The 142,332-nt window shown below is 42.0% G+C and overlaps 4 protein-coding genes and 2 non-coding genes across 13 annotated transcripts in view; 1 reads left to right on the top strand and 5 right to left on the bottom strand.

Annotated features, from left to right (window-relative positions):
- Positions 1-66,467: 66,467 nt before the first annotated feature.
- Positions 66,468-73,019, bottom strand: cmasa (cytidine monophosphate N-acetylneuraminic acid synthetase a). Its single transcript, XM_077006685.1, has 8 exons — positions 72,287-73,019; positions 72,010-72,152; positions 71,747-71,896; positions 71,263-71,396; positions 70,828-70,922; positions 70,466-70,637; positions 67,836-68,001; positions 66,468-67,661 (listed from the first exon to the last, which is right to left on the bottom strand). Exons 1-8 carry the CDS (start codon positions 72,508-72,510, stop codon positions 67,459-67,461), a joined length of 1,287 nt encoding a protein of 428 aa, XP_076862800.1. The 5' UTR covers positions 72,511-73,019; the 3' UTR covers positions 66,468-67,458.
- LOC143515571 (U4 spliceosomal RNA) lies at positions 69,758-69,898 on the bottom strand. Its single transcript, XR_013131137.1, has one exon. It is a non-coding gene; the product is annotated as a U4 spliceosomal RNA (small nuclear RNA).
- A 132-nt stretch (positions 73,020-73,151) lies between the features above and the next one.
- On the bottom strand, positions 73,152-73,292 carry LOC143515572 (U4 spliceosomal RNA). The gene has a single exon (XR_013131138.1). It is a non-coding gene; the product is annotated as a U4 spliceosomal RNA (small nuclear RNA).
- Positions 73,293-77,754: 4,462 nt separating this feature from the next.
- kcnj8 (potassium inwardly rectifying channel subfamily J member 8) lies at positions 77,755-80,185 on the bottom strand. Its single transcript, XM_077006684.1, has 2 exons — positions 79,361-80,185; positions 77,755-79,110 (listed from the first exon to the last, which is right to left on the bottom strand). Exons 1-2 carry the CDS (start codon positions 79,708-79,710, stop codon positions 78,207-78,209), a joined length of 1,254 nt encoding a protein of 417 aa, XP_076862799.1. The 5' UTR covers positions 79,711-80,185; the 3' UTR covers positions 77,755-78,206.
- Positions 80,186-80,636: 451 nt separating this feature from the next.
- abcc9 (ATP-binding cassette, sub-family C (CFTR/MRP), member 9) lies at positions 80,637-118,788 on the bottom strand. Of its 7 annotated transcripts, XM_077006677.1 has the most exons (43): positions 118,550-118,782; positions 117,977-118,053; positions 117,807-117,867; positions 116,905-117,073; positions 111,802-111,943; positions 111,496-111,617; positions 110,771-110,937; positions 110,062-110,304; positions 109,573-109,761; positions 106,642-106,812; positions 106,219-106,374; positions 105,322-105,456; positions 104,420-104,582; positions 104,223-104,263; positions 103,992-104,134; positions 103,753-103,861; positions 102,619-102,720; positions 101,399-101,471; positions 99,528-99,633; positions 98,235-98,273; positions 97,853-97,888; positions 96,562-96,663; positions 96,025-96,109; positions 95,698-95,778; positions 95,062-95,199; positions 94,592-94,717; positions 94,229-94,328; positions 93,830-94,113; positions 93,505-93,656; positions 93,055-93,124; positions 91,726-91,883; positions 91,514-91,606; positions 90,901-91,003; positions 90,664-90,774; positions 90,230-90,350; positions 88,283-88,413; positions 87,479-87,557; positions 86,437-86,545; positions 85,574-85,677; positions 85,171-85,304; positions 84,858-84,920; positions 84,015-84,200; positions 83,498-83,636 (listed from the first exon to the last, which is right to left on the bottom strand). In XM_077006677.1, the coding sequence occupies exons 4-42, from the start codon at positions 117,047-117,049 to the stop codon at positions 84,063-84,065; spliced, it is 4,764 nt and encodes a 1,587-aa protein (XP_076862792.1). In that variant the 5' UTR covers positions 117,050-117,073; positions 117,807-117,867; positions 117,977-118,053; positions 118,550-118,782; the 3' UTR covers positions 83,498-83,636; positions 84,015-84,062. The 7 variants fall into 7 exon arrangements, with proteins under 7 accessions (XP_076862793.1, XP_076862796.1, XP_076862792.1 ...); XM_077006676.1 differs by lacking the exon at positions 117,807-117,867 and having other exon boundaries at positions 118,550-118,781; XM_077006678.1 differs by lacking the exons at positions 84,015-84,200; positions 117,807-117,867 and having other exon boundaries at positions 80,637-83,636.
- Positions 118,789-129,104: 10,316 nt separating this feature from the next.
- plxnb2a.1 (plexin b2a, tandem duplicate 1) overlaps positions 129,105-142,332 on the top strand; it is an 80,713-nt gene continuing 67,485 nt past the window's right edge. Inside the window, exon 1 of one of the 2 annotated variants that reach the window (XM_077006675.1) lies at positions 129,105-129,668. The gene's annotated coding sequence lies outside the window, so the exon portion shown is untranslated. The remainder of the gene's footprint in view (positions 129,669-142,332) is intronic. The other variant, XM_077006674.1, reaches the window with a different exon arrangement.

Raw genomic sequence — 142,332 nt, 5'->3', positions numbered from 1 at the left:
GTGTGTACATGTGTTTGAAATGACTCCAAAAGCAGTAGGCATACAGTATCTAAGTGCAGTAATGGATGATGGGCTGGTCAATAAGCTCAATAACACACCCAGAGCTCAGTCACCCATTTACCACTCCTTCACCAATACACACTCTATGGTGAACATTATTGTACTAAACAAGATGCACAACTACCACAAACATGCAGCTAATGTGGCAAATGCTCCTGTTATGACATTTATGACAGGTTGGGCGTAAACGTGTGACTGAAGTGAGGGATGTTCTATGTGTGTGACAGGGGGAGAAGAGCTTGGGATGTGTGTGTGTTGTGAGCCATGTGTTTGCGCTATGGGTTTACGAGCGATGAGTTTGTTGTATGTGTTTGCGAACAAATGGGAGTTTGTACAAACAGAAAAATCTGGAGAAGCAATATCCCCCCTAGCCCCCCTTAGACCTAGCGCTGGCCCTGCTGCTGCAGATGTATCTGTCCTACCAGTCTTGTATGACCTGCTAAAACTAGCTTCTCTCTCGCACTTTTTAAGTTTTTTATGATCTCTCATGAATGTCAAATGCTTGCCTCTGTCCAAGGTTTTTTTTTTGTTTTGCAAGACTGCTTCCTCTGGCGATCGCCTGTCCAATCACAGCTGTTGAAATGTCCTCAGTGTGGTGGTGCAGCATGAGTCGAGGTGCTGTACAGTCAAATCCGCCGCACTCAGACTGTTGTTTTTCCAGGCTCGTCTTGTCACGCGCTCTCTAAGAGGTGTCCCTCCCTGCGGAGCTGCTCTCCTGCTCCTGCGATCCAGACTGACTAGATGGCCGCTGAATCCGTTTAAGGGTTCTGTAGATTCCCTTTCCACTGTTAAAAGGATAGAGACTAACTCTAATAAAATAACTAATACAAAAATTAATTACAGAACTCTACTCCTTCGTTACCTTTGTTAAATGAAAAGTGCTTTCATGATTTATTTGCCTCTGTTTGCATGGGTACATGTTGGAGCTTTTGTGAATGACCAAAATTTTTACCAGGTTGCTTTGCCAAACCTAAGCAGTAACAAAGTGAACTTCCATGTGGGTTTTAGTTCAGACATGATAGCTTGGCCTTCATTTGCTGCCCTGTTTACTTAAAAATGTCTTTTGAATGGCTCTTCAGTACCATTTATTATAAACCATCTGTTATATTCAGAAATGCACCATCTGACATTTCTGTTATGTTTTATGCTGATAAATGACAAAAGTATCAAAGTAGAACAGCTTCCTCAAGCAGTCATTGATGCATTTTTGAAACAGGAGATGAGCCCCTGGTCTAATGCACCCTAGAAACCCTATCTCAAAAACTGACTTTTAGTAATTACTTGGGTAGCACGCATATGAGCCATTTTAATATAGATTAACCTAGATTAATCTAGATTAATTTCAAGATTTCAGTGAGATTAATCTAGATTAAAAAAATTTATCTATGCCCACCCCTATATTATAGTAAACATATTTTACGACTAGCAGAATTAATTAATTAAGTGTATTAAGCAGTTATGATAATGAATGGATGGATGGATGGATGGATGGATGGACAGTCCAAAAAAGCATCTCAGTCCAAGTTCTACTTTGTATACATTCTATAAAAAGCAATGTTGCTTTGTCCAATACAGTTGCACTGGTTACCATGCCACTACCATGGCAGTGTCACTGTTGTGCTGAGAGTGGCCCCCCACACAAATAATATCTGCAAACTACACCTATTCGTTAAGTGTTACTGATCAAATGACCAATGAGTGAACCTACACTCATAGGTGAATTGTTGTTTCTAGTAATTCTAATTATTGAGATTTAAGGTGAGATCCTTCTTCTAAAACTCACCACTCTAAAATATGTGTCAAAAGTCAGAAGGTAAATAAGATAAATAGATCGATTTATCATGACTATATTAATTATGTTAATACCTCAAATTCTCAAATGACACAGCTATACAATAAATAACTTTCAGTAGAATCAGAATATTTATACTTTTATAACAAAAAAGGAAGTGATTATGCCAGTCTCAGAGGGAAAATGGAGGATTTATTGATGTGACGTCAGGAAGGATGAGACACGGAATCCTCTGGACTGACGTCACTTCGTTTATTGACATAGATTGCCCAATGGCGCACGAGCAACAAACACGTCTTACACACACACAAACGTGTAAACTTAGACAACGACGAGCACAGGACACTGCGCGAGCGCACATTAAATAGACAAACCACATTAGCCCCACGTGATCACGAGACGATTCACAGGTGAGACTTATTAATCACACGACATAACCCCAACCACGAATATCCACTGACGCAGACAAAGCACGTGGACAACGTTGACACACGCCCAAAAGGGAGGGGCCGGGGTCCTCAACGTGACAATTGAATAATGTGCACCAATGTAAAACCCATGACACAATCCAAATGAAGGATACAATAACCAGCAGTCAACTGGTACAAATACAGTATATATAGACAGACAAATGACCCTCAGGTGTCGGGTTCTATAATGGGCCACAAACGCAACGTCACAACAAGAGGACAACATGAAATACTGCCACTGCTGATGGGGGCTGCAGGCAGGAGGCCTCTGTAGCATGACAATAACTTTTTATTATCTAAATTCAAATTATTTCAATGAGCCTACCATGTTACCATAACAACAGTTTCAACATTGCAACAATAAAAAAAAACAATACTGTAATTTTACAACAATACTACTATCAAGTAAAACAACCTGACTATTATACTGCCCTTTATATGCTAGTTTGAATGATATCAGTTCAACATGATTTGACTCATTACCACCTTTTGAAATTTGGTAGAGAAATGTATGTAGATTAAATTGTGTGGGGTTTGGAACATTTTTGTTTGCTACACTGCATGAGAAAGGCAATTGTCAATATCTAATCTTTTTTTTCCCTGGACAAAAAACCTTTATACTTAGACTCTAATGCAAGGCATGGAAGTGATATATAAGCCTATATTATTTAAATATTCATAATGCTGTAGTAAGAAAAATGGCACAACTGTTTACATTAGCTAATGCATGTTTACATAGTTCTACCAAAATGCACCGCTACAGTCATATGAAAAAGTTTGGGCACCCCTATTAATCAATCATTTTTAGTTATCAAAATTTGGGTTTTTGTAACAGCTATTTCAGTTTGATATATCTAATAACTGATGGACACAGTAATATTTCAGGATTGAAATGAGGTTTATTGTACTAACACAGTGGTTCTCAAACTTTTTCTATCATTCCCCACCTCAGAAGAAGGTGAAATTCCACACCCCACGAACGGATGGCGAACGTAATTTGTTGACCGTGGGGGGGCGATCGTGATTTGTTGACGGGGGGGGGCGAACGTTTTAAACATCCGGGGCCTATGAAAACCGAACAGGCATTAAAACAACAGGTACTTGACACGTCGCGAGCGAAAATGACATAATCGCTGTGGCTCCGCCCATGCGCGAGGGCCTCGCGCGCTTTCGATTCGTGAGGTCGTGCACCTCTCGAATTTTGTAACTTCGCATGTGCCGCGTCTCAGCGCAATGAACAAAGTCATGTTTGCAGGGTTCATATACCTTTATAAGGTGGAATTAAAGCACGTGTACGTCATTTTCAAGGTCCATTTCAATATTTCCCAGCACATTAAACTTAAATAAGTTAAATATTTATACATATACTCGAAATGATTCGAAATAATTCACTTTTTTATCACATTATTTAATGGTTGTTTATTTTCAAAACACCCAGTCTTAACGTCTTCACGTTCTCTCATGTTTCGTCCTGGAATTACAAGAGGCTCGTATTTGTTAACGTAATACAAGAGAACTGTTCAGTCAGACAGATATTTGTTGTGAAACGAAGTAGTTACAATTTCAAGCATTTTCAAGTACTTTAGCCTAAATTTCAGCACTTTCAAACCTGAAACACAAAGCAACATTAAAATTGGTCAGGTAAATGCTCCTTCCCCGGTTTTTGAGGGGTGTTTCTTTATACTACCACATATTGTTTCGGAGAACACTGCACGTGGAAAGTATAAACGCTTCCACCGTTCGAGCAGAGTGGGCAGAGTCACGCGCTACGGTCACTCGCGAAAGTATAAACCAGGTTTTAGAAAGCTTCATTTCTTCCAATTGCTTGTGCCCCACCTGCAATACCCATGCGCCCCACTAGTGGGGCGCGCCCCACACTTTGAGAAATGCTGTACTAACAGAATGTAACGTATTGACCAGACGGAGAGGGATCCAACTGCAGAAGTAGACCGCTTTTATTTACACAAATCACATGTACAGAGAACGACAGGTAGATCACTAGCATTATGCTTAGCACCAGTAACGTTCTCTTGGGGTGGTCGGGACGGTCCAGGGTCGTAACGGGAGAGCAGAATCCAGGAGGCACAGAAGGGCTAGGCAGGAGACGAGATCTGGGGAGCGAGCAACGGTCAGAACACGGGAGATCAAACAGGTAATAGAAACGCTTGGTATGCAGCATGAGTTGTCAATACTTCGCGACTGAGACATGGTGGGGAAGGTGTATAAGTATGACTCAAAAGGGGGTGTGGTGATGAGAGGCAGGTGAGGCTGGTTAGGGAAGATCAGGTGGCATTCCTTACACAGAAAATGTGCAATATGCATTAAAACAAAATTTGACAGGTGCAAAAGTATGGGTTTGATTTGAACAAAAGGAGTAAACCGGAAAATACATAAGTAAGGGACAAAAAACCAGAGCAATCTAAAAACACATTGAAATCATGACACAGCTTAGACACTTTTAGACAAAACAACAGCACACTAAAAACACACACAAGAGAAGTCTTGCTGATAGGTTTGTTGAACACCTTCAGACCATCATGATTAAGGATATGTCAATTCCAGTGGCAAAGCATTTTAATACTAATAGAAATTCTATTAATGAGATATTGCTATATGGTATAGGGTGGAAATGAGACAGAGATGGCTTCAATAGCCTGGGGATGAGGAACAAACCAAGTGATTCTGAGTAATGTAGTCTTTGTAAGAGCAGTTAGAGTCCAAAGGCATGATGAATGCTTGTAACGATGGGGAGCTAAGAGGTAGACACAAGTGCTGAGGAGAGCAGGGTTTACTAACTGGAGTGCTGACATGGAGGGCATGAGAATGGCAGGACATAACTAATACAAATAAAGATACAACAAAACAAGAAACCAATAACCAGACAGGATAACTCAGATAACAAAAGACAAAGAATACAACAAATACAAGAACAAGGGACAACTCACAGACCAATAATACAATATACCAAGGATTACTAACACATTGACTTACAAAGGGGGACTGAAACACAGGAAGTATTAGTATAAAATAAATCAAAAGTTAAACCAGAAACACCTGAGAGCAAAGCAGGGGGAGGGACAGACATGACACGAATGTGAGGAACAACAGAATACATGGACAGGACTGTCTGAGGAATGGATCTGGATGTAACTAAACAGAAGATATGGACAGGACTAATAGAATGAGTGGATCCTTTCATGAAAATTGCATTTTTCTTTTTTTCCTTTGCATCAGTAATATTACTGAGAATTACAATAGAATGAATAACAATTTTAGTTATGTGTAAACTGCATTTGGTGGAGAGTTGTAACATGATAATTGTCACGTTGAGGTCCCCGACCCCTCCCTTTTGGGCGTGTGTTTACGTCGTCTGCGTCTACTCGTCTGCGTCTGTGTATCTCCGTGGGTGTGGTTATGTCTTGTGATTATCCGTCTCACCTGTGGCTCGTCTCGTCATCACATGGGGTTTATGTGGTTTGTCTATTTAATGTGCATTCGCGCAGTGTCCTGTGCTCGTCATTGTCTGAGTCTCTCATGTTCGTTGCAAACGTGTTGTATGTGCACTGTCTGCGCCATGTTGATCGTGAATAAACGTGATGTTTTGGAAAAGAGAAAGGATTCCTGTCTCGTCCGTCACCTCGCACCCAGCGTCACAGAACAACAAGCCTACCAGAGACAGAATGCCAAGCTACGCCACCCGGGCAAAGAAGGGCTGGAGACCCAGCAAGCAACACCATGCCTGTTCCCCTGCCCAGCACCGCATAGCCACAGTGACTCCCGAGATGATGGAGCAGGACCCTGTATGTGCGCTCATGCTCCGTCAGGCTCGGGAGGCTGAGAGCACGGAGAGGGCTTACTTCTTTCGTGAAGCGGCGGTGCGGATATGGCAGGAGCGACACCCCTCTCCCACCAGGGAACCCTTGCCACTGCGGGTGGACCCCCACGAACTCTGCTCTACGGAGAAAACCCCGGAGAGCGAGTTCGAGGAGGAGGACTCAGAGGGCGAGGAAGAAGAAGAGGCCGAAGACCCAGCTTCCCCTGTATGTTCCGCCCCCATAGTGGAGTACAGTGAAGGTGAAGAGGAAGAAGAGTGCGAGGAGGAGGAAGAAGAGGGCGAGGAGGATGAAGACAAGGCTGCTTCGGTCTGCTCCACCCCCACCGAATACTACTGCGAGGGCATAGAGGAAGACTACCCTCCTTCAGTTTGCTCCGCCCCCACCGAGTATTACGGTGAGGGCGAGGAAGAAGACCGTCCTCCCTCCGAGTGCACTGCCCCCACCGAATACTACGGTGAGGATGAAGAAGAAGACTATCCTCTGTCCGTGTACTCGGGTGTCTCCGAGTGCATGAGGGGAGTTCGGCCCCCTCGGAGCATTCCGCCCGGACCGCAAAGGGGAGGAACAGCCCGGAGGTGAGCGCTCCCCCTGACCACTTCGAGGGGAGCACTATGGACTACTCCTGGGGTGAGAGTCTGGCAGAGCCCATGAGCTGGAGCCTGGGCAGTGAGGAGGAGGAGATGGAGGTCGCCAACAGCGCTCCCACTGCCAGGTTAGGAAGGTTTTCACCCGGAGGGAGGGAGAGTCCCCAGTGGGCTCCGCAGAGAGGAGAGAGAGAGCGCGGGCAGAGCCATCCTGCGGCACGCTCCTGGAGGGCTGCAGGGGCGTCCGCCACTAGCGCTGCACACAGCGCATCCGCCAATCACGCGGTACCCCAAGGAGGGTTCGCAGCAGGGGCGGGGAAGGGACCACCCCCCGCAGTGCCTGCAGCTCCCGGGTTCTCCCCGCTGGCCGCTCTTCTCCTGGCGCGAAGCCTGGAGCCGTTTCCATGTTTGTCTGTCCCAGTGATCGTGTTTATTCCCGTATGTCTGCCTAATCCCCTTTTCTCTCTCGTGCCGCTGTGTGAACGTTCCTGTCTGTGTATTCGTGAATGTCCTGTTATGTGTGTCTAACGTATTTTTCCCCGTCTTACCGGGGAGGGTGTTCTAGATTTGGCGGATTCTCCACCGAGGGCGGTCATGTTGTATGTGCGCTGTCTGCGCCGTGTTGATCGTGAATAAACGTGACATTTTGGAAAAGAGAAAGGATTCCTGTCTCGTCCGTCGCCTCGCACCCAGCGTCACAATAATTATGATATGATAATTTAAGGTTATTCATATTCATGAGTTTATGTGGGAAAAGTGATGTAAGTGTGTGACATCTAGTATAAATTTGTACCAGACCAAATTTTGTCCCCACTCAAGAATGACTTGTGCCATTTATCATCAACATCAAAGACTAGGAATACCAGAGGAGGATGAATGATGTTCAAGGGAAGTGTGGATGGACACTGACCATGGGGTTCAAACCACTCAAAGATGCTGTCTTTCATTATTCATACATTTACTGAATGTGCTGATCAGCGGCCAAGCTCCAACTCAGCAACCAGCAAATGTTAATTATATGGAAATCTATTGTGCAAACGAACACTTTGTTGATTGTTTCGAGCTGCAGTTTCAGCTTGGGCTTCTGCAATGGAAGCCCAAAAAAGTATCTAGAGAAATATCCACATCAATTCACTGATGAACAACCAGTACTGAAAAATGTGTCATGTGGCATATTTATTAAAAATTACATCAAAATATTATGTTCACTATGCATAATTATCTGAGAATTGTTTTCAAAATTGCATCCATGATAATTAATCAAACCTAGAGTCCTTGACTGATGCTAGCATCAGTCAACATCTCTTAACATCTCGAGTGCAGATACAATCAATTAAAAGACTAAGTGTTCCTGCCCATTGGTCAGGGCATTTTGAAGGATATTACCACTCCTGCCACATGACCAGCATTCTAGTCCAGCTGACCACACCCTATGCAGTCAGAGCTTTGCCTCAGTCACACTAAACTGGTGAACAGATAAAGCTTCATTTCAGGAGTAATCTGAGTGTGTCTGAACTAACCTGTTCATTTTAAAGTTGTCTTTAATTAAACAGAGTAATTATCCTTAGCTTTGCTCGTCCCACTTCATGGTACTTTGCCTTTGATCATTGACACTGCTCAAACTAAGGGAGTGTTAGATTAAGGCAGTGTTAGATTAAGGCAGTGTTAGATTAAGGGAGTGCTTGTTTTGTGACACCCCTGAGGCTGACAAGTACAAGTAAAGCAATTAACTGCACAGTTCTGCACATTGATGCCGAATTGATTAACTACTAGCTTCTCTCTGTCGTGACCACAGTGAGCGACAGCACCAAACTGATCAACAATGATCCTTAAGTCACTGAGCTTTTGCCACCAGAGGGTGTACAGGGGCGTAAAGGTTGCATATTGCAGCAGGAAATAAACACAGACTTTTGCCTATTAGGATGATGAATTTTCTGTGTGCAGTTCTCTTTTATGGCATGTTATAGCAATATGCGTATTTAATCATGTTGTGCTCAAACCCACAGCCTTTTCTGTTTGCATTAGTGGTGGTGATGCTTTTTAAATGGTACATACCAATTTCATCCAAATGCCACCTACAAGACTGGATTTCACCATTAAAGAAATGTGTGCCTTAAGACATGACCAGGGCTTGGCTTAAACTCCAGTTCAGTCCATACACTCACATCCACTATTCAGGTACAAAACGTTGTGTATGCTAGAGCACAAGAGGTGGTTTTCAGTTGCAGTGTGACTCCCAAGGCTTTACATTTACAAACTTTGAAGCACTGTGGGCTAAATCAAGGGACCTTTGGTCTGTTGTGGCTCAGTGAGTTGGCCCTTCAATCACTCAATCACTGCCTACACATGAGAGCGTCTTGAGTCCCACTGCTCAGGCATGCTGTGGCGATGAAGAGGCATGACTGTTCTTTATAAGAGATCACAGTGTTGTTCATGGCTAACACTTATGTGCAAAGTCACAGCATATGGGAAATTGGTACATTGGTACACTGAGCAGTGAAACTGGTTTGCAGGTCCCACATCAACTGCGGACTGGCCAGTTCATCTCAACCTTTAATTCTTTGTGGTCTGAGCTACAGTAGCAAAACTGTGGGAGTGTGCTGGCAGTACTCTTATCTTTTCCTGTCTACCATCTAGGTTTGGGGTTCGTATAACACACTCTAATGGGCTGGAGGGTGAGGTGACACCAGAATGAACGTGAACTTAGTGCAGCACCACTGAATGTCAGATCCCTGTAATTGTGAAAGGCCGTGGGCAACGTGGCACAAGCTCACCAGACTATGGCTATTTTCAGCTCGATACCTCTACCTCATGAACAGGAGAAGTTAGCTTAAAGGAGCACTTTTAAAAGCTGATTTGTGAAAAATGCTTTTACAAATGCTTGTACCCAGTTTAGCTATTTCGTTTGGCAATTTCTTGCACTGTGAATATAGATGACCCAGCACTTTCCACTAATTAGACCATTTAAAAAATGGGTGTAGGCCTATTGTGTCTCCTATAAGCGCTATAGGACTCATCTGTGTATTAGATTAATGCAGGTACCTCCTAAAAGAACCCAGGCGGTATTTTTTTTTTATCTTTGATTCTTTTTTTAAAGCTTTGATTTGATTATTTCAATTTATGATTGGATAGTGGCCTAATCATTTAGGCATTTGTGTGCCAGTGGAGGTGATTGGGTTGGAAAAAGATATTCATCCAAATATCAAGAGCCAATTGTATTAAAAAAAGCAAAACTATAGGCTACCACTATAACTGTCCATTTGTATATAATCAGCTATTTTTTTGTTCTCTTTGAGAAATTTTTCTTAACTTCCTGAATGATTCAGGTGTATTCTAGCCACCAGTTCAGCGAATGGTTGTATGACGAAACCTCCAAAGAAAAAGAAAAGTGAAGTGGATCAAAGTAAAAGAGAATTAAGTAAATATTGAGTGATAAATGGCTGTTGGTAATATTTGATTCATATGCACCATGTTCTCCACAAAAATGGAATAAAGTCACAGGGATGCATGAGGCCTGAGATTAAACTAGAGAAAAACCTTGAGATGAACTAGAGCTAATGGGATGCAATGGTATGTATGTATGTATGTATATAGTTACGGTACAGTCCCTGACCCCTCTCTTCAGGCGTGTGTATGTGTAGCCTGTGTCTGGTTATGCCCATATATTTATTCCTCTGGGTGTGGTTACATGTGCGTCTGTTCATTCCAGACATGTGAAGAAGTTACTAGTTGCAACAACTAGTAACAAGTAAGTAACAAGTAAGTCTCAAGTTTTCACAATCAGGTCTCGAGTCAAGTCCCAAGTCAATACAATCAAGTCTCGAGTCAAGTCCCATGTCAATACAAGCGAGTCTCGAGTCAAGTCCCAAGTCTTAAACTTCAAGTCCTAGTCAAGTCACCAGATGTCATTTCAATATTTAACACAATTGATGCAGTTGTATATTAAGTTAGTCAGACTAACTAACGTTAGGCGTTTGAGTGTTTCGGTTTGCTCCCCCCGCCTCAGTGACTTTCGTTCGTTCGTCCGTCCGTCCGTCCGTCAGTAACCCCCCCACCCCCCCCCCCCCCCACCCCCGCTTTCGAATTATCGTTGGTGCGGACCGCTGACACAAGTCAAGTTGCTCATGTGGACCCTTGTAAAAGTTAATTGGTTACGGATAAACTGAGCTGAGCAGTTCACATTTTACACCACCATTTAATACAAAATGATCCAGTTATGTGATTCTATATTTCTTATTTATTATGTTAAAATAAGGATTTCAAGTCTTTTCAAGTCTTGAAGCTCAAGTCCGATTCCAAGTCCAAGTCAGTAAAGGTAAAGTCTAAGTCAAGTCGCAAGTTTTCAGTGATGTTGTCGAGTCAAGTCACAAGTCATCAGTTTAGTGACTCGAGTCGGACTCGAGTCCAAGTCATGTGACTCGAGTCCACATGTCTGGTTCATTCATCGTACCCCTCTCATTTTTTTGATGTGTTGTATTTGGGCCTCGTTTATGTCTAGGTATTTAATGTGTGTCAATCTTGTGATGTATGCTTGTCTTTATTGAAAGTCCTCTCTGTGTGCGTTTATGTGTTCATTGTTCATGCTAGTGCTAAATACGCTTCCACTGCCTGCTAAATAAAGCCAGTTAAATGTATCACCTTGTCTTGGTATCCTGCCTTCCCCTCACGTGATATATATCTATATCTCCTTTCCCAGTAGGAGCTTCACTGTATGAAATTAGATATGTGCCCCTGAAGTGCAGCATAAAATCAGTTGAGCAAATTTTCGGTTTCAATGTGAATCCACATTTCAATGGAAAAATCAAGCAATCAGAACAGTCTTGAAAACTGTTTTGCAACACCAAGTAGTGAAAAACATCACCTGGTCAGATAAATTCAGTTTTCTCTGGCACTGAAACTGATGGGAGCCTTAGAATTTGGCATAAGAAGCATGAATCGACAAGCTCTTCCTGTCAGGTGTCGACAGGTCATGCTGGTGGAGGTGGAGTGGGGAATGTTTTCTTGGCACAGTCTGGGTCCTCTTCTACCTGTGGACAGGTGTTTGGACAGTAGGGCGTATGAAAGGGAGGACATCGCCCAGCACGGGGACTTTATGCTCGGACGCTGCTGAGATCCACTTGGGTTAGGTAGAGTTCTAGGCAACTAGCACCAGTGCACTGGAGAGTTTGTACCACATATACTTTGGCTATTTTGTACTCACTTATATTCCATATAAATTGATCTAAAAGAACTTTTGGTGTTAAGACTTTGCTTGGGTAACTCAGTCAAAACCAATCAGTTCATCGGGGCAGTGTTGAGGCCTATCTAGGTCAGGAGAAAAAATCCCAACACCTACCAAGTTCGTCCTTTCCTGGCTGCTGTTTAGCCGATAGCAAGACACTTTAAACAGGACAGTGCACCATGCCAGAAAGGTCATATAATCATGGACTGGTTCCAGGAAGATGATGGTCTTCATTGCCCCCAGATCTTCATGATATAGAGCATCTCTTGGACAAGGTAGAACAGGCAGAGCATGTCACTACTTTCATCTAATTTGTGGCAACTGTGAGAAGCTACTCTGTCCACATAGGTCATGATTCCTGCAGAATGATTTTGACACCATGACACGCTGCTGCAGTCCTGAAGGCCAAAGGAAGTCCACCGTGGGCTTCTCTAATAAAGCACATTGTAATAAAGGACATTCAGTTTGGATATAAATGTAAACAAAGTACAAAGCTTCTGATGTTTTAGGAGGTGGAAATAGTTTATATTAGAAATAGCAAATATTTATTCTATGGAGTTCTAACGTTCCAAGAGTGTAGATCAGTTTGTTTACTTTGAGTTCCGTAACTTTTTGCTGCTATAGCAACTGGCAATGCAAGCAGATATGTCCTTAATATAGTGGCCATTAGCATTAAAATTCCTTTCCACTGGAAACTAAAACCCTTAATCCTCAATCTTTTATTCAATACAATGAAGTTTCCCCTTCAAATGGTAATAAATGAACTTATAAGAGCATATATTTGGACATTCTGATTTGACTGAGGAGAAGAGCTCTACATAAATAATCAGGTTTTGTTACTGTAGTATTTTCTCATGGTTGTGATATTGTGATGGGTGTAATGGGTCTGATTTTGATCTCTCCTTTTTATGAGAAAAAAACTATTTAATGTAATGAAATATAAATCACTGCATCACGCATCACCTCATGTCCTTGTAACATAATTTGCAAATCAAAATGTATGGAATAAATATCGCCTCATCTTCTCCCTTAAATATATGAACGTAGAAGAACACACACTTGGCTATTTTGAGCAGACTCATGATAAGAGAACTTTGGTGTTATGTTGGAGACTGTACAATTAAAGTTCATTGCTTGCCTTCTTCAAGGTGGGATTTTGGATTAATAATTATCTATTATTAATTTCTTGGCAGCTGTCCTAGTCAACAATATGAAATGATACTTAAATATAGCTACATAAAGCATCTGTAATCTGCCAAACGTAGCCCAACCCCTCTTTTTAATCCCATGCCATCCATCCAGACTTTCAGTGACCTGCATGCTGATAATTTAGTTTCATCTACTGCATTACCGATGCAGTACCGTTAACAGGGAGGGAGAAGTGCTCAATACACATCAGACATTCCTGATTACTTACAACAGGAGTGCGTTACAATGTTTTGCTACAAAACCTTGGACAGTCACTGAAAAATTTTTAGAGCAGCTTTAGGGCTCGCTATCAGCATGTAAAGATTATTTAGCCAAAGAAATTGCTTATTCCAGCTATATCAGGTGCATATTGATGAACAACTAGATCCTACAATCAGGATCAACATGTGTTTTGATCACTTCTGACATCACTTACATCAGTGATGTCAGTATGTGATGTTACTTAGTAACTTAGTAACGCGTTACTCTAATCTTACCACTTTTTTCAGTAACGAGTAATATAACATGTCATTCATGTTATTCTCTGCAGTGTTCTCCGTAACTATATGTGGTAGTGTAAAGAAATACCCCTCAAAAACAGGGGAATGAACATTTACCTGACGGATTTTAATGTTGCATTGTCTTCTGGGTTTGAAAAGTGCTGGAATTTTGGCTAACGTACTTAAAAATGCTTGAATTGTAATTGTATTTTGTTTCACAACAAATAGCTGTCTGACTGAATAGTTCGCTTGTATTACGTTTACAAATACATCTAATAAACTAATCCATCACTGCTTACCATACCATGACTGAATATTTATTTTTATATTTATTTAAACATCCAGGATAAAAGATTGCCAAAACATATGAACAAGATCAACAGATGAACATTATTTATTTAAGCTGCTACACATTTATCTTCACAATTATATATCAATAGTTGATTATAAGATTACAAAAAGGAGACAACGAATATGTTTGCAGGTTTCTCTCTTACAACCTGTTGTACTGCTATACAGTGCTGTTTTTGTTACACTTGTTCCACAATTATAATTGTCGAGCATTAGACAGATGTTAAAAGCCCCCTTTTAAATCAAATGAAATGAAGCAATGACAATTAATTCATGAAAATAATTAATGAATGTCTCAATCTGTTACAATCTGCCAACATCTTCATTTACCCTTGAGTCTGACAGAGTGCATGTTACCATGGAGACAGATCGTATCCCTAGAGAGGATGGGTGTAAGGCAAGCTAAGGGAGATTCCTGGTTCTGCATTTTTCAACAGACTAAACTCAATCAGCACATGCACATCTATGACACTGTCCTGTTGGAATAAAACATCTGTGGCGGAGCTAAACGTCAAGATCGCAAGTACATCAGAGAATCGATGCTGCAGGTCATATAACTCCTTGCTTATATTTACAGTGGAAGAATAAGTAATTTAAGACAAACAGATAAGTGAAGAAATAATTCCTGCTTATAGGGTACATGTTAAATCTAAGAGAATTACCTCTCTAAGAACGACCTGTCTATGAATGTCCTGTCTAATAACGACCTGTCTAAGAATGACCTGTCTAAGAATTACCTTTCTGTATGGGTCTGTACAGGTCTGCATGATTATGATGTAATGACCTTGATTTTGCTTGGATTCCTGCACAGGAGCACCACATGATCTCACCCTGTTGTGTGAATAGACAGGCAGCAATCAGTCTCCCACTGGCACCAACCTGTGCATGCACACACGCACATGCAAACCTAAACCCACATCAGTGAAGACAGAGAATGCTGTGTCTAAAACATCTTCTGCATTTGAGGGGTTAAATTTGAAACTTGTGTATGCAGCATAAGATTGAAACATGAAAAAGGCGGCTGTAGTCACCTGATCTGTCATTATAACTCACTCCCATTTAGGACATAGAGACAAGAGGCCAAAGACTGAGGAGTGGCAAACTCATATTTACCTGCTCTAGTTAATAATCACTGTAATCAAAAGGTCATACCGATATTGCAGGTATGAGGAAGCACTTAGAACAAGTCTGGGATCCACAGGGAAAGGCCTCATCATCATCGTCATCTTCATTATCATCTTCTTCATCATCAGCACTGGCCTGTGATTAAATAGCTGATCTACATATGCAATTTCTCTCATCGGGTAACTGTATGAGACACCTTTCCCTATCAAGGACAATCACGGCACCACTCCTCAAAACTGTAATTAAATCTGCCTGTCATTTACGTCATAAATATGCAACATATGGAGATAACCTGTCGCTCTCCATACACCTCATCAGTTTGTTTTTGGCTCTAACTGCCCTGAAAAGCATGTCTAGAAGGCCGGTTACGGAAGAACCAAATCATAGCTGATATCATATTCCTTTACTGCAATGAAAAGTCACTTGACCTCATCCAAAGCCCAGACCTTTTTTTCTCCCATCTCTTTGGCTCACCGGGGGCTTTCATACCAAGTGAGTGAGATTTGTTGTCTCAGTAGTGGGCTGCCCTTATTGGTGATGGCTGGTGTATTGTTGACCCATAAATTACATTTACAGATAGGTCACCATCTGCCATGTTGGATTGAGATAACACTAGATGGGTCAGTGAATGTTACCACTGAAATGGCAGTTTGAGAGCATTTTGAGCTCTCTTGTGTCTGCCTCAGAAAAAAAGCATTCTGGAAGAAAAAGGGCAACACTGATTGAAATTATTTGGCTTTTTAACCATCCAACAGTTCATATGCTTACATGCTGGTGCTGTAATTTCAAGATTAAAAGCTATAAGTCCAGTAAGTGACACACATTCGGTACACTGTGAGTGCAGGATAAATTATAATGAAAGGGTTCATTACAGGCTCAGGGACTGGAGTGGTATGGAACCACTCAGTTACAAATCAGGGAAGACGTCAATAAGAAAGAATAGTCAGTATGGCCATTACAGGGTTCTTTTGGCAAGGGAACATTTTCAAACTGTGTTTTTGGATCCTGCTGAGTAACTGAAAATTCCTCTGCATTGATGATAATCATGTAGTTCATGCATGAAGCCCAAGATGATGTCTAATTGGAAGAGTCAAATTTGTGATTGTTTCCTACACCATGTTTTTTTTTGGGCCAGGTGAAATTAAACTCAGACCCTGCCACATCTAACAGTCATCTGTCAAGCCAATAAATGGAATAAAAGCAACAGCTGCACAATAACATAAAACCATTACTTTAGCCTCAGAACAAAATGAAATAATTAGAGGTCTACTGAAGTATTTCCCATTTTTAAGGTGGAAATCTTTTAAAGAAATCAGAGTTGATAACTGATGTGCAGGTTGAAGAGTTATTTTCTTGTGTGCATGTTGAAGAGTTGATCCCTGAAGTGTATGTTGAAGAGTTGATCCCTGATGTGCATGGCTTTTTGCTGTCATGCCACCTGGCCCTGCAGCTCTCAACTGAAGATTTTCATAATCTTCTGGGGATTCAGGTGATGCTCAATCCTCAGATGTCATCCAATCAGGAACCACTCTCCAGATGCTCTTCACCTGAGTACTGAACTGTTTTCACAACTACCACTGCCTATATTGTGTATACTATTTCTTATCATGTTTCTTTGTGTGGTATTGCCATTGTGTATACCGAGTTATTCCTGGTGGTTTGGATATCAGTTTTTTTCTGACCCTGCTGTTCCTGTTTCAGTTTTTTTGGACTTGCTTCTGTTTGCCTGGTTGCATTTCGCCTTCTGGTTTCGACCGCCTTTTATTTCAGGTTATTTCCTCTGCATGTGCCTGGTATTATTACTCTTTTGTCCTTGGTTTTGACCTTTGTCTATTTTTGAATATGGCCTTTCTTTAGTAAAGATTTACTAAGCACCTTTATCTGTGAGCATTTTGCAAATTCTTTTGAATTATATTTGGCAAGTGGTAATTTTAAAGCTTTGGTCTGTGTGTTGTGTGCAGGACTAAAAGTTATTTATATGCGTACAGTTATTCACTTACACTGAGTCACATAATAAGTTGTACCCACTCAAACAAGTATGAAATAATTAGAACATAGCCAATATGTAATTAATATATTCTGTAGCCAGATTTGTTCATTTGTTCAGTTACCAAGCACATGAAACATTAAACCCCTAGACTAAAAGTATTATCAGTGATAAGGTGGAGTAAATGTTTCATGTCATAGTCTATGTTTACTTTAGTTCTGTGGTGTGCTTCATTGTCATAGCAACCATATCATTGTCACATCATTGTCATTGTGGCTTCTCATATACTTGGGGGGAAAGCTCCATATACATAATTTGTTTGATTGCTGTTTTAGTTCATACAGAGAGATCGCAAAGATCATGTCACCAATTGCTTGGCGTTCTTGAACCAAACACACAACATGAAGGTGTGTCCTTCAGATAAGTGCCTGAGTTGTTTGATCTTCTTGGTCCTTTTTAAACATTATGACATCTGCTGTGCTTCCATTTGTTAGTGTATGTCAGGAGACGTTTTATTAAACGGACAAGAGCCAGAGGTTGAGGTGAATTTAACAATTGATTAAGAGCAAGTCAGGGAAGGAAATCACGCAAAAAAACAACCCCCCCCCCCCAAAAAAAATGCAATGCAAACTGTAGCTCACCCATTGAAAAGAGCGCAAAGTCTTATAAACAGAAGATTTGGAATGTCTAGTCATTTAATGGGACTAAGTGCACTACAGTGTATGTGCGTGGAGGTCAAGTTTAGTCTCTGAAGTAAAAGTCACATTTAATGATTGAGCTCTATGCATCAACATAGCACATTAAATGTCCCCTTCAAAATGTTATTTTGAGGAAAAAAATGCATTCTTGTAGTTGTCATGAATCCGGGCTTAAGGAACTCCAGCTCCCAGAATTGTATTAACCCACTTACCCGATCCTCCTCCACTTATTATTAAGACTCCACTTGTTCACAATTGTAGAGTGAAGAAGCAGAAGATTTTCCAATTTCTTTCTCTGAGGGCCTACTGTCATAATCACAGGAAGTGCATTGCCTCAAACTAACCATCTCTGGTCCTTTAAGGTTCCTGCAGCATGAAATGAAAAGTGCTAAGAAAAGGTTTCTTTCAGCCCCTCTGCTGGGGACCCAAAGTTCATAACCTCAGGACTGATGAAACCCTACTTATCAAATTCATCAGGACCTAGTCTGAGGTATTATGGCTTGCATAAGGGCAGAAGGCCCCATTTATGGTCTTTGTGTTTACCTGATGCATTCCTATCCATAAAGCATCATCTTTGGAATTTGCAAACAGACATATATCCAATAATGCCAAAATTGACCATGATTCTTATATTCTATATTCTACAAAGAGCTTTTCTAATTCGATCCCGTTCGATGTAATGAGATACTGTCTAACACAACTCTTGTTTCTAGTTTAAAAACTACAGTGTTATTCCCTTCATGACCAGGGTGACCAGATTTGGGTTTCTGAAAAGGAGGACACCTTTTTTTGCCGGGGGGTGGGGGGGGGGGGGGTTGGTCATCGGTGTATCGGTGTATGATATGACACAAATGACATGGTGTCTGTGTCTGCCTTACACGTCAAGCACTCTGCCTCATATGGATCACGACCCTGGCGAAAGCATGGGAATTTTTCTTTAATTCCTTCGTAAACGTACACTTTTATTTTGGCATTGCCGTAGAACCGGCAGACACACGTGCTTTTGCTTGTAAACACTCGGGGGTAGACTGGCAGGCCCACGCTTTCTTCTTCACACACACACAATGTAAAGTAGATAGATTTGAGGAGAAGGGCGTGACTAATTTGTGATACAGACAAACCTGTAATGAAGTGGAATGGAACGGAGTGGCAATTCTAATCACAATGCACTGTACATGTATTATGTTTTAGGCAACAAAATCCCGGACGATTTTGAAATTACCCCCGGACATTTTTTTTAGGTCTCAAAAGTAGGACATGTCCTGTGTTCTGTCGAATTTTCCTACCCGTCGAAAATTCCTACCTAGGCTTACTGCGCATGCGCAAGTCACAATTACGTCATGATTTTGGTGGCTTAATGATGTTTTATAATGACATTTAGGCTGTCAAAATTTCCTACCTATAGTGTTAATGAACTTAATGCTGGTTTATAATGACACACAGGCTAAAAACATGTTCATACAAAGATGTAAACAATCCAATTTGCTTGTATTAATATTAATAACAATACATGAATACGCAAAATAAAACTTTTAATTTAAAGATTATCCTACTAAAAAGATTATCCTACTAAATGCTGATTTGCACTACATTATGACGTTTCCATAAGGTAAACAAACTCTACAGAGATACATCTACAAATACGCGATGCCCTCCAACATGGTAGGAAATATCGATAAGGTAAGAAAATTCGACAGAACACTGGGAAAAAGAGGACGTCTGGTCACCCTACTTACTTATCACTAAGCACTCGCTGCTTATATCACGGGTAAAGAGCGAAATGCTCTTTAAGTGTAGCTAGCTAGGTATTTACAGAGAAACTAAGGCTTAAAATCCTGATAAAAAATCTCATTTAACACCAATTAGTTTCTATCTAAATAGCTAGCTAGGGGGAATTAATTAATAAAGTTCTTTATATGCAGCTAGATTAAACTACATTTAAAGAGCTTTACTACTTAAATCCCATTCAACGTAATGAGAAACTGTATAACATAATTGTTGTTTATTGCTAAAAACCTACAGTTCCTGCATAAAATAATTTGTCCAAAAAACACTTCCATTGTATTGTGGGTCACTTCCGTTGTGAAAATTCAAAATTTTCCGAAATTGCAGGGCACACGTCATTTTGATGAATTTGCTTTGCGTCTTTCATTTGCATCGCGATGGGCTTTCAGAGCCACCGTATTTTAGCTTGTGAGTTAGTTTAAACTCATGTAATTTGCTCTAACACGTGTCGCAAAGTTGGAAGAAATTAATACAAAATCTACAGTAGCACATAAAGACTGGCGAGCGAGCACACCTGTCCAAGTCCACAAAGGCCTTGATTATTCAACCAAGGAAGCATTTCCAGACTTCATCCACAGTTGTATCATTCTCAATCTTGAGGGGCGATTCATCCTTGACTACATCGCAGCTATTTCTGATCCTTTCTGTCACGGTACGGCGGCCCCCTACCGGTCGCCTCCATCCACAGCGGTTGTTGTTGTTTGTATTGTTGCGATGTGTGCGTCCCTCAGGGGAGCGGAGCCCGTGATCCGTCTCACCTGAGGGTCGTTTATTTGTCTATATATGTCTTGTCTTTGTACCAGTTGACCGCTGGTCATTATATCCTTCATTTGGATCGTGTTACGGGTTTTTGGTTTGCGCACTTTTCTATTAAACCATCCTTTTTCCCAGAGACTTGGCGTGATCGCTTCCATTTTATTTTGCTCACCCTGCCCTTCACACTTACATACTACACACTCGAGTAAAGCCCAGGTCAAACGTTCCACTATGGGTTGGCTGGGAGTGCAAGACTCATAAAACAAGTGGAAAAATACATGGAAGGTGTATGCATCTGCACCCTCAGAGGAAATGTATGGTATATATCATACAGCCCGAAGAGAGTGTAAGATGTTTATACGCTCAGCCCGCCTGCGCTATGAAGGGGAGCTTATTGCGTCTGCCCACATTACTTTGAAGCGGTGCTTTGCATACGTTAAGAAGAGGGATCCACAGTCCTTCATGATTCCAATGCTACGTAGCAGAACCGAGGTAGGCAGGTAAGATAGCGATAAAGCTCGGATGCTTGGCAATTATTATTTCAAGATGTTCGTTGAGGAAACTCCAGTATCGAATGATGATCTTCAACTTCATGTTGTTTCCGACCACTTATTAATAGATATCGGAATACCGGAGTCCTGTGTTCGTTATCTGCTTTCAAGGATAAACCCAACGAAGGCAGCAGGCCCAGACGGTGTACATCCTAAGCTCTTACAAGAATTAGGGGACTACATAGCTGAGCCTCTTACCAAAATTTTTTATAAATCCAAGGGCAGTGGAGTTATCCCATTACAATGGAGACAAGCCATTGTTTGTCCTATCTTTTAAAAAGGGGAAAGGAGTGAACTGGGAAACTATAGACCAGTCAGTATTACCTCTGTAGTGGTTAAGTTAATGGAACGGTTGGTTAGGGAGCACATGGACCGTCATTTGGCAGAGCATAATCTGCACAACATGGCTTTAGGTGCAGGCATTCATGCCTTACCAATCTACTCACGGCCAAGGTGGCTTGGGCGGATGAAATTGAGCAGGGGGAGTCTGTGGCATTTATTGACTTTAGTAAGGCATTTGATAAGGTGTCACATAAGTGACTGTTGTTGAAGCTCAAAACTTTTGGTGTAGGCAGTGCTGTCTGTGACAAGAAGGTAAGGAGTGGGGTCCCCCAAGGGTCAGTCTTGGAACCTCTCCTGTTCTCCCTGTTTGTAAATGAACTGCCAGAAATCATTGATGTACAGTGCCTATTATTTGCTAACGACCTCAAAATATGGTCTGCAGATAGCACATTGAAGACACTTAAGTCATCCCTGAGAAAGTTATGGACCTGGAGTGAGATTTGGCAATTGTCAATTAACCAAAACAAGTGCCCCATACTGCGTGTAGGTAATCAGGAGGTCCAGCCAATAGTATGTTTGGGGGGAGTAAGCCTGCCGAGAGTTTGCTGACAAGTAGACCTTGGGTTTATAGTCATAGGGGACTTTAAGGCTAGCTATCAATGGCAGGGGGGCAGCCTCCAAGGGGATGTGGGTGCTGTGGATAGTCAGGAGGGATTTTGGAAAGCTAACAGCACCAATGTTCTCCCAGCTCTTCACAGCCTTTGTTAGGCCGCATCTGGAGTATTGTGTGCAGGCAAATCCACTGTGTCTGCAGAAGGATAAGCTCACGTTGGAGAAAGTCCAATGTGTTGGCCTGTCATATGTTGAGAGGCTAGAAAGGTTGGGATTACACTCACTATGCTATCGGCACCTACGTGGGGATCTGATTTTATTGTGTAAAATAGTACACAAACAAATGGGTCCGGATCTCTCAGGGTTAACTTTAGTATAATTGAGGCTGCATTGTATATTTGTTGCTCATGCGACTGGCATCAGCAAGGGGTGCTGGTATTAGAGGAGTGGAAATTTTTGGTCAGGTGCTGATTGAGCCCAATCAATCCATGGTCTTCACTGTGCTCTTCAATGACATAAAGTCATAGATCCAGCCTAAATTGAACTTGAACTTGAACTGGAACTTGAAGCAAGTGTTCAACGGATTCGTAGCGAATGCACTCATACATCGTCGCTCAACTTCAACAGCTGGGTCACTGTGAGTGCTTGGTATAACCTCAGAAAGTATGCTTGGGTTTATTTTGGACCTCAAAATACCACGTATTCCTGCCGGCACCAGTGGACAGCAATCTGAGCCTGGAAGACTCTCGCCCTGTGTAAGGCGCCTTCATTCATCATGCCACTTTGATGCCAGTCTGGTTTGCTGCTATTATCATTTATACTCACTATTGCAAGGGTACTCAACTAAATTTGTCCACGGTCCAATTTTGGCAGATTTTGGCTGAGGTCCGGTGCGGCGGGGGTGGCGAACGTAAGTTGTTAAGGGGGGGGTGGCGAACGTAACACTCGTGACGGAGTGTTTTTTCAATAGCCCTGAAATAAATGCTCCGGTTTTTTTTTGGTCCGGGTCCGCCAGTTGAGTACCCCTGCACTATAGGATTAGCTTCTCTGACCAAAGTAGCGTGACACATACATTTTAGACAGTTCTTTGCTTACATTTCAGACCTTTCATCTAATTTTAGCACAGATGTAAGACAGGCCAGTATCTTTCAGTTAATAGTTTCATCCTTAAGACATTTTCCTCCATTTTCATTTACTTTAATCATCGTAGCTTTTTGGGTTGGTTAACATTGGTTTAAAATGGTCTGTGGAGTTTTCTGTTTCATAGTTATTTTAATTTCAGTTGATTTGTCTTTTCTCTGATTCACTTAATAACTTGATTAACTCTCTGAACCTTATTCGTTGTATGCATTATAACTAGTGGTGGGCCGTTATCGGCATTAACGGCATTCGATAATGTGATACTCTTATCGGGCGATATAAAAAAAATATCACCATTAATCTATTCTTAAAGTTGGGTTGGGAACTGGGTCAAAATAGGTAAGCAAACTATAACTTTCACCTTGATAGTTTAGCTTGGGTGTATTCCTAACCAAATTGCACAGTAGGGGGCGAGAACGAGTTTTCAAACCTGTGAATTACAAAGACTACCACAACAAATCGCACATGTGTTACATGGATGCAGCCACGAAGCCGCCAGGTTTGCTTTACGGAAAATTCATTTTTAAGAAGCTTCCTAATGGAGACATTGACTAAAGTTGTTTGCACTTGGAATTAGGTTTGGTTTATTGTAGGAGTTCTACCAGTCTGAAGTACCCTTTAAACGCAAAGCACCCATTTGCTAACGCTGCTGACGCTGGGTCAAGCACTGATGCAGCCCAGGGGAAGAGTCACCGCCAAACTACTCTGAGTGCAACCGAGACAAGGTCAGCACAGCTCTATCAGACAAGTTGACCAATCTCTTCGCTCAGTGGATTGGCACTAGCTGCCAGCCCATAAGCATGGTTAGAAACCCTATCTCAAAGACTTGGGTAGCACGCATATTCTGAATAAGCCATTTTAATCTAGATTAATCTGGATTTCAGTGAGATTAATCTAGATTAAAAAAATTAATCTATGGCCACCCCTAATTATAACATTTATCTATTAATCAATAAAATTTGCATTTGTTCATTTAACTAATTACTGTGGCAAATATATTTCAACCAGGGGTATTGGGTTACTGCGCAAATTCTGAGCTTCACCTTCGATAATGAGACTGATATCATTTCATCTACTGCAGTTATAAAAATACATATTTCCCTGAAAATTCAGGTTGGTGCCCCTTATAATTATTCACAATTAATCAAAATTGCTACACAATTTACACACATGCATATATACATACATATATATGTATGTTTCTTTTTCACTGAAACTTTGTGAAGTATTTCTGAACTCTAGGAAACATACTGAGCATTTTCATTCTACGTGTGTCACAAGAGCTGATCTTCTAAGCACTTCCTGGTGGATAATACAGAGAGGCATGGCCACTCATTCACTCCAGACATGACGTTGCAGGGTCTTTACAAGGTCTGAATGTGCCACTGAGTCACACAAACAGAAGAGAAACACCTTCATGTGTCCAGACATTAATACATTTTTTAAGACCAGTTCTCCCAAAAGTGTTTAAGGATAATGGCAGACCTTTTTACCCTAGCACAAAATGTGCCCTTCACTGCTGTTTATATTCCACTGCAGGCCAGATTAGCCATTCACATTAAATAGATTAATAAAACAAATCTCTCACTCATACTTGGCTGTAATCATACTGGATGATTTTAATCATGCTCGCCTGAAGTATGTAGTGCCCAGATTTTATCCTGAAATTTGTCAAGACACAACAAAATACTGGATAATTGCAATTTTGTCAACCATTTTATAATTCATCAAATATTATTTTTAAAGCTACTATGTTACACTGAGTGATCCTTTAAAGGAACACTACAGCTGATTGTATAAACCATCCAAGTGTTGCTTAGTTCTGTCTACTTAAAAGTTGGCTGACGGTAGCTTATTCTCACACAATTCAAGCAACGAGACTACTGGGTTTCTACATTGACCGCATGGCTTCTGTTGCCTGTTCTTGTCCTCTAATTGATACGAGTTTCTGGTGCAGGGATGTATGACTTCCGATGCCTAGAGTTTAAAGGCTTTGTCTGACTGGACACACCTCACTCAATTTATCTGTTTTTTTTTACCTTGAACTAGTGAATCAAAATAGAATTAGGAAACATCACACTATGCTATTTAGGATTGAAACAGGTGTGGGTGCAACCAATCAGGAGCTCATCTAATACAGCCAAACAACTGTTTGAGACCTGTGACAAGCTTAAGCAAGAAAAAAAACACCCATTACAAGTACTGCTCAAGCAACAACTAGAGAATCTTCCTTAGTAGCACACACGAATGCAAGAAATCATGATTTCAGTTATTGCAATCAGGTTACACAATCCATTGAAAATAATGTAAGCAACTAATTCACAAAAGCACTCAAGTAACAACAAAAGATGCATGTTTTAGTCGATGCTGACCTAGACAGTCGTCTTATTTGTGTTCACAGCGGCTGGAGATTTCTCATTCCACAGTTTTCCATTTCTGCAAGTGCCACAGTGTTTGTTGTACCAACATTGTTGATTTTCCGTTGGTTTCAGTGATACAGTCTAGTTTGCAATGCTCACCATTGGGTTTAATGAATACAGTGACTCTTAATCATGCAAAGGCATTTCCTTTCATGCACTCAATGTGTTTTTCTCAGAGATGGCTTTGTTGATCTCCTCTGAAACAGCACAGGGTATTTTGGTTTCAATTTTTCCTTTAAGAAAGAGCTCCCCATTGACACCAAAGAAATGGAGGCAATTGCATTTGGGAGGACAGAGGAGCAAGGATGGACCAAGAGCCTAGAGAAAAACAAACAGCTCTAAAACAGCCTGGCCATTAATGTCATCATAAACACAATGACTCAGCAGATCATTCACTAAGCACTGAGGGATTTTCCCTCCGCTGTGACATACAATCAAATGACTCAGACCCTGGGGGACATTAAAGAGATAGTAAACATTACTCATAGCTGTTTTTGAGAGACCCACAGTTTGGTTTAATGCATATTAAGATGTACTTGAGAGAAAAACCTTATAGGGCAGAGGATGGGGTCTTTATAACTGATTGGGCAAATAAGCAAAATGACTTCCCTCTACTGTGTTGTAATCTGAATTTATTTATTTTATTATTGTAATTATTCTGTTTATGCATTCACCAAACTACACCTGGCCTACATGTAAAGGTCACTTTAGTAGACACACTTTTAACTGGGGTATTTTATGTGTCACTGCTGGGTTGTGGATGGGGTAGAGAACAGCTTTGCAAACCATGTGTCATACTCTGGTTGGTGTCAAGCCCACATTCACACTACACAGCCAATACACACACCGATGACAGCACTCATCCTCTCCCATGGTCCCAGTCGCCTGTTTATGGATTCATCACAGTTACCTGTTCCTCATTCATTAGTACTCTTAGGGCGTACTCACACTAGGGTCTGTGATCCGGGCCCGGGCACGGTTCCCTGCCGAAGCATGGTTCGCTTCTAGTGTGAGCGCTATCCTTGCCCGGGCCCGCTTGGTGCCTCATCTGATTGGTTCATTTTGCTGGAACTCAAACATGACGTCAGTGATGCGACGCTCACGTTAAACAGTCATGGCGGCAAAGCGATTAGCAGACAATCGTTGTGTTAAATTATCGATAAACCTGTGCTTGCACCGTGTTTCTGCACTCCCAAAACGACTCCAAAAATACAATAAAAAGAGAATCGTGAACTCCATAGTGTTGTGCGAGCGCACTTTTTTTCCAAATAAAGTCACGTTGTGATGACGTAAGCGTGCTCGGGCCGGCTTGATGAAGGCAGTGTGAGTGCAGGCCAGAGGGGGAGTGGGGAGGGGGGATAACTGGGCCCCAGCACGGAACCAGCAAACCATAGTGTGAGTACGCCCTTAGTTAAACCCCACAGGTGCCCAAGATAAGTGCTTTGCAGATGCAAACCTGGCTCTTCTTTTGTGAAATGTGATCTGCAAAAAAAATATTTTTTGTTTTTGCTGTGCTCCTGCTTCCAAATGTGTCACACTGTGTATGTTCATGCGATGTGTGTAATGTTGCATCTTTACTACAATTAATGATTGGAAAGGTTATGATGGTTATACCAAACTATACGTGGCATGGCCGCAAGTTTAACTTGAGCACAGTACTATCATAGGTATGGGGCACGCCCACTGTAGGTGGGGCTTGGCGCCAAAGGGGGGGCGATAAAGGTGAGCATACCTTGGTGTATTCACTTTCTGTCTGGGTACACAAAGGCCTTGCAAATTGTTTTTGCAAATTTGGTGTGTGAACGTCGTGGCTAGAAGGACTGAGGTTGCATTGGCGGCCATCCAATTGAGAAGCAGAGAATTACACACAGCGGATTCAACTGGTAGGTCGCTGGATTGTCGTGTGGAGACATGCTGGTGAGTGGTTACTGGAAAGCATGGCTTATCGGCTTCTGGGCTAACTGGCTGCACCTTTGCTCAGTGTTGACTTCAGCGGTGACCTAACAGGTGGATTTGAGCTTTGCCTGCGTATCTATTGGGTATGTACTTTTTAAGCGCTATACCATTGTGTTTTTACCATTCATAGGTGGACGGCTACCATGCATGTGTTCGTGGGTGTTGTAGCGGGTGCTTAAATGTTATTTTGTTTGGGTTACAGTTACGGAGCAAGTAAGCCTCGAAACGCGTAGTGAACAACTACATCTTTGGACTGAGTGGAGCTGCAGCTGGGGTGCTTGCAGGCCACCGTTTTCCCTACCCAGTATTTTTAATTATTTTCTGCATTTTAATAGATTGCGGTTCACGGCACTGTGCTTTTCACTCTACACCCGTTCTCTTGGTGATGTAATTACCTCTCATGGTTTCTCGTACCACTGCTATGCTGAAGACACTCAACTAATGCTTTCCTTCCCACCATCTGATACTCAGGTTTGCAGCCGTATCTCTGCATGTCTGACTGACGTCTCTTCATGGATGGCAGCTCATCATCTAAAGCTCAATCCCAGCAAGACTGAGCTGCTGTTCATCCCTGGAGCTACAGGTCCTCAGCAGGGTCTTGCCATCTCATTCAAGAACTCTTTGATTGTTCCGTCTAAAGATGCAAGAAACCTTGGGGTGACTCTGGATGACCAGTTGTCATTCTCTGCCCATATTACGAACCTGACTCGGTCATGCAGATACTTTCTCTACAACATCCGACGTATCCGACCCTTCCTCTCTCAGGAGGCCTCCCAGGTGCTTGTCCAGTCTCTTGTCCAGTCTCTTGTCATTTCAAGGCTCGACTGCTGCAACTCGCTCCTGGCTGGTCTTCCTCTGCAGGCCATCAGGCCCTTGCAACTGATCCAGAATGCAGCAGCAAGGCTTGTCTTCAATCTACCCAAGTTCACTCATATCACTCCACTGCTGCGCTCCCTTCACTGGCTTCCCGTGGCTGCTCGCATACAGTTTAAAATTCTGATGCTTGCCTACAAAGCCAAAAATGGACCAGCTCCTTCATACCTTATGGCAATGGTCAAGAGTCGATCCGCACCTCGAGCCCTTCGCGCTTCAAGTACGGCTCGGCTTGACCCGCCATCCCTCAAGATTCATGGAGGACACGCGACAAGATGCTTCTCTGTCCTGGCTCCCAGATGGTGGAACGAACTTCCACTGGCTATCCGAACAGCGAACTCTCGTGGTTTTCAAATGCAGACTGAAGACCCATCTCTTTGTAAAGCACTTATAAGCACTAATCTACTGAAGCATTGGTATAAATCGTAATTGCACTTTATCTCTGGGAACACTTGCTAATTATTGCACTCATACTGCATGTAGTCTTGTAGGTATTTCAGTCTTGCTAGGTATTGCTCTGTGTCTAATCTTATATTTTGTTGTCTTCTTTCTAGGTGTCAGCACTGGCAACTGTTTATGGCAGTGCTTGAGCTCGAGTAATTTGGACTTAAACCTGTTTATACTAGATAGAGATGCATATTCTGACTAAACACTTAGCACTTTTGTAAGTCGCTCTGGATAAGAGGGTCTGCTAAATGCCGTAAATGTAAATATGCTAATTTACGTAGCGCTATGTGTATATCTGCTGCCAAACCAGCTATTTTATAGTCTTTTGGGGGTTAAGCCTGTGCTAATTTACATAGCGCTGTGAGTATATCTGCTACCAAACCAGCTATTTTATAGTCTTGTGGGGGTTAAGCCTGGAGCATAGCAGTAAAAGTTGTGATAGTCCTGCACAGCTCTTTTATGTCCATTATCTGTTTGGTTATTTTTAGTTTTTCGTTTGGTCAAGGCGTGGGGCACCCCAGCGTCCAGGTTGTGCCCTTTGTGGGGTGTTTGCTGTGGTGGTGTGGCTTTCTTGGTGAGCACAGTTGGTGTAGCTGCTTAGTGTGGTTACAAGGATGTAGTAGTAGTAGTAGTAGTAGTAGCATTTGTGGTCATTTGTGAATGAACACTGTGGGTGATACATATCCTTGGCCACTGTTTTTTTAGAACCTTTGTACAAGCTTAACTAGCTTATCCCCCAATAGAGTGTCTATTTTTATAACGGAGTCTGTATATTTTTATATTTGAAATAAACGATATTGTGATCCAATTAGATACCGGTTGTGTTATTGGCGGGTTCTTCTCACTCATTTATTTGAGTGGCCTAGCACGGGATCCCCTTCCCTATCTCATAGGGGTGGCGTAGTCAAGGTGCTATACGCATTGTGGGTGTGCATAAGTGGGTGCGTCGGTATTGGGTGTACTCTAAGCCCAAAGTAAATAGCACACCATTACACATAGAAAACAAACCATTTTTTAAAACATGAAACTTAAGGCATGCACACAAAATAGCTACCTCTAAATATTAGCATTTTATCTTTTGAACACATATATTTGAGACAGAACCATTCAACAGATCTTCAACAATTTACAAGAATGTAACAAAGCATGTAAATGCTTTACATGGTGGACAAGAAAGGGGGTTTCCCTCGGATTTATACAGCTACGGTCTTTAATCCACCTTTACAGTACAAGACAAGCAGTGATAACTTTAGATTTCGGTATTGTGTCCTCCAAAACAAAATTCCCTGACTCACTAATTGGAATAGACTCATCCATTTAAAAGGACAACCTAATATGACAAGTCGGAAGATCAGATAGATTTTTGTGTGCGTGTGTGTGTGTGTGAGACAGTATTTTAATGAGTCAAAGACACGGGAGGTGTGCACAAGCAGCAGAGGCAGTGCCATTTCTGGGAGCAGTGTGTAGCAGAGGCAAAGTCGTCCTGAGATTATGGAACAGTGTAGGCTGAGCCTCTCGTAAGCAGGGCCCCTTCCTGGGCACAGGGCACACTGGTGTGGCGCCCCCTGGAGAGCAGGTCACAGTGGGAGCAGCACCCACTGGAAGGCAGGGGCGCGACCAGAGCAATACTGTCAGGTTGTCGAGGTTGGCAGGGAGCAGTGGGAACAGCACCTTCAGGTTGGTTGGGCACAATGAGAGCAATACCCTCAGGATGGCAAGGCTGGCATAGCACAGTAGGAGCAGCACTCTCAGGTTGGCAGAGCACAGTAGAGTCAGTGCCCTTAGACTGGCTGGTGGCGTCCACAGCACTAGAGCCTGGGAACAGAGAGATAGCCAGGTAAACACATTCCTGGGTACACGCCCAGACCAAACGTCCTATATAGGTAGGCGTTAGACATAGACCGTTCGGCCACAGGAGGGCCTGACCCTAAAAACCCCTAACCCCTACCTCCCTCCCCCAATTTCCCATGGAGCACCCCCATTGGGACCCAAGACAGCCTCAGTCACCAGGTCCTCAGTCATGTGGGCCTACAAGAGGCTCTAGCTCGTTTCTCTCCCTCCAGGTTCTCCTCGAGTTGGGCTTGAGCTGGAAGTCTCTAGGGCGCAGTGTACCTCCTGGGAGAGGCATTACCAGCCGCTGAGGCTGGGCTTTGAGCCAGATTCTGGCCTGCTGCTTGTGTATGCAGTCCTCAACTCTCCTCTCTAGTATGGCAGTCCACGTGGAGGCTTCTAGGATGAGCTGCTTTAGATCAGCTCACTCCATGCTTCTTTTGATCTCTTTCTGTCTGACTATCTTAGCGTCTTCATGTGCGTGATGTTATATAGTGATGTGTTAACCAGTTTCAGGTTCTACATTGGTACTTTTGCCCTCATTACGTCAAATAAACATGAGTTCATTCCTGCAAAAGTTAAAATGAATAATATATAAATTCAAAAATGCTGCTTGTATGTTTAACTCTCATTTGCATCAGTGCAGAACAGATGACATTTTATCTTTGCTTAACTCTACATTAAGAAAATCTCTTTCTCTCCCTCTCTATGCGCAAGTAAAGTGCTCATTATTGCTTATTACTTGTGCTCAGATGGGACAAGTTATAGGACTAGTTAAATATACACTAATGTAATAACCATTAGAAACACCTACCTGGTGCATGAAGCCATCTATTTTATGCATTTTATAGATTAACAATTACAAAATATAGCTAATTTGAGACCTTGCATTAGCCAGTGACCAATTCTTCATCGATGGTCAGTTTCTGACCATACAAATATTGTTGACTGGATATTTATCATGTGGCAAGCCAACGCAGCAGTGACCCTGACACATAGGGACAGGTGCAAAGATTCCAGAAACACTGCTGTGCCCAATACACTCAGACCAGCACAACAAGCACGACTCTGCCAGTAGTGCAAACAGTTCACCACCCAAATAATATCCGGTCAGCAGTGGTCCTGGGATCAGAAACTCGCCTTTAATAAACAAGGGAGAACGAGGGTGTCGACCTGTGCATGGCAGCAGATGGAGCACGTTTTGTAATTGGACACCTATAAAATGCACAAGATAGCGGCTTGGCCGGGCAGAATGTAGGTGTTGTCAGAGCCAGACTGAAACAGTTGTTCAGGCCAGGAATCATGCACAATGGAGCATCAAATGTTAACATTTAATAGATATTTATAGTTTGTTAACGTTAAGGTGCTGTAGGCTATAAAACACAACCAAAGCAGTCCAAAACTAAAATCATTTGTTCATGGCAGACCTGTTGCAGACACTTTGCGTACTGTACTGGTGGTGGGGGGGGGTATGTATTTCAACGGGCTACTGAGAGAGTTTTGAAGGATGGGAGTGGGAGGTGGGGGTGGGGGTGGGGATCTAGCTGGATGTCCAGTCTGGACCTGTGTGTTGTGACTTTATATATAACTGGGCCCTTAATCAGTGAGGGTACATCATATGACTCTGCTTAGAAACGGCTGATGAAGCCATGGGCTTCAGTTTGGATTCCTTTACCACCCTGCTTTGCTTTAAATGGAAAGCTATATGGAAAGTGCTAAGGACGTGGTGCCACAGATCAAATTTGTACAGTGTAGCGTAGACTTCCTGCATCAAAGTATATGAATTTGTTTGTTGTTGAATAATTTAAAAACATACATACAAATTTACTGAGGGAAAACTAACTTTATTAGTTTTACATTCATATATGGTTTTAAATGAATGATTCATAAATGTGCATTTAATTTGTAACACAGCAACACCCCACCACACACATGTGCACGTGTACACACACACTTCTGATTGGTGGACTATAATACCTTTCCAATTCATTATACATTGAACTGTATAGCGGTTGTTCCAATAATCTCAGTCACAGTTTTATTCAGTCCATCAGCTGACAGAAATGAATTATTCATTGCTGGGAAGTTTGCGTATTGGCTTGTCACTTTCAAACAAAGCCACCACTGTTTATACCGAGCTGACATTTCACTGACTAGTTCTTAAGTGTAAATTTGATGTATGGCTGTAGATAGATATAATGGAAACCTTAAAAGGCCTCTGTTTGTCCCTGGGCAATGAGAAATAGAAATGAAAGGAAATGGAGTAGAGGAGAGATTCTATGATCACACACAGCTATTTGGAAAGTATCGCAGTACAACGCAATATGATATATCACTTACATTATAATCCTATTATCTGATTTTAATAAAAAATAAATAAATGAGTGTGTCACTGAAAATCCTTGCAAACAGGTTTCTTGTGGAATAATAACATGACACACATGAAGTCATTCCTAATGTCACAAATGTATGTACAATACATGTACATGTAAGAAATTTATATTTAGGACTAAAGAATGTTTGAAGTGAGAAAAACACAAACAAAATTTAATTCCCAATGCAGTCTCCATTAGTTCAAAATTTGACTCAGAAGGGAAATGTTTGATGTATCCATGTAGGTGATGGTATAGACTGGACTGTAAGTGTTTGGTTCAGGGCTCCACTTCGTGCGTTAGGTGTAGACACCATAGCATTGCTGAAGTTCATTCTCAGAAGAACAGTGCATGCCACAAAAGGTCGTCCACCTGTGCTGTGGCCGTCTGTTGATATGAGCAGTAATAACAGTCATAACCTTTCTGCCCAGTACGATTCAGACAGCCATTAATGCACCTGTCACCTTCATTCATCTCCACGTCATGCACATAATACCTGCCGTTCCTCTGGCTGAAAGCACAGCCCATCTGGTGTAGGAAATAAACATGTCACAGACGGCTCTGCGTGGAGAGATAATGCTGGGGGAACTGTCACTGGGCAAGTTGTTGCTATGGATCCAGTAGCCGTCGGCAACCACACCTGCATAAAAAAGGAATCCTGCATCACAATGGGCCCCCATTCTATGTGCCACACCAATGTGATTATCATAATTAGGGGTGCAATATTTGTGCAAGCTTGTCGAACACACCCAGGGCTGCATTCAGATATAAAAAGTTAGACAGATATCAGTTTCTGGACCTAATGCTGGTTTATATTTCTCTTGATTATCTTTGCTTTTGGAAAGTCTACAACGATGGACATTTTCACTTAGTTTAAAGTTGCCAGGGAATTAAACACTGTGTATACCTTGGCAGAATTTAATAAGGAAAGATCGATACATAAAGTTTGAACCTCAAACGCTTGTCTCCTAAAGCGTTTCTTAACTCAGTAGTATTTAGATACACACAATTTACATACCTCTGGCCACATCCTAGCCCAGAAAAAAATTTACATGAATCCCCACAGTCAAAACACCAACAGTTCTGCAGGTACTGGGAAGAACAAAACAATAACAACAGAACACCAACAAAAATGGCAGACTCTGTATAGAAATGTAAAGGGGATGCTAACACATTACATTTCATTCCCAAGAAACCAAACTATCAATGCATGTGGTTAATGGTCATATTTAACACGATCTGGACAACGTTTTAGAGTTGTAACTTTGCTCTGTACATTTCTCTCCAGACAGATCTTCAACATGGACCATACTGAACAGGCTTCACTCAGAGTTTGACACTGAAGAGAGGGGCAGGTACAGCTTTATTGGGTTCACAACCACAACATGTTGTCACTGTGTGTGATTTTATCCACTTTTTGTTGGTTGAAGCCAGATCATGAAAGTTTCCTAATGAACAATTTAAATTTTCTTTGTGTCTTTGTAGAGACTGGAAGCAGTATAGGTATACTGGTCTCTCTGTATGTTGCATTCATAGAAATTGCCTGTGTTATCTATAAATCTACAAAATAAGATGTATATACAAGTCCCTCTGTCAGAAAAATTCCTAATTTATATTTGTCTCTGAGACATAACTTACTTGGCGATATAGCTACCTTAGCAAAAAATAGTATACTTAAAGTTCATTTTATTAAGTATACTTTAGTATAAGTATAGCAAGTATATTTATACAGACCATATACTTTAAGTGGACTAGAAAGTATACAATTTTAATACTTTTTCGGACTAAATTGGAACATTTCTAGTAACAAAAAAAAGTATACACATAGTACACTTGAATAAACTTCTTTTTGCTAAGGGTATCTAATGTTAGTGTCTCCACTACTGAAGTGGAAATGATTGTCCTTTAACAAGACATCTTGTCAATTTTGTTTGAGAACTGAAATATTTTAATTTTCTGCTCCAACAGCTCTATATTTGCTAAAGTACCTCCTTTAAAAAGGTGAGTGTGTAACAAACAAGCTGGCAGAACAGGGAACACTTGGGAACACACAGGGAGGGTTAACTACAATCTAGACTCACACCAGGCTGGAAACACACTCTGACCTGCTAATTAAACTCCTACAAGACACGACTAGGTCAAATAAACACATCACACCATTCACACAACGTTCACACGGCATCAGGGAAGTCCCAGCTGTGCTATCTCCATCTCTCCCCTTCTTGTGGCCAGTGGCGGATACCACAATAGTTTTGTTAGCTCACTTCCACACTAATGCTCTACATTACATTACATTAGCATTATAGAACATTCTCAAAAGCACATAATTTGTCTTGTCTTAGTTTAATAATAAAAAATACAATCACAAGAATTTTTAAACAGAAACATGCAAAACCTAAAACGTTCACTTTTCTTTGAACATATCAGGGATACACTACTTTTGTGTATCCAAATGAATCTCTCATATGAACGGAGTCACTCAGGGATTTTTTTGTTCTTGGATGACTAAATGTAGCCTTTGGGACAGCACTGGTACTGGCAGTAACCTGTCCTTGTAAGGGGCTATTGATTTCTGGACAGAGTCCAATGAGCCGACGCCTCAGGAAATTGAAATCCAACTGAAGAATAATGCCCGCCTCATCATTTGCAGGGAAGGCCATTCTGAGGCCCATTGATCTTTAATGCATAAGGCTTTGACCCCTAACCTGGAGGAAATTTACACCTCTGTGGATGCTGAACAGACTAAGTAAGCTATGCTAACATTTTTTTTTACATTCACATGCATCCACTTGGCAAAGAGCCCTACTCTGCTCTCTAATTATAAGCTTATTTAACGTTTACTTGTCATTTTACATTTTACATTGTCATCATTACTTGATCAAGCCTATTAAAGATACAGTCTTCAGGTAGCAGAAATATTTCAGATTGTTACCAAGGCTGTTTCTGCCTAGCAGCTTTCCTTATGAACAGCTTCACTGGTAATGGAAAATACACACAGACATTTAATAAGTACGAGACAAAGGTTTCTGGTTGAGAGATCTGCTGTCACTCACACCCAAGCCCCATTCTTGCTTCATTCCAGTCAGTGAAAAGATACCATTCACTTCATTGTGAAGTCTGTGTGTCAGACTTTTGATCTATCAGTCCTGTACTTCCAAGGTGCATGGGTCTGTCTGACTTTTGACTCCTCTGGTTTCTATTTATGGGTATGTCTGTGTTAAGTCTGCCTGTCTGTACACTGTGTTGTGCTGTGTCTAACAACTGTCTAACTCGGCTTTACTCTAATATTGTCTTGGGTTTGTTTGCTGCCTCCAATTTGTCATATATATGGCATTTCCTTTTATATAGGATTCAGAGAACATAGGAATGTAAGCATTTTTGCTTACAGTAACATTCAGCTACTCAATATTAATATATTGGTAAATATTTTCAACATTTTGCCAGCCAAATGAATTGTACATGCAAAGAGCTGAAATAGACAAAACTGCTGGGTAATGCATTAAGGTGCCCAGGTGTGGATGGTAACTAGATCTTGAATAAATAAATTGGTTTCCCACCCACCTTAGGAAGACTGCTGAAACATGGACATTCTCCGGCATCTGGATCTTGGCTGTGCTGACCCACTGCTGTATTACCAACTTTTAGCTTTGGTTAATTATGCTGAATGTGCTCATCTCCAACCCTGCGTAATCCTGGATCCAGAATGGCCCATCTTCTTCTTAGCATGTTTCGGTATTTCACTCATATTTACTAAAACCTTGTGAGTGAAACATTGGTCAACGTTAAAGTATGCCATGCCGTTAATGTTGGTACTGAAGACACCAGGAATGTGATTTCCAGTTGATCAATCTCTTGTAATGAACTGAAAACTCATAAACATATCCCCTGTGAAGGAACACCCTCAAATGGTTAAATAGCTTTGTGCAACCTCATTAAGGTTTAGAACCTTGGCTGTCTGTTCAGAACGCGGCTCCTTTCATTCACAATCCTGCTCTCAGGCCCAAATTATAACGACACCACTGAGACCTGCTAACTGCAGATTAAAATTCCACTCACACAAACTTTAAATGTTTCACTTTTTAAATACAAATTTTCTGATGCATGAACAGAAAATCTATTTTAAGCTGTTGGCAATTGAAATCTATGATCTGTAATTGTTGATATGTGGATTTATTAAAAATACAATAAAACCTAATCAAGCAAAAACCATCTGCATAAGGAGGAAAGTGTTACGTGCGGAGGAGGCAGGCACGACGAAGAACATGGTGGTGAAACATATACTTTAATAACAAAAAGACAATAAGTTCAGCACGTATAGGGCAAGCACACTAACAGGCTACGAACTTTAGACAAAGACAAGCATGAGATATTGTGCGAATGCACATTAAATAGGTGAAGAACACGCTCACAAACGACCCACACCCACAGAACTACAAACATGGACATAACGAGACGCAGACAACGTAATAACACGCCCACAAGGAGGGGTCCGGAGCTGAATCGTGACAGAAAGAGTCATTGTGTTCATTATGTCTCACTGATGAATATATATAGATGCGAACTTTATATAGCAAAATTCAGAAACATTTGCCTTGCATGTTATAGGAGTCTGCTTGACTAATTTTTTTCCCTGGAAAAACACCCCTACCACTAACCCAAACCAAACCAAACTAGCAAAAAAAAATAACAAAAGAAAAAAGCGAATAGACACCCCCCATCACCACCACCACACACACAGTTTTCGCTAGATTGTAATTAGGTCTTTTTGGGTGCATGCAAAATGTTTTCTGTTGGTTTACAGGATTGGAAACACATTCCTTGTAAGAGCTATCATCTTTATTATAGGGTGTTTTGTGAGGGTGAAGTCAATTAAATTTATAGCTGCTGTGAGTATGGGACTATCCTGGAAATCTACATGAATCAGTTATTAAGAGCTGGAAGAGGCAATGCATTATCAACGCTCAGTAAATTCCTTCCAGAGGAGGAAAGGTCAGGCCACACATAAAGTCATGTACATGCAGGATCCCAGACACACACAGTTGCGGGCCACGTTATCTCTGGGATGAGACCATGATTAACACTCATACCTTGAGCAAAGGCCATGCTCTTAAACCTGATCTTAAAACCATGAGCTTTGTTGCTTTGTCTTAAACCTGGAGCTAACACCTCAGTGTTTAAAGAGAAAATCAGTACAAATTCACAAATGAATGAAGCCCACACCCTTCAGTCTTATCATATGAGTAAGTAAAAACAACTTCCACTCTGTACCTGACACAAGCATTACATTATATCGCATGACAGTCATTTACCATCTTTTCCTCCATAAGGTGCTTAAGGTACTTGGCTAATTAGAAGTTTAAGACAGTTTCAGTTTAAGTGAACTTTAAGGTTATACTTCATACACATGAAATTAATCAGTTAGTTTGTTCTACCAGGGATAATTTAATTTAAGTTTTAGATTATGACAAAAATGGGTTACAATGGCAAGGAAAGTCACCACAAAAAAATGAACAAATTTGAAGAATGGTTTCAGTATAGAAATGAAGCACCACTCCACCTTCTGTATCCTACACTACAAACCCCTGTTTGACCCTCAGGGAGCATCTTCCAGAACTAAAGCACAGTTAAGACTCAGCACCTACGCACACACACACAAGAGAGCCCAAACCTCAATACAGCTTCAATACAGATGGTGTGTGTGGGATCACTTGTGTAGGGAAAGGAAAAAAAGAATCAAAAGGCAAAAACTAACTGCTCAAACCCAACTTCTGCACAGCATTTTGCAAATACGAAATGAAGATTAATGAGCTAACAGCTTCAACTGTTCGTCTCAAATCTACTGACCACCTAAGGCCATTCAGAGTCATTACAACAGTCCAGGCTCAAAGATCCAACATGAATAGATCCAGAGACATAGAACACATATTAAACAAAATGAAAGCAAACATGATGTGAAACATGACAAACTTGAACAAACTGAGTCTAAGGTAACACAAACAGACGCAAAGGTAACACAGCAGAGTCCTAGGGAAATGATCATCAGGTTTGCGCTCCACCGGTAAGGAATTTATTCATTCTATTTGGCTGATTATGACACACCATTGCATTATTTTTTTCCAGAAAGCCTTGTCTAATCGTGTTACCCAAGTAATCTACCTTCAAAATTCTTCAGTGTCATTTGGCCAGAATGAATTAAATCAATTCTGTCTTGTGGATGTGATGTGTTAGCATTTTATCCTAGTATGTGGTGTTGGCCACTGTGAAATTTAGCTTCTTAAACCTAAAACCAGTCATAATTAGACTCATAACAATTTGATGTTCTGAAAATAGTTAAGTGTTTTTCCTGTCCAATATTTCTTTGTAATGAGCACCCATGATTTTATGTCACTACAGTACAAGCACCTTGTGATGCGGATCACATTCCACTGTTTTAGTCAAGCAGACACAGAGAGGGGTGGAGTCATGGGGGATATGAAGTGTCTCATAAAGTGAGTTTTTCTCAGGCACAAAATACACATGTCCTAGCTAATTAGGTTTTTTATTAGGCATTGTTCTCCATATATCACAGTATATCCATTAATGCACCTTCAAGCAAGTCATGCTACTAAAATACTTAAAAAGGTTTCATTAGTGATTCATTAGTAATACAAACACAAGCCCTCAAATACAAGAAATTATGAATTTGCCAGTTACGGTGCTGAGAAACTGTTGATCAAAAACTGGATTGGATTGGTCATTTTGGTCATTTAAATTGCAAAACGTGAGAAAAGAATCAAGGTGAGAGGACTTTGAGCACCCTGGCCTGTTTCAGCCTAATTGCTTGTTGAAAGAAGGAATCAGAACCAAAGCTGTATTTTCCCTGAGTGTTAAAGAGAAGGTAAGAACATGAAGAACATTCATGGCATACTGTGAAGAGGAAAAATCAACATTTTCTCTGGCAATGGGAGCTTACACTAAGAACAATGTAGATGACCGAAACCCACATCATCACTATTCTTTTATTATGGAGACGGTAGAGAAGAGAGCCGGCGCTCTGCCTGGCGCTCTGCCTGGACTGCACGGAGATTCTGCATCTTCTCACTCTGCCACAAAGTCGAAGGCAGAAGTGAGCAGAAGATAAATAGAGGGGAATTGAGAGCGGATGTTCTTTCTCCAGACGCTGTGAGGAAACAGAAGGCAGATCTCTGGTGAGGGCTGTCGAGCACATGGTGAAGCGCACACACTCAGCCTGCCGGAATTCTTAAAATCCCTTATTTCATTCACAAACTGCGAACCATATGAATTCCAAATGACACATTAATATGAGAACCAAGGCCAGGGATATCTGACAGTGCAATCTCTCATAATCTATATCCGCATTCAGATAGTTGAGTGTAGGTGTTAAAAGTGGTCTGACAAAAACAGAATGGTGTGACCCAGCAGGCTGTGAAATGCTAAATTCACCTTGTGGCAGGAGCTGCAACCAGGTTTGTTTAAGTTATGGTGCTAAACAGATATGCGTAGGATATGCTGTTCTCTGTCGTTTATATACAAGCCCAGAGATAAGAACCAAACATGGGCTTGAATTCTCTCACCTCTGCCTGCTGCTTTTGTTATGGGCTCAAGGCTGTGTTTGGTATCCATCACTGAAATGATTTTTAGGGTCAACGTGTTCATATCCACTGTGTTTATGTACGCTAAGGACATCTTGGTCTGCTACAGTAGTAGTTGAGAAGGGGAACGCAGAGATGAGAATTCTGTGCAGTTCCTCCTGAAGTAATATTGATCTACAATGGCATGTTAACTTCTGTCATTTTTAATTTGCTCTTAAAGGGTTATCTAACGGCTTCCCCTCTCAGAAATAGAAATCACTAGTGACCTCAAAGCTAAAAGATACTGATAATTAGTAGTGAAATATTAAACCATTCAAAGTGGAATACAGATTTAATATTTCATGTGACACATATTATCAAATATTCCTGAAGCTCTCTGGGTATATTTATCGAGACTGCTTAAGGCTATTACAGTTTGAACAGTCTGCAATCATTCAAAATACGGCAAGACACCTTCTTTAGTCAGATGATGTTCCTAGGTGGCAAGAACATAACCAAATGCTGAAGTATATCACAGCCCAGAGGGCGTCAGTAATTTAGACTGTAAACAAGAACACTGACATAGTTTTTATATCTTGTGGTTTCATGTGTGGCACATGGCTTATAATAGAACATGGTTGTGTTTACATTTTGAAGAACTTGAAAGTGGCAGGGTTCGGTTTGTCCTACAGGGCATTCACAGCCTCAGGCCAAAACAGGGACAGGGCTCTGAGCAGGGCCGGAGTGGGACACTTTTTCAGCCCGGGAGTTATATGCCCAAATACTGCCCAATATTATTTTTCCCTCCCAATCGGCCCAAACTAGAGATTGACATGAGCCGGCCCATCGGGAATCCTCCCGAATCTCCCGATTAGCCACTCCGGCTCTGGCTCTGAGTGTTCCTATTTTGGCTGCAAAACATCTAACATCATAGCCAGTGGGGCATATAGGGCAACCCTACTTGCCCACAGTTGAGAGACCACTTTGAGTTCTGTGTATAGATCTTGGGACTATAATATGTCTTAAAGATACAAACAATTATCCTTATTTGGCCTTCTGATAAAATAACTGGTTTTAAAAAACTGACAAGGCATGTTGCACAGAAGAGAACAAGATGCGACCAGATTCTCCAGCCAAAATATAAAAAAATAACACCTTATATATAAAAAATAAGACCCTATTTCTCAAACAATTTTAGGAGTAAGGTGTATGTACTTAAGGGTGAAAAAAGAAGTATTAGTGATTTTGTTTTTTTGTGGTGCGTAATTTTTGGGATTCTTCTATGTAACCGAGTAATCAAGCAATAAAATTTTTTATTCATAGAAACAGATATTATTTTAAAAGATAAGCAGAGATGGGATCCAACTATGGCTGGATGCTGGAGAACTAGGAGAAACTAAACTACTGCAGTTCTCCTCTGCAGAGTTAATTTCATAGGTAAAATGAGAAGATGCTTTGGTTAATTGAGTATACAGGAACAAATAACCTATGTTCTCAGTAAAGCAGTTCAGTGAGTATCTGCTTCTTTAGTTGTCACCATGCATTACAGAAGCACTTCATTCTCGGAGCAATGTTGTCTTTTCACCATTCAGGTGGAAATTATTCTACTCTGTAAACATGAACAACATCAAGGTAGTCTCTTAAATGTTTAGGCTGTAGTGAATGTACAAATGAAAATTTGAAGCTATATGCTTAAAGAATAATCAGTCGGTCCGATTCAACAAACAAATTCTTGGATGAGTTATATAAGCTATATAATTATAAAATCCTGCGTTTGTGCATTGCATTTTATCAGTAGTGTTGTTCCAACCAAATGAGTTTTTAGTCCTGGTACCCACACTCTTTACTAGGAGACCAAGAGGCAGCTCCCTAGTTCTGCTTACTCACACATGTTCTGTTTTCAGTGTGTGTCCTCTCCTTCGGCACTCCATGGCTCATAAACATGTTAATACTGCAAGGGCTTCAGCCTTCACTGGGCTCTGAACAGGAACCTTGACACTCTCCTGAACCGCAGTTCTGTCTCTAAAATTGTTAAAACAGAAGATTTACATGTGATGACATGCGCAGGAAGGAATGTTTCATCCTATAAAAGCCTTGGCCTACATCTCAGACAGGAGGAGTTCAAGAAACCCTACAGCAAGCAAAAGCTTACGTACTGCGATGTCTCCCTCATCATTGATTATTCTTGGGCCAATTCATTATTTAGAGGTCATGCACTTAGTTTAGCATCTTCAGCTTATATTCAGTGCTATCTGAATTATTCATTTGATGGAGGCATTAAAAATGTACCTTAAGAAAAATACTGTGTAAATGTCACTTAAACATCACTTGAATGTCAGGGTGTAACTGCTAAGTGGCAGTGTCTGACATGATGGAGAATGATGAACACAGTTTGGTTTGTGTGAAGGTTTTAGGTAATGATGATGCAGATGTTGAAGTGGATATAAAAGCTGCTCGTGTGGCGGTAATGCAGGTTGGAAGATCAGTACTTGGACTAAAAGAATGCTGAGGTGGAAATAATGCCTACAGCCACTTCAGCTCAGAAGTGAGCATTGTGCAATTCTTCGGTTTGTGCTTAAACAACTTGAATTAAAACTTCACCTTGCTCAGGCAATTGCTAATCTTTCCAAATTTCTTAATTTTATAGTAGTTTTCTTATTGTTGTCCTTTATAAACAAATACAGTAAATCACAATGCTCAGCAAATGGTTCAGTAAATATTTATTTTCTGATTTAATAGTCCACTACTAGAAACAGATCCTTATTTCTTTTGAAAATAGCATGTAAGCCACATGCTGTGCAATAGACGAACAACTGTCAGCAACATTATTGTAATGTGCATTTGTTGTGAAATGTATTCGTTTTTCATATAGCGTGGTGATTAATGGAGACCCTTTTGAAATGTCTTGGACAACATCAATCATCTTCACACTAATTAAGATTGTCCATCAATATTTATACGTTGCCCTGCAATGTTTGGACTTTTTCATTAAAGTTTTTGTCAGTTGCATTAGTGCATTTCTTGAATCATTGTTATGATTTAGACAATAATGAGTGCATTTCTCAAAACAATTTGTACAAACAGCACCATACAATGGATTACCAGCAAAAGCCCATCACTTGCTCAAAATCCCTTGTTCACATCCCAAAAGAAAGTATTTATGTCAATGAACATATCATCAAAATGACAAGCCCTTGTGCCATTGATTATGAACATAACAGTCAAAATTTTTAGCCATGTTGCCATATATCAGTGTGCTGTATAAACATTTTCTAATGGCCACAGTTTTGAGGACAATGAATGAAAATGCACAAGGCTGTACATATCAATTTCAACATTATTGAATGTGGGAGATTTAAAAAGATTCGACTGGATTCACATTCTTGCCTTTTACAGTTTATACAGTAAACGTAACTGTATTGACAAATACAAGACTGTCAACTCCATAGCACAAAAATACTAAATTAGAAATGTAAACATTGGCTCAGGTAATGCTGTATGTAAAATTACAGTGCAATCTTTCTACACCTTCCAACGGGCCTGTCTGTCAGGCCACAGATTCATATCACAACAGATATCTTCTCAGGCAATGCAGAGTGGAAATAATCTTTTAGAATATCTTGTCATGGCAGTCAGCAATGTCATCTGTCTATACATGCTTGCTAGTTGAAGGTTCATACTGTAGGATTTTGATTTTAGCCAACTGGTTTATCATTGGTTGATCTAAATCTTCACACACTCCCCTCAGTGGAAATGATGATTCGCCTAATCATCAGTTCAGAAGAAATTTACCAAAAACGTCTTAACAGAGATGTATAGAATATGGTTTACAGGTTATGACAACTCGTTCAGCACTTTTTAATGTAATGACTTATGCCATGAAACAAGGCTGATATGTTTTGTGGGGCAGGACTGTTCAACAATGAACAAGTATAAAACTTTGATTGACATGATAAAAGTAATTGATAAAGTAGGAAACAGTAGATTGTACAAAATAATTTGCTTCATTATGCCAAGCATTTGGTAATTGTTCAAAATCAGAAATGGAGGATGGGTTCCCTTTTGAGTCTTGGTCTTCTCAAGGTTTCTTCCTAGTCCCCACTTAGGACAGTTTTCCTTGCCACTGTTGCCTCTAGCTTACTCATTAGGGATCTCGACTTGACTTGACCAAAGTAACAGAGAAAAACTGAAAAACAATAATGTTCTTAACTGTCAGGGGCATATTACTGTAACATGCCACACCAAAGATGCTAAGAATGAGGTAAGATGCCTTATATTTGTGTGGTTCTCTTTACATACACTTTCAACTGACCCTTTTGGACAAACGTGTGAGCATACAGCTTGGGCCCAATGGATTCATTTATTTATTTTGTTTATTTCATTTTCTGCTAGTTTTCTGCTAGATTTTCAGGGATTTACAGGCTAAAAACAGGTATGAAGACATGTGAGCAGAATCTTCACAGCCTGCTATTAATCTGGAGCATGTTATATGACAGGAAAGCCGTATACAGCATGCCAGTAGGGCAAAAAACGGACAATGACAATATGCTTTTGGTCCTGTAGACTTACTAGCTTACATTGAGTAGATGTGCACAAATTCCTTTTTCAGTATAGCTTTAAGGAACTTGATTCTATTAAATAGTTTGCCGGGTCCATCTGTCTGGTGGGGTTCATCCCTGGGCCAAACACCATTAGGCCAAGAGAGCAAATTAACATTTATCTTCCTATGCCCTGTGCCCTAAATTTGTTCTTAAGTGTCTTTTGATAAGCAAGTGCGTTCCCTGCACATATTCAATTAATAGGCTTCCTGATAGCCCAGAGGGCATGCTGACCAGGTTCTATCGCTCATGTGCTATCTCGCCCCTCCCCCTCTCTCTCACAGTCCGCCTGTCTCTTCCTTTCCATGTCCTCCTCTTCTGTGGCTTCCCATGATGTATGGGTTAGCTTTGGCCATGTGTATGCAAGTTGTCCCTGATAACTGTCACCAGGAGGCCCCATCCTAGTTTGCACAGCCGGAAAAGAAAAGAAAAAAGCCGGACAGTGTAATCAGCCAAAAAAAACCAACAAATCCATTTCCTCTACACTGATGGGTATACTCATCTGGTACCACAGCCAGAAACAGGAAAATGTTACAAACAGAGCTGCACCTCACCACAGCTGAGGTGTCAAAAGGGAACAAGTGTGTGCCTCATTGCTGTCTGTGGTCCACTAGGTACGACTGTGTTGGAAGGGTCACAGTCATGTGCACGTGCCGTGTCCTACGAGCCCACCTGCAGCAGTTACACTAGTGTGTGTGCACGCGGTTCCAAGCCACCCTGCTGTTATTTGCACCGATATCCCACACATCACGCTCTAACTGTTCACTCAGCTAGCTAATGGTGACTATGTACTCTCTGTGGAGTACAGAATCCTAAACAAGGAAAATGAGAAACATGAGAAAAATGCAAATGGAATATGAATCAATGAAAAGTCGAGGGAACAAGGAAAATGCAAAGCCTAATTTTCAGACGCCGGATGGGTCCCAAAACACCATCAACGTGCTAGCTTTGTGAGGGAGGGTTGGGGGGGGGGGGGGGGGTTCTTGGAGGGACACCTAGTTTCACATCATTCTTCTCACATTATCACGTCACCACAGTGCTTGCTGGGAAAACAAGCCTAGACTGTTTAATAAGGACACACATACCAGTGGATTTGACAAGACATGTCATTCTCTATCAGCTAGTGTCCACATGTCAGTTAAGTCAATGTGTTTCTCGTGCTTGTCCACAAAACAATAGACCATGGTTTCATGTTCCTATTTTCCATTACTCACCTGATAACATGACGTGTGAAATTGCATCTGTTCACAGAAAAGGGGAAATATTCAATAACAATTTTCTGTGCATACAATAGCCCTTGTTTTGAAATAGAGTTTGAGATGTTACGAGTTTCGCATTTGGTATTTCTGGTCAATCATTAATGTTTTAACTCAAATAATTTAAAGAAATTAACCAAGTTTATGATCAAGGTCACCTCTGTGGTTCCTTAGCAACAGATGTTCATGCATGTCCAGAAAGTTTGATTATGTGGCCATGGAAGCAACTTGTAATTGCATGAGAATTAAATAGCAAACTATTATCTCTAATGATTAAGTGAGACCCCAAACATTTTAATCTACATGCTCATACTGAGAAATGTGTGTAAACAATGTACAGTATGAAGTGTTATATCTTTATGTCCTTGTTAAAACACATAGGCTTTGTTAGCATTATTTATAGTCTTATATGTGCACTAAATATGCAGGACACTGGAGTTCCTCCACATCAAACTCTTCAAACCATACATTCAACAGTGTACGTACATAACATCAACGTCTACTTCTAAAGATTGTCTATGGAGATTCTTTGGCTATGTGCATTTAGCAGTGTGGGTGGTTGAAACCACTGAAATAAAAAAAACGTGAGGTGTCCACATACTTTTGGACATTTTGTGAACTTCTCATTTACAGTGAAGTATTAACACCACTTGTGGATTTGCGCATTTCCCAACAGATTTGTCATCAAATTTGTTCCTGTTTGTAACATATGGTATATCACATGACATCACATGGATTGTTTGTGTTTGGGTGGTTCAGTTCGAAAGACAGGTGTGGATGCAGAGCAATCTTTTCTCTTTATTGACTGCTGTTGTTTCATAGATCCGTGCTGGTTGCGTCTGCTGATGTATAATTGATCCAAGCAAGTGGATTCGCTGAGGCTTATAGCTTAGAATCAAGGAAGTATTGATTTCCTCTTGTATTATTTGGCAGAAGCCACATGCACTCTTAACACCTTGCATTAACCAATGCATTGTATCTATATAGTATATAAGTGTATTTTATAAGTGTGTATTATCAGACTGTATCCCATCTTTTACTTTGAGTGTCACAGCTGGGCTGTGACAAAAAACAGGCAACAGTAGTCATGTGATCAGCCACATGGGTAGTCCTGTGATACATGGCAACAGATGGGCTGTAGCCTCTGATTGTATATTTTAATGGTGATCGTAAACAAAAATTTCTAATAAGGTTTGTGGTGAGTATATATCAGAAGTAAATATTTCCCTTTTAATTAGAGAATTGTGAATGAACGAAATCAGATCAGTATGCACTGCAAGGTGCTTGGCAGCTGCTCTCCTCCTTAAATTGGCTCAATATCTGAGCCCCAAAGCAGAGATTAGATTTTGTATCTCCTAGAAAATCTACCACCGGCTTCCATCTATCATGACAGTAACTCTGTGACACCAGGTGTATGGGATGGAACTTGAGGTCTGTTAGCAACACCATTTAATCCTTAGCAACAGGCAAGGATTCTGGGGTATGCACTCAGAAAGAAGAAGGTGATTGATCTCATTTTGGATTTAATTAAGTTGTACTGTCAGGAGAAACCCATTTCCCTGTGACAAACCTTTCAAAAGAAGGCCAGCTCAATAATGCTTGTACAATAAGTCCCTCCATATTCTCTGTTTTAAGACAGAGAGAGGCTTCTGCTTATGCAAAACAATGGCTGACTGGCATGAGAATGGCTCACTGGCAAAAAAAATAGAAAAAGTTACGCTACTTCTAAATAGGAACAAGATATCTAGAATTGATTTCCATTTATTAATACCTTGTGTCTGACTGAAAGGGAACTGTGAAATCATTCTTCTCTGTCAGACTGGGGGGTGATGTACACAACAGGCCAAAAGTTTGCAAGCAGTGCATTGTGGGAAGCTCAATCCATCAAGTTGTGGTTCAACTCCTGTGACATGCACCTGCTTTCTGTGTAGTCCCTGCAGTCTTATTAAGTCAATTATCCTCTTACAGGATTAACTTCAAGGGGACACGAAAAGAAAAAGCACTACCTAGTCAAAATGGAATATGTTCATTCATTCATGCTCTTGCTTACCTAGTAGATCAGGTAGAACAAGGTGTTAGCCACCCCAAGGTCATGCATTATAATCCCAGAGAGCATGCAAGGTATGGAGGTGATATAAATGTGTATAATTCACTCTGGATTATGGCCTCTGTACACTGTTACATAATGTACATTTATAACGGCTAAAAGGCTAAAAAAAGATATTCTGGTGGATATAGAATTTAAACGAAAATGAATTTACAGTTAGATGAAACTTGTTTGTTCTATGTTAGTAAATATATTGTGCAAAAAAAGAAACAACAACCTTTTTCAAACTACTGGCCAGCAGTGATTGTTAAATGGCACTAGGCTGAGTCCTTGTTATTCACTCTCTGTGGTGTGTTGACACTATTCATCGGGGTAGCTCCTCTCTTCTCCTGCCTGACTAAGGCAGGGGTAACTAGTACAGAACGAGGTATCAGACTTCAAACTCAGCCTTTTCATCTGCCCCACCAAGGAACCTATTCCCCCTGTTTGCTGACTCACTGTATTGGCTTCTGCATAATTTACAGTGCAACACCTGTTTGAACATTTTTCCCTCTATGTCTGGTTATTTCATCCATCCATCCATTATCATTAACATTTATTCCCGCTAGTTGAGGTCACAGGGGGGGTTGGAGCCAATCCCAGCACCATCGGATGAAGGCAGGGTACACCATGGGCAGGTCACCAGTCCTCCACATGGCCAACTCACACGCACACTCATACCTACAGGCAATTTAGAGTAACCAATCAACCTAACACGCATGTCTTGGGACTGTTGGATGAAACTAGAGTACCCAGAGAAAACCCATGCAGGCACAGAGACTGCAAACTCTAGATAGAGTGGACCGGACCGAGAATCCGTGGACGTTGACGTTGTAGGCATGGGATCGTGTGGTTCAGTTGAACTCAGAATTAGCATTAGTTGCATTTAGGTTTTACTTTGTCAAAGATTCATTTTGACTTTTTGGATTTTGAGAAAAGGCACTGAATATTGATGAGGGGTTTTTAAATTTGGTAAAACTTAACTAAGATGGAATGATGAAATGCTCTTCAGTAAAAGCAAAAGAAAGGCTAGAATACTCTGGAAAAGACATGTCTACCATGGTGAGAAAAGATAATGATGGCATTTTAACAGACATCATGTGACAGTGTAGAGATGGCAAGAGGCAATATTTCAATAATGTTTCATCTTCCTATTTCAGTTGTGTGGCAGTTTTTAAGTAGTGCAAATGGAGATCTTTCAAAGACTAAAACATTGTTTCTAAAACATTACGGTAGCATTACGGTGTTCAACAAGGTTCTTTGAACCCCTTGCTGTTCTTATATAGGATTCTCAGTGTAACATGCTATTCTCTCTCTATATATAGAGCCCCTGGGACATGTAATTCATAAGCTCATTGGCTTCCACTTTTATGCAAATGATTTCAGTTTTCAGGTACAGGATTCTACAGCTCTACATTCTACTACATAAAATAAAGCTTTATATACCATCACAAGCACTTTGTTCACTGTTTACTATTAATCCTGGGGATCAGATACAGCTCAGTGGTAGTACTTCTCACACTATGCCTAAATTCTGAAATAGAGTCCCAGAGTAGATTAGGAATGCTAGCTCAATAAATAATTTAAAATCAAAACTAAACATGTTTTTATTCAGGTTAGCTTGTTCATAGTTCATCAACAATCATGGAACCTTCTTCAAACACATTTCACACACTTCACAAATTTCCAACCACAAATAATATACTTGGACCAATCATCATGAAGTCTGCACTGATCTGTGGGAAGATGGGTTTTCTTTCTCAAAATGATCTTGGGTAAATTTTCCCTGAACTCCTATCTGCTGAGTCCTTTGATGAGCTTCTGCAAGGCTGCTCCATCCATGATCCCTGAAGGGGATTGTTTGAAGAGAGCATCGTGTATTCATTAGACTCTGTTCTGTGGTCTTGTCTTATCAAAAATCCAGCAAGGACCACAGATAGACATACATGCTGCCACTACTATTTCTGATAAAGCTAATGCACAGCAAATGTCTCAACTACCCTTTGAATGGTGGTGTTATTTTAAGCTAATCTAGATTTGTTTTCTACAGAGCTGTTGTGTTTAGCTATTTATATTGTGGTTTTGTAGATTGTGACCACTCTTCCATTATGGAGAAGCATGCCTGTGGCCTGCACGTGATAATTTCCTGAGGTTTTATATTGTATCTATTATGGATGTATATATCATTTAACACATATGCTGAGTTTCATTGCACTGGAAATCCCTACCTTGTAGAGGCACCTTGTAAGCTTACTGTTGCTGACTGTCACTATCTGTCAAAGTTTCAATACAGCAATAACACTGATGAGTTTATTAACATGTGTAAACTATGAGAAAATATGTTTGATGCTAAATGAATGTTGGCAAATTTAAACAAGACATGTTGACCTATCAGCAAATATGTGCATGTTACCACAATATCGCTTATGTAAACACTGATCGATCACATAGTTAAGTGTGGCGAGTAATGTCAATGAGGCCATTCAATAGGAAACATTCATCATGTATAAGAAAACCTATAAGTTAAAGCAAACTGCATCCACCATTTGTTAAATAGTGTCAATATTTACAATTCATTGGTAAGATTCATATATGTCCACACCATCGATTGAATTTGAAATCAACTATGAACTCAAAGGAAATGTTATTGACACGTTACGGTCCCCGACCCCTCCCTGTTGGGCGTGTGTTTACGTTGTCTGCGTCTACTCGTCTGCGTCAGTGGATCTCCGTGGGTGCAGTTACGTCTTGTGTTAATTCGTCTCACCTGTGGCTCGTCTCGTCATCACTTGGGGTTTATGTGGTTTGTCTAATGTGCGTTTGCGTGGTGTCCTGTGCTCATCGTTGTTTGAGTCAGACGTGTGAGTTAAGTGTAACTACATGTGTAAGTGTCATACGTGCGCTGTCTGCGCTACTTGTGTGTTTGAAAATAAACGTGACGTTCGTCAGTCGCAAGGATTCCTTCGCCTCGCACCCAGCGTCACAGTTATCAAATGAAAATGTCAATCAATTAATCAATAGTACGTAATCCTTAAGTAAATGGGTTCAAAGTAAACTGCAACAAAATCTTCAAAAAAACAGCATATGATGTGTCAAAAAACAGGCTGTTTATAGTGTAAGGACAAATTTATTAAGGATTTTATTCATTGTGGTGTAATAATTTTATTGATTTATTTGCACACAGTAAAATGCCTATTAGTGTTTTATGAAACAAAAAGATACAAATGTTATAAACATGTATTAGTATCTGTGACGGGCAGTGGTGGACGAAGTACACCAATTATGTACTTGAGTAAAAGTACAGTTACCTTGCATTGAATATTACTCAAGTAAAAGTAAAAGTATTCACCTCAATTTTTTACTTGAGTAGAAGTACAAAAGTATCTGCCTTCAAAAATACTTAAGTATTAAAAGTAAAAGTAAAAACCTTTTTTTTCTTAGCGTCACATCAAAACCCCTAGGCCTACTCGATCAAAAAGTGAACAGGAAACAGTGCCTTACATTTGCCTAGCAAACACAAAATACACAAAACTAGCCTATATTATCCTCACAACATTCATCTCCAAACTTTATCCATATTAATAATTCACACTAGAAAGGTAGACAAGTGGACAAACCGTTTAATATGAAAACATAATTCACCACCAAACAGTAATTTCGAACCGGCCACTTCAGTCCTAGCTTGGGGGACTTTTTCTGAGGTTCTATGTTGTCCACCACATGGCGGGACAGGGAAGCTAGAAGCTACTGAACTCATAATATTAAACTTGGCCAAATAATTAATATAATAATAATCAGAGTTGCCAACTCTCACGCAATGAGCGTGAGACACACGCATTGACTGTCTTTACCAGAGACCGTTTTCACTCGCACTACACTTCACATACATCAGATTTCTCACACTGAAAAAAAATCTAGTTTATTTACCTCTGATCTACATCTATGATTCAATGAGTTACTAGTTCGCTGTGGCGCCAACCACTGGCGATCGATCGTGACATAATACTTAATTTGTGTCCAACAATTTACACTCGCCGCCACCCCCACCCCCCGCCAACATTTTACACACATGCCGCCGCCCCGCCCCTCAACCCTGATAATAATTTTAATAATAATTTTAATAATTTTGCTTCGCTCATATTTACTTGCCTTCGCCTCCCTCATCGGAATAAATTGCGAAGTTCGCTTCGCTTGGCCAAATTGATGTGGGAGTCTCCTGTGTTAAACTGGCGCTTAGCATCTCCACAGATTGCAATTCGGGTACTAGCACACTGCTTTGGATAAAAGCATCTGTTAAATGTAGTGTACTTCAATGTGATATAATTAACCGGGGTATATAAACCTACTAATCTAATGGTGAACTTACTTCGATGTGTTTTTTCCAAGTTTGACAGCGAGTTTATAAATGATGACAGCGATGTGTTCTTCGGAATGCAGAGGAGGAATACGAATAATTCTTCTTTTCGAGGAATACAAACACTTCGGCTAAATAAGGCCAGGGGTGTTGGGGGAAAACATCTGTTGCAGCCATGTCAGATACTCAGCCATTTAGCGTACAAATCTTAATCTCTTACTGAGCGCTGATTGGTTATAGTCTGTGACATGGTACAGTTTTACCTTTCGGTATTTTATTAAACGTTTATTTAAAAATGAAAAAGGAACGAGATGTTTCTGTAAATGTAACGAAGTGAAAAGTACAAATTTTCGCTTTGAAATGTAGTGAAGTAAAAGTATAAAGTCTTATCAAATAAAAGTACTTGAGTAAAGTACAGATACATGGAAATGTTACTTAAGTACAGTAACGAATTACATTTACTTAGTTACTGTCCACCACTGGTGACGGGCAGGGTGAGCGAAATAAAATGGAAGCGATCACGCCAAATCTCAGCGAAAATGTATGGTTTAATTGAAAAAGTGCACAAACCAAAACCCATGAACTGATCCAAATGAAGGATATAATAACCAGCGGTCAACTGGTACAAAGACAAGACTTATATAGACGAACAAATGACCCTCAGGTGAGACGGATCACGGGCTCCGCCCACTTGAGGGACGCACACAACGCAACAATTGACAGGACAGCTGCCGCTGTAGACGGGGGCGACCGGTAGGGGGCCCGCCGTACCGTGACAGTATCATTCTGAACAATGAAAGAACTGTACTGAATTAGAAAGCTGTAAGTGAAGAAAATCTTTGGAATTTTCACATTTTCTTAAAGAAACAACAGAATTACATTTTTCTCAGTTAGCTCAGTATACATTTTCATAGATGCACAAAACTCAATAAAATTCTGTTTTATTACCACTTAAAGCTTATGCCGTAAGAGTTCCACAGGGTTTTATATTAGGATCTCTGTTATTCAGTTTATATGTTAATGGTCTACTGTCAGTATGCACAGCTATGGAAATTAAGATATATGCTGATAGCACACTTCTGTATAGCCATGGGAGTGATGCAGTGCAAGTTGCTGCCAAATTATCATTATCATCAAGCTTTAGAGAAAATTGCTCACTGATTCCACTTGAACACTGAATGTCAAGTAAACAGTTAAGTACTTTGCATTGTCACGGTGAGCCGGTCCCAGCCCGCAGGGAGGCCGCCACTCACTCACAGCCACGCCCCTCCTCACACATACATTCCAGACCACTCCCACAATCACAGTCTCCCTCCTACTGACACGCCTTTGCCACCTGATGCTCACTCTCATCTCATCACCATCTGCCCATTTAAGCCCACAGGTTCTAACCTCCAGTGCTGCACATTGAAGCCACTACAAGTGTGAGGCACTGTCTATTGGACTCCTGTGTGACTGTGTTGGAGACAGATAAAAGAAAAGCCATGGTTAACTTTAACTTTGTGCTTTCATTTTTGTTTAAAATGAAACTTAATTGACTTTATTTCAGTGTGTGACTCTGTTGCTGCATGATCTTTAAGCATAAAAAGAAAAGACATCCCTCTGTCATCCTCACCCACTGTAGGTAAGAAATACCCACAAAGAATGAACCATACAATAAAATATAAGCATATTACATATGTAAACACAGTAAGCATATCTAATTGATCTTATTCTATATCCTGTGGATCCCAGAGAAGTAACGTGAAGCCACTTTAATCCTTTTTGTAAACAAGCCATCAGAATAATTTCCAGGAAAGCACAATATCATCACTATGACTCTTTAAATGAAACATGTTGAATTTCGATCACCTAATTATGTATACAAAATGTTTCTTAAAGATTATTCATAATTCTTCACACCCATGTTTGAATATCTTAGCAGTTTTGCTCTGAGAGTCTGCACAGGGCTACAGGCGTAGTGTTCTAGGGGCAGTGTTCTAGGGGTAGGGGCAGTCATGGCCTGGTGGTAGGGAACTGGTCTTGTGACCGGAGGGTCGTGGGTTCGATTCACAGACCTGAGGCCATGACTGAGGTGCCCTTGAGCAAGGCACCTAACCCCAACTGCTCCCCGGGCGCCAGGCTAGGGCTGCCCACCGCTCTGGGCACGTGTGATGCCTTTAATGTTAGTTGGTCTATTTGGTTTTGGTTTGGATTGTCTTTGTATTATGTCGGTGTTCTTTTATGTAGTGTTGGTGTTATTGTTATTAAATCATTATTTATTCTATTTAAATCATTATTTATTATATAAGGTATCCTGCACTTGTGTCAAGCCTGCCTCCCCTAGTTGTTACAATGAGGTAGTAACAGGCATGCCTGCAATGCCATAACCACTAGCAGCTCTGAGTGTTACTCAAGTGAACATGTGCAATAACAATTATCTTAAATACATGTGTTTCATAATATTTACATAATAGATGCCAACTATCCTTAATATGTATATGAAACTAGGCATTGTGTCTGTTGGCTTCATAAACTCTTCAGGTGCCTATACGTGGTTGAAGGATGTTCCTGACAATTCGAATTAATTTTCTGAGGTGTGATTGAGGAGGTTAATCACCTTGGGAAAGAAACTAGTCTGGCTTAGTTTGGCTGTCTCTGGATACAGTGGGAACTGTATATCTCTGGAAAGGATGGCAGTTGTGTTCCGATGGTTCTGTGGGTGTTGATGACCTGCTGCATGGTGTTTCTCTCTGAGGCAGCTGAAGTACCATGCTGAACTGCTGTAGGTGAGGACCTGCACAGCCTTTCAGGACCAAGAGCTAACACTTTTGCACAGTCTGTTTCATTCAGAGCAATTATCAGAGCTGATTTGAAAACATTTAAGGCTTTTCCCCATGAAACAGAAAAATGGATTATAAAAAAATCAATCATGTTTACATTACCATAATCAAACATAATCTCCCAATAGGATTGTGCATAATGTATGGTTGACAAGTGCTGACTATTTAATTGGGCTGCTTGGGGACTTTGAGCTGGTTACATATTTAATTGACATCATGGGTTTTATAACTTTATTGTATAAAATTTTCCTTCACAGAAGAGTGGAAGAACACATTTTGGTTACACCTAGGAGACACGGTATTTAGACACAGTAACAGGTTCTACACAGTAACGGGTTCTACACAATGTTGAAAGTTGCTTGATTGCATGAGACTTGTACTAGTAAGAAAATTACATTTCATGTTTCTTTATCTCTGAAATGAGATGACAATTTGTACATACACAATCAATTACATTGACAGGAACTAAACTGTCAGGTTCCATGTGACATCATGACAACTACCACTAAACAGCCCTCTGAACAGAGTGACTCTATTTTTATAAATGGTTTAAGAAAGTGCTTTCCATAGATAGATAGATAGATAGATAGATAGATAGGTAGATAGATAGATAGATACTTTATTGATCCCGAAGGAAATTTAGCAGCCAGTAGCAGTTACACCATAACAGATCACAGTAAACGACACACATAAACAATTTCACAATAACTTATATGACATTCACAAACAATACAAAGACTATACAATACAAGAGTGCAAGTATCCCAACCAAGATTGGAAAAACTGGAACGAATGTGTAATGTCCAGTAGTGCAAATGTATGGGATGTCCTTAAAAAGTGTCGAAGTGAGTATGGATATACTGACAATGTACTGACAATGTACAGAATGTATGGACATAAACATAAATGTTCAGGACAAACAGTCAAATGACCAGAGTTCAGAAGGGCAGATGTACTGTAGTAGTATAAACTGTTGTGGGACAGAAGAGACTCATTCCTCATCTGTCCCCCCCTCCCTCTTCCGACTCCACTGGGAGGAGTTGAAGAGTCTAATGGCTCTCGGGACAAACGATTTCCTGAGTCTGTCTGTAGAGCTGCTCTGTGACAGGAATCTGCCACTGAACTTGCTCCTTTGGTCCATAATGATGGTGTGCAGTGGGTGACCATCATCCTCCATGATGGAGAGCAGTTTGCGCAGTGTTCTCCTCTCCGCCACCGTAACCACGGAGTCCAGCTCCACACCAACTACAGACAATGCACGCCTGACCAGCTTGTCCAGTCGCATCTCGTCCCTCTTTTTGATACTCCCTCCCCAGCACACCACAGCGTAGAAGAGACAGCTGGACACTACAGTCTGATAGAACATCTGCAGGAGCTTCCTACAGATGTTGAAGGACCCCAGCCTCCTCAGAAAGTAGAGCCGGCTCTGCCCCTTTCTGTACAGGAAGTCCGTGTTGGTTGACCAGTCCAGCCTATCATTCAGGTGTAGTCCATATTCAGACTTTTCTTTCAGCGCCCAAAAAGAAAGAACTCCCCTCACAGTACACACTGGATTCACTAATCTAGACAGGAACCTTAGCAAGAACTGGGCCACAGAACTGCCACTTCACTGTCTTTGAGAGCGTGTGATTCAGCAACCTGGCTATACACTGGACTTGCACATATCTCTCAACACGACTGTCACACTTCAATAGCTGAGAGCCCCCCGGCACCCATCCACTAGCAATGGACAACTTGGAACCATTTTTATTCCATAGCTTATTCCTGCTCAGTACTGCTGGTCTTCCATGAAGAGTTTCATATAAAATACCCTCTGCTGCATTGTATACAATGAAGTCTAAGGTCATTTGTCATCTTTCTATACAGTACATTAGCACACTTACCTATCTGCCCATTGTCCCTGGTGGCATACTTTTCATTACAAACCTTCAGGTCACTGAAGACAACACCTAATAGCAGTGGATCCCTTATCAGAAGGCCTACTGTTTGATTCTGATAGCTTTATCATGCCATGCTTTGTCACAGTCGTTTAACTGAAGGGACTATACTTTTTTTCTAGACATTTCTAGACAGTTTTTTTTCTCTTTTCCTTCCAGGCACAAACAGGCCAATCACCAGTGAAGACCCATGCACGTAACATCTGTGAACGCCATTTATATTTTTCCGAACAGTGTTATTGACCAGCTATCTGTGACTGTTTGCAACCTTTGTGTGTTTTTCACAGTAGCCATCACCTTTGAAAGAACCTTCACCTGGGTAGCATGCACATGTGGTTTCTGCCATCCTAAGATTACACCACAGCAGCAGACATTTCCAGACTCTGAGTGCTATTGCAGAACTAATACTGGATCCAAATTGAGGGTATGCTGAACCTCATGTTGATGGCAGGATCATCTGGACCGTCTGACAGTGTCCCAAAGGTTATTTCTGGATTGTTTGACTCAAGAATCCCTCGAGAAGGTTTTCAGTTGTGCAACCATAGCCTCCTGTGTTTTTTATGGATGTCATTCTTTTTTCCTGAACTTTCATGGTGCTTCATTAAGTTACTCTAGCTTGTAAACTTATTATTCTGCCTCATTAAAGGACTCCATGCGTGCAGTCTCCTTGTGCGTAGTCTCCCGCAATGTTATGACAACTAATTATTCAGTTTTAGATTCTTAAATCCATTCTGGTGCATTCTTGCTCATGAAAATAATTTCAAACATTTTTAATTAGAGGCATTGTTTCTTTGTATGATTTACTTTACTCTATTAAATCTAGTAAAGTGGTAAATAGTTATTTAAGAATATTGATTTTCCCTACATCAGGTCTATAATCCACATATAAACACAAATTAGTATTAATTTGGATTATTTAAAGAAGCTTAGAATTGCATCTTAAAGGTTGCAGGTGAAGACAAATGTACTGAGGGATTATCAGAAGAGAGAATATAATTGGCTTTTTTCTCTAACTCATTAAAATTGACAAGTTTGTAAGGAAATGTTAGGCTGTAAGTCTGCTATTAAGCTCCAAACTTTGACACCAATTTTGGTAAACGATTTGCCTGAATAATTACAAATGATTAATTTTGTTGGGATATTTTTGTAGAGATAAGCTCTAGAAAATCACTGCCGATTAGTTAAACAATATATATAAACACAGAGAAATATAATACCTGTCAAGTTGTGGGGGGGCCCGCTGCCGGTCGCCCCCGTTTACTGCGGCAGCGGTCCTGTTTTTGGTCACGTGATGTTCGTCCCTCAGGTGGGCAGGACCCGTGATCCGTCTCACCTGAGGGTCGTTTGTTCGTCTATATATGTCTTGTCTTTGTACCAGTTGACTGCTGGTTATTATTTCCTTCATTCGGAACAATGCACGAGTTTTTGGTTTGCACACTTTCTATTAAACCATCCTATTTCCCTGAGACTTGGCGTGATCGCTTCCTTTTAGTTGCTCACCCCTGCCCGTCACAATACCTAAACACTGAGACTCCTGATTGTCTTCTGATTATGATTTTACAAAAGTTACATCATGCAGATATCATGAAGAGACTTTGCCTTCCCTAGTGCTCCACACAGCATATGTCGAACTATAGATTACTTTATCACAATAAATTCATCTGTGAAGTTATTTGTTTGTAACAACGAACTCTTAATTTTATAACATTTTGGAAGACCAGGAAGAGTCTGTAGAAAGGACCAAGGGTAATTCTCATGAAACACCTTTTAACCATGTAAAGGTATATTTAACACTGAAAAGCTTATATAAAAGTTTTACAACTCAATTTCTTCTTATACAGTATCTTATGTCAAAATTAACTTTGACCTTTTCACTCTTTTTTATAAATTCATCACTGCTTGGAATGTTGTAAAATGCATTTTTTGAGTTACAATATAACTATTCCTAAAATGTCAGTGAAAACACGACAGTTCAGATACAGAATTTTCATAAAAACAAAGGTTGCAGATAGCAACCACAAAATGCCATCCCACTTCTGACAAATGCTGAGAATAGCAATCACACACCTGGGTTTTCCACATAGTAAACATATACTCTGATCAAAGAACTCTGATATGAGTAACTTGGGGCAAAGTATTAAAGAACATTGAAGACACTTCTGATAAGGTGGGAAATTCAGTCATGCAGTGGGTAGTACACAGTTGCAGAAACGTGATGATGATGTAATTAATCATGAATGAAACCAATGCCAAAAAGGTTTTTTTTGGTCCAGCAGATGGTTAGCAAGATGTTCTACCTCAGGGGTGCTCAAGTCTGGTTTTGGTCATCTACCACCCCGCAGAGTTTAGATCCAACCCTAATCTTCATCCAGTTAATCATAGCCTAGATTACAAGTACTACACTTAGAGGCACAATATCAATCCTGTGGTCTGTTTTCTCTCAAAAACGTTGTAGCAGCTAGGTGAAGAAGCCATATATATATATATATATATATATATATATATATATATATATATATATATATATATATATAGTGAATAGTGTAGTTTAGTGAACTATAACAACTTAAACAAGTATTACACCATATTAAATATTAAGTAGGGCATTTCTGTGACGGGCAGGGAGAGCAACTAAAAAGGAAGCGATGACGCCAAGTCTCAGGGAAAAAGGATAGTTTAATAGAAAGTGTGCAAACCAAAAACCCGTGCAATATCTCCAAATTAAGGATATAATGACCAGCGGTCAACTGGTACAAAGACAAAACATATATAGGCAAACAAACGACCCTCAGGTGAGACAAATCACGGGCTCCGCCCACCTGAGGGACGCACATGACGTCACAAAACAACAACAGCCGCTGTGGACGGAGGCGACCGGTAGGGGGCCACCTCACCGTGACAATTTCCTTTCCTTGGTGATCAAAAACTATGTCCAACAGTTGCATTCTCATGCCATTTCTTTAGTGCAATGATCTTTTCCAAATATAGAAATAAGATGAGACTATAAACTGGATCCATTATAGTGGATCATAACGGATTATTGAATATTGACCTGTAAACACATTAATATTAAATTAATTGCCTCACTTTTGATTGTGTTTGCAAAGTACATCTTGAAGAGTAAACTACACTACTTAGTTACATACACTTCACTGCACTCCACTGTATTCTACAATTTACAAGGGTGTCCTACTCAGCTCACAACAAGCAAACAAATAGCCAATGAAAAAATATTAAAAGCCACTATTCCATTCCCCATTGTCTTTCATTACTCCTGAGATTATAAAGGAGGTAGCCGAGTTACTTCAAGTACCTTCTAACGATGTAGGGAATTGGTGTTATCACTCCTCACCATTGATCACAATCCAGTCCATTTCTAATTCTTTGGGCAATTATGGGAGGACAGGTAGAAAAAGGTTGCACAGCGTTTAGTAAATGGCCTTTTCCAAGAAACAGACGTGAATGATGATGAGTGAGAGAAGGGGGAGACGCTGCTGGCACTTGGAGAAAGGTTAAATTCGGAATGATAAATGATCGACTGTACTGGCCGTGCTGTTCTGGGCCCAGAGATAACATATGAGATCAAAATAAAACATAATGATTTGCTTATAATAAAAGGAAGGAGCAGAAGAGAAACACTCCTGAACATTTGAAAACGCTGTCCGATGGCTTCCATCCCCACTGAAAGTATTCCCTGGAAAGTACTCTGAGCCTAATTTAGCAAAAAGTGAATAGAGGCATAATATTATGTATTACTAATTCTAGGCAATAGCTTCATTGTGTTTAAAAAAGGATAATAGGCAGTCTTACTTCACCAAAACTTGCTCATGCACATGAATTTGACAATACCTTCAAGTAGGACATGAGGAACTGATAGATTTTTTTCTGACTGACTTACCCGTGAGCTAAATAGCAGATCTTCCCAGCAGGACTGACAATGAACACTTGGGCCCTGTAAACACCACCCTGATGGACTGTGTTTCTTTTGCCCTCTCTCTCAGATCGATGGAGAAGGTAATCAGATAACAGTATGCAATGAGACACCTAGCCTGATCTCCCTTATCTTTCCTCTCTGTCTAGCCATAGTCCTCCCTCTCCGTATGTTCACGAACCTGGGTTTCAACTTCTTTCTTCTTTGAAAGCCTATCTGGATTCGTGCTAATGGCTGTTATAGAAGCTGGTAATCTTCTCCAACACCTCCACCCCCACCCCCACTCCCAGTTGCTTGAACAGCAGGACCTCAGTAGCCCATGCATAATTTAAAGAAGCTTTTATCACATGCTAGTCAAAGTCAACTCGGTGCATCAGAGTTAGTTCAGGTCACTGGACTGTCCTTGGAGAACTGATGCCTGACCACAGTGCAGGCATTATCTGTCCCAACACCTTCACGCTCTCCATCCGTAGATAAAAACCATCTCTCTGTGGCATTTTACTGCCAGTCAGCAATTCAGCACAAATACACCATCAAATCCCATGCGTGTGGCATAAAACATCTTTCCGGAAAAAAAAAAACAATCAATAAAAAACAAACACCTCTTCAGCAGCATAGAGGTCAGATGGAACCTGCAGGTCATTATGTCATTACATAATCCCACTAATGGGGCAAAGCAACCTGGGACATCCATTAAGGACATGGACAAAAGCACATAAAAGCAGAAACTTTGTGCAACAGCTTAAAAGTGATAAAAGCTTTTACTGACTCACTAATCCCACAAATAAAGAGAGTATGGAGATTCCGATACACACTGACCACAAACAAAGCAAGTATGGGGGTTCTGGCTCTCTGAGTATATTTGGGGCACAATTATGGAACTTGTTTGTATTGGTTTAAGAGCCTTTGGAAGTTTCAGTGGGAATGGTCTCATTAATGGCACTAAGAGAAGCATGATTGCTTTGCATTCATTTGAAATTTTAATTCACGTTTTACATAGCTCTCCTCTCCTCAATATTCAATAATTAGCATAGTAACAAAATCACCATAAGTTAACTCAGGGGAATGTGGTTTGTTGCCGGAATATATTTGACTTTTGGTGTCGTCTGATAACCCCTCCAGTCACACCTCCTATATAGTATAAAGAGGCCTCTTGGTTTCCAATTTATTGAAATTAACAAGACCTCTTGGCTTGTTCTATAAAGCAAGTCAAATTTACAATAGACATTTTGACAGATTGAGACTTTTTGAAGTCTCAGTTTGAGACTTTTAAATGGGCTGTACTGAAACTGTGGATCTCAAGGTTGATGATGTGTATGACAGTCAGGAAGGGAGCAATACAAGAGTGAAGGTCAACCAAACCCAATCCTGACTTCAGGCTTGTCCACACAGGAATGAAATGTCCTTACCACAAATGACCAAACTTTTATTAAGACAAAAGGGAACAAGAATGTTCAGATGCAGAAGCAATTAGAGTTACAAACATTTTAAACCCACTTCTGAAACGAATGAACTCCAAATACTTAGATGCATGCAAGAGTGGTTTTACTAAGCAATATCTGAATGTGGTTAGCTCAGTTTAGTTAGTTTAAATTGCTACGGTTAAACATGCTTGATCACACTTTACCATAATAGCGCTTGAGAAAAAGCACAAGTCATTAAGTTCTTACTAGCAGAAAGTCAGTGAAAGTTCACACTCATCTCAGAACATGCCAGAACTTTCTTTACAGGTGTGTGACCCACTGGCTGTTATCAAACCAGGGAGCACACCTAAACCCAAAGGTCCTGAAACATCCGTGTGCCTGTCACCCATCCTCTGTCTGCTGTCAGCATCCAATAACCCTCCCAGGGGGATGATGTATGGAACATATCAGCTCTGAAAATCATGGTGCTCTGACCCTTCAGGAAACAGCTGCGGCTTAAAGCCAACAGTGCATCACAGCTTGGCTTGTGTGTGTGACTTTGATGAATTGAGTCAAATATAGAACACGTTGGACGTCATCATCTAAGTTTGGGGGGCTGGGAGGGCAAAAAAAAAAAGACTTTTGACATTCTGAATCTCTCACGTGTACAGTAACTGTATAAGCGCAAGTAATCATTTTACTTTTTTCTTGGATTTGAGAGCACAGAGAAAATGAAGCACTCGAGTCAACGAGCTTCTGTGAATTCTGACATCGATCTGAAGAAGAATGTAGGTCAGGCTGAAAGCTCCTGCAGGAGCCAATAGAAGCGTGACTCATCAAGCAGGAATACTGTACACTAACGTACAATGACCCTGTCACCCGCACGGCCGTGCTGCACTAGGCTCCACTGCAGACCTGGACATCTGCGAGCTGCTCCCACCCCATGTCCAACAGACCATCGCGGTAACCCAATCGCTGCACTCCGTCACTGTCAGTCCACCGGTCCCTTGGCCCCAACGTGAGCAACCGTCTTCCCGCACTGTCCGGGCTTGGATCTCAGCCAACGGACTGCCCTCCACATCCCCTTACATTGTCATGCTGTCAGCGGGAGTGATTAACTGATCTGGCAATGATGAACTCATAAACATCATGTCGTGTGGACATTGTGACATGGCACATCCCTTAATGCCTCGCAGTAACAGTTAGCGCTACCGTATCAAGGAGCTCTAACAATGCTGGCCTCAAAACTGGAGAAGCAAAAGTTCGTTATGCTTAAAATATCTCATAAGCAATGTCTCCTGAGAATCTCATGAAGCCAAGCCAGTCCTGCCCAGCCCACCTGCGTCTGGGGGTCTGTCGGCTGCGTTTGCTGAGGGAGAGTGGAAGGGGGCTGTAATGAGACCACAGGAGTCAGCAAGGCCTGGGTTGCTGCTGCCAGCCCTGTCAATCACTAACTGCACCTGCGACCAATGTGCAGGGTCTCATAAGTCCATATTGATCCTCTTTAATTGGTTTTGTCACATAAACCATGATCCAGACAGCAAAGAGTAGGAACACCTCCAACCATATCGATCCTACTTGTGAGTCTCAACTGAAATCCTTACATTGACTTTTGTTTAACCAATAACTCATCTCCGGGAGACAGAGAAAAACAAATTCAAATGCCATGGGATATACATTCCCAATGTTTCACAAAATATAATAGGTTATATAAACAATAAACGTATTTCAATGCAATAAATGCCATCAAGATAATCCACAGTACTGAACCAGAGCCCTCCTACTTACTAGAAGAGCACTGCTTAGCTACAAATTCAATATTCAAATTCGTTCATTGGGTGTGTGAAAACAAATGACAAACTGTGTTTTTGAAATGGCAAAAGACATATTCTTCAATATCTGTCTTGCCAGAAAAAATACTATCTGAGGCACATGATTTTAATAACAACTGTTCTAGTTAACTTGAAACCTCTACACCAATCAGATTTTGCTCTACCTCATAATGAGTTTCATTCAGTGGAACAATATGGTTTGTGTATATATGAACATCTGACAATAATTTGGTTTCGGTTAATTGTTTATTTGTAGAGATGGGGTGCCTTACAGTTTCCAAGGAAAGTTGCTTCTGCAGGTTTGAGCAGCTTTACACCAAGCCAGATGATAGGTGGAATACGTACATAACCCCTCGCCTGTCTGTTTTCCCTTTTTTTTGCACTGAGAGAAGCACCATTTTGTTCCAACAGCAGCATTCTTTATCTGACCCAGGACTCTGGTTTAATAGAATCACTGAGGGAGAGCAGCTTTGTGGAACAATGGGTGAAAAGCAAGCCCGAACACCCAACAGGCCTGGGTGCACATGAGCAATGGCAGCTCAGCGGTATGCTGAACCAGAAGGGCCAGGAGTTAATTGGGTTCACCCTCTCACACAGGGAGAGGAGACTGCGTGGGATTGCAAATTAAGGAGCTTACAGGGAGCTTATCGAGAACGATATAGATTTTCATACTCCCATCATGGGCTGTGAGTATCACTCCACCGATGTTCTAAGCACCTGTCAAAGCTCATTATAATGGCCATATGTGTGTATAATGGCCGCATGTGTGTGTGTGTGTGTGTGTATAAGTAAATATTTATTTAAAAAACAAATAAACATTTGTGAAGTCACATAGTGATGTTGGACGAGAAGTCCTGGCTCTCAGTCTCCGCTCTAATTAATCCCAAAGGTGTTCTATTAGGTTGAAGTCAGGACTTTGTACAGGCCAGTCAAGTTCATCCACACCAGACTCTGCCATCCATGTCTTTATGGATTTTGCTTTGTGCACTGGTACACAGTCATGTTGGAAGAGGAAGGGGGCAGCTCCAAACTGTTCTCACAAAGTTGGGAGCATGGAATTGTCCAAAATGTCTTGGTATGACATGAACTAAGGGGCCAAGCCCAGCTCCTGAAAAACAACCCCACATCATAATCCCCCCTCCACCAAACTTTACACTTTGCACAATGCAGTCAGACAAGTACAGTTTTTCTGGCAATCGCAAACCCCAGACTCATCCATCAGATTGCCAGATGGAGATGGTCCCTCCAGAGATCGTGATCTCCACTGCTTTAGTCCAGTGGCGGAGTGCTTTACACCACTGCATCAGACGCTTTGCATTGCACTTGGTGATGTATGGCTTGGATGCAGCTGCTCGACCATGGAAACCCATTCCACGAAGCTCTCTGCGCACTGTTCTTGAGCTAATCTATAGGCAACATGAAGTTTGGATGTCTGTAGTGATTGACTCTGCCGAAAGTTGGCAACCTCTTCGCACTATTTACTTCAGCATCTGCTGACCCCACTCCATCAGTTTACATGGCCAAACACTTGCACAGGTGGCATCCCATCACAGTTCCATGCTGGAATTCACTGAGCTCCTAAGAGTGACCCATTCTTTCACAAATGTTTGTACTTTATACATATATATATATATATATATATATATATATATATATATATATATAATATGCCCATTAATCTGACATGTAGTATGTTCCTATAGTTATTATTTATTGTATAACACCATTGCCAAGGAAATTTGCAGTTTGTAGTTTGCAGTTTCAGTTTGCATATTGAATCCCCATTCAATCCAACACGTTCATGTGTGTTCATGTATGTTTGAAGATCAATTAAACAAAAGTCAGCTGATTCTCCCATTTATTAAACGAATGCATAGTAACTAACGTACATTATAACACTAAAAATAAATATAAACGTTACAAAGTTTCAGACACATATGTAAATGCCCTTTATAGGATAAATATAATTTTATAACTATATAAATACAGTTCTCTATATTTATAAGGAGTGATAGCTCGATGAAGCTTTTGTTGAATCAGAAATGCGTTTCACTAAAGACCTATCAACCAGGACCAAAAAACTGCTAATTGAATGTTGTAGTGATACTGCAATTTCATGACCAAGGCTGCCCTCTAGTGTCTGCTAGGGTTCATTACCAAAGGTAAATAAATCACACCAGTTTTGATGTTTTGACTCATCACACCAGTCCCAGTCCAAGTCAAACAAACAGAATGTAATCTGTATTTGATGAATTGGCCGTTTTTAATGCAAACGGATTACGAATTGCCCATGTTCATTACCCATCACACACACCCCTTTTTACTCTCACATAACTCTCAAACAAGCTATAGATTTTTAAAACAAACATGACAAACCTGAAGTGAACACTGGGTCATTAGAACATTACCTGATCTTTATTCAATTTAATTAATTTCTGTAAGTGAGAAACTTCATCTTTGGCTTTACAGTAAAACATTAAACATACTGATCACTCTAAAACAAACATAAAAATCACAAATGCAGCAGTTATCTGTCATTCTTCATTTGAATCCTACACTCAGACAGCTGACATGAATCTCTTGCTGGCTATTAAGGTTTAGTGTCATTCTCACCTCAGAGCTCTAAGGGACACCATTAGCCGTCATCGACTGCACACCTGCAGTATTCCTTGCTCAGCAGCAATCAGCATCATTCATTTCATTTCACTTCAACTCCCGGTCAACATTATAAGCACAATTAAAAGAAATTAAAAAGATCCAAACACTGACTCCCAAGCCGCATTTGAACCTGACAAGTCATTGGACGCTCTCGCGCTGTTCAGAAGCTCATCTCTAAGAGTGGGAGGCCTGCGCAGTCTGAGGCCCAGGCACCTTCTTCCACTGCAGGATGTACTCGCAGAACTCACGGACCGCACCGCGACCCGCCACACTCTGGCAGTGGTACTTTGCTGCGTGGAGCACCATCATAGGGGCATCAAGGGGCACTGCACTCAGTCCAGCCTGCTTCAAGCAACCCACATCTAGTTTGTCGTTACCTGCAGACAGCAAGAGCGTCAGAGCAACGCTGACAGATCTGGGGTGGGTTTCCCGAAATGTTCGTAGCGCTAAGTACTTCTTAACCTAATTACATGACGTATACAAACCACCAAATAACCATTATTAATGTAAAAGGTAAGAAATGCTCCTTATAAATGTATGGAAATACTTACCTATGTAGGCCACCTCCTTCCACTCTAGCTTCTTCTCCAACATCAGTCTTTCAACCTCCACCTGCTTCCCTTCTTTCAAGAACTTCACCTCACAGTTCATTTTCTTGTGTAGCTCGTCAGCAAGGGTCACCGGTATAGGGTTCTCACTGGAAGTCAAAAGGATCACCTGATGGGACAGAACGGAAAAAGCAAACATGCAAAATATAGCAATGTCTGAAATGTCAGAAATTGTTTGAATCAGTCATTTGAAAAAATTGAAGGCTTATGAAGCTCTGTGCCATGAATAACTTTAAAACTTTTTTTTATAAATAAATAAGCAATGCTATAAGATGATGTATAGGTAGATGTCAGGTACTCTTTGAATGTATAAAGTGTATGACAAACCGCATTCCAAAAAAGTTGGGACACTAAACAAATTGTGAAAAAAAATTAATGCAATGATGTGGAGATGGCAAATGTCAATATTTTATTCGTAGTAGAACATAGATGACAAATCAAAAGTAAATGTAACATTTTAAAAGAAAAATATGTTGATTCAAAACTTCACAGTCTCAACAAATCCCCAAAAAGTTGGGACAAGTAGCAATAAGTGGCTGAAAAAAGGAAATTGAGCATATAACAAACAGCTGGAAGACCAATTAACATTAATGAGGTCAATTGACATGATTGGGTATAAAAAGAGCTTCTCAGAGTGTCAGTGTCTCTCTGAAGCCAAGATAGTAAGAGGATCACCAAGTCCACCATTGTTGCGCAGAAGGATAGTACAGCAATACCAGAATGGTGTTACCCAATGTAAAATAGCAAAGACTTTTATGTAGTGATGGCAAAAGTGGGGCTTTTGGGAGATCGAATCAAATGAACCAATTGATTCTTAAAATGATTCGGTCTTGTGAAACATTCGAATCAACACAAGGCACAGTGACTTCTAGTGGACAACTAGGGCCTAATTCCACAACTTTTACTTAACAGAAACAGAAGTAATGTGTTTTTAATTAAATAGGACATGAAATATTCCCCCATACCATATTGTGTCCCTAAATAAAATTGTCATGAAAACAGGGTTGTTTTAATGATTAAGATGTATTTTTCATTATGATACACTGTTAGTCAGTGGATTTATATAGCTGACATTATTCATTTTACATTGCAAGGTAGGGAAACGCTTGTGTAATACTTTATTAATTAAACATTACAAGTAATCAGTTGTAATCACAACTGATTACAAGTAATCAGTAAACATTCTGATCTCAGACCAGCTGCTTGAACTTAAGTGCGGACTAAAACGCGCAAAAAGATTCTAAACTTATCGAAACAGCGTGACGTAACGAAACCAGAGACCGTATTCTGAACGAAACCCGTTTTTGGAACAGTCACGTGACTTTCCCGTTTTGATACGGACTTCGAAACAGTGTTTCGGAACACCGTGATTCAAATGAATCGATTCAGTTTGATTCCGCATTTCGATACACCAGTAACAGCAAATGTCTTTTTTAAATTGTGTAAACATTCAAATGATTAAAGACTATAATACTTTTGCTGAAGCTGGCTGAAGTATATTTATGTAAACGGATCCTTCTGAACTGCTTTTAGAATAACTTAATTATAAATGGTCCGATCTAGAACTTTAGTTAGCTACAGATCAAAATAAATACGGAAAGTCTGTAAAATATAATACAAATACTGCTTACGGAAATCAAAATTTTAACAAGAATTAGTATAGAGAGCACCAAAAATTGCCAGCTTCGACTATATGTTAAGTCGTCATGGCGGGGTATTGGGTATTAAAAACATGTATAAACTTTTATCACGTATAACTAAAAATACAGAAATCACATTTTCTATAAGCAGAAACAGACTCGATGTTTTTTATCACATACCTACACATATTTGTCTCTACTTATTTTCTTTCACCAGTAAATCAGTCTCCGGAGAGACCGTCAAAAATTGCCAGCGCCGACTATATTTCAAGTCGTCACGGCGGGGTATTGGGTAAAGTTTTCAACTAGCAATAATCGCGCCTCGGATAAACCTCATAGGCTACGATACTGCCACTGCGCAAAGCTGACCCGACCTCTTCAGCACTCCAACAGCTGGTTAACAGCGTCCCTATACACGTCGACGGTGCTTTGTCGTAACGTAAACACTGGAACTACTAGAACTCGCAGGCTGTAATTAAAATGCTTCATATTAAATAAAAAAACGCTTGCATGTACTTAGTGATCAATGCTTTCTGTAAACATTAAACAGTTCAAATAGTATAAAAAAGTTAAAGAAGGAATGCAATGCATTGTGGGTAATGAACAACAAACACGTAAGAGTAAGGGATGTGAAGGGTTAAATTAGTGTGAACAAGAGGTGTGGATTGCACCAAAAGGGGGAGGTGGCTGCATCGCAGTAGGTCCAACACGGAAACCCGGTCATTCATACCACGATACAGCCAATATTGGTTATTTGTTCATTTCAATGTAGGCCTATAGCAGAACAGAACCACAAAGCATTTTTACCAATGCCTTCTACAAGACCATTTTGTTTAAAAATAAACTTTTTGGGGCACTTCTCTACACACAAAAAGGATTTTGGTTAACATAATCACAGATCAGCTTAGCAGAAGTACTTTTATTCAAACCTACCTCAATGTTTTCTCTCTGCAGAAGTTTGATAGCAGCCAAATCACTGCTGTTAAGGGACACAATCTCCTCTCCGGCTGTACTCAGAGAGACCTGCCCATCTGTAAGACAGCCTGACACATTACACAGGAGCAGACGCACAGACTTCGGGTCATCGTTACCAAAGTAACCAAACCTGCATGGAGGCGCACACACACAAACACACACACACACAGACACACACACACACACACACACACACACACACACACACATGTTTATCTTAAGGGTTGTGGCCACATCTGCCAAACAAAAAGAGGGCAAATGGCAAATATAAAGAAGGAGGTAAGCTGTGGAGGAGGTTCTGTGCCGTTCTGCTGGTTTACCTGAGCACCCTCTGCTCTGCAACAGGCCAGTCGATGTCAATATCGATATCAACACTGTACTCTGGGTCCATCTCTAAATAGGCCATCTTCCCCCCCTACAAAGGAGGACATCACAAAAGATTACACTGCATGAAAGCTTACGTAATAAACCATTAACCGTTGGGTAAATTAGTCTCGGTATATGTTCAAGGCTCAGGTCACTGGCTGTGAATACAAGCTTCGAACTGCCACAAGGTTGTGGGTAAATAATGCCTAATGTTATGCTTAAAATTCTTGATTAAATTAAATGTTTGCTTTCGTGTGATTGGTTTGAATCTTGTCAATGTCCCTATGTCATCACTCTGAGGTGTGTTGTCTAATTCCTCTGATATCGAAAAGAAAAAAACTTGGAGATTCATTCACTGCCTGCATATGCAACACTGGATCATCGCTCACTTGCAGGATTCCTTTGTGTACAAGTTCTTTGGTGGTGAAGTAAAAGGACCCATTTTCACAGAGCTCTCCATCCCAGTCCTGGCGACGGGGCCTCTTGGCTGGATTCAAGTTCAGAGGTGCAGTTTCAGAGAGCACTTGAGTGAAAAGAAGACACAGGAAACCCTTCAAATAAGCTATGGAGCAAAAGATCTTGGAACAGTCGGACAATCTTAAACCAAGAGGTCTTTCAGTTGAAGAACACAAAACTCCATTGATTTTCCATTTAAAACTCATACATGCACACACATTTCAGAAATAATTCAGTGATGTGCATTAGAGACCTTGCCAAAGAAAGTAAATGATTTAGCTGCATCCTAAATTGACTCAATTACACTTCAATCCAAAATGCCAAATAAACCTGAACAAACAAAAAAGTTTATTCACAGTACTTCATTGTGGCTTCCATTTGTCCATCTACATGCTCATTTGTGTATCTTTCACAAACCTTTGACCTCTTGCCAACGGAAGTGGTGTCGGCGGACTACAGAGAACACCGAGTCATATCCATGTTTGGTCATCATCTCCACGGCCTGTTTCAGGTGACGGGGGTGTAGGCATGGAGACGTGGCCTGGATATTACAGATGATGTCCACCTCTAAGGGAGTGGTGCGACGTGTTAAAGGGGAAATATATATCAAATAAAAATCATTTATTTATAATAAATATATTTTATTTATATTGTGTGTGCGTTTTAACGATTTTACTTGCCTGTGTGAGCTCGGCAAAACTCTTGAATCGTTTCCAGGGAGCTTGTTGTGTCTTTGGACACTTCGGCACTCCTCCTGTGGACCTGAGCACCCCATTCATTTGCCACCCTCTCGATTTCGTCGTGGTCAGTGGATACCCATATGCTGCAGATATGTACCAGTAAACGTCAAGACACGAACAAGAGCCACGTAGCTGCGGTGGTAAATGGGTTGGTCACCCGTACGGTCATGCTGCCCGACATCATGCATTTAGCTAATTGGATTGTTGAATCAATCACCTGTCGAACACTTTAGAGTCTAGAGCTGGCCGTATAACCCAGCCGATCAGTGGAACACCCGCGAGGATTTTGATGTTCTTCAGAGGAATTCCTTTACTGCCGCCACGAGCTAGAATAACCGCGGCTACGTGTCTCTTGCCATTGGCATCTAGTTTGCTTCGTTTCTTTGGGTAATTATTGCTGCCGTCCATCGCACCATCTATAGCGCGTCTTGATGTAGCCATTCCAAAGACTACGTAGATAAAATAAATCGCAGGAAATATTAAAAGAAATAGCAAATACTTCAGTAATCGGATCAGGTAATAACTTAAAACCAAGTCTGCGGTGGAGTACACGCCTCAGTAAAGCAATAATGCAATCCGGACGAATTCAGTGTACAAATATCTCCACATCGCGGAAGAAAAGAGTGCGAACACTGCAACGACACACGAGCCCATTTACCGTATTTAACTTACACACTGCACCTCCCCTAACGCGCATTTCAATTTGTGCATTTTGATCATTTCAACACAAAATTAACTTTTAACGTACAATAATGCTGAATAACGATAGTCTTCACATACACGTAATACACGTAATAATTAGTTCGACTAATACGTAGAACTACTGTTTATTTAGAAAGTCTACATTTTGACTACATACATTTCATTCATTAACCCCAAGTCTTGATATTGGTAACATTTGAAAACGTAAGCCGTATTAGTTTTTATCACATATAACAAAAATACAGAAATTACATTTCCAACAACCAGAAACTGGTTTGATTTCCTAACATCCTTCTTAACGACAAGGACTAATTCCGATGTTCTTAATTACATTGCTACAAGATAACAACTTATGTTTCTTTCATTGACCAGTAAATCAGCCTCCGGAGAGACCGTCAAAAATTGCCAGCGCCGACTATATTTCAAGTCGTCACGGCGGGGTATTGGGTAAAGTTTTCAACTAGCAATAATCGCGCCTCGGATAAACCTCATAGGCTACGATACTGCCACTGCGCAAAGCTGGAGAACGCTTCTGAGGAGGTAGTAGCTGAATGTAGACTACCAAAATCACTAAAACGGTGACACAGTTAACAGACGTATAATTCACCCGACGTATAATATCAAAGAAATACACATTTCCAGTTACATACTTTATTTTATATTTTTAGAAAGAAGACTTAAATGAAAAAGGATCCGTAGAATTGTACAAAAGTATATCGCATTGCATGATGGGAAGCGGGAACGTCATCAACGTTTGACAATAGAGGTTTTATTTAAGAAATACAACCAGTAAAGCTTTTGCAATAAACAGCAAAAACTACATTTTTGAAAGATAAGCGGGACCCATCGCACATTATTATTGAATTGTCCAGTTAAACTAAAACATTTAACAATGTTTATTACCAGAGATTGACCACCAGGTAGCAGTGTTTACTGTAATCATTTACAAATCGCTCCAGGCTACACCTAAGCCCACATGGACCCACATGGAGTTAACAAATGAATTTTCGAAATATTATGAATGTAATTGCTGGATTTACCAGAATTCAGTTAATGATGACGTTCACGAACGTTCATTAATCTCTTGGACGATGGCATGTTAAACTGCATTGCTCCGAGATGATTGGCTGTACATAATACATACTACATACTAGTGGCCTCTTACCAGAAGCATAAAATATTTCAATTTTTAACTTTTTCAAATACATAAATTCTCTCCACTGTTTTTGCATAGCTTCTAAAGTTATTTATTTTCTAATATGCGCTTGCGTGTTTCAAGAGCAACAGTTTTATGCAATACTGCCTCTAGTGGTGGGGTGGAAATCTGTTTTCATTGTAATCTTGCTGTACGGATTACAGTTCATTTATGCGCTAAAAGTATTTCTTATGTTGAATGTACGTATTGTATTTATGCATAAAGCTATAGAAACAAATGAAGCAAAAATTTAATAAAATAAATTAAGGTAAGCAAAGGGAATTGTATTAAACTCATACTGATTAGGTAGTCCATGTTACAATTGTAAACATGTAACTGTAATCTGACATTATAAAACATAATGTCATGTTTTAAAAAACAGATGTTTTAGAAATAGATCGATGTTTAGAAACACCATACAACTCCAAATATCTCTCTCTCTCTCTCTCTCTCTCTCTCTCTCTCTCTCTCTCTCTCTCTCTCTCTCTCTTCTCTCTCTCTCTCTCTCTCCCTCTTTATATATATGTTTTTATTTCCATTTAATTTAAGAAATATTGTCAACTCAAGAACGCAGTGTAGAGCTTCATAAGGCTTGGTTCATATTGGCTGTGGCCACAAAGTGATAGGTTAACACTCCATCTGGTTTCTTTATACATTTACATATTTACATACATATACATACAAAAGTTTTTACCTTTTGCTAGGATCTCAAGAAAGACATCCTAAGGTTTGAAAGACAAATTAAGGTTTGTTTGTTTGTTTTGCGACAGTTAAATTCATTACAAATTAGGCATAACCCAGAGAGAAAAGGGAACCCTGACCAAGACGTCTCTGAGGATGGGTCTTATTTTTTCATTCAAAGAACATTGCTAGGATTCACTCTTTTCTTTTTTCCTGCTGCTGAGACTATCATTCTTGCATTTGCAACACCTAGAAATGACTTTGGACTCCCTGATTAGATTTTGCAGTATTTGCAGAATGCATCTGGAAGCGTTTTAAGCCATACTAGGTCCTTGGAGCACATCAGTCCATCTTTGAAACAGAAAGTATGAGAACTCATGTACAATATAAATTGCTTGTGCTGGATTTTAAATATTTGCATGACCTTGCCCTCTCTTATTTTGGTAGTCTGGTAGTCATACTGTCCAGCACACAGTCTTCATTCCTCTGACTCACTTTTGCTCAGCGTTACTTCTTCAAAGCTTGGCGATGCAGGCATTTGGTATTGCTGGCCGCAAGCCGCGGAACAGTCTCCCTTTTAAGTTTGCTTGCTTGTTCACCTGTGGCTCAAAAGCTAGTGCTCAAAGCTAATCTTAAAACCCATCCTTCTCAGCTGTGGCAATGGTTACGATGGCCCCATCGTTCAGGTAAAGGTGCATCGTGATGCCCGTGGTCTCCAGGACAACAACCAAATCACAGTCACTGTGTCTCTGCGGGTTGTGCTTGGTGATGTAGCAGATAGTGAGCAGCATCGGCAGGGAGATGCACGCCAGACGGGTGGACCGGGAGGACCGAGGACTGTTTTGCTGCAGTGTTTTGTTGTGTGGTGGTTTTGCATCGTAGTCCTGTATGATGTGCAGCAGTGTTGGACAAGCTACTTGTAAATGAGCTAAGCTGTCAGTTACTCAAATCTACCACCCATAAAAATAGAGCAAGCTAAGTTACACAAATATGGCAAAAGTACCTTAACTACTCACATTGTACCAGCCTAATGTCAGATCAGTGCAAAATGACAGCTAGATACACTGGTTAAAACATTTATTGAAGAAGTGTAGTCATTGCACCTCTGATAAGAGTTGATGTTAATAGCACTCATCAAATTTGAGTCAAGAGGGCTAAAAAAGTTATAAATATTTCTCTCCACAAATTTGAATTACACTTTACATCGGTACTGTGAATATTATGTGTTACGTTATATTATAATTAATAAAATGTAATACCCACAGCATAGGCGTGCAGACATAGACATCAGATGGTGCTAAAGCACCACCAACTCTGCCCTTTATCAACGAAAGTGCCCTTTTGAAACTTCGGTTTAAAAAAAAAATTATTATTAACATTTTACTGAGGTCGGTTTGAAATGATCTTTTGAAAACCTGAGCGATTAAAAACAATGCCCTGAAATGAGCCCCCACCTCGCACACACTCGACCTCTCTCTTCCTTTGTCACACCAGATGCGCTGCAGCAGCAGCTCAGTTCAGCGAGTGGAAGGAAGCGTCTTCAGCACAGCATGCACGGTCACAGATAGGCTTCTTCTCCCGTGCCCACCAGCCAGGTAACACACACATCAAGTAAAATAGTACCGTTTGCCCTCTAAGCCCAACGTGAAATCTTTTTACTGTCTTAATTGTAGGCCTATATTGATTTACTAATTGCAAAATATATGCAACAAGGCCTGCAGACAGTGGAGGGTAAACAGAAGTTAACTGAAGGACTTAACAATGACTGTATATAGTTAATATTGGATATGGATTTATCAGTTGGTGGTGTGATGTTTTTCCATTGAAAACTCACGTTTAGAGAATGTTACAAATAACATGTTTGTGTAATTGTTTTTATAATGAAGTGTTCCACGTGCGCTAAAAAGCGCCCTTTTCCCCCCTGAGCACTTGCCCCCAAAATGTCTGTGCACGCCACTGACCCACAGTATCTATAACTTTCAATAGGCCAACTGATAATGATGCTGATGTAAAAATACGGTAGTGGCCACGCTGGCCAAAGAAACCTACGGACCAATGGCATGACGAATTTGGCTGTACCACGTGATACTAGCAAGCCGGTTCCAACCGGCATACAGCGTGAGACCGGATGGGAGTTTGAGGAAGACGTAGCGAAAGACAAAAATAAAAGTATAGAGAAACTGATGGGTGAGACTGAGAAGTAGAGAGAAACGGCGAAAAGAAAGAAATATACAGGCGGTCAAGAAGGCGGGACAGGGAACATTGATCGCTGAGACGAAGAAGGAGAGAAGAAACGGGCAGAGAAAAATGAGAAATGCAGGCGGCGAGACAGGACAGGACAGAGAAGGGAGAACAATGCGGAGAAAAGGGAGAATCCGTTAGGAAGGCGGGACAGAGGAAAGGACAGTCGAGACGGAGAAGGGGTACGACGACAATAAATATAGTACAAAAAGTACTTTTAATACGACTGAATTAATTTCATTTGATAGGCAAATCAAGGCATGCAGATGTTAAATAGTTGGACTTCCAGACCTTGGCCTGATGAACTGGACTGGACTGGATTTATGACTAGAGTGTGGCCACTATAAAGCAATGTTTACACATCCATACTGAAAATATCAGTTTTTTTCGCGAGTTCAGTAAATTCTCATGTGTACCTGCATCCAAGAGCACCAGATTGATGCAATACTGTCTCTAGTGGTGGGAAGATGTATGTTGTCATGAAAAGCAGAACAGTTTTATGAAGTATTTTTCGTTAATTGCTAGATTGTATATTGTGTTGGACTGACCTCTTCCCACTAGGGTGGGTTTAGGGCCCAATTGTGTCTTCATGACCGCCAAAAAAATTAAGGGGGAAAAATTATGGATAATAACTTCATCAAACTCTTGAAAACGGCATAGATAATAGTCTCAACAATATCCTTGCTAACTTCCATCACAAATCAACAAGCTAGATAGCTGCCTAGTTTTTTTTTCCGGTAGCTTGTGATTCGTCACATCACATCTGGCATTTTTAAATTGTCACTCATAACACACTCATTACAATTATATGATTATTTTCCAGCAACTGCAGAAGCAGAAAAAATCTCACACAGAGAGTTGGAGACAAAAGATTTGTATTTAGATTGTGTATTATGTATACATTATGTAAAACTGGTGCCTTTTAAAATATTATTTTTACAACATTTTCTGAAGGTGTAGAGGGCCAGGGTGGCTCTGAATGGCCCACTGTTAACAAAGTGTAAAACACAGAAACATAAAACAAAATACAGTGAACAAAGGAAACTTTATTAAGTTCATACACTGACTGGATTTCTCAAAGTAAAAATGGGCAACTGCTCTTGGGCAGTAATATAAGTTCAGGAAAAAAATCTTATTCAATATTAGTGCTCCAGTATATCTTTGTATTTATCTTTTTCTTTAAATGGGTGTGAAGGGAGGAAGTATGTGAGCAAGACAGATAGAGAAGCAGGGTCAGGCCCAAAAGAGGAAGAGGACAGACAGGTGTACCTAAACGCCCCAGGACCAGCAGGACAGCCCAGGGCATCCACGCCGCGTGTCATGTGACGGCCACGTTGGGGCCACCCTCGGGCGCCAGGAACTGCACCTTGGGCACGGCCAGGGCCGAGTTGTTGCGACGCATGGAGCCGCCCTTACGCAGCGAGTTGGCACGGCGCACCGAGTTGCGCTTGCGCAGCGAGTTCTGGTGCGACAGCTCGCTCTTCTGCAGCGTCTGGATGAGGATGGACGGCTTCTCGTCCAGCTCGCGCGCGCTGCACCGCGGCGTCGCCACCTTGACCGTGTTGCCGAACTTGGAGTAGTCGACGGAATAGACGCCGTCCTCCTCGGTGACGATGGGCACGAAACGGTGGCCCCACTGGATCTCCTCGCTGACGTAGGAGGTGCGCGCCTGCGTGGTGATGCCCGTGGTCTCCACCACGCCTTCCAGGATGACGATCACCTCCAGGTCGCTGCACTGCAGCTCCATAGCCGACAGGTCGTACAGCGGGCTGTCCTTGTCGATGGTGTGGCAGATGATGAGCGGAGCCAGCAGGAATATGCTGTTGCCGGCGGCCGCCGCACTCTCCGTCTGCACGTCGATCTGGTGTATGGGGATGACCTCGCCCTCGGGGGTGACGCTGCGCCGCACCACCTGCAGGCGCACCGCCGCCCCGATGATCATGCTCTTGCGCAGGTCGCCCACGCGGAGCATGAAGCAGAGTCTGTGGTTGCGCACGGCGATGCACGCCTGCCGGCTGAAGATGAGGGTCTCTGCGCGCCGGTGCGACTGCGCCGTCTTCATGAAGATGCAGCCCAACATGACGGCGTTGATGATGAGCCCGGCGATGTTCTGCAGGATGAGCACGGCGATGGCATCCGGGCACTGCTCTGTGATCATGCGCCCGCCAAAGCCGATCGTCACCTGCACCTCGATGGAGAACAGGAAGGCTGAGGTGAAGGACCTGAGCAGAATCAGAAGGTATAGGCCACTGCGGATTATCGTACCAACAGGTGCTTTCGGTTAACACGGCTGCAGTTGCTACTGTACTAACCACATAGTAGCAGAATATACTGATTAAGAACATAATGCCCCCAAGCTCTGTCACTGAGAGGTCCACACTTAATCAGTCCCAACTCAGGTATAATAAACAACATTTTACTACTAAACGTTTTAATCTATTTACTACTTGCTAAGTAGCCTACTGTACTTACTTGACATTGGTGACGCACTGTTCAATGACCGGTTGACGGCTGGGGTCCAGATCCCCGTGGGCGAACGCAACCAGCCACCAACCCATGGCAAAAAGAAGCCAGCTACAGAGAAAAGTCATTGTGAATATAACTAACGTAAATCGCCATTTCAGGTCCACAAGAGTAGTGAACACGTCCTGCAAGAATCTTCCCTGTTCTCTGATATTTTTGTGAGCCAAGTTGCATGCTCCGCTTTTAGCGATGAAGCGGGCTTTGTTCACCCGATCCCTGAACACGGGCTTACGGGGAATCCGCGAAACCACGTTTGGTAGAGTGAACTCCTCAGGAATAATACTTTTTCTTGCCAGCATCGTTACAGCATGTTAGTTATCACAGAAAAACTCACGAACAGTATTCCATGCAACCAATCTGTAACACAAACGACGCTATACTGACAAAAGCTTCAATCACTGCGCACTCTCCATAACTTTAAAGTCTTCTGATGATGAGATGTATTCAAACTGGCGATTACAATTTGCATTTAGTAAACACGCTGATACTTCTCGGCAGACTACAAGCACACTACGCAGGACTTAACGCGAGTTCAAAAAAGTTTGTTAATCGGAACAGAGTCCAGCAACACTTCTGCGGTCCAAAGGCGATAGACGTGCATCTCATGGGCGGTCACTCTCCCATTCGGTCAACGAAAGATAATGTTGGAGGACTATTTCGAGGTTAATATAGCAAACCATTTTAGTTTGCATCATCTGTATCAAACTAAGATATAAATCCCAATGTAAAGCCAATTAAAATGTATGTGCACGTAAGTTATGAAGCTATACATAACCATGAAATAAACATTAGATTAGTTTAACGCTGTAAAATATAAATTGTATTTAAAGATGAAAAATATCAGGATCATAGTATCAGAATTTAATTCATATTATCAACGGCCAAAATGGAATAAAAGCTGTCCTAAGATTGTTCTAACGTAGTTAACGGTGACCAGCAGGGGGCGTCATGTAGCAATCTATTCTCAGTTTTTACACCTATTGCCCAGGCTGCACTTTTAAAAATCCACAGAAAACATGATTTTGTATCATTGAAATAACTTATTTTCATGTGAAATATACATCGAGCATCGAGACTGGCAGTACCCATCATTACTACGATATTCGAGAAAGTTCGGGAACATTATTCCCTTCGTGAAGCTTTTCACCACTTTAAGTACTGTAGTTCAAATGTTTGCATATTGAAGCAGTCAGCGATACAGCTATGAAATAATCTTTAGACAGTGTGATCAATCAAGGCAAATTTATTCCGTTCATGTGTAAAAAGTAGGCACACGGTATGTCATGTTAAATGTTTGTTACTAACAGTAATTACATATGTACATTTAAGACAGTTCGTTATCCATCAGATAAATTGCATAAAACCGTAGGGTGTCATGCATCATATTAAAACACCTTATCAAAATGCATAGGCCCGTCCTCTGCGTGGTGGCGCCCTACACGTGTTGACCATGGTGCAGACGGACTGCGTTTGGTCAGTAGTGACAGTAATCGCCAGCGTGTCCGCAGCAGTCCTGCACGAAGGGGGTTCGGTGCCTTGACCTCAACAGAGCTGCATGCAGTGGCGGAGCTAGACTTTTATCCTTGGGGTGGCCAGAGGGTGGCCAAAGCTATTTTAGGGGGTCCATAGACTATGACAATGTATATTTACGAAAAGCATTCAATTGCAATCAAAATCTGTAAATGTTATAATTTTCATATCAAGTACATTTTAAGCACGCATGTGTATGAAATTTGCAGTTTTTTAACAATGTGCAAAATGTACAACATGTAAAAGTAAAAACACAGATGTGCTACTTCTGGCGTATCTTACAATCCTATTGCATATATCTACTGAACTGAACACATTTAACTGAACTGGGGTGAGTTTCCCAAAACGTTCTTAGCGCTAAGTACTTCGTAACCTCGTATGAAATGTACGAGGTTACGAAGTAGCCTACTTAGCGCTAAGAACGTTTTGGGAAACTCACCCCTGATCAGTTTCTGAACGGTGCCTGTAGCATTTCACGTGCGACACTTTTTACTTTCAGCCGGTGTTGTGGGGCATTCCGACAACCCTCGTTTATCCGCATAAAGACGCTACAGATTATATTGTCGATTTATGTTTCTATACATAAATAAGAGCTAGGTTTTAATTATCCATCACAGCAAACTGCATTATCTATGTCCAAAGCCACACTGGCTCAAGGGTGTTGATTATTTAAAATAAAATACACACTGGCTATACGAAGTTCACCTCTGACCACGACTTTGCAGTATTTACAGCAGTATTATGTCTAAATATCTAGTTAGGACAAAACTAGAGTGCTCAATGAACTACGTTATAATCACTGTAACTCCGGCATATCATCTGTAGCGTCTTTATGCGTGTGCAAACGAGGGGACTCGGAATTCGCCACAACACGGAAACATTTCTCCGTCGTGCCTGCTGCTTGCATGTGTTAAATGAAATTGAGCATTGAGTATTATTACCGATTACAAAACGCAACAGGCTCTCAACAAGATGTGCGATGCGGTGACATGTCAGTCATCTGGGGGGGGGGGGCACTTGGGGTGGCCAATCAGAATTCAGGGGGGTCCAGTGCCACCCCGGCCCCTGCTTTGGCTCCGCCTATGGCTGCATGTACACAACAAACGTAGGAAAACTAATTCTAGCCATAAGAGGGAGGTCGTATTTTTCTCTTTTGTTGACACTCTCTGCCAATTAACCTTTTCCAAAAAGGAGTGTTCAAGACATTGAGACAATCGAGTAGACCTCATTAAGAAACATAAGAGAAACAGTGGTAGCTCAATGTTAAGTAGATCACCTGGCTGTGAACAGATCAGAGATCAGTTTCTCAGCAGTGTTAAACCTGGAAGTGGACAGGCATAGCATTGAGTTTAAATTTGAGCTGTGTCTTCCCCGCGCTTTGAGCCTAGAGTCACACCTATGGCGCTCAGTTCAACATTCACGCACTCGCACCACGTAGCCTACGGTGCTATTGGCACGTGTCACTACAACTATAAGGCGCACGAGCACAAATGCGAATCTGAAAACTAAAACGAAATAAGAAAGAAACGCTTAGGAAAATCGGGCAATACTGTACAAACACAATAGAAAAAGATGCATTGATATAGACTATAGTGTAACTGAAATATTCATTGGTTTGAAGTGTCCGCCACCCCTCAGAAAGCACAAGCTAGTATTAAATTAATATAGGCCATAACGCCACCGCGGGAATATGGTTCATATAAGTGTATTTGATGGATTTAATGTTTGCATAGTTATTTGCGCTTCTGTGGTATAAGCAGTCTTCATCATCCCAGGAACGAGACAGCAATGCACATCAGACAGACAGACAGTGTGCCGGCTCTCATGTGTCCTGGCAAATCTGTACAGTGTTGGTACCAGTCATATATATAGCTGCTAATTTCTCCCAAGTATGAAACAATGAACATATTTTTTCACTTAATATAACAAAAAATAAGTATTAACAAAACACTCAAAAATCCCAAAAAATTAAATACTGCATGTAAAATGTAAATAGTTAAAAGATTAAAGAATATGTTTGCTATTTTTTAAGCCATCCCTTGATACAACAAAACAAAATAGTTGTTTTACATGGTTTGTAATGGCACAACCACACTGATGGCTTTGGACCTGAGGAACATAGCACTTCTCTTCGCCAACTCACTGGGCTTAATGGAACAGTCATATTTACATTAAAAAACTCACAATAAGATAACGCCCTGTTCAAAAAATGGAGTATTCACAGGTCGGTGACATATCTTTAGATGTTCTGCTGTGAAATTAAAAGGAGCATAATTGTCTCATTGGAGAGTGTGGGAACCGAGTGAGAAGGTGGAATTGATGCGGTAAGTATCTCAGTCGTCAAACTGTCAGCAACGTTATGGGTGGAAAACACTCTACAGGAGCAAGGGTATCAGGCAGTCCACCTGTTTGCATATCGGTCCTTCCCAGGGATGGCTCTGTTGGGGTAACTCGCCCGGCTTTGTGGATGGTAAGTAGGAGGATTGTATTGTGGTGTGTGTGGATGGAACAGCTGATGCTGTGGTTTGTGGGACAGACATGGGGGCAGAGAGTCTCACTACATGTCCGCCTTGACGAAGGAGGCAAACATGCTCTCTTCCTGCTCCATCAGGGTCTGAGGTGTGCCAGACTCTAAGATGTTCCCTCGCCTCATCACTATTACCAGATCAGCTGTCAGGATGGTGTGAACCCGGTGCTGGGGAGACACACACACACACACACACACACACACACACACAAACATATATATATGAGCAACCATGTGCATACACAGACATGAACATGTATATTGTGAACATAATTATGTTTATAGAAGTGATCAGTTCATAATTTCTTAATATTTATACATCAGTAGACCAGAAGAAACAAGTGGTATCAGTTGTACAGCCTGTTGAGTTTTCAACACTTTTCAAATACAGCAGCACAAATTATATTGCAGAAACACTGGCCTTTGAACCATACACTTTACAGTTAAATGAATACTCAAAAACACTGATCCAAAGAAGATGGTATCTAGGCTTTCAAAGAGACGCAAAGCCAAAATGGTACACACGAGTGTCACACGATTACCAACCAGGATGTGTGGGCGGGACTGTGGGCGTGGCCAGGGGAGGGGCCGAGGTTACTTGTGTGTGCGCACTAGGACGCTGAAGAGGCTGTCCTCCTGCGCTAAGAGGTTAGCTGCACTGTCACACTCGACCAGAATCCCAGAGGAAAACACCAGCACCTGCTCCGCCTCCAGGATGGAGGAGACCAGATGCTGTGTCACAGAGAGAGACAGAGAAAGAAAGAGAGAAAGTAAGAGAGAAACAAACATGCAAAATGAAAGAGGGAGAAAAAGGTCAAGTGGGTGAGGAAAATGGAAAAATGTAACAGTGAAAAGTAAAGAAAGCAAAAGGCTAGAGAGCAGAGGCTTAGAAAGTATTTGAAATTATTTGTAGGTATTTGAAAGTGGACACACCAGTTTCATGTCACAACAAGTGTAGACTTTATTGATGAGCACAATGTCAAATCATAACAAAGCAACTCACCAACCACTCTGTCAGAAACACAAACCTTATACCCACTGATTCTCATTGGCTGTCTTATAGTTTCAAATAAGCTATTGCTGACTGGTCCTGGGATTAGTTCAGTACCCTTGCAGGGCAACATAATCACTGTAGTCTCTTACTGTACAAGTGCAACTGGAGTAGCTGTTGAAAAACCTCTCTGGTTTTTTGTAGCCATGGTGATAACTGAAATTCTTACATGAATACGAATAAGTGCAGTTTATGACCATTTCAGGTCTGTACGTTCAACCAACCAGGATATCAGGAAAGGTTTGGGCCAGAGATGCAAAGCAGGTCTTAAAGTGAGTACTACAGAACCCTTTGCCCCCATACTGGGAGTCAGAAGGGTTCATCTAAGGCAAACTTACCGCGATGGTGACAACAGTGCGGTCAGCAAACGCCGTCATCACCACCTTCTGCAGGATGTTCTCCTGTGAAGCCCATGAACAACATAGCCATGTCATCTTCTGCCAGGTTTGAATGTCACAAATCCATGTAAAACACTCAGCAATGCTGTGCTTGAAATGAAAGTAAACCAAATACTGAAGGCTTAAATCAGCACTTTAGCTGGAGCTTAACAGGAATTGTAAAATGTCATGGATAGGAAGAGAGGTGGGTGATGGGGTGGGGGGGGGGGGGGGGGGGGTGTTTGGGGTGTTCCTATTAATTTTTTTTTTTTACCGTTGCCATGTCAATGGAGGCCGTGGCCTCATCCATGATGAGGATGCTGCTCTTACGGACGAAGGCTCGGGCCAGACAGAAGAGCTGGCGCTGGCCCACACTGAAGTTCTCCCCTCCTTCTGTCACAACTGCGTCTGGAGGCACAATGGAAAGAAGACGTCAAAGTGGAGTCTCACTTTAAAGTGTCTGAAAGCACGTTCACAGACTACCGTTAAGGGGCAGGGTTCCCCAAAAGCATCATAATGCATCATTATATGTAAGGATCACATTGAACACTCTGGTATCATTCAGTAAGTATTTTCAAGAGAAGTCTTTGTTTTTAAGAGGCTTAATTGCTACATAAACTTAGTTTATGGACAGAGAACTCCCTCATTCTGGTTCAAGTGAAGGTTTACTACCGTACCCAGTCCTCCTGGGAGTGCTTTGACCATATTCTTTAGCTGAGCGATTTCCAAAGCTTCCCAAAGCCTGTCATCAGTGCAGGTGCGCTCTGGATCTAGGTTGAACCTGGGATGGCATGCACACAAAGCAAAGATGAGAAAACACATTTAGATCCACACACTAAGTTTAGCTAAACACGCAGACAAGGGAAAAAAGTAGCTGTGTGCATCTACAATGTTTGAAAGAAGCATGACCATAACAGGCAAATGCAGTGAGCCTGGCTTTACTCCACTGACGTCTCGTTCCTTGAAACCACTGGGGAAAAAAACTCTACGACCACAGAAGATCTCCCCATCACTCGACTGCGTTTCCCACTGAGTGCACTGTGGGGGCAAAAAATATCCTGCCATGCTGCCCTGGGGCAATTACATGGCTCGGTGATTATTACAGTGCTTGGTCATCAGGGAGCCGTTCACATAGCAAAAAAATCTGCACTGTTAATTTTTTTTAGATCTTGTTTGGTTCTATATAGTGTGGAATCTACACACAGAAAATCTGAATCTGCTGAGTTTGGTACATAAACATACATAATTAAATCATACTATAAAGTAATATAGCATATAGCTCTGTATCCATTTAAGACACATAGAGTGTCTGATGTGCAACTGATGTGCAAGTTCTCTAGCCTTCTCTTCATTAAGTGATGAGGAAGTGGGTGTTTATTATCTTCGGCCTTGTCTGTTGGAGTTAGAATTGATCCTTCAGCCTTGAGAGGGAGGGAGAAAATGTGTGTGTGTGTGTGTGTGTGTGTGTGTGTGTGTGTGTGTGTGTGTGTGTGTGTGTGTGTGTGTGTGTGTGTGTGTGTGTGTGTGTGTGTGTGAATACCGGATGGAGCCACTGAACAGTACAGGATCCTGAAGAATTATGGACAGACGAGATCTTAGAGTCTGCAAGGGCAGCTTGCAGATATCAATGCCATCAATGATGATTTTGCCTAACAGGAGAAGAAAGATCAGGATCATTTGCATATCTGTAATTCTGATGTAAAATGTAGGTCAAAGGCCACTACTTCCTGCTGGGGAGAAGCAGTACTATACTAACTAATACTAACTATACTAACCAGGCTCCTCATGTGAACTGTACATTGACATACTGCAGGTATTGGCTCATTTGTTCCCATGTTAAACCCGACCGAGTGGTGGTCATGTTCAGAATTTATCTGTATTATGTATTATGATTTGGCTAACATATGTCATAAATGAAGGTGAAAAACGTAGCCTTCACTAAAAGAATATTCCAGAACACTACTGAAGAAACTATTATTTCAATAGAATTGCATGTAGCATATAGTGACGCTTATGTTTAAATATTTGTGTTTGTCTGTTTTGCTTCTGCTCAGAGTAATCACAGCATCTGGCCCTGATGGGTCACAGAGAGCCATAACTCAGAAGGGAGGACGTAACAGTCTGGAGGTAATGCTTGAAAACGACTCGAGCATGCCTGACCAAAGCATCAGAATGCTCTACAAGCCAATGCCTCGCTGTGATCTCATCGCCCTTAGTCAGAGTGACAGGAACCATGAGCAGGGCAGCATAAACAAAGGAAGCAGAAGTCTGGCCAAAACGCTCTCTGAAGTTCCCTCGGGCACAGTCCCCTTTATCAGTGGGATCCATGCAGAAGGGCTATTTTGAGAGCCACTTTCTTCCAAATCTCAGCGCAGGGCAGTCGTGGGTCAGTAGCTGGAGCAGAAAGCGTGAGGTGAAGGAGATCAGGTGATGGGGCCAAATGCTGTGGCTCAGAGCCTCTTCCGCTTCTATGTCATATTCAAAGTGACAGCGCTCTTCCATTCTTCCACTGAAGGAGGCCCAACAGCACACACGGCTGGGGCAGATGCTAGCGTAGCAACACATAGGACGAGGATGTTTACCGTCGAAAACGTCCACCATGTTGAAGAACGCCAGAGACAGTGAGGACTTTCCACTGCCTGTTCTGCCACAAATGCCCACCTGGAGTGTGTGTGAGTGTGTAAGACAGAGAGAGAGAGACAGAGAGAGAGAGACAGAGAGAGAGACAGAGAAAGAGAGAGGGGGGGTTACAAGGGAACAGTAATGTGTGCTGTTGTAAAACAATTTCTGACCTTTCAGCTGTAAAATACATTGACAGTTAATACAGGGTGTCTCAAAAGTAAGTAAACACAAATGAAAACTGCCAAACCATTTACTTTTTATATGGGTGTATATTTGAGACACCCGGTACATAATGGGTCCTGTGAAACTAAACAAATCTGCTCATTGATTTGAATTATGAGGATGATGCAATAACACCACGTAAATGTTCATACTGGACACAAGTCCATTTTAACCCCCATGCCCAATCTCACTGAACCTAGATTCTCCAACTACATTTTCCAATGGTACTCATGAAGATGAGAACCTGTGGATAGCAAAGACATGAGAAAATAACACTCTTGAGCCAAAACTATCAGCTGAGTGATACAGGGGCCCACTTAAGGAACCTATAAAACACTGAAGGTGTCAAGGGTTTTTTCAAGGTGTTTTTTTCAGCACAGGTGATGGGATGGCCACACCTCTTGGGAAAATTAGTGAATGACGCTAAAACATAATGCAGAATGTATTCCAAAGCAAGCTTGAGCCTTGAACTGTTCTGGTTGAAAAGACCAAGCCCAAGCCTTCTCAGAGCACCGTCACACCCTCAGCCTGCTGATGGCTACCTTTTGTCCAGGGCTGATGAAGGCATTGACGTGTTTGAGAACAGGCTTCAGCATGGGGTCGTATCTCACACAAAGGTCCTGGATCTTGATCTCACCATGCTGGGGCCAGTCATCTGGGACCTGGGAAACATCTGATGCACAATGGCAATGTGTGGAAAAACCATGTAAAAAAGCAGTGAGGCAATACAAACACCTATATTCAACAATGATTCAAATGTCCTAGAATAAGACCACACGGAGATGCCTTGACTAAATTAGCCATGAACTATTACAATCACAAACACTCCCATAGCTTATTCCCTGTAAGGGCTCTTGGTGAAGACATGTGGTGGTAAAGGTTCATAAGAGACTTTCATATGTGGATTCCAGATTTGGTTCTTTCTCTTTATGCATTTTTTTCACCTTTTAAGAGGGGGAACGTTGTAGATGTAAAGGACTGAGGTTATGTTTTGGTTCACAACTGCCTCCGTAACCTAAGGCATAATCTCAATCCAACAAAGAGATGCTCCAGCTGGAAGCTAGTGTTGCAGAGTCCGCACAGCAACTGGCAGTGGAAAAACCAAAAAAAGGTCTAGCCTAAATCAACTGAACACAATCTGAGGTGAGGGTATAGATAGCTTTAGTAGTCAAGTGCTTGGTTAGGTTTGCGGTAAACCGAAGTATTTCCTCAGAAGGGGCTGTCTACATGTTACATACATTGTCCTAAAGTCCTGTTAACTTCAACAGTTGTCCACACAAGCCAAAGTGCCTCTAGTGCAGACAACAAAGGGTTGTGAATCGCCACGGCAGGAAAAAAAAAAAAAGTACTATGACAAGCATGTGGGTTTTACGAGCTGGAATCATCTCGACTGTCTACCACCGAGTCCAGTTTAGTCTCTTTTGCCACTCTCGAGGCTCTGCTTTTTTCCACTGCGTCACTGAGCAGAAGCCGAATGGGGAGGGGGAATGGTGTCTTCAGCAGGAGGGAATCTCCACACCAGTGGGACAGCATTACGGCTCCAGGGGCACATCCGCTGTGACGACTCCCGCTCCGGAAGCCCTCTACTCCCAGCCGCTTGTCGCTCCCCAGAGGCTCGAATTTGCCTGACGAGACCGTTGGCTCCACTGCAAAGTCCCCGTGGAAGCGTCACACATGCGGGCGATAGGAGCATCGAATGTTCCCTTGCTCTGTTACTACAACAGGAAACAGGACATGCTTTCTGCAGCAGGGGTCACTTTGCCCTAACACACTGCCAACTAGGAGTGTCAGGACAGGTCCCATGTTTTAAGACTCTTCAGAGTAAGATGATTCCTTGGGGTAAACCGATTCCTCCGCCCTGATAAGGCATCTGCAATTGCCTTGTATATGCTGTTTAAAGCGGCCGTGAGAAAGTGATTGTTATTCAGTGTGCAAATACACATAAACTGTTTATCTATTTCATCTGGGAAATGTACTCAGTGATGAACCAGCAGCTCTTATACTCAAGTCTCAATGCCTGAGGACCATTCCAGAACACACACACACACACACACACTCACACACGTACACACACGTACACACACGTACACACACACACACACACACACTTTGACTATATTTAGGCCTCTGTAGGTTTCTATCTATCAGGAAGAGATGGCCCAGCTGTTTAAGGTTTCTCCCTATCATCAGAGGATCGTTATTTTGGATACTAAAGATGCCAGAGCCGTCTGTGGTGGGGAGACTAAGACAACTTAATTGGCCATGCTCTCTGGTTGGGAAGGATAGCCTTCCCATTCCCATCATTCACTCTGATACTAGCCAAGTGTGGGCATCTGTTAACTCAATCGCATTTGGCTGCAGTGTAATTTTTGCATAAAGAAAATGCAGTATACATTATCTTTTCCCCATACCAGGTGATGGAGGAGACATGACCAGTGGGTCTGAACTGGAAATGGCTAAACTGGGTATAAAGGAAAAAAAAAGGTTACCTAGGGAACCCTCATAGTTCTCGGACTCGGTGCTCAGGAAGCTGTCGACCTTCTTCACTGCAGCCATCTGGACTTCCAGGTCTGCCAGGTTCCTCACCACCCAGTTCAGATAGTTAGTCACCTGTTCCCAACAAAACACATGCAGCAGCAAAGACAAGGACTTGCCACTTACCTGTGACCGGCTTTTTATATTGTTTTGTGATGAAATTAGACACTGTAATCTACACGGATACAAAATCGTACTGAGCCTCACGTGATTTATATTTTTATTTATATATTATTTATATCATTTATGAATTTAATTACTTATTATTATTTAAATAATGATATATGAATACGTCAACATGGATTCATTTGTTACAAGGTACTTCAACATTGTATGTGGACTATAAACCTTGGGCTGTGTCTCGTTTACAGCGGAGCAGGGTTCTCACCGTGAGGGCGTAAGTGAGTCCCAGCCCAACCAGACCCGGCTGGAGTCCATAGAACGACATCCAGATGGCAGCCACCGCAACGGTGAGCACAATCACGGCACCCAGATAATCCTGAGGAAGAAGCAATCTCTCCTGGTTCACTTGCACATAAGCGGTATTTATGTTTTTCTGCTTAATCCAGATGGCATTGCACATCGTGCTATCCTCTGCCAGGGCTGTTGGTGGAGCTCTACTTACTGTTCTGACCTCCAGCCAGCGATTGGCAGCAGAGAGGAAGAGATATGCTGTGTTATTGGTGTCGGTGAGCTCCAGCATCCGTTGCTTGAAGCGAGCTTCATGTCTGCGAAAAGAGCCAGTAGCTACTTGAAACGGAAGCAAGGACTACGTGACAAGAGACCCTTGCTGACCGCGTAAAAATGCTGGGAAAGATGACAGAGACTTTTATTAGATTTGGATGAGGAGAGTCAGCTTTCAGAACTCTAAATACTTTGACAAGACATCAAAGATGAAAGTGGTGCTGTTTATTGTCAGAATGCTGTTGCTCTGGTAGAAGACAAACAAGCAGATTTTTATGAGAGCTGGATTTATGCAATGGCATAAGGCGGTCATTAACTTTATTAGGAAAACTTGAATCATAACAAATACTTCTTGACTTTGACAATACCTTCTTTCCCACCAATGTCACACTCTGTTGAGTGAATGAGTGATTGACTAAGTTGATTTCAAACTGATTTGTAAGATGATTTGTATTGAACTTTCAGAGCATTACAAGGAGAACGATTTTAATTGAAAGTCAGTTGGAAGTTTACAAGAGTTGTGGAATCTTTCAGCCTGGTGAGAAACTGCTGACCTGAATGCGCGGATGGTGGTGAGGCCCTCGGCTGTCTCCGAGAAGTGGCAGAGCAGCGGAAGCTGTGTGGAGTCGTCCAGGTCCTGCAGATCTCTGAGATGGATGAGAGGAAAGGAATGGACAGACAGGATCGGTGTTCAAACGAGGCATGGCACCAAGTGCAATTGTGGTAGGGGTTTTCTTGCTGAGCCAGATAAGCCAGGTAAGCATACCTGGAGGCGACCCGGAAGTACTTCTGGATGAAGTAGAAGGCCACGGCAAGGGGCACCAGCGCAATGAGGGAGGCCGGCGTGACGAAAGCGACGACCCCGATGGCAGAGAGGCAGAGCAGAGTGGAGCGTGTGAGGGACTCCAGCGTGGACGGGATGTGCTGGATGGGACAGAGGGAGGAACAGGAAGACAGACAAGAAAGACAGAAAGAGTGAGAATGTAAACAGTAAACAGATGATCGTACTAATATAAAACAATAGCACAATCAGTGGCGGACTTAGCAATTTGGGGGCTCAAAGCGAAATTAGCTAGGGGGCCCATCAACATTAATATGCGAGAAATAAGTTCAGCTTCACACTACACGATTTTAGGCTGGTTTTTCAGTCGCCGACTGTTTTTTGTAGATCGCCGACAGAAACTGGTCGGAGGCAAATCGGCGATCATTCGGCGCTCGCTCAGTCGTGTAGTGTGAACTGCCGAGTGGTCGCCGACTCATCGCAGACGCCCGGCAGATATCTAGCATGTTTAATATCTAGCATGTTTAATATCTAGTCCAGTCGGCGACTGAGTCAACAGCAGCGTCTAGCTACAGCCAATGGGAACGCGGAGAGAGAACCGCGGCACCGCTGAAGATATCGCTGAAGAACGTACAAAAACTTTTAAGAATGCTTTCAAAACAGTAACCCAGCAAACACACAAAATCCTCACCTTTCTTACAACTTTACTACAACACTGTGTTTAAGTTATTGTGACAGCACTGGATAAATAGTGCGATTGATTATATCTATGTTCACTACAACGGAGAGATGAAATAATTCTGGCAACTTGGGACTATGGAGTGTTTAAACGGTAAAAAAAATAATAACGAAAATGTGGAGTACATGTACATTGTTTCTTCTACGTGGTGTTGCTGGTTCTCGAGAGTTTCGTTTTCGCGTTGTGTTTTTGGACGGCAGCCAGATGAGTCGGCGATTCCCCAGTCGTTTAATTCGTGAGCCCGCATTGCCGATCAGTCATGTAGTGTGAAAGCCACAACAACTGAAAGACTCGCGATTACAGCACAACTAGTCATGTAGTGCGAACGGCACAAAAACCTGACGACTGAAAACTCGTGTAGTGTGAACCTGGCTTAATCAGGGGGCCCCTACAGTGGGTTGCAGTGGGAGGGGCCCAAGGCAGTTGCCTAGCCACGCCTCTATGCAAAGACCGCCTCTGAGCACAATCATCTAGCAGTCCTGTGTTCACAGCATACAGGCAGTTTTGTCCTATGACAGCATCATGTTATGAGAACACATTACCACATTATCAGACAGATGCTGGTGCTTTCTTACTTGATCGATGATATTGGTGTCTGCAGAGAAACGGTTGAGGATTTGACCGAGTGGGGTGATGTCGAAGAATCTAACAAGGGTGTATATATAAATGTTAACATCATTATGAGAATATATTATCATAGTGGTTTATCTGTGTGCCTAACTAAATATCACAGCATTTTAGCTCACATCAGCAGAAATATAAAACACTGTTAGAAGATGCAGTTTCACTATGAGAAGCACTTTGCTTGCACAGCTGATGAAGGACCTCTGTCCAAAATGTCCTGTTTCTCTGGAAACTTTGCATACTTTACTTCAATTTTTAATCTCTCTCTCTCTTTACTTCAATTTTTAATCTCTCTCTCTCTCTCTCATATATATAAATATAGAGAGATTTATTGTGCGTTTGTGTGTGAGTGTGTGTGTGTGTGTGCGTGAGAGAGAGAGACAGACAGACAGACAGACTACCTGAGAGGAGCATGAATAATCTTGTTGAGTAAGTTGTGGTGTAGATTACTGGCAGCAGTAAGGCCCAGAAATTCTACAGTCAGAGAAGTGATGAGACACAGAACTATTCCCGCTCCACAAAGGATAATGAACACTGGTACGTAGGACTGATGCTGTGTAAAAAATCACACACACAACAAACAATCAAACCATGTTCTCAGAAAAGCCTAAAATACCCTGCAGTAGCTCCACTCCACAAGCACGCTTGAGCGAACAACATGGCAGATATTCGGCCAGGTGCATGAACAATGGCAAATGAACAGACGACTCTATGCTAGCTGCTCACTTCAGCATTTCGCATGGCCTCGTGCTCTGCCGTGTAGTTGCTGGCGTTGGTGTGGAGGTCGTCGTTCCCGCTGAGGTCGCCGCGACCCGAAGAGGTCCACGCTGCCAGCCAGTAGTCGATGGCCACCATGACGGAGTGCTTGGCCAGCTTGGAGGTGACCACCACGAAGACCAGCAGGAAGCCACTCGAGGACAGGTAGCGCCAGCACACCTTCCACGGGATCTTGGAGCGACGGCTGGTCGTGGTGGACATGTTGTCCTCCTCATCCTCCTCCTCTTGCTCCTCTGTGGAGCAAACATCAGAAGGAAGAAAATCATGCAGGAAGGGAAGAAAGCTTGGGTCTCCACCAACACCTCAAGGATGAAATGTGCAAAAGGTTTGTGGGGAAAGAAAACTCACCCTCATCTTCATCGTCAATGTGGGTCTTGGCTTCTCTGGAGTAGAAAGCTCTTCTGAGAGTCTTCCTTTCAAGAGTCGTCTGACTCTCAACCTCCGTGTCCTGCAAGCAAGCAATAGTGACACTATATCACCAGAAAGTGCAGTGGGCACGCGACCAGCCCCCGGCCGACAGCCATCTTATAAACACAGCAGGATCTGAGTTCTAAGTGTGTACACAGAGAAACATTAAGCTCTATCCATCAGCACTATAAACCATCCATCATCTGGACGGCCCACTGGACAACACATGGTCCTAAACAGGTGCTGCTGTCACTGGCGTGACCATTTCAGTGGATGTGTGGGTTGGACGTGAAGAAGTCTGACCTTCTCCAGCTCCTGGTCCTGCCTGTTCATGAGCGTCTTCCAGTGCTCATACAGCTCCACGTCATGAGTCTGGATGTCCTTCAACGTCCCCTCCCTCAGCACGGAGCCGTCCTTCATGGCGATGATCTGGAGGGTAAAGGGAGGATGGGAGTTGTTGTGGAAGCAAACGAACGATAGCATTATACAGATAAAACTAAACACGACGAAAACGAAACAAAAGTGACAACACAGCTAAACAAAACAAAAAACGAAACAAAACTAAAACACAAGCATAGCCATAAGGTCACAGTAAGATCCAGGTAAAAATAGTGAAGGCGTTTTTGGTTTTCGCCATACATGAAAATGCCAAGTGACGTCTTTCAGTTTTTTTTTCTTTCCTGTGATAGCCAAGGATGAAAGTGATGCCTCTACTGAGGCAGGATGTAATGAAGTATACGAAGAACAATAAAGATCACTGTTCTCAAGCTCACCCAGTCAGCGTGGATGAGGTACTGCAGCTTGTGGGTAACCAGGACCACAGTCCTCTTGTCATCCTGGAGGAACTTCAGAATGCCCTCCTGCATCAGATGGTCACTTAGATGGATGTCCAGGGCCGAGAACGGGTCGTCCTGTGGGTGAACAACACACACACTCACACACACAATCTATGTGTAGACTTTACTGAACAATAACACACAAAATGTGTGGTGTTTTGCAAGTAATCAGATGTTTATCTGATGCATAACTAAGATACAGAATGAGAAGCTTGTGGTCATCACTGGGTGATAGCAGCAGAGGAGAACCTTTATGAATATATATAACCATCTGTGCTTGTTTCATTGAACCGGCTCTTGTCTGTTGAACCGGCTGCCACGTTGTAACATTTGTGATATTTTAGAAACTCTCCGGGGCTTTCAGAGTTTCAAAGTTTTGTCCTTTGCTGCTGAAATGATTCTACATTTCTCTGGATGCAGTATGAAATATTCTGTTTGAATGATTATAGTAATGTTTATTTTCATGTTGTCCTTGTCATTCCTCAGAGGGTTTTAATGAATTGGTGAGCAAGTATTATGAAAGAGCTATTAATTACACATAACAGCATGTCATTGGCTTATTGGATTACTCACCAGGAAAACTATGTTAGTGTTCTGGTAGAGGGCTCTGGCCACACAGATTCTCTGTCTCTGACCTCCACTCAGGTTTATTCCCTGAAGGATAACACACACACACACACACACACACACACACACACACACACACACACACACACACACACACACACACACACACACACACACATATTCATTAATCCAATCAGTTAGGATCCATTCTTCACTGATGATTTATTTGGTGTTTAGTAGACCATAATCGGGTTAGTAGTGTTCTGGTATCTGAGGTCCTGATTTGGAGGGGGAAAAATGAATCTGTGAAGTTATGTGAATCCTGCCTCTCACCCGTTCTCCTATTTCAGTCTGATCCCCAAAAGGAAGGAGGTCAATGTCTGGTTGCAGCGAGCAAGCATCAATCACAGCTTTGTATCTGTGGAATCAGGGCAGGAAAATGTCATTCTGTTATCACAAGCATCACACGTTATTATTGACAAATGCAGGTAGCAAATTGTGGAGACTGTTAGAGGAGGAGGAGTTGGTTAGTCACATGTAATACGACCTCTAACCAAGGAGAGCAAGACACTCAAGCACTCTGACTATGCCTGACTGCACACTTGATGTGGATCTCAATTTTCTATGTGAAAATATAGAAATTTTTTTACTTTCTACCCATCTGTGCAGTTAGAACACACACACACACACACACACACACACACACACACACACACACACACTAGTGATCACTGGGGGGCTGTGGTGCACACATTCCTCAAGGACCTCAGTCATGGCCTCAGGCCCAGGAATCAAACCCACAACCCTCCGGTCACAAGACCTGTTCCCTACCACAGGAGCATGACTGCCCCATGGTCAGGCAGTTCTCACCTCTGCTTGTTGAAGGGGCTTCCAAATGTGATGTTGTCCTCTACTGTGGCATTTAGCAGCCATGACTTCTGAGCTGCATAAGCCACAGAGTACCTATTCTTACTGGGGGGGGGGGGGGGGGGGGGGAGAGGCAGGGAGAGATGGAGGGAGAGAGAGAGGGAGACAGAAAGAGTGTGCAGGGGTGAACCACATATTCCAGATGGCCGTTACAAAAGCAGTCACAAGCAGGCAGGACAAGCATTCAGAATGTGAAAGAAAGCCACATGTTAATGGTGATCTACAAATAAAGGAGGAGGGGATGCAGGGAGTCAAGTTCCTGCCGATGAAGCACCCAGCATGTGGACTGTCTGTCCGTCTGTCTGATGAAGCACCCAGCATGTGGACTGTCTGTCCGTCTGTCTGACCACAATCAGCTTCAAATCACTTGCTTCAGTTGTGATTAAGAATTTGCATTATATACACAGGCACCTCTATCGTTCCTGATGGAGCCTACAGGAGTTTGACCGTCTCCTCCCCTGCTCCACCAGTTTGGCCCAGAGCCTCTTGAACTTTACTGAGCAGCACCATCTCCCAGCTGACGTTGGTAGGAGTCACCCAGCGATGGGAAACATCTGCTGGGGCTCCCGAGAAGAAGCAGCCATCTTTCGGGGACACACTTTTCACCGTTTCAGACGGAAGCCGGTAATCATACTGTTATTGTCTTAAAAGGAGAAACTCTTTTTCATTAAGTTGCTTAAACATCCAAACCAATACATATGAAGCATATGTTTGTTAATTCCTGCAACAAAACTCTTTTTTTACAATAAAGATGCATATCCAAGGAACACCATTATTTTAATCGGTGTTCTTAGCTCCATTGTATTCCCAATTTGCAGTTCCATGCAGAAAGGTACATTTAGGTTTTACATAAGTAATGCCTACATTTATTTAATGGATGAGATGCTAGGTTTGAAACACTAGATGTGTTTCATGTTCATATTCGACAGGGTCATGTTTAACACTGTAAGAGGTTTTGCTTCAAAGACTCCCAACATCAAAGACTCCCAACATCAAATCACACTCATAACATTTTAGGCATACATTCCACATCACAGCGAAACAAAATCCAGAAACAGGAGATTATGTTGAGATGAACAGAACAAGCAAAGAACACACACACACACGCACACACACAAACACAAACACACACACACACACACACACACAGACAGACAGATAGACAGACAAACAGATAAGTAGGTAAACGAATGGAACCACTGCACTTCTGTTGTGGAACTCTGCAAAGAAGTACCTCTGTTCTTCATGGGAAAAATCTGTGTCATACTCTCTGCCGATAGGAGTCAAAACATCATTTAGTGAGCCACGGATCACAGAGCATATTAGAAACCACATGATCACATTGTCACAGCTCTTGCTGAAATGGTCTGAGACGTCTTTTGCTGAGACCTTTCAAACATGACTGACAGAAAAGGCTTAAATGCCCGTGTGAGAAATACAATGCTACAAATGCAAGGCTTTTCACATCGACTTACACCAAAGATCAACTTTGTGTTGTGGCTGGAGCAGAACTGTATTATTGCTGTGGTATTCCAGCCAGCGTAGTCATGGAGTGGGGCTAACCAAGGAGTCATGTAAGTATGTGTACACGTGTATATACACCCTTTATGAAATACCTTATGTAGGCATCGTGGAGCATCTCACAATCAGGAACCCTGATTGAGCGTAGCGCAGGAGAGGGACACAGAAAGAAAGAAGACGTGACCAGCATTAGAGGACGGCCCAATGGGACACACCCCTCTACGAAGACACTGACACCTCTCCTCTTTAATCCATTACTATAAGATCACAGGGGCTCTGCAGCTTTAGCTGAAGAGTGCTGTCATTGTCTTCGGAGGGTAGATACAACCTTCATCGGTTAACATTCATAGCAGTGTTTTCAAGGACAGCCTTACAGAGCAAGTGACTCGACCCAGACTGAAGTGGTGCTGATACACGAGCCCCCGAAGCTCCAGCCATGAACTGCAGAAACATCATTACAGCTGCCCGGCCAGAGCGCAGGCATTGACTGGTATTTGTTACCACTTGAGGTCTTGTGATTTTCTTTTTTTCTGTTTTTTGTTTTGCCAACAGGCTTAATACAGTTCATAATTGGGGCTTTGAAGAAGTGAAATCTCTTCATAATAGTCAGGCATTACACAAGTAATTGTCAAAATGATTCTTTTAGGTTAAAGAACAACATTTCAAGTTAAATACAACCAGACTGAAAAACTCTTATAGGAATGGTTTCCTGGATATGGTTTAAAAGGTCTAATAGCTAGCCGTGGACTAAAGCTTTAATGCTTAGCCTTGCACTAAAATGCAGTGAATCAGCGTCAGAAATTCTTTTGATTGTTGTCCTTAGTCTTATCTGGGTCTGGGCCCAAGTAAGTACTTTGTGACAGTGTTGGACTTGGCCGATGCTAATCACAGACCATATCCAGCGCCCTCTGAAAGACAGAGACGAGCTTTTCCACAGCATTACCGATGATGGGGAACAAAAAGTGACAGTGTTAGTTGTGATAAGCAGTGAACAAGACAATGTGCTTAGATGCATTTGAAATGGGATTAATGCTTAAGACAGGCGTGAAAGCACACACGCCGACATTTGCACACACACAAGTAAAGCCATGCGTACAGGGCAAAGACTGAAACATCTTTACACTTGAAAAGTGACAAGACAAACCGCGCATACGCTCACATGTACACAGGTAGACACACGTCTGTATGTGACGCTCGCACACATAGCGAAAACAGAACATGTTCAGAGGCTGGTTCCTCAAATGACATCTGTGAATACCACTGGGTATGTAGTCGGATGAAAACCGTACATATAAAGGCTTACGTAAAAAGGCTTACGTAAAAAGTGTTATGTGTAAAGAGAACAGTTAGAGAGAAGGGTCCCCACTTCAAACTCAAAGCTCTCTTACTTGCTCCAGAAGACTTTGCCGCTGAGGGTCTGCATCTCTCCCAGCATGGCTAACAGGAGCGAGGACTTCCCACAACCCACCTGGCCCACGATCATGGTCAGTTGGCCTGTGACGGGCAAAAGCGCGTCAGTTTTCCATTTTTGGTATTTTGTTGTCATGGCAACAAAGTTCACATTTTGCACCTATTAATATTTTGACCTTTCTGAGTGCAACACTTGTTTCTGATACTCTCTTTATGATCAGAAACATCTGGATCACAGGCAGCCATTAAAAGGAAGGCTAAATGATCCCTTTTTTGGCATGCGAGGACATCGCTCACCCTGGTGTGAGCTGCAGGTTTGATTTCACAGTGACAGACTGACACAAAAGATAACACTCTCGTGCACTCTAAAACCCAAAAGATCTTTTTGGAAAATCCAAAAGATCAGGCTAGACAGTGGTCACCCAGCACACGGCCTGTTCACTATTATGCCATCTGGCAGGAGATTTCGTAGCATCCAAGCTAGAACAACTAGCTACTGAACAGCTTCTATCCACAGGCTGTCAGGCTTCTGAACAAACTGTGAGGCTGGAAGACCCTAAGGAAGACCCTAATTTTAATTTTAATTTTACATACTTTATTTATTCTGATATCGCTGCTATATATTGTGTGGATGTTTTGAGTATGTTCTCTTGTGTTTTGTTGCTGCTAAATGTATGTTTGTGTATATTATCTTGTGTTTTTCGTTGCTGCTAAATGCAATTTGCAGTTTTTGTACTGTTTTTGCCACTATATGTGATGCTGCCCTGCTGTAGAACTTTTGTAGAATTATTATCTGAGCCTCACCCCAAGCATTTCAATGACAACATGATGTGCAAATGACAAATAAACTTGAATTCATGGTCATTCTGGAAGAAAATGGGAAGTCGTAAACCATTCAAGTCAAATAATGATTGTGATCTGTGTGGTCTGTGGTGTGGATGACATAACTAACATCGAACCAGGCTCATTCACACCATAGACCACATGGATTTATACCACAACCAAAGAGTCTTTTACACCATAGACCACATGGAACTATACTGTAACCAATCTTCTAAACAATAGACCACATGTATCTACACTGTAACCATAGACCAAAAGAAGTTATACCATGATTAAAGAATCTTCTATACCCCCCATACTCAAATAGCGCCACATCCGGCCCGCGGGCTACCTATTTCTGGCCCGCGAGCTGTTTTGAAAAGTTTTTTTTTTTTAGGAATCTTTTTTTTCAATTGCGCTATCCGCTCTTATTTTGAAATCGCGCACCGCGATCTCAAGACAATGCCGGGGATTGCCTTTATGGCAACAACAAACAGGTAGCAGACGCCCAAACGCGTTCACTACCCCCCCCCCCCCCCCCCTCGACAGTTTACTTTCGCTACCCCCCCCCCAATAACCGGCCCCGTCAGTGATTGAAAAAATAAAATGTGGCCCGTCATCATTTCTATTTGAGTACCCCTGTTCTATACCATAGACCATATGGATATATGCTGTCCATTGATTATTGTAAGTCACTTTGTATAAAATTTTCTAAAATGTTAAAAAAGAAAAATGTAAATATTACACTAGAAAATATTACACAAGAAAAATTGAAATGATTTTGGATTTTGGCTTTTGTCATTTCCACTTTTAAAAATATTGACATTACTATTGTATGTTTTATAGTGTAAATCATAAAATACCTGATCTTTGTCAGGCAATGAGAAACAAAATAATGAAGGCAATGGGGAGAGGATGGGGATGGTGCAGTAGGGATACGGGACATGCGGGACATGCGGGACATGCGGGACTTGCGGGACACCCTTCCAACGACTAGAGCCAATGAATGAAGGGAAGACCAAGTCACCTGAGGGGACCCGGATGTTGATGTCTGACAGCGTTGACATGTTGCTCCCCCATGTGAAGTAGCCATCACTGACCTAACCAGGATGATAAAAGGAACGTAAGGAAGACAGCTCATCAAAATCGTGACATCACCACTCGACACACGTGCCGACTCTCAAGTCTCCTAACATGAGAGCGTCCTGTCCTCTGTTGTCCTCTGTGCCCAACCCCCCCCCCCCCCCCCCCCACCCTCTCCAGGGCCCTGACCACACCCCCTGGTCCTGAACTGCATCTCTCTCGGGACTGTTCGTGCCTTTCCGGGGGCCAAGCATTTATTTACACCAGCGATAACACTCCTATCCATCACAGGGGCCAGTGAGGGGCCAGCAAGGGGCCAGCAAGGGGCCACTCTTCCAGAGCTCACTGGGAAAAGGTCAAAGCGGACAATCAAAAGCAGCTGGGAGCTGGAGACAGGGAAGGAAGAAGGATGAGAGAGGGATTGAGGGAAAGGGAGAGAGGGATAGAGTGAGAGGGGGAGAGAGGAAAAAGAGGAGGGCTGTGTGTGGGGAGGCAGGGGTGGATAGAGAACAGAGGAGTGTAAATGTCAGAGCAGATTAAAAGCGTAATCATAACAGTGCGAGAGTGGATGGTTCGGGGCTGAGTGTGGGAGAGAGAATCAGCTCAGCCAAGACCACAAACGGAGTTGTGCGTGTTTGTCACCATGGTGTTCATTAGTCACAAGACTAGTACTGTCCACAGGGAGGGCTAAAGGAAATGTACCCTACAGAGACCTGGATCCCAAAAAACAACAAACTATAAAACAAATGATCAACCAGTTCTGGTAGCGTAGTTTTTTTTTTTTTGTTGTTCTCATGAGAAATGACTTCTGTGGTTATAAGAAAAGAGTGGAGCTAAACGCTAAAATCATCACTGGTACTGGTGCAAAAGACAACAGTTTCGTAAAGAAGTTCAATCAACTGGAAAACACCATGGCAACGTATGTTTGTACAGATGCACACACTCCTGTGTCCTGCTTCTCCGTACGCTGCACTAACTAAGAGACCCATCGGACGTGACACGTACGTTGAGTTAAAGTTTAAAAGCAGCTGGGATGACAAGGAACGGAGCACTCGATTCAATAGCAGGATGCACTCTGTGTGTGTGTGTGTGTGTGTGTACGTGTGAGAAGAGCCTGTGAGAATGGGAGCCGGCAGGGTTGTGTGAAGGCCGGCGACCTCTGACCTTCACGGCCATGTCCTCGGTCTCAGTGGGCCGCAGCTGTCTGCGCATGGGCTGTTCGTAGCTGTCCATCTTATAGCGCTGCTTCCGGTTAACCGCCTTTGTCTACGGAGACAGAAGAAAGAAAGGGAGTGAGAGAAGACAAAGATCGTGTGGCACTTATGCTCTGACAGCATTAAGAATGACTGTTGACTGAGGTGATTGTCAGTTCTGAAGGATTTGCGATTGTGCATCTGTATCTGAGGCTGACACACAACATTGGGAAGCAAGATTGCACTATGGCTCTGAGATCTCCTCAGAATCTTTATAACTACTTCGTCCTCTCTGTCTGATTGTCTCTCCCCATGGGTGGGGATGGTGAAGGGGCCATGGAGAATCTCTTTCTGGAGTAGCCGAGGACACATTCCATGTGAGAGTGCACAGCTGCTTGACTCACACACGTGCTCATGAGTTCTGGGATGTCTTAGGAAGCCCATAACCCCCCTACCCCCTCCAACACACACACACACACACACACACACACACACACACCCACCACCACCATGCTCTGCATCACAGCGACCTCACATGATTGGCTGAGGCCATGTGGCCAGCCATGACGTCGCAGTGGCTGACCGTGTGACACAAGCGTAGCTTGTGACGCAGATTCTACAGTGGGAACATCCCTTTGTGATTAATTATACCATTGCTAAATCATTGCTATCAAGCCAAGGATGAGAACACCACCATTGAGCACAACAGAAAAACTGAACAGAAGTGAATTCAGCTAAGCACTGCAAACTTGGCTTGACCCAATTTGAAAATCACAGCAGAAACAGAATTATCAGATCTATAATTCATTAAACATATTCTAAACTCCGCAGAAATATCAGAAATATACTGTGTACGCACAAATCTTTTCTTGTATTCTGCAAAAAAAGGATAGGATATAGGATATAATAACACGTTACCACAATGATTAATGTGTTACTGATCTTCACTGATGGCAGGCATGTAACTACATGAGAGTAACATGGAGTGTGTTTGAGGAAGTAGTGCAGGGGATATAAATATTTGTATAGAGAAGACTGTGTATGCATGTGTGTTTATGTATGTGTGTGTGTGTGTGTGTGTGTGTGTGTGTGTGTGTGTATTTACAGTTCCAGTTTGTTTTTTGCTGGAGACCAGAGTCACAGACATGTCTCCATTTCTCCAGCTGTCATCGCCAATCTCCTCACTCTGCAGGAACTCTCCAAGCTTCTGAACACTTCAGAGAACAAGGTGATTGTACACACACACACACACACACACACACACACACACACACACACAGAAGCAAATAAGGCATTTGGTGTGGTTGTCAGTGAGGTTCCAAGCTGGAGGGGCGGGCGGCGTACCTGACCACGGCCTTCACAGCGAAGCGCACCACCGTGGACAGCAGAAAGAGTGGCGTGACCAGGATGTGGAACAAAGCCAGTGAGGCAAAGGCCTCAGCCGGACTCAGCCGGGACATGTTGAAGTAGGCGTGAGTGACGAAGGTCTGAAAGGAAACTCAGTCAGCACCCTCATTGAATTAAAGTGACCTGTGTACCCGTAGGGCAGACAGCACTGGTATCGTTATGCCTTACCGCCAATACTGCTGCAATGGGGATGGCAGCGTTCATGAATACTGCAGACAAAAGCAGACGATGTGCCTTCGGTTAACAGCATTTTACAAGAGAGGCATAGGATCAGACAGCAAAGACAAATGCTCTGATCGCTCTGTGCGTGTAGCTGTGCAATTCTGTGGTGTGTGTTTAAGTCTTATTCAAACAGGTCCGCTCACTCGACATGGAGGTGTAGAAGGCAAAAGTGCGGAGGCTGGTTAGTTCTTTGCCCCTGGTCTCCAGCACACTGTTGCAGAAGATGTTCTCCCAAGCATAGAGCTTCAGCAGTTTAATGCCCTTCAAGATCTCCGTGGTCTTCTTTAGCCGGTCTGTGGAGTAGTCCTGACACACAGGGAGCCTGGGTTATACTGTACCTTCTTTTTGAGTCATGGATCATATATGAATTTGAATACATTTCAACCATAAATTAATTAAAGTTTTGATATTTCACTGAAGTCTGATTGTGGCTAAAGATGATGGAGAAAACTGGAAACCCATGCACAAATGCTTGTGAATATCATATATTCATATAATTTATACTGTATTTGTTTATTCATGATTTACAGTTTTACTGTCCAGGTTGCCCCTCATCTGGCTTCGCCGTCTCCATGGCAATACCTTTGCCACATGTTCTGTGTTTTGGTTTCATTTAGCTCTGTTATCAATTCTGATCATGTGCTTTGTTTAGCTGTTTGGCTTTGTTGTTTGTTGCTTGGCTATGGTGTTTGGATGTTGTTTGTCTATGTTGTTTGGGTGTTTTTTAGCTATGTTGTTTGAATGTTGTCTGGCTTTGTTGTTTGGGTTTTGGCTATGGTGTTTGGGTGTTGTTTGGCTATGTTGTTTGAATGTTGTTTGGCTTTGGTGTTTGGGTGTTGTTGGGCTTTGTTGTTTGGGTGTTGTTTGGCAATGGTGTTTTGGGTGTTTTTTTATGTTGATTGGCTATGCTGTTTGGATGTTTTTTGTTTAACAAGACATGTACCACATATTTACCATTTATTAAGCATATGGTATATGTATTCCTTTTATGAGAAGAACCACTGTATTATGATAAGCAGACACACACACTCACTCTAAGACTTACCAGTGAGCTCTTCTGTGTGTCAGCCAGTTTGGTGGCAATCAAGTACTGAATAGGTGCCAGCAGCACTATGACCAGTGCACCAATAAGAGCACTGTAGCCCAGCAGGTAATGTAGCAGGATCACACCCATAATGATCTGAGAGAAAGAGAGAGAGAGAAACAAAGAGAGAGAGAGAGAGAGAGAGAGAGAGAGAGAGAGAGAGAGAGAGAGAGAGAGAGAGAGAGAGAGAGAGCACATCAGCACCACAGCCTGTGGACAGCACCTATATTCCTAAAGTATCACAGTCACAGCAGTTAAACTTTACCAGCTCAGCAGGAGCTAGACTGTTATGCTTTATTGCCACGTTAGCAAAATGTGCCATTTCTCAGTCCTGGAGAGCTCAAGCATTGCGTGGGTTTGACTCATCACCTAGTCTAACTCACAGGAGAGTGCTCAGGATGGCGGAGATAGAGAAAAGGCAATGTACAGGACATGGGCTACTCAGGACAGCCTCGCTCAGGACAACTCCAGCCCGACCAGGTGTGAAGAAGACTCCCGACTGACAACAAAGGCGAGTCTCACCACTGACTGTTAGACAAGACAGTATTTCTCCAGAAATAGAGATGGTAAATCATCACCTCCATTCTGTCAGCACCTAGTGGAGGAGCTAAACATGAGTCTGGCATACATAACACATATTCTGTGCTGATAATAGCATGTAATTTAACAGAAGATGGAAGAGATTTAACTGCACCTTTAAACCAACACAATAGTGCCACATCCAAACCTCAAACTAGATTGGAGGTGATCTGCAGAGATCAGTCAGAGAACATCTGACTAGTTCTGATTTACCTAGGCAAAAAGAAGGCCTCGTTATTGAAGTGGACCAAATTATTGGCCTGGCAACACTTCACTTACCTGCACCGGCATCGCCCATAAGTTGGGGCACAGGAAGAGAAACCACATCAGCTGGTTGGTCTCGATGGCAACCAGGTTGTTGATCTGGCCCAAGGTCATCTCGCCCATTGACATGTTAGATGTGGAGAGACGCAAGATCTTATTGTAGATCATCGCCTGGGGGGGGGGGGGGGGGGGGGGGGGGGTTGCGAACACTGTCATGGTGGTACATTTACATTTTGGAGTAGCAAAACAGTTCCTTCTCGACCTTGCGTCTTCTCAAAGAAACATGCCATACTTTGATAACTGCATCTTCTCAGGCAATCCAGGAAACAGGCACCCCAGATCTACATACACTTTCTTTAAAGCTGCATTCCCCCACTATACAATCCGTGTCATCCTACTGCCAAATGGTGCCTTGATCAAAAATGCCCTCAGGCCTACCAGGAGTGCCCCGCGTAGGTTGATGCCTGTTTCTATGGTGACGTAGTAGGAGGCCTGCAGGAAGGTGCGCTGGAGCACCAGGGCCAGGAAGAGGAGCACAGCCAGGACGTATGTATTCTGCAGCAGCTCCGTTGAGGACATAAAGTAGACCCCGAAATGCAGGTCCTCTGTCTTACAGGCCAGGACACAAACAAAGTGTTAAAATAAAGAACACAGAACACAAAGTATGTCAAGAACACAAGAGATATGCAAGAGTCTGTGATGCTTAGGCAAAGTGGTCTAAAAATGTTTGGAAAGATGTCACACAAGTGCTGCTTTGACCTTATTCCAAAAATGGCCTTTCAAATGGGGAAATATAAAAAAACATTTTATATTTAAATAGTCAATCAAAATTTGTACAGAAATGCAATTAAACAATAAAACACTAAAAAAGATCACATTTGTACAATTGTACAGTGAGAAATGTTTCTGAACATCACAGCCATTGCTACAAAGTCATTCATAACAAACATGTAGCATGTGCACATTCACACACACACACACACACACACACACACACACACACACACACACACTCTTACTAAAGTGTGGGACCCATAAACTCATGTCTTTGTGTCACTGTGGTGGCAGACTATCAGTCTTTGGTAGAGTGGAGAACAAGGCTGAGGGAGTGTGACGTGAGTCCGGAATTTTCCATGTGTAACTGGGTCCCGCACCACCTCTTAACCCTCCCTGTTCCACTGCCCTAGCAACTAAAACACTCCCTTACTACAGGCTCTGACGATACACTTCACTTGAACTACAATTCCCAATAAGCAGCTCTGCTTGCAAACATTGTGATATCACCCTTTTTTTCCCAAAACCTCCATTATACCAGCAGAGGGTTCTCTTTCATCTAATCAATTTCCTGAATTAATTTATCTTACATCATATCACATGGTTTTTTTGAAATGATGATAAAACATCAAAGTAAATGTGTGAAGAATGTTCATGTCTAGCTTTATGGTGTTGGTACAGCCACTGTTACAGCACTGTTGTTGTTAAGTCAGAGGTGTTAGCTGGATGACACCATATGGATGTGGCAAGGTGTCAGTAATGGAACAGTCAAAGAAGTCATCATTAGGGTGGATCAACAACTCAATGAATACAGAAAAACAAATGGAACTGGTTATAGAAATGTGATTTATATATATGATTGGCACCAGGGTCTCAATGGAGAAAATGTAGTGTTTCTGTCAATATATGCCTGCTTATATGTCTCATTCTTAATTCTGTGCTGTGGAATAGCCACGGCCACTTTATTAGGTACACCTGTGGATGCTTGGCCGGGGAACAGGAGCCTTGACTGTTGCTGTGGAACTTTGGAACCACCCTGCGACCACGGACTTGTGCTAACGGGCCGCCCAATGGAGGATGGGTTCCCTTTTGAGTCTTGGTCCTCCCGAGGTTTCTTCCTAATCCCCACCCTATAGAGAGTTTTTCTTCGCCACTGTCGCCTTTGGCTTGCTCATTAGGGATATGGACCCATAGTATTGTTAACCATGTAAATCCTGTAAAGCTGCTTTGTGACAACATGTGTTGTGAAAAGCGCTATATAAATAAATGAAGGATTAAGCCAGTTTTGCCTTCAAAACTGGCTTAATCCTTCATATCATAGATTCAGTAAGGTGCTGCAAACATTCCACAAAGCCTGGTCCATATTGACATGATAGCATCACACAGTTGCTGCAGATTTGTCAGCTGCACATCCATGATGCGAATCTCCCGTTCCACCACATCCCAAAGGTGCTCTACTAGATTAAGATCTGGTGAGTGTGGAGGCCATTCGAGTACAGTGAACTCATTGTCATGTTCATGAAACCAGTCTGAGATGATTCGTGCTTTATGACATGGAGCGTTATCCTACTGGAAGTAGCCATCAGCAGATGGGTACACTGTGGTCATAAAGGGATGGACATTGTCAGCATCAATACACAGATAGGCTGTGGTGTTGACACGATTCTTAATTAGTACTAATTGGGCCCAAAGTGTGCCAGGAAAATATCCCTGACACTATTACACCACCACCACCAGCCTGAACTGTTGATACAAGGCAGGATGGATCCATGCTTTCATGTTGTTGATGCCAAATTCTGCCCCTACCATCCAAATGTCGCAGCAGAAATCGAGACTCATCAGACCAGGCAACATTTTTCCAATCTTCTTTTATCCAATTTTGGTGAGCTTGTGCAAATTGTAGCCTCAATTTCCTGTTCTTAGCTGACAGGAGTGGCACCCGGTGTGGTCTTCTGCTGCTGTAGCCTATCCGTCTCAAGTTTCAACGTGTTATGAGTTCAGAGATGCTCTTCTGCATGCCTCGGTTGTAACGACTGGTTATTTGAGCTACTGTTGCCATTTTATCAGCTCAAATCTGCCCATTCTCCTCTGACCTATGGCATCAACAAGATATTTTCTCTTTTTTGGTCCATTCTCTGTAAACCCTAGAGATGGTTGTGCAAGAAAATCCCAGTAGATCAGCAGTTTCTGAAATACTCAGACCAGCCCATCTGGCATCACCAACTATGCCACATTCAAAGTCACTTAAAACACCTTTCTTCCCCATTCTGATGCTCGGTTTGAACTGCAGCAGATGGCCATGGCCATGTTTACATGTATAAATACATTGAGTTGCTGCCATGTGATTGGCTGATCGACATTTGCGACATTTGCGTTAATGAGCAATTGGACAGGTGTACCTAATAAAGTGGCCGGTGAGTGTAGTCCACATGAAATGACACCAGTTCAGATAGGCACATGTGTGTATTCCCTCTCATACAAGTGCATTAGATCATTCACATTCCCAGTAGCAAAGTGACATTATATGTTGTTAATCAACACCAAGCTATGGTCACTCAGAGACACACACACCAGCAAGACACAAGAGTAGCACACCTTATTCATCTTGACGACCTCGGTTTTGTTGTCCAGGTGCTCTACAATGCCGGAGATGCAGAGAGGCCCAGCAAATCCCAGCAGGTCAGCCATATAGCGGAAGGTGCTGCTCAGGAGGATGGGTCGGCCAAACGCCCGGTACATGGACCTCCAGATGGACGGAGTCCGGTCCAGGTCCTCTGCATGCTGCTGTTAACGAACATAGACAGTGGTGGGGGACACTAAGACCTAAGACCAACCAATAAGCTCTACCAATAACAACTAACCAATCAGACCTAAGACCAACCAATAAGGCATAAGATCTACTCGTACAAGTTAGTCATGATACTCAAGCATTCAAGATAATTTGGTAGAACAGTATGGCTAAAATGGTCAACCCTGCAAACAAGCTAACTTGTACGTATTGTAAGTTTTCCTTTCCAGCAATGGGAGCTCCCCCGCCCCCCTCCCTTCCCAGATCTCCCACAGTGTAGTGTGTTTCATCCACACCCTTTGTTCCTCATAGGCATCCTTCAGGTGCAGGTAGTTGGTCAGGGCCCTCATAGCGATGGGCAACTTGCCGATCTTCTTCAGCTCAATGGGTCTCTTGTGGGCGCCGATGATGAGTGAATTCATCCACCAGTAGGTGGCCTTGGAGAGCAGGTTGACGAATGGCTGCAGGAAGCGTACGCCCAGGTCCTGCAGGTCCTCGGGGGGCTTCACCCGTTGTGGCGTGGCGAAGAACACATACTTCTGCAGACAGGGAGAGAGGACCGATACTTGGTAAAAGCCGGACACTAGGTGTGCTGACCCAGTTCAAGGGTGTGCAAAAATAAACCTGTGTATTCAGCTTTTATTGCTTTAAACCACACAACTACACTGAGTAAGTGCAACTCAAGTTTGGCAAATGTTGGTAGCAGGAGTTATTCTAAGAGCCATTAAAAATATGTTAAAACACCAAAACATTATTGTATAATTTCTCTCAGATATGCATTAGAGTGGCAATGTTTATCTCCATAAATAAAATTTTCAGAATAAATAGCATTTAATTAACAGACACCATCACAGGATATGATGTCTGTCAGAATCTAGAGTCAAACGAAAACTTCTCAGTAAAAGTAATTCCATTGTCAAGCCCACATAACAAAAATGTTATAGGCATATTCCAAAACAATAATGTTCCTTATAACCTTTGACCTATGACCCAGGAAGCGCGTACCCTGACTCTGATGACGTTGATCTCAACGGCCATAAGCAGGCCATACAGTACCACGAGCAGGGCTGTTATACAGAAGCGGAGATGCTCCATGCCCATGCCCTCATCTGCAAACTTCCACAGCTTGATGATTTTGGTGATGAAAGCCAGCACCCAGTAGATGAACAGTGCTGCACAATAATGGACAGAGAAACAAAGTACATGAAAAAGCCTTGGTGTGGAGGAACTCAGGTTCCATGTCTGTTAGTAGTTTATACAGACTCTACAAATTGTCCATTATATAACTGGCCAAATGACTCCCTTAGTAACATAACATTCAAAAGTCACAGTCATAAACATTTCATATATTGACTAAGTATTGACCATTATTCATTTTAAGGGAAAAATCTGGAAATATTTAACAGAAAATAATACAAATCTTCCAGTACTAAAGCTCAGTAATTAATTTGTCACCCTACTGCCCCTTGGACCCTCCCAGTCTTAAAAGCACCTACAACTGCTCCTCCCAGCAAAAGGATTCTAAAAATCTCCCTTCAAAAAGACACATACACACAAGCAACTAGCCACACACACCCTTGCTGCCCAGCTAATTTCTGTCTCACATGCACCTAAAATATTTAAAAGGGGTATTTCTGAGGAGATTCCATCTCGTTCATTTTTTCAAACAATAATACATGTGAACTGGTTATAAATATCTTTTTTGTTTGCATCTGCAGGACGCCACTTACCCAGAAGCAGTTTTGGGAAGTTTGCTGTTTCTATGTTGTGGTAATACACCACTGACGTAGTAGCTGCTATGAACCCCATAAATGCAGGCAGAAATAGATGCAAATGATTGGACTTCATCTCCCTGTTAGGAAACAGGAACATCCTCAGTGAGTGCACATGCAGACACTGGGACACTGCTGTACTGGAATAATGCTGCCCAAATGACACTAAGGGCTCCACGAACTTTCTTTGTCAGCCAACTGTCGTCAGCCATGTTGCTGAAACAGTTGTGTCTGTGTAAGGCATACGAGTGCGGCGGGGCGTACATGTTGGAGACGATCCCCTCAGCGATCTCACACACGTGCACAAACAACAGTGTGAAGGTGAGGACCCAGCGCATGTTGTGACCAGGGAAGTGGAGCCAGGTGTTATGGTGGATCTGTACCTTTGAGCTCTGACTGCCCCAACCTGAAGATACACACACACACACACACACACACACACACACACAAAACAGAACATATATTAGTGTATCTAGTATGCAAACATTTGTCCTAATTTAGATATAATAATGATATTACACATCTTGATAACTACACACACACACATACACACACACACACGCACACACACACACCTTTTTGCCACAAAATATTCAGATTTGACCAGTATGGAAATCTCCTGGCCTAAACATCAGGCTAAGTAGTTGCTCTTCTGATTACTGGATAACACGGATCTATGATCAGTCATCAAGCATCTATTACAGACTAGCTCATCCTTTCTAGTTCACTCATTGCATATAAGTATGTTTATGTAATAACTACATATCACCACATCCTGCTGTGGGAAACATCTTATTTTCACATCAGGAGAAGTGATAACATGTGAACAGACCGAGTGGTAAACCGCCCTGGGACGTCTCGCACTGAGACAACATCATTGGTTATTTATATTAAAAAAACAAACAAACAAAAAAAACAGTAGGAGTCAATTAAATGATCTTGAGGGAGTAAGAGAGTAGGGAGAGAGAGAAAGAGAGAGAGGAAGGAGGAGGAGAGAGAGGGGTGGGAGGCAATGAGAGAGAGAGAGAGAGAGAGAGAGAGAGAGAGAGAGAGAGGGGGAGAGAGACAGAGAGAGGGGGGGAGAGTGGTGGAAGGGGGAGAGAGAGAGAGTAGTTTCTATTAGTGGCCCACAGGAATAACTGAAACAGTGCTGTTGGCTGCTCCATGTACACGGTTTACTAACAGACAAAGAATGAAAAGTATGGTTTGTTATTACATAGTATTATTATTGTCTGCTAAGAGGGTACACAATGAAGCAGGAGAAAGCTGGGCTCTTCATAAAAGGGTGCTGGGGGACTTTAAGTTTAAACTCACATCTGCATGCAAAAACTTAATTTATTGCTTTATATTTATTATTTTTATATTTTTGTTGTTTACAAAAGCTAGTCATTAGCTAGTGACGGCTGATCTGTATTAGCTCGGTCTGTAGCTAAGTATAATTCATATATTTTCACATAAGTGTATTTTTTAGGGGTGTATTCAACTAAGGATTTTCATAGTCGAATCTGATTCGTCAGATTTTCCCTTTAGTCGACTAATAGTCGAATCAGGGTTTTTTTTAAAGAGCACCTTAAACGGGATCCCGTTCTCATTCAGGACTTTTTTCCACTTCAAAGTAAAAACCTAAAACACTCAGATAAATGAATAAACATGGTAGGTTGTCTTTATTCAGCTTTTATTTATTATTACTTATTTATTTTTTAATGAAACGTTAGAGAACATTAACCGTCAGTGCGCATATCGAACTGTCAGACAGGCACTGTGCAAAATGTCAAAAATATTTTAAATAAAATATGCCTGCCTGAAAATATATATAAAACATTTCCACACAACAGCAAACAAATTATAAGGAAAGGTTCAAGTAACGGGGTTTAAAAGCAAACAACAACAATAAATGTTTATAGGATTACTTGCCGAGACGCACCGCGACGAGACGACAAACGGCAAACGTTTTTTTTTCGCCTTACGCGTTTTAAATGGTATGCCATGTTGGTTGTTGTCGTGCGAAATAAAAGACGTTGACGACATAACTTGCACTTTACTTTATTTGATTCATCTTTATCTTTTTCAAAATACTTTTGAAGTTTTTTTAGTAGACATTATAATCTCGGCGGACGCTGATCCTGTAGCGTGTTCAGCTCAGCTCCGCTCGTTTGGATTGTGCAACTGCAGGGTGTGATGTATTAATGTGTAGTAAGGAAGATGCCTATTGTTAATGCGCACACATCATTTTTAAATATTTATTAACAGAAATTAGGATGATTTTATTTGACAAAAGGCTATATATAACGAAAACAAAGACATTTAATGTAACAACTAATGCTTAGCAGCGTCCTTGGGCACCCCCATGCAGTTAGAATGGTACATTCGACTATGACATTCATAGTCGACTAGGGGGTATAGTCGACTATAGTCGAATCAGCGACTATTGCAGGTCACCCCTAGTATTTTTTATTTTTTTTTGCATTTCACATAAATGAATGAATAAACCTGCATCAGTAAGAACACTTACAATGCATTGCTTTCTGATAAAAAACAACTTGATAATGCCACATCTGTTAGCTTCTCCACATTGTCAGAGGCCAGTTCCTGCTAGCTGTGCTCTTTCCCCCGAACATGCCAAAGACATAACCATGTCTTTCTTATATGTTACTGATTTAGAATGATCTGCTGTCTGTTTTAGAAAGGTTGAGGCAACCTCTATCAGCTTCTAAGATTATTAAGAATCATGTATCATACTGCAATCAGATTTTTTAATCATATTTTTTTTAAGCCAGTAACATTAGCTATGCAGTAAACATTTACCATCAGGGTCAACTAAGCAGCTCTTGCCTCGATGATGCACCTGACAATATAACTTTTATATTAGCCTATTTTTTTACCTTTTATTTAATTAATTATTTAGATGAACCTCTAATATTATTGGAACTGATTTCAGTTTTACTGTATTATCTCCACTGGTTAATGGTGGTTATTGTTTTTCTTTTTGAAGATAGTCCACAGATCTTGCTGTATTTCTAGCAAATACAAACCACCAAAATCTCCAATGAGTGATGAAAAGAAAGCCTGCAGTTCTACAGAACCACCTCATCTGTATGTTGTTGATGTCTATGGTTGTCTAACATGATGATCTCCTGATATACCCAAAGCAAATGAGTGTATAAATTGCACATATGGTTGGATTGAAAATATCTACAAATGACATCACATTAATCCAAAGGGTGTGTAAAGGGAGATGTTACAGAGGGTGGGTAAAGGGAGATGAGTGTTACAGAGGTGGGTAAAGGGAGATTAGTGTTACAGAGGGGGTGTAAAGGGAGATGGGTGTTACAGAGGGGATTTAAATGGAGATGAGCGTTACAGAGGCGGATAAAGGGAGATGAGTGTTACAGAGGGGGTGTAAAGGGAGATGAGTGTTACAGAGGAGGTTTAAAGGGAGATGAGCGTTACAGAGGGGTGTAAAGGGAGATGAGTGTTACAGAGGGGGTTTAAAGGGAAATGAGTGTCACAGAGGGGGTGTAAATGGAGGTGACTGTTACAGAGGTGGTTTAAAGTGAGATGAGTGTTACAGAGGGGGTGTAAAGGGAGATTAGCGTTACAGAGGGGGTGTAAAGGGAGATGGGTGTTACAGGGGGGATTTAAATGGACATGAGCGTTACAGAGGCGGATAAAGGGAGATGAGTGTTACAGAGGGGGTGTAAAGGGAGATGAGTGTTACAGAAGGGAGTAAAGGAGATGAGTATTACAGAGGGGGTGTATAGAAAGATGAGTGATACGGGGGCAGGGTTGCAACTACATACTTTCTGAGGTGTATGCAAACATACTATCGGCGCCCCCCGCACTCCACCCCCCACCCCCGATCAACTCGGCAAATAATTTTCAGGCAGCGCCCCTATGCGTCGCATACGCTGCATACCCCCTTTTTGCGCCACTGTACGGGGGGGGGGGGGGTATCCTCATGTTCTTTTAAACTAGCGGGTGAGCACCTTCTTGCATCCCTCCTCAGGCTCCACCCCCAGTCTAGATCCGACACCTACCATACAGCCTTGATAAAATTAAGCAGATGCTAAAAGACAGATTCTGCATTTATTATACCAGTCAACTAATTTTGTGCTTCTTTGGACTCAGACAACACAGTTAGCTGAACACATTTGTGCTCACACAAATATGTTTTTTTCTGTGTCTGTCTCTGCTGTCTCATTACTTGTGTTCTGTGCACACACAGGTTCAGTGTCACTGTATTAAACCCCCTTTAAAAGGCAGCATACCGTTATTTCCTTCATGAGCCAAATTGGTCATGCTTTATTCATACCTGTTGTTATTGTAAACTATACGTTTCAGACGAACTGGATATAGACCTAGGTCATGACTTCCATGCTCTGTATTTTAGATGTCTGATTGGTTGCCCCTGCACTTTGAATGGAGGTGTAGACTGCAATGAGGTTTTACCATAATGTCTTTCACAAAAGCGGTGAAGTCCTGGGCAACAATGTCGGGGTATGCGTTTTTGTACAGATGGTTAAAGGAGTTAGGCCAGTGGTTCTCTGCCTCTGGCCAGCGAATCGCGTGAACTGCAGGTCTGAGCAAGATTTCACAACTGAAAACACCTGAGCCAACTCATAAAGTAATTATTAACCCCTTTCAGTAGATTCAGCCTACATGTTACAGTTGGAATCTGAATAAATCAAGAGGGGTACCGTAATGAAAAATGTGAATATAAGGTTAAAAGGTTACATAGATATACTGCAAATGCAGAGAGCACCAGAGACTTCAGAATGTGAGGGATTTTAAATGCAAACTGCTAGTGACAGGTGTGAAACCTGTAACTTCAAAACCTGAGAAACCTAAGAACAATTGCATGCAAAACCACATGCTTATGGCTAAAGAAGCTGCTCCACGCAGAGCCCATAAAAAGGTGCTCAACCTAAATTCAAGAAAACACAAACTGACCATTATTATCTGATAAGTCTGTTACCAGGTGATAGAACCCTGACATCTGATAGATCCTTTCTGGTTTTTGTTTCTGTTGTTTCTTCCTTATCTGCCTTTTTTGTAGTGTTTTTACTTTGGTACAGTTGCTTTGAAATGCATTGGTGGGCTATATATATATTTTATGCTATAAGCCTGTATCTTGCCTTTTGATGTCATTAATCATACAAAAATCAATATCATAATAATCCTAATCATGCAATATCATTAATCATGCATAAGTGGTGGATCCAGGCATGACTACATATACTTTTGTAAGTCGCTCTGGATAAGAGCGTCTGCTAAATGCCATAAATGTAAATGTAAATGTAAATATCTGAAAATCTCCCATGAGAATGGGACCCTGGCACCAAGAGTGGAATACTGAAGCCTTCATACCAATGAAGAGGATGGGGAAGGTGATGAAGAGCAAGAAGACATGTGGAACAAGGTTGAGGGCATCCACGAAGCAGCCATTGCTCAGGACCCCCTTCTCGACGCTGTAGGAGTTGTTGACGTCGTTCCCGCAGAAAGACAGGGACATGCTGCCTAATTGGGCCAAAAGGTCCTGAAGGTGGGATTAGAGAGCTGTCAATCACTAGTCACCAAATAACATGGTCTTTGGATGACAAAAAGAGCCTCCAAATATTACTGCACATGTACAACAATTACAGAGTACAAAAGTAGTGCATAACCATAAATGCAATAATGGAAAAATGCCAATCAGAAAATAACAGGCATTATATATTTGGCTGATCCTAATGAAGGGTAATCTATCACTTTATTCACAAACCCAACATTCTCTCTCTCTCAAATGATATAATGCATTTGCTTCACTCCTGAAACATATATGGGTAAACAAACTACTTATATAGTCTTGGCAATGCATGCCACAAGATCCATGAAGTTTATTCTTCTGAGTAAGATGATAAACTAGACATGCAGGCCAACAAGACTTCATGACTCCATGACTTTATGGATTGCAGGCTGGAGCAGCCAAGGAACGCCAACTGTGGCAGCTTCACACGCACACAGAAATATTAACGAATATGTAGAAGTAATAACAATATTATTAATAAACACCACTGTGCCTGAGAAAGAGCCAATTAAATCTGTTCTCTTTTCACTGTGGTCAGACAAAGGCATGTCGAACTACAAACAATTAACGACCCAAATTACTTATATTTGATAATCGCATTGCAGTAAAGCACTGCTACAAACGAACTGGTTCTGGGTAATGATATTTGTCGAGGACTCTGAATATAAAAAATAAGCAATACGTCAAATTAAAGTCCACTTACAATAAAACGCCACGTATTATCACGCTTTCATTCCCGAAGCCTGCTTTTTGGAGACTGCAGTCTAATCACACAAAATATAGACGGATTATTTTTAGCATCAGCAGCGCATAGCCCCTCTACTTCTCCCTGCTATCGGATTTCCAAACTTGAACAAGTGTGTGGGGACGAACCTCCGAACTGCCAGACTCCTCCAATAGCCCGTTAGAGAGGACATGCGTCTTCTGACACTACAGTGCCATCAACTCCACTGGATACAGAACATAAGGAAAACAAAATGTCATTCATATATGTTCGACAGTTTATTGGTGAGGTATTAAATCTGGACTTTTGTAATTATATATGTCTTTTATATATGTCTTTTTTTGTTTTTTTAATTGTCCACTTATATTTTCACTCTGCAGTGAAATACACCTAGGCCATTCGGGTAGGCCTATTCGACACATTAATGTGTAAATATAACCACATATAAACAAAGCACTTTGGAAATTCTCGGCAGTCAGCCTATTCTGTGCGGCCGGTTATAGCAGGTAACACTCTGAATCACAGTGAACGGTAACCTAATTATCATTAACTGACATCGATTAAACCAATCCCCAAATCAACATGCTGAGGACAACACAAACGAAATCTGTGTGAAATGTGAACTGCTTTGTCCCTCGCGAAAGTCAGAAGTGTTTAATCTACAATCGACCATGTCTTCTTTGTCGCTCACCAAAGATACACAAAGACACACACACACTCACCTAAATCGTTGACAGATCGCAGGTTGTTCCTTAAAATGCTTGCGATACTAGTACTGGCAGCTAGACACCACTACTGGATCTTTTATTAGCGGCTGAGCGAGGCTACTGTCCGTTCTGCAGGAGACGCGCGTCCCCCGCGTCCTTTACAGTCGCGCTATGGCGGCGCGTTTGTGTTACAGGCTGCGCCTGGCGGAACGTGGGACGCAGAAGCGTCGCGTCAAATGTAGGTCAAATAAATGATAAGTGGGAAAGTGGTCATCATCGTTTTCCTCTTTCAAGGCTTTGCTTTCAGATTCCGCGCACTGTCGGACTAACCAAGGAACCTCGGGAATTTACTGACAACATGCAGTAACATGCATCTCTATACGTGGACTGTACGTATATTGTAATGAGTGATAAAATGTGACAGAGATTTGAGGCTTCTAAGAATCGTAGTATGGTTTTAAGTATGGTTTAATGGTTACTGCTGACAGAGGCTTATGCTGACATGCATATGAATATGAATATGAATTTTACGTTTGTTTGATCTGCTTTGAGTATGTGAGCCTTTCTTTTACCCCATATTGTCCATGTGAAGGAATCTGGGTTCTCATGCTTTTTACCTGACCCATACCACATATCTGGCACATGGGAGTTGTAGTTCCAGTTGGAGGTTCCTGCTTTGCTTTGCGCATATTTCTTTGCTTGTTTGTGCTGCCAGCATGATCTACATCACATGTCATTAAACTTTACAAGTGTAAATCTTTAGAGCTTTCAGGTTTCAGAGGTTCAATATTTCATTAGACTGTGTGGCAGGCTTTAGGATGGTTTACTGTGTAGAGATAAGAGTATTTCTTATAATGAATCCACTCTGTGGTAAGTCACGGAATTTACGTATCAATGAAAGAACACACGTCCAGTGATGACTGAAACAATCAGACGTCTGTTGCAGTAACGGTTGGGAAAAATTCAGAGTTTAATGATGGTGCAAATGAAACATGAGAACAATAACGAATCCAGAGATGAGCACAGAGAAATAGAGTAACCACAGGTGACATCCAGAGCTCGCAGTCTCCAGGGAGAGGAGTCCAGGGTTACCGATCACCCAGAGATTTCCACCCAAGGAGAGACGCATGTGTGTGTGTGTGTGTGTGTGTGTGTGTGTGTGTGTGTGTGTGTGTGTGTGTGTGTGTGTGTGTGCAATCAAGGAAAGCAACGGTGTGTCCTGGAGGATGGAGAGGTTCTCCAGGTCAGATGGGGTCCAATGTGTGTGTGTTTGTGTGTGTGTATTTGTGTGTTCCTCTGGGGAATTGAAAGGGGGTAGTTCAGATTCCCTCTCTTCGAGGCACAGGAAGTAGCACCGGAAGTAGCCCATGTGTGAGCCATCAAAGGGTCCTGTGGTGACACCCAGAGCCACGGCTGGGACAGGACTGGCCTGCGTTGCACCAGAGGGGGGCTGGGGTGGGGTCAAGGTTCAGTCCAAATCTTTGAGAAAGTTCCAGATTCCCATCAGCCAGCCGGGAATCGTCCTCTACACGTGTGATTTGCGTCATCATCAGCTTGGGAAAATTAAACATAGATAAGTTGTTAAGGGTCCCCATTAAAAAAAATTCCTCACTGTAGACATTCAATGACATGCCATTACACCATTATATTTCTTTGTTATACTACACAGACCTGAGTCTCTACAAGTACTACTGTAACTTGTGCCCCATAATGATGAAACATAAGTTAATAAAATCATTAGCATTTGACAATATAATGAAACCTAATCAGTTACATTTTGACATTTAGTCATACAGAGTCTTTGACTGGAACAGCTATGCTCGAGCTGTTGGTCAGTGATTGCCTTTTCCCAGCAGAAGCGTAACTCAAGTCGTAATCTTCCTGGCGATGATGGAACCTACAGTTAAGTGTAATACCGAGGAATGCGTCTTTATTGAGGACTTTCCAGTACCACTCCTGTCCTAAAGAGGGAACATTCATAACACTCTGTTCTGATGAGTCAAGGTAGCTCTCCGAATTCTCGGGTGTGTGTGTGTGTGTGTGTGTGTGTGTGTGTGTGTGTGTGTGTGTGTGTGTGTGTGTGTGTTGGGGAAGGGGGGATTGAGTAGTTGTTGCTGAAGTGGAATCGCTCGTTTTTTTATACCCACTTCCGCACCAAAAAAAAGGATGGAGAACCAGAAGGCACTAGGGGGCGCTGTTTATTAAGAGTCGAGATGCTTTGGCAGCAGTGGCTCTACTCCCCCACCTCAGTACTTTCTGTGTAGTCTGTTTCAGGCAGGAACAATCCGGTCCTTCCATAACACAACACAGACAACGACATCCAGTGGATACTGATAAATAACCGGTTTGTACAGGAACATTTACAATTGCATGCTCTGAGACACAACATAGGCCTGGTTCTCGTGTATTTTATATTACGTGTGCTTTCACCCTCACAAGGCTGTGTGTGTATGTATATATTATCCTTCAAATATGAATATACACAGCAGTACCACCGCCATGCCACTGCATGTCTGTTTAACATGTCTGTTTAGGTGATGTGGATGTGAGTCATGGAAGAGAAGTGAAGGAAGCGGTGAGAATGACATAGGAAAAGAGAGACAGAGGGGAAGAGAAAAGCAGGGATGCAGAGAGAAGGGGAAAATGCTTAGATTAACTGTCAAACAAGAAAGAGCAAACGTATCAGGACAGCTTCGTTAAACAGTAAAGACCACTTTAAGTGCCATATGGGGGCAATGGCCTCAGTCACCAGTGTGGGTCAATATAAACACAGACAGCAAAGATTTAGGAGGCTGACTCGTAAGGTGAACGATTTACGGAAGCGCTTTTAAGCACACTGGGCGGGGTTTCATACTGAACCGTTATAACGGATGTAAGTCAATGAGCTACTGGAAGAGAAAATGAAGTAAAATTGAGAGAGCAGTGGTTCTCATAACGCAGAGCCTGAACGCTGGTGCCGCTGTAGACCAAAACGTTCGTCTCTACCGCCATCTAATGGCCAGCAGTAGTTATGTACACTAACGACTGAAACCTTGATGCATCTGTAGGTGTACAATAAATCGCGTGGTTTCTATGTGGTTTCTTGGATTTTCTGAGGCAGAAATAAACAAATACGTTATACTAACGTACAGTTAGTGTGGTTTAGTTTAGGTATAATAGAGAACTAGCAGAACTGCCAATATATGCCGATCATACCCAATGATGGAGCGTGTGTCCAGTCAGTGTTAATAGAGCTTGTATTTGAAATTAATTGAAGATCAGGCAAACAATGAAAATAGTAGGGCCTTCTAGCACGAACGATCTGTCTATATGTCTGTCTGTCTGTATGTCTCTCTCTCTCTCTCTCTCTCTCTATCTCTCTCTCTCTCTGTTTTGTTAGCTGTATGGTAAGGGGATATGGCTTGTCAAAGGCACAAAGTATCAGTAAGTGTTATCAGTTGAACTGCTGTTTTGCCATATCTCTCCAAAGACGTCATGAGCAAAATGCATATTTTAAGTTAACAAAAAGCAGAATTTTAACTATGCATAACCAGTAGAATTCAGTCATTAAAACATCTGATATTTAATGCCATCTGATATTTAATGAGTTATGCTTAAAATGATCTCTCATGTATTTAACATGATTTGGAACTTATAGGCTTCTGGGCTTCCAAGAAACCCGAAGATATCCTAATTTGTGAAGCTGTTTGTGAAACCATTGTAGATATTTTCTTATTTTTAATGTCTGCATGTTTTTGATCTTAAATATTGTTTTGGTGGTCATAGCTAGATAGAGAAAGCGAGAGAAAGTAGGACAGAGAATGGCCACCCGTGATGCTGTGCGCCTCCCCACATCTTGTAAATTAGTTCAAATGTAATGTTTAAACAATTCCTTTGATTTCGTGATGTGTTTGTTTATCCCCCTTGTGTCTTTTCTAGTTTAGCTATTAGACTTGTATTACCCTCCTCGTGCATTTCTGTCATTTTATCCTATCCACCCTATTTTCCCTTATTAGCATCAGTCTCATTCTGCCTGCTTGTTTTCTGAGTGTGATCCTTATTATGGGCTTTGCTCTTGCAAATAAAGAGCTGCATGAGGACAGACACGTGGCTCGTCTCAGTCTCTTTTTCAGCATTGCTGAAATGTGACATTCATCCAATCCTCAAAAATACATTAAAAGGAATAAAGCAATAAAACATTTATTTTAAATTAATTTATGGAGCTAAATGATCAAACATTAAATCTCAGGAAAAAAAACGTATGCAAATGTCTAGCAGTGTCAGTTGAGTTAAGGGATAATTACAGTCGGGAGGTTTAAACGGTAGAATGACATAATAAATGTGTGTTCTTCCAGATCTGGTCTGGTATTTAGAGAACATGTTTACCACTGAGAAGGTGTTAGACTGGGTGGAGCCTATGGCTTTGATAGCAAAATACTGTAGAAAGGTATGCAAATCAATGACCATAACAGACACGTATTCATCAGAAGAGCCTCTAGAACATCTGCTGCTACATCCAGTTAGTGTGAGGCCTGGTTCAGCTTCATCAGTGGGCTGTCACCAGCCCAACATCCATGACCCTAACCGCTCAGTGTGGGTCTGAGGGTTCAACACTGCAGACCACTGATCTGTGGGGCATCTAGATCTGTTAGACGTTGCTTTAAGTTAGCTGTGTAGTTGCAGCATAGCCTACAGTTTCTTATAAATCAGTTGATAGCAGGCTTTGGGAAAGAGAGCACATTCTACCAGGGATGTAGAATGGGAATAGAGAATGGGAAACCAAACTAACCTCTGAATCCCAGTATCAAACATCAACGATAACACCAGGAGGCTAAACATCCATACTCAAGACTTCAAAAAAACAGGAGGAAATTTCTGGGATATTTACTGTACTGCTTATCGGGAGGACTGTTGCTTAGTAACAGGTGTTCAGCAATTTTGGGAGAAAATGAGGTGTTGCAGGCACAGGTGTAGCAGTTTGGGGGCGTGGCTACAGACCCCACGACAGGTGGTGTCATCAACATAGCTGTCACCCATTCTGAAGGCGACCCCCCACTGTCCAGTTGATCACCACTTCTCTACAAGAGATGGGTCATTCTACATCCAAGTTCTTCTTTTCAAATCACACATTTCAGTTACACAACGTAGAGCTCAACATTAAAAATGCATTTAAAAAAGTCAAAGATATGCCAGGAAATTCTGTCTTGCGCTAGTAACAGCATGGTAAAAAGAGATGTTATTTACAAGTTTTGACATATACTTTTATATTAAAGCATATGGTGAGTAAGATGCCTATTAATCAGTACGCTGTAATTCTTGAAGGGAGTCATCACCTTGAGATGTGTTGTATTGGCTAAGTATGGAAAAAGTGCATTTGTCTTAACCCAGAAAGTTATCTGAAAGACAATATTCTCCACTGATTAATGATTCATAACATATTTTTATTGGATTGTTCTGCTTCACTGTGCCTATTATTTGATGTCAACCAGTAATAAAAAAAAGAAAGAAAATAATAAAAAAAACTTTGCAGTGTTTCCAGTCTTATGTAAGAACACTTGAGATTTTGCATATTATAAAACCAAATTAAAGTGTTAATCATTTGAACAAACAAAACCTGTCAAACCCTGGCAAAAATCTGTGTGCATAAATACCTATATGAATGTACATCTATGTATAATAGGACAATACATTAATTTATTTAGAGCTTAATTCAGTTCTAATGAGATGAATATGAGTCATATGAAGGACTGAAGATCCCTGTTACATCAAAATTGAAGAATTGTAGTTTAGACTATGCTTAAAATGGAGCTGATGGCACAGAACAACCTGTGAGGTTGACTGGGTTTAATGAGATTTCAATAGGCCATACAGGCTTTGCCACAGCATCTGAAGGATTTCAACTTCAGAAGCAACTCCGTCAGACATCTCTCATCTGTCTCTTCAAATCAGCACACAGAGGAGGGCTGGATACTGAGCAAAGCTCAACTCTAGAAATGTCTCAGTGGCACACACTATGCCTGACTTCTGAGAGAGATGGAGAGATGGAGATAGAGAAATAGAGAGAGAGAGAGAGAGAGAGAGAGAGAGAGAGAGAGAAAGAGAGAGAGAGAGATTATGAGACAGACATTATGATAATTTCCTGGGGTTTATGATTATTTGCAACATTGACATTCTTCTCAGGATCACCTTCCAACAATTTGCCATCTGCAAAAGACACAAAACCACTACAATTTCAAGACAATAAAGCCCAAATGTCAATATATAAATTAAACAATTCCCCCACCCATCCTCCTCCGGGAGGTCTTCCTTCAAACGTGGTTTCTCTACCAGAGGCTCGGGAGCTTGAGGGTCCTGTGCCTTATCTTAGCTGTTCCCACTGTTCTGGATGGAGTTCTCGAATGTAATTCATATATTGTTGTCTGTTAGCATCTTACACCCTGATGTTAAGTGCTGGATCATCTCAGGGGTGTTTTTGCACAGCCTGAATCTGGGCTCCTGTCTGGTGTAGTCGATCCCGGCCTCTATTGATCTTGTGCTCAGAGCTTGTTCCTGTCATGATTAGTGCCTCTGTGATGTCTTTCAATCCAGCCTTTCCCAGCCGTTGGTAGGTTTCTCCATATCAGCCACTTCTTTTGGTGAGATACACACTAAACACTTCGTTGCTTGGGGGCCATCTTTTTGCCATTCTCCTGGATCGATGAGGTTACATCTTGGAGGAAGGATCTGACGCTCGCTAGTCCTCAGCCTGTGGGATTCTGAGGTACTTGTAGCTGCTCTGAACATCTGTTATGGTACCTTCAGGTAGTATGAGCTCCTTGGTTCTGACTACCTTCCCCCTCCTTGTAATCATCCGACCACATTTGTCCTGTCCTAATGTCCTAATTCTGATGTCATTGCTGTATATCCTGGTGTGGTGGATCAGTGAATCGATGTCTTGTTCAATTCTGGCATATAGGTTGATGTCATGCATGTAGAGGGGGTGGATGATGTGGTGGCTTCATTCTGTAGTCGGTATCCGTAGCCACTATTGGTGATGATCTCACTGAGGGGGATCAGGCCAATGCAGGATAGTAGTGGGTGCTAAACACTAATTTTAGCACACTTATACATATATACATTTTAGTCATAATCTAAAAAAAATAAATCCGGATATCACAATGTATGATTTTTTAATCATTTATTTGTGTGTTACTGCTGAAAATAAGCATTTGAACACCTGCCAATCAGCAACAATTCTGGCCCTCAAAGACCTGTTAGTCTGCCTCTAAAAAGTCCACCTCCACTCCACTTATTATTCCAAATTAGAAGTACCTGTTTGAGGTTGTTAGCTGCATAAACACACCTGTCCACCCCACACAATCAGTAAGACTCCAACTACTAACATGGCTAAGACCAAAGAGCTATTCAAAGACACCAGAGACAAAATTGTAGAAAGGGCTGGAAAGGGCTACGGTGCAATGGCCAAGAAGCTTAGTGAAAATGATCATCTGTTGGAGCAATTATTAGAAAATGGAAGAAGCTAAACATGACTGTAAAGCTGGCTCGGGCTGGGGCTCCATGAAAGATCTCACCTCGTGGCGTAGCAATGATCCGAAGAAAGGTGAGGAATCAGCCCAGAACTACACAGGAGGAGCTGGTCAATGACATGAAGAGAGATGGCACCACTGTTTCCAAGGATACTGTGGGTAATACACTAAGACGCCATAGTTTAAAGTTATGCATGGCACGGAAGGTTCCCCTGCTTAAATCAAAAATTTCTGTGGTCAGATGAGACCAAAATAGAACATTTTGGTCTTAATTCCACTCACTGTGTTTGGAGGACAAAGAATGATGAGCATCCCAAAAACACCATCCCTACTGTGAAGCATGGGGGTGGTAGCATCATGCTTTGGGGGTGTTTTTCTGCACATGGGACAGGATGACTGCACTGTATTAAGGAGAGGATGACCGGGGCCATGTATTGCGAGATTTTGGGGAACAAAATGCTCCCTCAGTTAGAGCATTGAAGATCATGGCTGGGTCTTTCAACATGACAATGACCCAAAGCACACAGCCAGGATAACAAAGGAGTGACTCCGTAAGAAGCATATCAAGGTTCTGGAGTGGCCTAGCCAGTCTCCAGACCTAAACCCTAGAGAAAATGATTGGAGCAAGTTCGAACTCTGTGTTTCTCAGTGACAGCCCAGAAACCTGGCTGATCTGGAGATCTGTGTGGAGGAATGGGCCAAAATCCCTGCTGCAAATCTGGTGAAAAACTACAGAAAACATTTGTCCACTGTAATTACAAACAAAGGCTACTGTACCAAATATTAACATTGATTTTCACAGGTGTTCAAATACTTATTTGCAGCAGTAACATACAAATTATTAAAAAATCATACATTGTGATTTCTGGATTATTATTTAATTTTTTTAAGTCTCTCACAGTGGATATGAACCCAAGATGACAATTTCAGACCCCTCCATGATTTCTAAGTGGGAGATAATTCATCTGTTCATCTTACCTCTACAGTGATCTACAGACAGTAGTGCTGAGAAATATGCTTTTACATATTTATAAACAAACGTGCCTCTCCCACACCCTGTCATTTTACCAAACTAGTAGCCCAATCTCCTCTCAGGCTGGACTGGGATATAGAAGAGCAGCGGTCACCAGTTTCCCGCCCACAGCCAAATATCTGACAGGGGGCCTGCTGATCGAGAGCTTTGGGCGACCAGGGTGGGGGAAAGGCACTGAGCAGTGCATGATGAGCCCCAAGTCGCCGGAGCCATCAGAGAGAGTGGCAGATGGCACGGTGGTGGCACACCACCAAACTGGCAGCTCAGAGACCGCCTTACCACACGCAGAGGCAGAGTGCCCTGTTCCATGGTGAGGCAGAGTGCTCTATCTCACAGTGAGGCAGAGCATCCAAAGTTTTGGATTTCTGCATTTTTGGAGTTTGGTCTCAGAGTCTGAGCTGAACTTTCAACATGTAGAACTGTATGACAGGAACCTTAATGAGTTTGTGCTCAAGTAGTGCGCACACACAAACATGAATAGGATCAGAGGAATACCTGCAATACATCATATTGACAGCAGCAACCAGCTAACTCACTCCTATTAAGGATGAAGAAAATCTAATCATTACACATGCTAAAAATAAATGTGATCGTGCTCGCTCTCTCTCTCATCTCCTTTCATCTGGTGCTTTGCAATACAGGCAGTCTATCTCTTCCTGTGGGTTTCTTGTGGTTCATCTGTTTGCATTCATGTCCTTTCAAGCATCACTTTTCACAAAGGCACCTGCAAATAGTATTTTACATATATTTTATAACATTTACATATATAATTAATATTTACAACTAAATACTTACAACATATTACTGAGAGTGATTAATTGTGGCAATATACTGGTTTTAACTAGCTTGCGCTCTAATTTTTCCAGAGTTAACATTCGCAGAATGGTGACTTGACCACTATTATATGTTGAGACATTAGGGGGCGACACATGTACAAAAACTAAATCAAGCAATTACTTTTACTCTGGCCTTAAAATTAACTTATTTTGCATTGTGACCTTCACCAATACCACTCATTACTGTGAGTCGTTCATTCTGTTGAGCTCTCTTACCAAAAGAGCAAAAACGCAAACCGGTAAAGGCTGTTGGCATGTTCTCTTCATGAGTTTCCCAAGTTTTTATGGTCTAGCGAGATGTCTCTCTGGCGTTAGTGAACGGCGGTTTGACAGCTCCATTGAGGATGACACGAGCGCTGGACTATTGCTGCTTGAGATGAACAATGGGTTCTGATTATAGAAGACTGGGTGGGTAATGGGTTCAGGCACGGACCCATCTTCACTCTCTATGACAGCTATCATTATTCTCTCCCTCTTGTTTCTCTCTCTCCCATGCACACGCTCCTATGCTGTGCTTGCTCTTTCCAAAACGTGGTCTAGAAATTCAGAAAGAGAGAAAGTGAGCGAGTGTATGTGCGTTGGAGAGAGTGGCGGCAGCATGGAGAGAAAACAAATGAGAAAAAAGGAAATGAAGGAGAGAGAATGTCCCTTCAGGCCTGCGGGGCAAGGGCAACAGACTCATCCCTCAGACAGACATTACCATACTCATAAATCATTCAAATCACTCAGCTGTGACACTTGGTACAGTCTCTCTATCCCCCCCCCCCCAACACACACACACACACACACACACACACAATACCACATTGCCAGCACTCATTTAACAGCTCATTAATTAGCTCTTTTGTCCACATTCTGATACCTGAATGGCAAATAGGTTTCACAAACACATAAAACCAACTTGGGGGAGACTTCCTAACGAATCCAATCTGATTCCAAGCCTCTATAAAATGGCTGTAAAACTGAAGCCTAATTACACTGAATACTAACTGCCGCTGGTTTACTTTAACAAGAAAATGTAGCTGCAAGCTTTAATTTTTCCACTATCGTTCAGAGTTTTAGATTGATGAAGGCAATGGCGTTGCCTTGGTCTGAGATCAACATTAGCCCAATCTCCATTAGTCTACTTCAAGATTAAGACCGATTTGGAGGGGGACTGGAGGATTAGGTTTTTGTTCCGACGGGACTTACTCTTCCTTCACAGGAGCGCAGAGAAGGAACAGTCGCTGTTATTTATTTTTCTTGCACTCGCGTAGTTTCTTTCTCCTTGTTTGTAAACTGATATGAAGGGTCGCGGTTGTTTGTAGCCCATCACCGGAGGGCTTAGGGGGGAGCTAGCTCCCTGTCTTTAGTTTGATGGAGACAGCAGGGCACAGGGAACGGCTTCGTTAACAGATCGGGTTGGGGATGGGCTGCTGTTAGCTCTTACAGGTGCCAGCATATCTACGTGTGCTTTCCAGCTGTACCTGTATCATGTGATCGAGTTCCCAGCAAGCATGGAAAAGCCTCAAGTCTTTCAACGTTGAATTCATAACAACGATCTGGAGAGTTACGACGGATTAATAGCAAAACAGTGTAGGCTGTAGCCTCCCGGCAAATCCCAGGAATCGGGGTTTTTTGTCACGGATTCCAGCGAACCTAGTTGCCAGTTTGGGAAGAGAATAATGCAAAGTTTTTCCCAAAACACAGTCGGAGATTGACGTGGAGTCTAGTAAGTTTACGAAGTCGAGCTTTGGCCAAGCGTGTGCTGAACTCTAAAGGTGAGTGTGTGTTTTACTCTGTATTCGTTTATGCGCGATACGTTACAGATTCGTCGAACACGAAACGCTTAGCTACTAAACAAATAGCCTTAAACCACCTCAGTTTGTGTCCGTATGCTGTAGGCTACTTATTATTTCCTCTCGATGTCTTTAGAATGGCTTTTATATGCTCTATGGACTATTTGCACATGTTTGATCACATTTGATACGATGTAACTCGTCTAGCTACGAACATCAACCCGTAGCCAAAAGCGCTGCTGTCATTTGTGTTGATAAGTCTTTAAAATATGTTGGCGAAGTTGTTTTACTCTTCAGCTTTCTTCGTAGACTACAGTGTTTACCAGTTTTGCTCAAGTGACTGTGATTATCTTTACTCAAAATGATATGCGATGTGTTTGGGCATGAAGATGGTAGAATCGCCGATATAAAGCTAGATAATAATGAAACTATTATTAAATGACGACTGAATGGTCATTTTAGACCTGCCAGACTAGAGTGACTACATTACAGTTCGAAAAAATAAGTCAGCGTTGCTTGTAGGTGTTTGTTTAAATTGTTACAGAACCGCATCGCCGATGTTAGAAGCTACAGAAAACTTTTAAAGGCCTCCACCACGCCAACAGAATGAACTAAAGCCTGTGAGGCGATCCCGATAAGCCATTTCGATCATGTGACGTTAAGAAATAGGCTCTTTCACCTGGAATTTCCTCTTTGTTTTCGTAGTGTACTCGAGATGTTTCTGGGTGTCGTTTTCGTAATCGGTGTCTTATGTTTAGCTTTAATTTTGCGCTCAACCTGCATATACCGGCTTTTTAAATTACAAATCATAACGAGACTGCAATTACGTCGTCATTTTGTTGTATATTTGAGCAGGACAACAACGATATTTGTAGCTCGTATGACGTTCGGTAGAATAAATGATGGACATATTTGATAAATAATGTCATTTCCGTGTCTGCAGTATGATCTGTTTCGTTTTCCGCGTCTCGGGCTTTGGAAGAGCCTCAGTGACTGTTATCACATGGTAAATACCTGCAATCTGTTTGAGGAGAGGGGGGACTCCAAAGGGAGATCTCCAACTCCAAACTAAAATCCTGACTTTTGTAATGACTGGGACTGTCGTACGGATGTTTCAATAAAATCCCGTAATGTCTAAATGCTACAGATTTCGCACCCACCTTTCGGGTTGTGCTGTGAGGAGAAAGTCAGTTGCATATTGTTCACTTAACAACCAGTGATTAGTAAGTCCTGGACTGGACAAAGAAATCAGGGTTGGGGTAGAAGTCAAAATCTCGGGTATAGAACATATTTCCCACGGGATTGTGGTAAGCCATACATAGCTATAACTCCAAATCCAGTCCTATCCATACTGTATAACTTCTATTACACTATTCTATTACACTCATTTCTGATGAACAACACCCAGCCTCCCCTGAAGGTTTGTTTGGGTTGTTTATTTGGTTGGTTGTCAGACAGCTACATCTGTCATGTTGCCTTTCATTTCCATGCACAGCGTCTGATTTGCCCTGGGTAGACCTCTCGTAAAGAGAAATGTGATGTGTTACATGATTACATGAAAAGTTATGTTTGTCCTAGAGTTTGTTGTAGACTGTTTCCTCTGGTGTGTTTGAGCCTAACTGAACTGCCTCAGCCCCTGAGTGCTGTTACATCTCTGTGAATACCAGAGGAGGGGATAGGGTGTTGGAATGTCTGTGTTAAAATTAGGGCTTGAGGAAAACTTATTTTGCATGCAGTTTGTAAATCAGATGCCCTCGTTTACTAGACACCACTGTACTGCTGGCTCTACTTCTATATGTCTGTGGAATAGGCTGTCCATGTGTTTTGATGATCCAAACGCATCAGCTTGGACATGACCGTGCTGTTGTGACCACACTGAGGTCTTTATGTCATGGAAGTTGGGTTCATCCAAATCCCCTATTGAGGGGTGGCTAATGGCAGACCGTACAGTGAAAGTGAAGGCTGAGGTGAGTGTGCTCCCTGGGCAATGGAGTAGAGGAAGTGCTCCCACCCCTTAAGGTCAGAGAGCAGTGGTCAAGCACTTTGTCTCTCTCTCTTTTTTAGAGGGAGCTTTTATTTTTTCCCGCCCCTTTTGCCACCCCCCCTTCATGTCTGGGACAGATCATGAGTAATGCTTCTGTTTGTTTGTCTTTTATGCAGAGGAACATGAAGACCATACACAGTGGCCCCCATTCATGTGTTTCCTGTCTGTGTGTGTGTCACTTCACTGTGTTCTTGCCTATCCATGGAGTAGTTAGTTCTGTTCTTTGTGTACACCAGTTTGCATTAAACACACTAAGCAGTCAAATTAGTGCAGACTACATGAACTGTCAACGCGTGTTTGTGGGTATTGTAGTTCAAACTGGCCCACAAGCCTACTGGGTAATTTGTGCAGTGGATGTTCACTCAGTCACCTGCACTTCCTGCTCAACTCACTAAGTTATGAACTGAACTGAAAAGGTGTAGAACAGTCTGCCCTTCAGACCCCTGTAGTAGTTCAGCGAGGAGCCAAACTGATCCAGAATCAGCTTTCCGCAGAGGAGTTGCTGATAGTTGCTGATTGTTATTTTTGCTTTCTATTTCATGCAAGATGTTATCCATTGCCATAAAACACCAAGCCTCTTCTGTGGCCAGTATGTCAAACCGTCGGGGTCTGTCCGTTGACACTGGCCAACCCTGTCCCTCTGCATTCCTCTCTCATAGCTCTTCTATTATAGGTTTTTCTATCTTAAACACTTGAGGTTCTTCACGTTCGTTAGCTCCAGTGGCTAACTGCTGATGCTAACTTGGTGCCCGTGTCAGGCAAATAGCTGTTCACCAGCAGGATGTGTTAGATTTCTATTAGGAGTGTGTTGGGCACACAGACACAGTGACTGCCGTTGACACGGTGGCACCGCGTGACAGAGATGGGTGCTGGTTGCAGTTTTCTCCTCAAATTGGGCTCATGTCCTCCAGTGTAGAGGAACTCTTCAACTCCAACTAATTGCCTAGGGTGGCACAGTGTTGAAATGTCGAGAGAAGACATGCCTGAACATGTTGGGCTGCGGTGGTGATATCAGTCAGTCTGTGTCAGATGTCCTCCTGACTAAATCTCATATCTAAGGTTCCAAAGGTTGGGGACGGAGCACCCATTGTACTGTCGGGCGATGACATCGCACCTCCCATCACTTACAAAGTGAAAAAGAAATAAGTGTTTCTGAGATGACAGTGACCTCTAGTAACCTACAAACAGTCAAATACACACTGATTCCACACTTGCTGAAAATGTTCCCATATATCTTATATCCTGTTTGTGAGCTGTTGCAGCTTATATCATATCTAAAAATAAGAGTGAATGTTATTTGGTAATACCATAATAACCCCGGTGACTGCTTCTGACAGCAGAGTAGACACCAGTGCCAATATGGTTTCAAGGGAATTCTACTGTTCTGCATCAATGCCTTTAATCTCTTATATGAAATCGTTAGAGTTTAGCGGCATTTCCTAAATGTCTGTTTGTGTCATGGTGTCTCCTGCAGCCTTGCTTAGTACGCAAGCTTCCCTGAGTGCTTTGACAGCCTCCCGTCCTCTGTGTGTATGTGGGGGTTGCTTTGCTGTGGACTCAGTGGTGAGGATCTCGGTGCGCTTGTAAACTTGATGGGCGCTGGGCAGCCTGGGTGAGGGGTCACAGGGTCACAGGGTCGGGGGCTCCAGCCAGCTGCTGCTTCTCATCTTTGGCTCCAAATCCAACGTCCTACTTCTGACTTTCATCAAAAAGCCTTTGGGAAATGTGACTCATTGCCCCCCGGTTAGTTGAGAAGAAGGCTGGAAGATTGGAGCGTTGCGGTGTTAACCATTAAAGGCTCCTGGCTTTAGATGGGTTTTGTAGAATTAATGTAAAGTGTGATTTGACTATTTTGTTCCTATTAGTCATTCTTTCATTTTCATTTTCTATGTTGTAATGGTTAAAAATTCAGAACTCTATGTATACATATAATATAATTTTTTTATCATGTCCATCTGTGTCTAATTGTATTTTCTGGCACACAGGCACTTTGCTACACTTGTCCCAACTGTCCCATATATCACTGGAACTATGTTACTTGCTACAGTCGAGAACCATTCTGAACCAGAAAATTGTCTTATTTAAATTTTATACAGCCATTTTTGCATAGTTAGGTGAGTAAGGACATTACAAAAGGATCTCTCCATATATTACTATCGGATGGATTCAAGGTAGATTTACATTTTAATGCAATCTGAATGTTCAGTAGCAGAAATTATCCACAGGGTAGATGTTTGGGTTTTAAAAAGTACAATTATTTGTGCATATTGTGATTGTGCTGTATAAAGGCCTACTTAAATGTAATTATGTACTAATTATGTACTACTAGAACAATAGTAATCAACTTGCAGACACCCTGTTACTACTAGTACTACCCTACCACTACTACTACTACCTCTACCCTACCACTACTAATACTACTACTACTCCTACTACTACTACTACTATTACCCTGCCACTACTACCACCACTACTACTACCCTACTCGTTTGTAATGTCTGGCCTTAAAGGACTGCTCAGTCAGGTCTGGGCAGTTGCCTCTGCCCTGGTTTGGAGCGCATGTTTGTTTGCATTGAGTAGCATATGTCCAGTATCGACGGCGTTGTTGACACTAATGGTGGTGACGCTGCAGGGCGAGGATGTCTGTACAGAGCACTCTGAGTCACAGACCATGTGTCTCGTGCCATGGGTCACTCCTTGGTGCGGCTGCCTGACTCACTGGTTAAAGGTTCCACATGCCCTACTGACAAGAGACTGTGGTGAACTCTTGTTCGTAGCCGGGACTTCCAGACAGATAGCAGGGGCTGTGCTTTGCCCATCACAGCCGGTGTTGGGTTGATTCCTTTCACCGATGCTATGAGTTGTGTACTGTGACGGCCGGATGCTGAGGTCTGGCTTTGATGGCGGGCGAGGTCGCGCGTGAGCCCTTCCACGCCCTGCATGAATGCATCACCTGTTTTTTCGAATCAATTATTAACCTTGGCTGTTGATAAGTGCCGTCAAGCAGCGAGATGAGCTAAATGGCCTTAGTGACCTGTTCCCACACGCGACGGTCGCGAGGCAATATTCTGCTGTAGCGTTGATAAGCAAACTGTATTTAGAGGCACCTGACGAACAGCCATAAGACCTGTAGTTGACAGCAGCACGCATATACGTGTGTGTGTGTGTGTGTGTGTGTGTGTGTGTTATGAGCATCTAGGTGGTGCCAGCAGGTGTTAGCAGTGCCTGTACTAATAATTACTTGTAGGTGAGATTACACTCATTCTCTTGTGTGAGTGACAGTTGTTGAACTACCCAGGAGTCAGTCAGTCTCTCTCTCTCTCTCCCTCTGTCTCTCTCTCTCTCTCCCTCTGTCTCTCTTTCCTCCTGCTGTACCTAGCACTCTAATGGTTTCCGTGGTTACAGTTCCGCTTCTGAATGTTCTGGCAAACATTGGATCCGAACTGCCTGCTTGCACTACCTAAGGTAGCCGTAAGTCCACCAGTTGCCTTGTTAAGTCATTAGCAACTGCTCTTGCACCGCTGTGTGATTTTCACTTCATCTGTAATCTTCCCAGAGTCGTTCCTGCTATCAGGAAATCCAGAATGCTGCTGATTTCTGCTGGAAAGCATCTTTGAATCCAGTTGAAAAGACAGCTGATGCATCTTCAGGAGTTGATCAGTTCCCTGCTGAGGTTTAAGATGGGGGAGTATCTTGCATATGGATCTAAAGGCTGTAACATTCAGAGCCTGCGTCATCAGGATTGGTGTAAAAGCTGTACTGTAAATTAGACTGAAAAGCAAATGACATCTAAAATGAAGTGCCATCTCTCTCTCTGGAGAACGACTTAAGTTCAGCTGATGGGACTATTGCTTGGAAACCAGGGCCGTGGTCCCCTGTGTGTTTAGTTTTTGCTGTACATGGGGGATGATCTTGTAGAAAGCCGTACTGGAAGCACGAGGGCTTGACCTTGTACTCAGTAGTGATGTGTCGTTCGCGAACGATCCGGTTCTAAGAGCCGGCTCTTTGAAGTGAACGATTGGAACCGGCTCTGCAATGGGAGCCGTTTTAGGATCCTATTTGGGAGCCGCTTTTTCCTTCAGTATTGCGCTTGTGCTCTGCAAGTGCCACAGTTTTTTCCAACATCGTTTTTATTTGTCCTTCGGTGCCTCGCTGTCTCTCCCTCTCCTTGCGCCTATTGCTCTGCTTCTGCCAGTGGTAGAGAGCGGAGAGTTTATTTCCTCAGTTTGTGCCAGTTTGCGACCAGCGCGAGGGTCCGTGCGCCGAAAATGACGCAATCGCGGTGGCTCCGCCCCTGCGTGAGGACCCCCGTGCGAAGCAATGTCGTGCACCTCTTCAGCGCAATGAACAAAGTTATGTATGCCGGGTTCATACACCTTTACAAGGTGGAATTCAAGCACTTGAACGTCACTTTCAAGGTCCATTTTCAATATTTCCAAGCACCTTAAACTTAAGTTAAATATTTATACATATACTCGAAATGATTCGAAACAATTGGGCTTTTTATATCACATCGATTCAGTCAGACAGCTATTTTTGTGAAACAAAATACAGTTACATTTTCAAGCATTTTCAAGTACTTTAACCTACTTTAGCACTTTTCAAACCTGGAACACAATGCAACATTCGTCAGGTAAATGCTCCTTCCCCTGTGTTTGAGGGGTGTTTCTTTATACTACCACATATCGTTTCGGACAACACTGCAAAGAATGTCTCCACTGCCCGCATGTCAAGCGTGTGCTCAACACATCTGACCAATCACACCCAGATTTCAGTTAATAATGTGGTGGGAAAACACTGAAAAAAAGTTATCTCTACTTTTTTTGTGGAAACGGCAGGCAATTGACCAAGCTGTATTGCGTTCTATTTTGGTACTATTTTGTGATCATTTAATAATTGGTTATAATAAAAGTTTTATTTATAAAGCATTGTTATGCAGCATTTTTACTCATCACAAGTGCTTAACAATGTCAATAATGAAACAAAATGTTATAAAATTAGTATTAAGCTATTAATTAATTAATAATGTAAAATATATATATGGGGAGCCGTTTGGGAGCCGAAAGAGCCGGCTCTCCACAGTAAGAAGAGCCATTAGAGCCGCATCTCAAAATAGAGCCGAAAATCCCATCACTAGTACTCAGTGTAGCTGTGCAGTTCTTTGGGCGGGCGTGCAGCATGGCTGTGGAACAACACCTTGTCCTCCAATCCCCCACCTCGCTCGTCTTACCCAACCAATCCCCCACCTCGCTCGTCTTACCCAACCAATCCCTCACCTCCCTTGCCTTACACGACCATGCCCTCGCATTTCACTGCCAGTAAAAGTTTTTTTATTTTTTATTTTCTAAAAGTAATAACAGCTGTTTGGCTTTGTCACAACAAGGGCCATCACTGAGTTGTAAGCACATCGTAGACCTGTTGCAATCTTAATATGCATTAATTTAATTAATTTTTCTCCATATTGCACATCCCTATATCCAACTGTTGCTGATCAGGTCTCTGTCTTCATTTCTAGAAGCTTCCAAACAGTACTTCCGTTCTTTTACAGTTCTCAGAGCTTTAATAACAGCAGGAAGCTTCTCAGGTGGCTTGCTGAAGGGAGACAGAAGAAAAGCAAAGATTGCCTGCTCCAACACAGCGCATGGAGAGTCAAGAGCTTCTGACTTGTCCAGACTTGAACCCTGGCCACTTTTTGCATAACTGCTGATAATCACATGCCTTTGATACCACGAGCTTTCTTCAGCCAAGGCCTGTGCAAATGTGGCTGTGAGGATTTTTAATAAGGGTCCTCGACATTCGTTTCTAACGAAAGAGTGTGAAGTAATGGAAAGCCATAGGCTGTATTAATTATTCAGAGGTCTTTGCTTTCAGGAGATTTCAGGTAATGGCAAGTTTGGTCCTGGCATAGTGTTTGTTTGTTGGGAGTGGGTTTTGCTGTGGTGTGCAGCAATATTAAACCAACAAACTTGGAACACGGGTGCTGTAGGACTACGGTAATTCACACGCATTCCCCAGACAAGTAATGCGAGCAAGCCCAAGGTAATGGCAAATCATAATTTCTGTGGCACAAGTTTCTCTCTTGGTTTAGAACCATTATTAGGTGGGGGATTAAATTCTTTATCAAAGGAGATGTTTTATCTGTTTATTAGTAAAGCAAACCAAAGTCGACATCAAGTCACAGATGACATGCTAGCTCAGTTCAACCCTGGATGCTAAAAGCATCCTCCTGCTACAAGGCCTCGTACGGTTCAGTTCTTCAGATGAGGCAGAGAACATTTATCATAGCTGTGTGTTTTCACAAACAGCCTCATGGCAGTGCAGATCGTGGGTTTGCACGAATCCTCCAGTACTGGAAGAGGAAGGTTCTTAACCAAAAAAACTGTTGCACAAAAAAATCAAAACCAAAAAACAAATATAGCTTTGTTTCAACCTATAATTTTCAAAACTGTGGGGGGAAAAAGGTCACTTTTCTGGGTGGTGAGTTTGTATGATAACAGGGGTGGGGGATGTTTGGGATGGGGGCGGTAGTTGGCTTACAGAAGTCAACTGAAATGCTGAGTATGAGTCCTGAGTGGGACTGTTTACTGATGTGGGGTGAAATGTTTGCCCAATTGTGATGTCAGAGTTCCATATTTAGACTTTGTCGAATTGTATCTGAAAAGAAGACAAAATGCTGGACATCACGTGGTATTGCACATCTCCGTTTTTCCCACAAGAATTCCCACTGTCACCATGACCTTTTGGCATCATCAAGTCATCATCTGCAGCAGCTTAATATGAACAAAGAACTACATGTTACCCTTACATATTGCAATTGTGATATCTCTTGCCATATTCTAAGCACAACGGTGAACTGCTGATCACAGGACTACAAAATCGTTCTGCATTAATTTTAATGTCATTTTATTTGAATCAGGTGAATCACAGATTCATCAAAGCACTTCTATGGACTGAGACTGCTCTCATCATTTGATAGAGGGCTTGTTTGTGCCTTCTGCAGGATATGCATCACAAGTGACAACAAATCATGATGAAGGTTAACTAATGATATATTGTGCAATATTTAGGTTATATATCAGCACAGCGATTCAAGTCGCCCATCTTCCCGTTTAAATGAAAGCTGACCCAGATGTGCACCGAACAGATGGCCATGTTATTTTATTACTGGTGTGTTGTTTTTTGTTGTCCTGGTTATCTTTGGACGTTCTGGCATTTCCAGGTGGGCAAGGGTCTATGGTTGCAGCTTCATGTTCCTTGCTGGGTGGCCAAGGTGTGTAATCGGGGTTCCTCGCTGGATTACGCCACATTCAGACGGCGGATCATCATTTCTAAAACACTGCTAATATTTCTTGCTACTACATAATGTCAGCAACTCTGAGTGATGGGGTCTCCTTTGTTTTTGTGAAAGAGTTGGGAGGCACATTTTGGGAAAGATGTAATAACAGCTTTCTTGCCGATTGTTATAATTTGGGTTCATGTGGTTTATTGAAGAAGTGTGGGAATTTTCATACTGTTCATTAAAGGGAATTCCCTCAGGGGAGGGGGTGTGAAGGTGGGTCTCATTAGCCACAGACTGCTAAAAACATCTGCAGCCCTAAGAGCTCCATTGTTTAGTAGTCAATTATTCTGGATCCTCAACCACCTTTCTGTACTGCTCACATGCTTGTTTTGAGCAATCCACATTTCTTGTGCCATTCTGAACGGGTATGTTCAGCAGTAGAAGTACGAGGCTATGTTTATGGCACTGGCTTGTATGGTTTTGATTCAGAGCTCAACTATTTGTGACCAGCATGTGCAGTGCTGTTATTTCGCGTGCGGGTGAAAAGTGTCTCTTTCCTCTTCAGTTGAGCTGTTTGTGTGTAGGGTCATCGCAGGAGAGCGAGCTGGTGAATAAAATGTTGTGAAACCGCGTCGGGAGAGGAGAGGAAACATCTTCTTTCCATCAGCAGCAGATTTCAGAACACACAGCTGCTTTGTATACATGCTAAGCATTCCAGTTTGACTGTCAGAGGTCATCTGGCAAAACAGATTTTGAAAGTTTCACAACTCTGTAGTTTATTTTGTCACTGATGGTCAGTAGTAGAACCATCCTGTAGTAGATACCATGTTCAGGGATTGTGTGTGTGGGTGAACATTTCTGCTCTGATTATACCTGTAAAAGTGTATCACTCGTTGCACACACAAAAGTGTGTTACTCTTGCAGCATCAAGTGTGTCCTTGATTGAATCCAGTAAAAAAAAAGCCTTAATTTTTCTGTATGTCAGACTGCCTTGTGCTGTGTGGAGCCTGTGTACACACACACACACACACACACACATGGGTTGGGCGAGTCGATAGCAGGTTTACCTTCGTGCTTCTCTCTGTTTCAGTAAATCTCTGCTGGGGTGTCTACAGAAAGAGCAAGGTCAGGTGCAGGTGTGCATTACACGTACACGTGCACAGTCCCTTGTGCATTTTACACACTAGTGCTTAAAAACACACACACGTAAGGCTAAAGAGAAATTCTTTGTGGTCAGTTGACATGAATGTGTCATGCACAAAATCTGTCCTGCTGCGAGTGTGTTAAATAGAGGTATTGGAGAGTGAGCTTGAGCCAGTGGAGTAAACACTCAAGGTGGGGAGGAGGGTGGGGGTTTAATTACACTGGGACCCATATTTTGTAAACTTCAATGGCTTGAGAATTACATGTTGACTTAACTGAGGCACACAAATATGTGGGCCCCTTATGGATAAGTATATGTGTGTGTGTCTGTGTGTACACACACATACATATTGTACTGGGGCCTGTTGGTTTGGTTAACTTAATCGAAAGAGACAGTAGAGAAAGTACGATGGAAAAGAGTGAGAGAAATGACAGTGGGTAGAGTGTGAACGTGCTCACAGTGGACTGGTGGGAGACTGACGGAGCAGGGCCTTTAGGTCTCTATACATTTGTCTAGGAGCATTAATTATTCATACTTTCTTTGTGCAATATGTTCAATGTTATATATTTTTTAAAGATAGAAGAAATGTATCACCTTCCAGTCCTAAACAACTGATCAAATCAGCAATTGACAGTTTATTATTATTTAGCAATCAAGTCCTAAAAGGAGATGTTCCTCTCTGAGGTACTTATGGATTTCCAGTGTTGCGTGTACAATCTACTGTGACCTGGAAGTACTTTTGGGAAGTCTTAGCGTAGCAACATACACACTCGCTTCCTTTCCTCACCCAGTTGAACAGATTTAATGCTGTTCTGCCTGTGTGTGTGTGTGTGTGTGTGTGTGTGTGTGTGTGTGTGTGTGTGTGTGTGTGTGTGTGTGTGTGTGTGTGTGTGTTTGCGGGAGAGTGAGGGAGAGATGTGATCACGGTGAGAACTGAACCTAAACCAATTTCACGTCTAGATGCTCAGTATAAACTGGATATTTTAATTCATTTAGTCTGTCTCTGTGTGTCTGTCTGTCCGAGTCTTTCCTTCAGTTCCAGGACTTCGGTTCCAAGACTTTCTTTCTTGTATATTGGCTCATGGCCTTCCTGGCTCTTTCTGTCTCCCCTTTCTCTCCCGTTTTTCTCACTGCAAACAAAACCAAATGGGAGTCCGCCGTCTCCGTGCTGACACCAGATGGACTGGCGACCGCAGATTTGTACCACACACTGGCCATTTACACATTTCCACATCCATGTCTCTCCATGTCACACACTTGACTCTAAATTCACATGTACCTAGCAGGTCAAGCTCCACTCTGCCTGGTGGCCGTCTAGGTTACCTTGTTCGCCCGCACGGCTGCCAGTGGCCTGATTACTACAAGCTGACTTGCTGGTTTAAGTGCAACCTCCACCTTTGCTGTAATTGCACATTCCAACAAGCCCATGTCTGCAGTGTGTGGTGGGGGAGGGTGGGGCCGGCGTTAGGAATGCCGGTGACTTCATGTGCTGCACAGCTGTCGTGCCGTGCTCTTACACCTACAGCCAGGGTCACGGGAACACCGGGGATAGCGCGAGTCGCACAAGCAAGCACACATCCAGCCAAAGCGCTTCTGCGTTTGACACGCAAATGTGCACGGGGTGGCCGTCCAGAGTGCTGCCGCACCCAGGGTCACGTCTGGTACCTTTAGCGGTCTGCTGCGGGCACAGCGGCATCAGATTTTGGGGTTAAGTAGAGGGGCGACTTCCATGATGCATAATGATATATAATAACAAGAAGAATAACAATGAACTGGTCTAAACTAGAAAGGTTTACTTTTTAGTTTTGTTTGCAATGCTGAATTCTGCTCACTGTTAAAATGACCAAAGACCCATTAAGATTGGAAACGGTTCCACTCTGACATATTAGAAGTAATTTAAAAGGGGAAATTACACTGAATGTAAAAAAAAAGAGAGATGTGTGAATATTCCACTCGGTTTAAAACTCCCGTTACCAGTTTTCTAAATTGTCACAACTTGATCTTTGGAAATCCATGATTCTTTTGCAGGGAAACTGTGACCTGTTGATTCAGTTGAAACCACAAAACATTTCCAGTATCCCTGGCAGCTGCGTTTTACTGCCATTAACAGTTTGTGTCAATACCTGTAATCTGGCGTGACTTGAGCTTTGAGCTCTGACATCACCCCCGCACCCACACC

The sequence above is a fragment of the Brachyhypopomus gauderio genome, chromosome 5, assembly GCF_052324685.1.
Source record: "Brachyhypopomus gauderio isolate BG-103 chromosome 5, BGAUD_0.2, whole genome shotgun sequence".
In the NCBI taxonomy this organism is placed as follows: Eukaryota; Metazoa; Chordata; class Actinopteri; order Gymnotiformes; family Hypopomidae; genus Brachyhypopomus; species Brachyhypopomus gauderio.
The sequence above is the reverse complement of the archived record's forward strand: the minus strand, read 5'-3'. Positions and strand labels throughout refer to the sequence as shown.

Excerpts from the sequence above, each read along its gene's own strand:
- kcnj8 (XM_077006684.1), bottom strand. The coding sequence starts at position 79,710 with ATGCTGGCAAGAAAAAGTATTATTCCTGAGGAGTTCACTCTACCAAAC. Across the intron at positions 79,111-79,360 it reads CAGTGCGTCACCAATGTCAA|GTCCTTCACCTCAGCCTTCC; the intron begins GTAAGTACAGTA and ends GATTCTGCTCAG.
- abcc9 (XM_077006678.1), bottom strand. The coding sequence starts at position 117,049 with ATGTCCCTGTCTTTCTGCGGGAACGACGTCAACAACTCCTACAGCGTC. Across the intron at positions 101,472-102,618 it reads CCGAGGACATGGCCGTGAAG|GTCAGTGATGGCTACTTCAC; the intron begins GTCAGAGGTCGC and ends CATCCTGGTTAG. Across the intron at positions 84,921-85,170 it reads CCTCCATTGACATGGCAACG|GAGAACATCCTGCAGAAGGT; the intron begins GTAAAAAAAAAA and ends TGGGCTTCACAG.
- cmasa (XM_077006685.1), bottom strand. The coding sequence starts at position 72,510 with ATGGCTACATCAAGACGCGCTATAGATGGTGCGATGGACGGCAGCAAT. Across the intron at positions 71,897-72,009 it reads GTTTTGCCGAGCTCACACAG|AGGTGGACATCATCTGTAAT; the intron begins GCAAGTAAAATC and ends CCACTCCCTTAG. Across the intron at positions 67,662-67,835 it reads GAAGGAGGTGGCCTACATAG|GTAACGACAAACTAGATGTG; the intron begins GTAAGTATTTCC and ends TGCTGTCTGCAG.